Here is a 140,621-nt window from a genome sequence, read left to right on the forward strand (position 1 = left end):
AATCGAGTTTCTGAGAAGAAAATGGTTGCACTATTTGGACTTGCCACGATACCGGAGATAAGGGACCACATTACATCGATTACGGATCGTTGTGGGAATTCATGGGAGGATTTTTCACATGCATTGAAAGACGAATATTTCTTGGAAGATGCTGATCACGTTACTAAGAAGCTGTTTCTAGAATGGATTGAACGGCCCAATAAGAATTTGCAAGCAACAGAGCTACTAAGGGAATTTGAGAGGCAGTACTCTCAATTATCGAAGGTAGAAAAATTGACATTGAAGCCGAACAAAGTTGATCTATTTCTTCAAGCTGTTGATGGAGAATTGCAAGAGAAATTAGAACCCCTTCTTGAAGACAAAGAAGAAGATGAAGGATTGACAACGAAGTGGAAGAACGTTAAAGATGTGGTGGGATTGCTTACAAAAAAAGAAAGGAGGAAGGATAGGAGCAATATTCCGAAAACAGTGCAAGCATCCAAAGCTCCAGTACGTACAACACCACCAACAATGCCTACAGTTCAACCTTCGACATCCTTATCAAAGAAAGCAGATATGGGTATGGAAGAAATTATACGAGGAATGCGAGATCTTCAAATCAAATTGGCAAGACTTGAAGAGAATACTTCTATAAACAATTCGAAGAATGTTTCAAAACAAGGATATGTACAAAGATGCATTTGGTGTGATGATGCTTCACACACTAGAAAAGATTGCAATGAATTTAATAATATGATACGGCAGGGAATTATTTGCTGGAAAGATGGGAAGATAGCATTGAAAGATAGGGAGGATCTTCTTCAAACCAATTTTGACAAGGGAGGAATGAGAGCATTGGTTCAAGATTACTTAAAAGAGCATGAAACAGTAGTACGAGAAAGTGCAAGTTATGGTGCTAGAGTAGATGATGAAATTGGTGGAAGTACGGAAACTAGTGAGTTTTGGGCTTCTGCCGTTTCTACAATGCAAGAAGGGAAATTACCTCGAGAAGCGTTATTGAGAACTGCAGCTACAATACGAGGAAGAACAGGTTGGGAGGATCCTATTGAGTCTCTTTCAGTTCATGCATATATTGCTAAGAGCCAACATGAAGCTTTGATGGAAGAAAAAAGACGAGGAAATTTTGATGATACTAGAGAAGAAAATTCTTCTAAGAGGCAAACTCGAGGAGACAAGGCTCGGGAGGCAGCTTCACAAGAATTGCCTTTAAAGGATACCTCAGCATCATTGGGAGAAAAAACAACGGAGACAAAAGATAAGGGCAAATCAATTGCTTATAAGCTACTTTCTGATATTGAAGCATCAACAAATTTGAAAGAGGTGTTGGAAGAACGTATATTAAACGCTAAGGTGGAATTCACATTGAAAGAAGTCTTAGGAATTGCAAAGAAGGAGTTTCATGATGTTATCATTGACAGCATTAAGCGAAAGAGGCAATTAATGAGCGAAACTGGAATGAGTCATGCTATTGATGCAAGAATATGTAGAGATGAAGAAGAGGTTGATATTGGTTACAAGCAACCAACAAATGAAAAGAATGGGTATAATCAGCGAGTACATTTTGAAGATTCTAGTAACAAGAAAATGGAAACTTTGAGCCATTATACTCGAAAGCATTGGGCAAGGGCAACTACTGAGGTATTGGTGAAGGTAGGAGATATAGAAGAACCAATAGTTGCTTTGGTGGACCATGGTTCTAAAATAAATCTCATATCTAAAGATCTTTATAAGAAGCAAAAATGGCCAATTGATATGGAACATGGATGGACAATACGAGCAGCTAATAACACACGAGGCGAATTATATGGAGCTTGTCCAGATGTCAAAATTCGGATTGGGGATGTTGCGACGGAGCAACATTTCTTCGTTCAAGATACAACGTCTTATCCATTGATTTTAGGACAACCTTATATCACGGCAACACGGATGGAAACAAAAGTACTTGACGATGGTTCTGCTTATGCAAGGGTACGGAGCGAAGATGGGAGAAAAGCTGTACAATTTCTAACAGTACCTCCTAACCATGAACGGAATCGAGATAGGTTGAGGGAGAAACCATTGCCAAAGATTGTTGAAGGATTTAAGGATTTTGGGGAGGTACCACTGTAAAGCGAGATTATGGAGGTACAAAAGAGGAGGTACTCTTGCGAGATGAAGGTGCCTTTGATGCGAGTTTTATTGGTATATTGGAGAATGGAAATATTATGTATAAGAAAGTTGATGATTTTAAAAGAAAAGAAAGAAAAAGATTATATGATATTGAAGGACAGTTACGCAAGTTAGGTACATTGCAAGATGATGAGAGGATTTTGGGTGTTTATGAAGAAAATGGACTGGAAGATTCATTGGAATTGATTACATCTATTGGGTTAGGAGATAATGATAAGATTGTTGAGATTCATTCGAGAGAGGTTTATACCATGCTTGAATCTTTTCAAGCACCAGAAGTCACAGTAGAGACGAGATATAAAACGGCAGATAAGAAGGTAAAGCCTGTTGTCGGACCATTACTAGAGGATTCTAAAGAACAAATGGGAGAAGCATCAAAAGAAGCAAGTTTAAGAGATCCAATGAGTATTGGACATCAGTTTACTGAAGAGACTTTTGAAGAATTGAAGATTGATTCTGATGGTTCTTTATTGCTGGAGGAAATTACTTGCTTCAAAAAGATGTTGGCTAAACAAGGTAGATCGTTTGCCTTCGAATCTCATGAAATTGGGTGTGTGGATCCAAATATTATAACACCTATGGTTATCTTCACTGTACCGCATGTACCTTGGAATCTAAGACCGATTCCAGTACCGAGGGCACATTTACCTAAATTGGTGGAACTATTGAAAGAAAAGATAAAGATGAAAATATTAGAACCTTCATTTGCGCCGTATTCTAGTCGATGGTTTACGGTACCTAAGAAGAATGGGTCACTACGGTTTATTCAAGATATGGAGCCGGTGAATGCTGTAACTATCAGGAATGCAGGAATTGAACCTATTGTGGATGAATTTGCTGAGGCGTTTGTTGGAAGGGCGATCTATTCAATGGGTGATTTGTATTCAGGTTATGATCAATTTCAACTTGCCGAAGGAAGTAGAGATATGACAATGATGAGGACACCGCTTGGATTGGTTAGAATGTGCACTCTTCCTCAAGGCGCGACCAACTCAGTTGCGCATATGATGAATGGAATGAATAAGGTATTGAGAGATTTTATTCCAAAAAAGACTATGCCTTTTCTGGATGATGTTCCTATGAAAAGGTACAGAGAAGGAGACACGGATGAAACTTTAGATACGAGGGGGTGTCGCAAATATGTTGTTGATCATATACAAGATTGTGAAAAGATTTTAACTCGGCTTGGAGAAGTTCATCTTACATTATCGGATATGAAGTCCGTATTTGGAGTGCGAGAGGTTGTAATTGTTGGACATTTATGCGGATCTTACGGAAGAAAACCAGATCCGACTAAAGTTGATACAATTGGAAGGATGAAAGAGGATTGTGGTTCTTTAACAGAGGTTCGCAGGTTTTTGGGTGCATGTGTATTTTATCAAATCTGGATCCCTCATTTTGCTCACATAGCGGATCCATTATATGAACTGTTACGCAAGGATTACCGATTTGAATGGAAAGAAAGGCATATTCAGGCAATGCAAAGATTGAAGAAATTATTGATGTCACCTCCAATATTGAGGAAGGTTGATTATAAGTGCAATAGACCAGTGATTCTTACTGTAGACGCTAGTCCAATTGCCGTTGGATGGGCTGTGGGTCAAGATGATTCGAATGGGAGTAGATTTGCAGTTCGATTTGGGGCTAAAGTTTTAAGTATTCGTCAGCGTGCATATTCGCAAGTCAAAAGAGAACTTTGGGGAGTTATTTCGGCTATGAAAGCTGAAAAGGACTATTTGATTAAGGCAGTAGTAATAATTGAAACAGATTGCTTGCCATTGCTTCGAATGATTATTAACTGTTCAACGCCAGATATTGCAATGTTGAGATAGATTGCTTATATTAAGTCACTAAATCCAGAATTTAAGCATATCACTGGAAAGGACAATTTAGTAGCAGACATGCTATCTCGAGCAATATACGAGAGGGAGGATGAAATGGTTGAAGACATTGATGATGTCGGATTGAAATTCTATTCAATATCAAATCTCAACAAGGAAGACAAGCTATTTCTTGAAGAATCTTATGAAGGAGAATTATTGGATATTGGTCATTATTTGAATATCTTGTCTAAGCAGGGGAATTGGTCTACAGAAAAATTCAAACAAATAAGAAAAAAAGCATATGGATTTTTACTTCGAGATGGATTCTTATGGAAGAGACCGAAGAAAGGAATTGAGATGCCACGACGAGTGATAGGCAAAAGGGAAGAAAAACTAAAATTATTAAAGGAGTTTCATGATAGTTTATGGGCAGGGCATAGAGGAATCTGGGCTACTTTTGCTAAACTCAAGGAACGATATTGGTAGAAAAATATATATCGAGATGTGCTCTCATTTGTAGAGTCATGTGAAATCTGTCAATCGTATTCTAATATCCGACATCGAGATGGTCTTCATCCTATGTATCCTCTGGCTATTCATTTTAAATGGGTTGTTGATTTGGTTATTATGCCGGTTGAGTTATGGCAGATGAGATATTTGGTTTTAGCTCGTGAAGATTTATCAAATCAAGTAGAAGGAAGAGCATTGAGACAAAATCTACAGAGGGGATTTGTAGGTTTTTGCTTGAAGATGTCATTTGCCGTTACGGGTGCATAGGAAAAATCACTGCAGATCGTGGAGAATTAAATGCACAAGAAGCTCGTAAGTTCTTTGAAAAATGTGGAGTTAAACTATCACTGACTACTGCTTATAATCCGGAAGGGAATGCAAAAAGCGAACGCGGTCACCCGCCGATTGTGAAAGCATTGGTTAAAGCTTGTAATGGGAAAGTTAAAGAGTGGCCACGGCTTTTGTCATTTGCATTATGGGCTGATCGAACAACACATAGTTCGGTGACAGGATATATGCCAGTAGAACTTATGTCAGGTCAAAAACCAATTATGCCGATTGAAGAAAAGGTACTTACTTGGAGTATGCTACCATGGGAAGATGGATTGACAAGAGAAGAACTTCTGGCTATTAGGATTCGACAATTGGAGCAAAGAACGGAAGATGTCCAGATAGCATTGGAAAGGTTAAAAAGAGCAAGGTTACAAAACAAGGCACGATTCGATAAGCAACATCGATTGAGACCAAAAGCAATCGAGAAAGGTGACTGGATACTTGTTTATGACAATAGTCTGGATAATCAACATAGTACTTTGCAGAAATTTTTAAAACGTTGATTTGGACCATATGTTATAACAACTGTTCATGATAATGCGACTTACTCATTACGGGAGTTAGATGGTACAAAATTAAAAATACCAATTGCAAGGAAGCGAGTAAAAATATTTAAACGAAGACATGCAGAGATGAATATGGAAGACCTTAATGAAGGTACAGAGATTCCGGAGCAAGAAGATGAAAGTGATTTGGATAATGAAGGTGACGAAGACGAACTGGACAAAGACGTAGGGGATATATTCTGAATCAAACAGCAATTGGGTAAATTGGTGCATATCGGAGGATGCACAGGTTCAGAGGGGGTGGATGTCGTGTTGTAACACGAGTATACAGTGAAAATAAAGAAAAAAAAAAAAAAAAAAAAAAAAAAAAAAAAAAAAAAAGAATTTTATTAATATTCAGTTACCTCGAATATTGGGAGCATCGACCAACTCCAGCGCAAATACTGAGTGGTCAGGTTCAGTCACCCCGTTACAGTCAGCCGGGGCATACTGAAATGCTCCGTTCGATTCTAATAACGAGAATTAGCAGGATGAGAAGGACCAATTCACACGACGGGTTTGAAGAGCCAATTGGATCCAATTTTGAGAATCCAATCCGGGTCCTCTTATCCAATATGAGACTTGTATTGGTGGGGCAACCCAATGCAGTCTAGTTACGGGAAAATCCAGGTCTTATTACGGGCCTCAACCAGTCTGACGCGAAGACCAATTTGACCCAATTATGCGAGCATCCAGGTTACTACGGGCATCTTATCCAATATGAGACCTGAATTGGTCGGGCGACTCAATGTGGTCCCGATTACGGGGTTTCGATTCTGTTTCGGGCTGTCCTGTTCTTTGTGCCGTTTCAGGGAACGTTGTTTACGGTAAATGGATCTCTTAAAGGTAAAAACGAAGGAGAAGGCCTTGATGACGTGAACCAATTTCGGATCTAAGCTCTGACGGCGGGAGCCAATTCCGGATCTAAGATGGAAGATTGAAGAAATTCAGAGGATAAGGTTAGGAGAGAATATAGTTTTAGTGAAGGAGGTTTTTTTTTTGGGGAATCGGGGGGGAGCTAGTTTTCAAGCTTTTGCAAGGTTACCAGTTCGGTTTTCATTGGAGGGTTTTGAAGATCAAGGGAATTAGAGAGAGGAGCTTCATGCTTCGGGTCGGGGAAGGAAAGACATAGAATTTGGATTTTTCTTCTTCGTAGAGTTTTGGGAAGACTGAGGCAATCGCTGCTGAAGTCAGTGTTGTAATGGTGAATCGGGATTTTTAAATGAAGTGGGTTTGAATACTCTTGACTGTTTTGTAAAATCGAGTTACGTCTGTGATTGAAAGATTAAAGGGGTGTCTATAGGATTGAGTATGCGGAGTGAATGAAATTTATTGGGTTAATCTAACAGGACAGTCAGTGGATACAAGATCGTAAGTACAAAGGGGTATTGAAGATTAACAGTTTGGGTTGTTCGGGGTTCTCTGTAACGTCTAGAGACCTACCGGCTGGGGCAAAAAAAAGACTTCGACAAGCAGTCGAAGAGCATCCGTATAGATTTACGGTACATTGTTGCAGTCGTTTATATTCCAGCAGTCAAAAACTGATAGACTGCTTGACTATCGGCGAATCTCCATACTACCTTCTACAGCGAGACGCCCGGCGCGTTCTCGAGCAGGAAAGCACGTAATACGACAACGGTGTTCCAAATGTTTTCTTTGAAGGAAGTTACGAAGGCTTCAACAATGACTAAATAACAGGGTGGTCTTCTCGCCTTGGTATGAGACACTATAAATGGTTTAGAGGACCTATCAACCATCTTCGAAGAGAGCAAAGATCAAAGTATATAGCAAATACAATTCGCTCCATCTTGGACTTCCTCAACATATGAAGACTGCTCCTCATGGAACTTGTTCTTAGAAGGGGGGGTAATGTCACAGATATATACATTTACTTCAATAATTACTTATATGATTAAGTAGAATTTGGTAAATATAGAATAATTTCATAAAGTCTTCTAGAAGAGCTTTTTAGAAGCTTCATAGATGTAATTTTAACTTTAGATGTGTTTGTAGGTTAGAAAATTGGCCAAAAAGCTAACCATGTATTGATAGCTTGTGGAACAAGTTATTTCCATATAATAGCTTGTGGAACAAGCCAATTACGTGGCGCATATATAAATAACTTGCCTTGCAAGTTAAGACATGTGGCTATCAAAGTCAATACATGTTGGAAGTCCTATAGGACATCGCCACGTAGCTCTTAGTTAGATAATACATATGGAGGCAAGAGTGAAGCCTTCTTCACTCTTGTCAACGCCTTTCTAGTCTTAGTCTTGTTTCAAGACTTTCTAATCTTCTTGTTTTTGGCAATAACCATTCTAGTTAATATTACATCATTTTTTGAGTGACTTTCTAGTTCTCTTTAGTGATAGAAGAGTGTATTGAAGATTCTCTTTTTTTGAGATTCATGTCCTTGACATATAATAACAATGTACTGAATTAAAAAGTTTATATAATTTTATTTATTTTGTTATTATTTTGTTGTTGTTTTCCAAAATTTAAAATTATTTAATTAATTATTATATATATATATATATATATATATATATGTATATTCTCCATTCACATTCTTTATGTTGGTTCTTCAAATATCATTTCTTTTTGTATTTATATTTGAAGATTATAACAACAAAAGCTACAAAGATGTATGGTGATTGGAGTGTGTTTTTAAATCTTAGAAGAAACCCAAAATTTAATGTTTTTTTCATTAAATTTTTGTATTTCAAATATACATGTATAAATGTATACACAATTGAATAGTAGTAAAAAACATTAACTATATATTTTATAAATATACTATTCAATCATGTATATGATCATTAAACAATACCTTCACATGAACAACAAATCATTTTTGGTATTTAAGTAAAATATTGAATTAAAAATTAGGATCAAACACTATCATTCAAAGAATATATGTAGCCTATACAATTATTATTCACTCATTTATAATCTTTAATAATTTATAAGTCCTAATGTAGAATTACACAAGACATATCAATAGTTGGTTAGTGGAAAAAGTATTCTTTAAAATAAAATAAAATAAAATAAATTTAAATAAATCCCAAAATTACAAATACAGATGTTTTTTTATTCAATTAATCGATTTGTTTTCGGAACCAACAGAAAAACGGCACGTGGGGGGTCCGCGGTGGTAGACCCGACGGCGGTCCTTGGTGTTGGGTCCAGGGGCCACCAGTGGTCTTAGACCTTGAGGTGGTGCCGCCGCGCGTGGCCTTTCACAGTGGACTTGTAACTGCTTCGCCGGAGCCTTTTTTTTTTTTTTTTTTTTTTTTTTGTATTGCAGAGAAAACGATTTTCGCGCCTGCCATGGATCCTTCAGAGCATGTAGAATCACTCCCTTGCGTCTGGATTGCGGACCATGGAGCCTGCGGTTACTTCTGTGTTGCACGTACGAGGGCGTTAACCCATTACGTGCGAGCTTGCTGCTGGTCTTCTTTCATTTTAGTCGTGAGAAGCGACAGTTCTCCTTGAAACTCCGCGAGAAGTTCTGCAGAAGTCGATCTGGTGCGTGGATTTTGAACTGGAGTGCTTCTTAAGATCACATTGGGAGAGAGAGAGAGAGAGAGAGAGCGAGAGAGAGAGAGAGAGTCAGTAGGCTGTGGCTATGGCAGAGTTACTTGATGAACTCGGTTATCCAACTGAAGTTACGAAGAGTGAAGTGGTGTCTGCATTTCTTCAGGTATTGAGTGACCTTTCTTTCCATGACTATTTGTTCATTTCTGTGGCAGCAAGTTCTAGAATGGGCCGTATGCTTCAACTATAGGAAATCGTGTAAAATTTGGTCATAAAATGTAATTTCAATATAATCACTGTCCTAAATTATGCTACCATTGATCCAATTATACTTTATTAGCTATTCCTGTATTCAAGACATGAAACCTGAATGGTAGTGTAGTCCAGTCCAAGGAACCTCTATCTATGGCACTCGACCCGCGTTTGTCCCTACTTCCTCGTTTGAATCCTTGTTTGTAGTTCGCTGTACTGAATTTACGAATCTGAAATAATGGATGAAATTATTTTAGTGTTCTGATGCATCCGAAAGGGAAGATCAGGTTCTTTGAATTTAGGCCATATCTGCTGGTTTCGGAAGTCAGTTACAAGACTGACATTGACCTCGATTAATTTGTTTCAAACTTAATGCGAGGGAAAAATATCCCTTTTAAGGTTGAAACTACTTTTCTCTGCTATTTTGAATTGACCCTTCGGATGTTGTGACAAATTTTCATTAAAGTATCGTGCATCGGAGTCTATGCACCTTGCAGACTATTCAAAGGACCTTGAATTGCTTATCAGCTGATGAGCAAAAGTCGCGAAGAGATGCATTAGAGAAACTCCAAGTGTGTTTGCTGAAAGATGACGGATCAGGGTCGTTGCCTCCAATGGACGTTCTTCAGGTATTCAGTTATTTGATAAGAAGTTCAGCGCCAATTTTACAAGAGTTCCACGAGTTGAAGAGCTAATTAATTGCAAGAAGTGTAAGAGTAATATTTAATTGGCTTCCAGGCTGCGTGGGATGAAGTAATTCTTGAGAAGGCTCTTCAATGTGTTGCTGATCCGATCGAAAAATGCCGGGAGCTTTCTATTCAACTCATTCGCGGAGTAGCCCAGTCACTCATCGAGGTAATCAATACTAACATGGTAGTCGCAGAATAATTTCTATGTTACAAAGCCATCCGATTAGCGAAAGCATATGAGACACGTATACCATAGTTAGTTTTGTTTCTAGTGTTTTATAGCTGTGATGTCAATTCATATTGTAGTATGTTTGCCTGCCCTCACCAACAGTTCTATCAAATCTGGTTTCCGTGCTTCCAATAGATAAACTAAATTTACCATCACATTTTCGCTTCATATACACACATGCGTTAACAACGAACCCTAGATTGTTGTTTCAGTGGCGAGTCGACAATGAACTAAGTCCAAAAATCAGAACTTTTATTGCTTCGATGTCTCTGTAACCAGTTCGTGCTATTAGACGTGCTCATATATTTGTTATTTTTTCTGCAGGTGGACTGGACCTTGAAGGAAACTGTCCGAGTCATGTCTGAAAGGATGGGTAAGAGTCCATGTTATTAGATTGTTTTGTCCTGAAAGCCTATCTCAATCTTGTTATCTTGAGATCCCATCTTCTCTTTAGATTCTAAAGCTGCCTTGAGCTCAATCAAAGAAGTGAAAAAATCCTCTTTACTGGTAATTGAACTCTTTGTACTTTTTGATCTTGATTTATTTTATTTTGTTTTTAAACCAATGTTTAATGATATATTCTATGATTGCAATGGTGCAGGACAGGTACCAGTACTAGAAGACTCTGAGGAGATACGGTTTCAGCTACTTTCGCTGTTGATTGATGTCTTGCTTCCACAATGCGAGCTTCCGACACTAAAAACCACTGTGGATGCTCTGCACAGGGTTTGAATCTTCTCGATTCATAGTAGATTTAAATATGTGCCCATGTGGCTATTGCAGCTATACAAGACATTGCTGTTGTAATTACTTGCTTGGGATTTGCACACGTGAGGTAGAGCTTAGACTATAGTAACAAATCAATCTGCAAGTCTATGCTTCAGGACGAATATATAAGGCATGTGACCTTGCCTGTTCCTTGACAATGTTTGGTGATGCCATAGATAGTGGCTTTGACCCTTTACGATCAATTTCATGAGGTGCAAAAGAAAGCTTGCACTGTTCTTATCATAACGGCGAACCGAGATCCAGAAGTTTTCGGAAACAAGACCGGAGCTTTTCTTAAAGGCCTCATCCCCTGCCTCAGTCACACTCACTCCCGAGTAAGACAAGACTTTTCCTGTTAAGCTGAACTGCATATCGTGCGTGCATATTGTGCTATTTACTTGGATTCTGAGATGCATGAAGACGAAATTTGTAGCAATTGTTTGAAGAAGGGACAGCAGCACTAGAATGAACAAGTTGATGAACGGAAACGATCTGGGGCAGCCAGAAGAACACTATGCTCTAAATTGTATGTATCTTTCAAGATGTATAGGGGAAGTCAATCTCTGAGTGTTCTGACGCCTGAACTGAGTCTAGATGAATTTCGAATTCACTTTTTTGCAGGTAAGAATTGCAGTATTCCAGGCAATTGACGCCCTGATGCAATGCGGGCTCACTCAACGTTTAGTGGCTCAGCAGCTAGGACCTGGAACAAAGTCGTTAGCATTTGATCACTCTACTACTGTCAGAGAGGTGAATTTTTTTTCTATGGAATGATGATATTTTGGATTTGTCTGGAGCATCCCATCCGTGATGGCAATTTTCTTAGTGAATATCTCTCTCTCGATGCTTTTAGCTTCATCTCCGCAGCATGGAGTCGACGCGAGCCGACGTAAGTGCATTTGGTGATTAAGGCTCACGCTTGCCACCGAAGTTGATTTTTAGATTGGGTGAAACAGTATTTAATTGAAAATCATGATGTATTATGTGATGCTTGTGTAAAGTGGATATCATCCAGCGTTTGATTCGTCTTGTTTGTTTCTGATTGCAGCTGTTTTTTTCCAGTGTTGCCAACTGGCTCAATTACAAAGTGAGCTTGATGAGTGATGAGGAGGCTCACCAGTGCGTCGTTTCTGGAAAAATCCCGCGCTTCCACGTCCCAGAACTTCTTCCTCTTCTGTTGCTGGGTATAACAGATGACTGCATTGACATAGCCGTATCAACGTATGAGAAACTTGAAGCCATTGGCAGAATCTACAAGAGATTTATCGACGAACTAGATATTAGAGTTACACACGTATGTAAGACGGAACATGGAAATGTCTCGGATGCACTATCTCATTGCTGAGAATTCAACAGAAATTTGTTTGGTGGATTCACGTACCTTTGTGTATCTGAAAGATACTCATCTTGTTTGCGCACAAGTCATTTGTGGATGAAAACATTTGAAGTACGTTGATGGGAAGTAAACAAATATGGTGAATCATCTGCTTGCGCAGGACAATGCGGGCAAACCCTTTAGAACCCCAGAAGAAGATGCAGCAATTATGGAGAAGGTACTTGACCAAGATCGAAAATGTGAAGAGCGGCATCAACGAGAGCTGCGAGAAGTGGAGGAAGAACGAAGGTTAGAATGCCAAAGAGAAAGAGTGAAGAGAGAACGAGAGTGGATTACAAATCTCAATGAATTAGAATCCGAGTCCACCTCGGCTCATGTTCTCACGGAGAATAATTCAATTAAAGAAATTTCTACTGCAAATACTGGGGATAGAAGTTTAGAGCTGCGTGGCAAAGTAGTTCAGAATGAAGATGAGACTAAAGTGCTACATCTTGAGAAAAACACTCAGGAGCTTAAGTTAGAAAATTGTGAGCAGAGCCCTGCACCTGAAGAAAGCGTTAGCATAATCAATCTTTACCCACGGGAATATTCTGATATGATTGTTGATCAAGCTATCATGCAAGAGGATAGAAAATTTAACGTAGACGAGGGAGAAACCAATGAGAATGAGATACGTGCAGAGGCCAATAGCACCGGAAATGAGGCCATGAAAAGGGACGAAGAAAACACAATGGCAGGAGAAAATATTGGCGTGCATGGACTACACATTTTAACTAATCAGGAACTTCGGAGGGAATTTTCTAAGTATTCGCAGGGGGAAGTTCGGATGAGGGCTACTAGTGAGATCACAGATGAGGGTGCAGTCCAAAAGCAGGATGAGGCAGGTGTGGAGACACTGCATTTGCCAAAACCTTATCAAGGTAGACCCGGAGCTGGATGTCGGCTTATGGTTGAGGTAATTTTTCCAACTGCCATTAGCTCTTACAAAAGTAAATTTGATGTCGCGCAATGCTTGAAGCGAGGAAAAGTGGTGTTACCGACGATCAGTTTGAATGGTATCAAATGCGCTCAACTAGACGTTCAAGGAAATAGGTTTTGAAATCGTAGATGCGCTCTCAATTACACAGTATTTGGTTATGCACCCGTTTCTGTGAGCACGTTTTCATTTGATTGTTCACAAGTTTTAATAGTCAGTATCTCAAAGCTTTCAGGCAGCTCATATACTAGTTTAGCACCGTTTAGTGTGCGGTTTGGTGAAAAGATTTGCTTGTCGCTCACACTTTTTTTCTGTAGGACCTTTCTTCCAAACATACTTAAGGATCTGACTTTACCGTTCTCATACGGGTGGCAGGCATTCCTGAGACCTATGATAGAACCAGCTCTTTTAGAGCTGAAGCAATGGACTGCTCCTACCCGATTAAGTGCAGCCCGCTATCTTCACACTCTTATGGTTTGTTGTCTTTCTTCTAAGACCGATGTATATGAGCAGGCTTTTAGAACACACTCATGATGAAGTTTAATGATTCCTTGCTTAATTTCGAATTGTTTGTGGATGTCCAGGTAATGGGTGAAGGACTTGCAAAGGATAACCTTGATATTCTTATTCCAGCCTTTTGCAGGTCTTTTATAACCGACTATCAAGAACCACGTATTCTTGTTAGTTTATTTCGCAAGACTTGTACTTCGTTGCAGGAACTTTAAAAATACTGCATTAAGCTTGTAGAAGTGTATCTTATACATCTTCAAACCAAAATTGTGACTTGATATTATTGGTGAGTCAGTGCAGTGCAGTTGGAGACGATGATGTAAGGGTTGCAAAGCGAGTTGTTGCTACCATACATATTGTTGGGTTCCATGTGCCTCCTAGAAAATGGTTACCTCTAACTCTAAAACATTTGGGAAATGCGAAAGCAAGTCGAGCACAGGTAGAAGATCATATTCTCTATCTAAATTAATATTAAGTATTGTAAGAAAATTGTTTGCCATTCCATTTTGTGGTTCTTGATTACATATGATGTTGAATATTATATTCTGCTTACTTTACAGAAAGCAAACGTTCTTGTTGTTATGGCTGCCTTTTTGTATGGAACGCCTGGTAAAGCAATCGAGGAGAAACATATTGCGAAGGTTTGCTGCTTGATAAATTTGTATGCTTATGTTCGCTGCTTATTTTGTTGTGACGCATCATTTTTTAAATAACTTGAGAAAGTCTCTCTTTAGCGCACATGTAGTTTTCTACCCATTTAGGCGCTATTTTGTATTACTACTCAATTAATATTAGGTATTGGTTTTTTAAATTCATAGATCCGTGAATGAACCATTGCTAGTTTTCGCATGGATAGATCTGTGATAAGCTATATGATAAAGACGTATCCTGCTGTGACCACCTTGCTGTTCAGAATCAGGTAGTCCAACTAATTCTTTCGGATGTATTTTTTCTTGTTGTACAAAATTGTTGTGGTGTAGTGTTCTTTCCTGCTCTTAAACTATTATATTGTATAATCAACTTTTCCAGAGGTTGCGGAATTCACTACTCAGGAACCAACTGCATTATTTTGCAGCTTCTTTCAGTTGTGACTAATTTAATTCAAGTTGCTGGAGCACTGTGCAAAACCTCAACCTTCAAGATATTCGTTTTGCTCCTTCAAGTGAGCGTTTCCTTCTTATTTTGTCATGAAAAATGTCTCTTGAGCCTTTTGACAACCGAACGACTCCAAGTATATTAAACTGTGGGAATTGCAGGTTCAAAGTGTTGATGGAGATACACGGCTCCAAAAGAGATCAGGTCAGGTTCTGGAAGATCTTGCCCACGCATTAGGAATGGAATCAGCGCGAGAGCTTTACGTGCAGTATGTTCACAATGTATTGGATATTGTCACTGCTGATCACGAAGGCTGGTCCTCGGGTCTGCAAGGGAAACTAATGTTTCAAACTTTCATGCGGAGTGCCAACGATGCTGTATGTAATTCTTTGATTGATTTCACGCTTACCTCCAAGATTTATATTTTGGATGTGTCATTGAATATGTCTAAGAATGCGAGAAATATTCATTTACAGGTGGGCCCTCATCTAGAGTCACTTCTGCCATTGTTCAATGCATGCTTGCAACCGGACCAAGACCCTGGTCTACGAATCGGCTTCTTGCAGGTGTGTGCACATTGCTGTTGACTTGAAAATACTCCGCAACTTTTGACATGTCCAAATCTGGTGATGAAACTTCTATGCGCCTAGGTTTTGCCCTTGAGATACTTATACGAATTATTGCAATTATAAGATCATAAAGGGAACCTATTTCATGAATGCTATTGGGGTGGACCAGCTTCTGGATGAGTTATTTGAGACGCCAGGGTTAGAATCTTCATGGAGGTCTCTTGCTGTGACCATCATTGGCAAGATTTTGACACCCTGTGCAGTTTGGCGGGCAAGCAAGGTAGATCTTCTTTATGAACAATAAGTTGACATTTATGTCAATTTTTAAACTGTTTGCACTTGGCTTCTGAAAGAGGTGTATTCATAAGATTTTCTTCTTCCTGGCTGAATTTGCATCAGACAGAAGCTGCTGTGCGGTATGGTGCAATGGTCGCACTAGGAACATTTCTTAGGAAAGACATGTGCAGCCAGGTTATTTTAATATTATCTAAATCTTACCATCATATGTCCATCTGTACCATGCATCGTCTTGTGCATCATTTAAATATAAAGGAAAATTTAATCTTTTCCCCACAAATTATCTACAGCAGAGATATCCCACAAATCTTTTTTTCTAAATGGCAGGTCCATATGGAAGAGATCATGAAATTGCCAGAAGGTTTTCTACCAGTCATCAAAAATTGTTTGGATGAAGACTATTTTTTGGATGTGCGACGTGCCACTACTCACGTGATGTATCAGTTTCTTCGAGTTGGTGGTCTCATTTTGAGTGGTAACGAAGCACACAAAATTGTTCTATTACTTTAATGCTGTCAGCTTTCTTACTAGCAGAGTCGTCTTTTTCCTTATGACCTAAATTGTTTAAACTGTATGACTAACCCTCGTATATAAGCTCCGGATTATTTTTCTGAAATGCAGATGCAGTTTTCATACACTCATTGTCTTTCTAAGAAATAGTGTTTTTTTTGGGCTGATTGGGTCCTTAGACGAGGAGAGGTCCAAAATCATTAAACTTCTCTCTAAGCGTATGGATGATAGCAGCAACATCATTCGCAGATGTATTTTGCCAGCCGTGGAGATGTTTTTCACCACTATGCCCTTCTCTTTCAGCGATTCTGAGGTAATCGCCTTTATTTTTTAGGTTCAACACCCACCTATTTTTAGTGCGCAACCAACCCGAAATTCTTGCTCAAATGAATGCAATGGTGCAGATCGATCTGATCATACTATTAAAGCAAATGATAATAACACGCAGCTCTGTTTCAAAAATATAGAACAACAAGCTCCACTGTCTTTGCGCAAAAAAATCGGTTTTAACCTAAGATTTGTAAACACCTGTGTTGATGTCTTGTGTTTTTCAGGTGAAAGATTTTCTTTTATTACTTGTTGTTCATATGGATGACGAGAATCCTCAAATACAGGTGAAATCCTGATAAAACCCTAAGAACTTCAGATACAATTGCCACACAATCTCGTGTGACATGAATATATATATATATATATATATATATATATGTGTGTGTGTGTGTGTGTCCTTGCATGCGTGCTCTCATAAAAATATTGATTTCTTTGTGGGATATCTTTACTGCTTGAGGAGATTCAGATACTAAGTTGCATGAAAATGGTGTGCAAATGTGATGCAGGAAGGTGTTTGCAAAGCAATGCAGGCATGCGCTTTGAAAAAACCTAAGATTGTTAAGGAAGTTTCATGTGGTGCTTGTGGCCATCGGAAGAACCCACTCTGCCACGTCTATCGTGTCCTCAACGTTGTTTGTGATCACCTTCAACCCAGCTCCAGCCCAGACCAAATCTCCTCGGAACAATTGCAAGATTGATGGACCTCATGCAGATTGAAAACATGGAACAACAACATGCACATGAAAATTGGTTAACAATTCACGTGTTAAACCTCCTGATGTGTATCTAAACCGGGAAACATGTTTATTTTTGCAAAAATAGTTAATCCTTACCAACACATAATTAAAAAATTAAGCAGAAGGAGAAATAAGAAGGCTGAAGAATAGGTCGATGAAGAGCTTCCACATATCTCAATTATCTCAAATCTTTAAACCTCATTCTCTAAATACTAATGAAAGATTGTTGTTGCCCACATCCTAAGGGTATTCCATAATTAAAAACCCCATTTTGAAAGGCCATGATTCAAAATCCTCCTTTGGAAGTTTTGATTTTTGGATATATAGAATAAATAGATCAAATTATTCTCATATTACAAGTCTAAATATTTTACATCATTTCTTGATTCAATCAACTATGAGAAGTATAAAAGACTTAATTTCTTACTTTTTATTAGTTAATTTAGGCATTGTTTGATAGGGCTTTTTAAATTTTTCTAAAAACCACATCTTTGAGATGGATTTGACCAACATTTTGGAAGAGAATATTATCCATGCCAAGCAGAAAAGAATAAATGCCATGGCATCTCTTCTTCTCAATGCCTTAAAATTTATTTTTCCAAGTATAAAGAGGCCTCTCAATTTTAACGAATCAAAACATTCAAAAGTTAAGGTTTCTCACCTTGTCCTCTAAATATAAAGTGACCCTTATATCAACCAAATCTTCAAAACCAACTGAATTTTTCTCACAAATTTCACCTTTGTGATAAATTAACACTTACAATTCTATAAAATAACCAAAATTCTAACAAAGATATACCTTCTCATAAATATCTCATTTCTTGAATTTATGGTTTGATTTGCATCATAATAATTTTTTTCCACACAATGATATTGTGAGATTATGTTTTTAGTGAGTCTCACTTGAATTCTGAAACCAGTCATGTGATGTGGTTCCGGAGAGTGGTGACAAAGATTCTACTTCAACTTGATTGCCCATGCTCTTCCACAATCATGTCTTGGTTGTTTTGTTTGTTTGTTTTTTTGGTTTTTTGGTTTTTCTTTTTTGCATCTGCAAAGCTTGTCATAAATGCTGTAAAACTACTTGAAACTCAGCTTTGATTCCCTGCCCCATCCCTGTAGCTCGCACATTGCTGTCTGCCGTGATCGAATCCAAATGTTGCCGTTGTTTCTGCTCCTCCGAGTTGTTCTAGTTCCTCAACAAGTAGCGCAAATGGTAGCCGTGATAATTTAACCAAGTATGTAGGAAATATCAATTTTAGCATAGAATCAGTTTTTGCCTGATTTTTTTTGTTTTTCTTTCAACATCCTCTTCAGTTACGACACCACTCCTGGTTGGAGGCGACTCTTGAATCTGTGCATGTTCTAGATGGGACCTCGGTGTGCACATCAAATGCGAATTCAGCCCATACCTGGTGAAAATTGTGGTGATGTTCGATCACATCTGGTGAGACCTCGCTAGTAGACATGCATTCAAAAGAATTGAAGCCAAATTCGTGTGAATGAGCTTTTCCTCGTGAACAAGCACACAGAAAAACACAAGAATGTCAAATATGGGGCCCGAAGATCAAACCGAATTCATCACTATGTCGAGTCCGAAGGAAGTGGAAATCCCCCTGAATTGAGCCTGCACACATTCTGACCACCAAGACATAACAGCTAGTAAATTGATATTGCTAACATGTCCCGGAGGACACAAGACCAAAAACACGAAACAGGATACAGGGCGAGTTTCTACTCCTCAGAAGAAGCCATAGCCCAGTATTTTAAGTACAGTAATGCTCCGAGCCAGGGTCCTCTCGTCGCTCAGTGAGGAGGTACAAATTGAATCACTCAAGTCACGTTGCACTCTCAAGTTGAATCGCCCGTGATCACTATGCGGAGATGGGACTGAATCTCTAACCCGGTGCTTCAGGACGGGCGTAACTATTGCTGTTACTCATCAATGTGGGCTGTGAAATCTTAACCCTCGTCAGTGTACAGCAGCTTCAAAATCGTCCCGAAACTGATTACGTGCATGACCAACGCAACACCAGATACGGTGATGTAATAATTCTCAATTCCAACCAGGTGCGAGAAAATTGGTCTTCCTAAGACTTGCAGCAACGATGCGATTTCAAATACATGTCCACCACTTCCATCATCGTGCCCATACAAGCTGTCAAATATTAGAAACTCACCGTAGATGGCTGAAATTTACGGTTATGAAAGTGAACCTAAAATCTTTCAATCAGTCCGGAACACAATATGCCTACAAGATCACAATAACTAACCAAAGATACTGTTCAAATGAACGAGAATGCACTTTAGACTACAATGTTCGAGAGAGGAAGGAGCAAAATGACTTGAGACAATATTTTAGAAAAACAAACACAAAGAAGCAAGAAGAAACAACCTGCCTCATCCTTAATGACTGTTACGAATCCGTCGTACTTGTATCTCCACTTCATTCGCTCAAATGCTGCAGGTCCTTGCAAGCACAGAGCTCCTCCCCTAACCAAGTGGGGCCTTCCCCAATGCTGCAACTAGGTTTAAAATTGCTCCATCCTTAGTGACTCGTGAACGCATGAATGGTCATAGGCGAAGCAGAGTAGGTTAGTTTGATCGAGAATGACCACATTTTTAATTAAGCTGCAAACAGTTTCTGCTCCTGCGCATTTTCTCAACACTCTTCAGTTCATCTCATTCACTGCTTGTACATCCCCGTCCTAGGGTGAATCTGCTGTGGGTTCTGGTTTTGCTGAAATTTCAAGAGGATCCATGTAAGGGCAGAGGACTAACATATGTTGCTTGATTTTCTGAGATGAAGGGATGCGAATTTTAAGTCATTGAGGCGCTCTACCATTTTGATTTGTGCTATTGCCGGCAATAATCTCATCAAGTTTCAACCAATCGTCGTCTCAGTGATTCCAGAGGGTTATGGTGATGTCTTCTGTCTGAGTGTATTCTTCTGAAGATTGCGTCGGCGGAGGGATAAGATCCTCCCGATTTTAGCAGATGTAACAGTCCGTGATATAATTCCGGGTTTATCTGAAGTGTCGAGTCTTGAGAAGAAATGCTACTGAAGGATCCGAGTCTCAAGACATTCGAGATTTGCTTTATACTGCAGTGGTCACGTTTGTTACTCTGCGTCCTGTCAATTTTTGTATAGATATAAATAGTCTTCTATTTTTAACCTGGAATCCGTGAAATTACCAGTTCTTGTTGTAATTGGCGCTGCTAACTTTGCGAATTGACGCAAGTGTTCTTGAGGGTGGTGCGAGTAGAGTATGGACAGACAATTTGAAGGGGTTTTTCCACTTTCAATAGCTGCGTCGGAGTCTTTCCATCACCATGCAAAAGAAAGAGGACTAGGAAAAGAGTGGAGTTATGGAGGTGAAAAGCAGATCATGCAAGACTGGTCTTGTGCAAAGCGGAAGGCTGGAGAGCGCATTGCCTTCATGAAAATGGTGGGATATTTTTCTGAAGGTCATCCCCGCCTCTGATCAGGGAGGTGACCAAGCTGCAGAACTGGGATTATCGTTTCCACACACAGGCATCTCTACCCTCTCCGCACGAGACCATGTCTCGTAAACACTACCCTTCTGTTGTAATAGTTTCCTTGGGCTCACCACTTGCTTCTTGCGTGGCTCTTTCAAAGGCGAGTCATAAATACAGAGTTTGAAGACATTAAAGGTATCATCCACACCAAGAAGCTGCAATTGATCACCCACAGATGTAACTTGAAATTCCATAAGTTGTCATTCACACAACAATACAGAATAGGAGGAGAGAGTGGCAACTTCCTTGTAAAGTTCGTCTCCTGAGTGGTATGCAGCAGGTAAGTTTCTTTCTAATCAGATCACTGTCCGTCGGAATTATATCAATGCCTTGCTTGGTAACAGACTAGTTCATAAACTTCACTTTTGATGAGGTAGTAGTCGATAATTATGAATTGCAGGTGAAGGGTTTGGAATATGTAGTTGAGATCATTAACTATCCACTTTTGCGGGAAGAGTATGTCCTTGGAATTAGCTTTCAGAATGTCCAACTCAGTGCAAGTGAACAGCAAAATGGAAGACTGAATCAAAACCCACTGAAATAGTGTGAAGGTGAAGGTTGAGGCTCTGTGTGGTCAAGCAAGTGAAGCCATTCAACATGTGTTTTTCAACACCCTCGCTACGTGGGTAAGGTGAATGTTTAGAACAATTCACAGAAAGTGGATCTTATGGAGTTGATGTGTCGTCTAGGAGACAAGTGTTCAGCAGCTGCAACTTGTTCCATGTGCTCAACAGATTCCGGACAAGGAGACCCTTCAATTGGGTGAATATGATACAGACTTCATCAGCAGTAGCTATGGTGGCACCATTTGGAACTATTCGCTTGAAGACACCGCAGATCCTCAACATCCATATTTTATTCCCGAGTGGCTCGATCTCTCCCGCCTCCCAGTAAGCGTGTTGCACCACCAGACCTTCTACTTGGATTCAGATCCTGCTTTTTTTTAGATTCTTCGCAGTTTGATGAATGAAACCTGTCTGAAAAAAAACGTTTTCGCTACCATCTCCAGTGCGTCCTGCACTACTAGACCTATCTAAAGCCCATCATGGTCAAGGCAAGCATTAGATTAATAAACAAATAATCAAAAAACGATATTCTTAACACCCCATTTCTTCAGAAAGCCTACATAGTTTCCAAAACTGTAGCTGTCTCCATCTACACAGTTGTCTAAAGCAGAACAACAGCTGTATTTTGTTCTGATTTAAGTCAAGCCTTCTATTTGTGACTTGATTAATCTTTTTCCCAAAGCCATGGTTTCTCCATTTTTCTGTTGATTTACCTTTCACCCAAACAGTGGTTTTGTTGCTTGTGTTGTGTTCTTCATTAGACATTTAAGGAGGAAGAGTAACTCTGCATCAGACTTAATCAGGGCTGCCTTGTACCTCAGCGATAGAAGCTATTGCATCATCCACGTAGGCTTTTGTAATGAGGCTGACGTGGTTCAATATTGTCGACACGTCAGATGCTCCTTTGATGATAATGTGTTGCTTTTCACAGACCTTTGGGATGTTCAATTCCACTCGCTAATGTTTGATAAAAGCTCCTTTTTTTTGTTTTTCCTTCCTCTTTTTCTTTTTTTTTTCTTCTTCTTCTGTGTTTGTTCTTGAATGAAGATTTTATAACCTCTTTTGGACTTTTTCTTTAACAAATGATTCTGATTGTTTGACGCTAGCACTGAATCAGGAATGCAATATTTTACCCGGAGGATTTGTGATGTTTTAGACTTTCCTTTTTCTCAGTTGACATTTAATTTGTTTAGAAATTGATTCAAGTTAGACGGTTCTTTTTCAAAAAATATTTCTTGTTTTTTTTTTGTGGCAAACAATACTGTAAAGATGTCTTTTAAACAATTTCAATTGATTTTTTATTGTAAAATATTACCAAATCTCCATCCACTAATAAATGTATTCATATAAATATAAATATTCACATATGTATGTGTGTGATTACTTAATATTGACTTCATTCATCTATCTATCTATACAAATGATTAGTTAGTATTGACCATTCATTCATTCATTCATATATATATATAAGTGATTAGTTAGTATTGACTTTAGGATATTCATATTCTGTATCTATTACTACAAAGGGATCTACACAAGAGGCAAGATACGTCGCCCAAGCGGCGACGACGACGACGACGCTCGTCGAATCCACGTCAGATTCAATCAGATTCTCGTCCGATTCTCGTCCGATTCTCGTCCGATTCCTCGTCTCACCCAAACGAAGATTCAGGATAAGTCGCATTAACTCCTCCACTGGGAAGGGCCACACAATGCTTATCAAGACTCTTCATCCCCGCGATTTCCATCCCAGCCGTCCATGCCCTCACCATCCAACGAATTCAACCCTCCCAAATTCCATCCGTCCGATGGGCATCCATCGACGGCGAGTCAAGAGGTGGTGTGATGTAGAGGGGATAGGACACCACGACCTGGCGCACGCCCAGCCGTCCGATGAGAGATCCGAAGGCCCAGAGCGGCCAAGACCCCCACGCATAAGCCCCCCTTTGTAGTCTTGTGCCCGTTTCAACATCGTCTTGTGTATATCCGAGCGTTGCATGAGATGATAGAATTGGTGCCAACTAGAAGAAGAAGAAGAAGCTTTTAGCTGCAATTGTTTGTGTGAAGCTCCCTTCGTAGCCTCTCAATAGTGGAATAGCAAGAATCCTTTTTAAACAGGGCAAGGGCAGGATGGCGTCCAGCTGCATCCGCCAGGTATGTAATGCTTGATGGTGTTGCAGTACCTCGGATTCACTCAATCATGCGAGAGCAAGAAAGAGAGCGAGAGAGAGAGAGAGAGAGCTATGAAAGTGGATAAGCCATTTCAATGGAGCTTTGGGAGAAATTTTGTTGCTCTTTTTGTAGCTGGGTAGTGGCTAAGCTATGGACTTGCAATCATTCGAAGCAGGAATTCTCTGATTTTCGGACTTGGGCTCTTCTGCTTGGTGCGGACAGTAGTCGCGAGCTGCGTGCTCTTCTTCGGGCCCTGCAGTGATGAGTGTCTAATCTCTGGGGTGTGGAGACGATGCCCGGTTGATAAGGTTATTGGGTGATCGTGCTGATGCTGTGGGTCGTGGTTTTTTGTGTAGATGGCTACTTTGTCTCTCAGTAGCAGAGTGACTGCTGCGCCGAAGGCCTTGAAGGTTGTTGGTCTGTCTTCGCCTTCTCTTACTCCTGCAGTCAAGCCATTCTTGAAGCAATCTTGTGATCCGCTCAACGCATCCTTCCAGGTGAGTTAGCCCCCCTGCAATTGGCTTTTGATTCAACCCAGATCACTGAGCTAAGATGACTACGTAACTGACATATTTCAGCTGGAACGGGAAAAGGGAATTATCAAGCCAATATATGCCCATTGTGAAGCTGGGTTACTTGTAGGTTATGAATTGTAGCTCAAGTCATCTAAGTCGACTTGTCATCGTTACTTTGAGAGCTCGTCAATATTCAGAGAAGTTTTAATTTACTCTTTCCTGGACTAGCTAAGTGACTGAATTAGGGTTTTTGATTTTTCTCGTAGGCTGCTCTCCCCCTGAAGGCTGGAGGAAGGGATAAGTTCATTGTTTTTGCCCAAGCTGTGACAACAACCCCAGAAACTGAAGCCGAGGCCGACGCTCCCACTGTGACCGAAGCCTCTGAAGATGCCCCAGTAGCTGCACCGAAATCCAAGAAGCTCATGAAGAACGTGAAGCACATCATGCAGGTATGGGATTTCAAATTTCCTTTTAGTAACTTTCAGGGCAACGAAAATGCACTTTATTCTAGAGCAAGATTATTTTACACACTCGTTACACACACTTGTGTTTTTTTTTTTGGTTGCAACCAATTGCTCGGACAAGGCCTTAATACATCGCATGCTGCTATCTTGATATCCTTGAATAATCACGAAGCTTGTATTCTCAGAGTCTCCAAGAGGATGCGTTGAAGGCTGCCAATGAAGTGAAGGTCATTCCTGATATTCGACCAGGGGATGTCATTCAGCTCAGAGTTGTGAGTAACTTTCTTCTCGATTTTTCTTGCTTCACCTTATGCAATCCAGTTCTAATTTAATTATTTCCATGGACCGCACTTCAATGTCATATTGACCATTCACTCATCCTTAAGGCTGCCTGCAAATTTCTGTTTTTCGTTTTTTGTTCTTTTTATTTTTTTGATTTTTGCAAATGTATGAATCTAATCGTTCTGCTTTGGATCTCCTGCAGGAAGTGCCTGAGAACAAGCGCAGGGTGTCTCTACTGAGAGGAATCGTCATTTCACGCCACAATGCAGGCATCAACACTACCTTCCGAATTAGGAGGGTTATTGCCGGGGTTGGTGTTGAGATGGTTTTCCCACTGTAAGTACTCATTGTCAATCACGATGCTTCTGCGTACTATCTAGTATTACTGTGAACAGTGAGGTGTTTTCTCTTTTACTTGAGTTGCGATAAAATCTTTATCTAACCCTAATCTTTGTGAACTTTTGTGTAGATACTCGCCTAATATTAAGGAGATTAAGGTGGTAGACAAAAGGAAGGTGCGGAGGGCGAAGCTCTTCTACCTACGTGACAAGATTGCACGCATGTCATCTTGCTGATAATTCCTAAGCCACTCTGTTTTCGGTGATAACGAGATAAGATTCTTTTTCTTCGTAGTGCTTTAGGTAGAGAGAACGATTCGGAAAGGACATAATCCTTGAAGCATTGCACAGATTCTTGCGATTGTGCAATGAGAGGAAAAAGATTGGAAATTCACATGCAAGACTTTGCTTCGCTGATATCAGTCTTTTTGATCTGCATAAGCCAAGTCTATTTTTGTTGAAAGCCCTTGGCATTTTAGTTCAATTGTAATCTACATAGTAAATGGAATCCTACCATTACTCTGTGTTCTCCGTGCTATTAGCCAGTCGGGTTTTTGAGCAATCTTGCACGTAGTATCTCCCACATCGAGAGTTCCTATTGCGCCTGTGTGGAAGGAGCTACTTCCATTCCTAGCGTCCACATGTAATGCATCATTTTAGAATATCGTGGAGATAAGAGTAGTGCACAGCGTCGACACTTTCTTCATTTGATCCGAAATTGGGTTCATGGGTTAGGTCAGTGATGGACCCTCTTTCTATTGCCAAACGGTTCCAGCCCTTGCCAAACCAAAGCAGCTGGTACATATGTCTGATGGGCTGCTTCTTGCCGTCTTGCAACTCATGGGCAAGTGGAACAATTTCCTAGTCCGAAATACTTAATCGTACGTAAATATCCTCCCTCCCACCCGACTTTCTTACAGAACACTCTCTTACATCATCGTCCTTAGAATCCGATGCGATAATGAATCCCTTATATCTCCACGAGCTCCGGCTTGCATCATTCTGAATTTTGCAACAGTTCATTGTCGCATCTAGATCTGGTACCAGCAGGACAACATTACTGTCTAATAATCCCAAGCGTCCTGTATGCTTCCACTACTACCAAATTCGTCTTCCACCGACACTGGAATCTTGTATCGCACTCTTACAATACTGTTAACGTCCGAACGTATGTCAAAACTATTGAGCACTCATCACAAATTGTTGAAAACCGAATCAGTGATTTCTCTGCGAAGGAACTTTACAGAACTCTGTTGATCCCATTAGGTATCTTGAAATTTTAAGTTCCCTAAAGGTCCGCTGTTCCTTATTACCTATGACTATCGCATGGATAATCTAACTCGCATTGACTAGTATCAAATACTTCTCCTGGCTGATTAAAGTCCTGATTGAGGCCTCTGCCAACGATGTAGCATACCATCAACCACCAACCACACGAACTGTTCAACACGGAAGACAACGCGATCAGTCTCGAATCACCTTGCAATGTTCAAAGACTACCCAAAAAAGCTGAAAACTGGGAAAACGTGATACACAGGACCACATTCATAAGTTATTTCTAAGTAAGCCCTCATAATTAAACGAACTATATGAGTTACACTACAAAAAAGGAAAGTTAAGAAAAAATAGACAGATTCCGATCCAAATTGCATTGAAACAGCAAATTGTGTGTACATGAAATGGTCCACAAAAAAAGTACCAAGAAGTAACGTCTTCGGTGTCCGTGAATTGAAGGCCACTGCATGCACGAAATATTGAAGATTTTAACATCCAGATCAGTAGAAAACTATGTTGCTGAAAATGAGAGACAAAAAAGATCAGGAGTAGTAATCGTATGTAGAGTGTTGTGCTCCATTAGTCACATAAATACCAAGATGCGTTGTTGTGAGTTGGTTTTTGCTTTATTATTTGATCTCAAACTCATTGGGAGTAAGACGAAGCCATCAATGTAATGACCTAGCCAGAATCATGAATAATTAGAATGATCCAGTTTCCTACACTCTCCGAACTTTACATTTCCGTGTACTAAAATGAAGTTTGCTAACCTGCTACTATTCTCTAGCCTTCAGTAGAGGGCTCAGTGTCAAAAATACTACGTCGTGACCTTATCTCCAGCCGCTGTCTACCATCATACCTCATCTTGACTGCTCTTGAGCGACTATCAAATCCTGACTGCCTCATCTATCCTGACCATCAAAATGTGGTAACAAAACTACTACCAGAATTCTAGCGGCTCTCTTCAACAAAAAGAATGCTAAAATGTTCAATTGTGGGGCCAAAAAATATGAAAGAAATATCTAATGACCGTCTGCATGTGCCTTGGTAGATGGTACGATCTCTTTAAGGAAGTTGCTAAGCTGCTCACTGTAAAGTTGAGGATGGCTCCGAAAATGATCAACATGAGGAGAAGACTGTAGATTACAAGTCCTCACTACTCGTCCCGACTTCCGCTGTTCTTCGATGAAAGCTTCAACAGCTTTTACTGGTATAACCTTATCAGCAGTGCTGTAGATGTACAGATGTGGGCATGGAGGCTGCTTCTTCTGAAGAACCCTCACCACCTCTGATAACCGCCTGCACAATCGGGTTAAGTTAAGAGAGGATTAGCAAAACAAGTACGCAACATCACCTTCATAAGCAAGCAGCTCAGTAGACTTAATGCACCAGATCAGGAATAGCTGATAATAATCTTTCATTCAATGAACTGTGCTTATTCAAAACCTGAACATACAAGCACCAGCCTACATTCAATGGACTCCTCATCAAGCACTTCCGAATCAAAGAAGCTTATAGTCGATCACTTACTGGTTAATCGTAGGCAGTCTTAAGAAAAGAGAGAAAAATCCTTCTAAAAGTGATAAAACCACCGTTTCAAAACTATTGGTTCCTTCAGTTTCGAAAGTGGCACCGGTGTTCACAGACACAGATTCTACTGTTACACCTTCCTTCACTTGTCCTTTTAACGAGCCTGGCTTTGTGGCACTACTACGTTTCTTCAGAAGTGCAGCTAAGAAACCAGATGCCCACACCTGTTCATCGACATATACCGAACATAATGTTATCAACAATGTTCGGGTATTTCTAACGGCATTCGAAAGCAACAAAAAATTACTGCTAGAAACACGTCTCCGCTAATGCATAAATAGGGAAGAACCGCTAAGCTAAGGTTGCGACAATACCTGAGGATCTGGGTCAGGGACTGGTGCAGAGTCAATAACACACCCTTTAATTTTACCTAAGAGATGACCTTGGTCTTGCATCTTCTCCAGAATGATTCCGTATCTGCATACAAATGCGATCGACATTAAGGTTCCGTTAAAATCTCCACAACATCAAAACCGAGGTACAGTGTCACTGCTAACCATAAGCGTTATTGACTTCCAGCTTCAACTCATTGGTCGAAGGACAGATCTAAAAAACCATGACTTCATACATGCACAGCTCTCAGAACAGACTTCATCCCGCCTGAGCTTCTGTTATCTTTGCTGAAATTGTTAAAGCTACGAATCGGACCAAACAGAACTGAGAAAGGAGAGGTACGTCAAAATACCACTCACGTCAGCCAGCCCGTGTTGCTGAAAGTGTGAAACATGAGCTGTTTCTCACCATCCGCATCGCCATGTTCGCCTTGATCGGATAGCCACTGAGCAAGATGACGTGCCAAAAAGTCCACATGCTCTTCTGCATTCTTTTCAACCTTGAAGCTCAGGATGTCTGCCATAGGAATCACAAAAGTAACAGCATGGATTCCTCTTGCATTATACCACTCAGCATACTTTTTCAAATGCTTCTGTTGGGCACCCAACCACCCTAGAAGCACCACGGTGAGAACCGGTTTCTTCACAAGGGCATCCTGAGCAGCATTGCAGTTATCAAGATTCGAGTTTTGGGCGTCTGGAGCGTGCCACGTATGAAGAGATCGCGACGGATGTGTAGAAAAATTGTTTTGGAGGGAGGGTTGGATAGATACGAGGGTTGAAAAGAGAGATTCCAGGTAGGTCAAAGTGTGCGTCTGCGCAGAATGCTTTTGGTTGAGGGAATGATAAGACAAGGTATGAGAGTAGGCAGAATTCCCACACTGGTTCCAACCCTGAAACCCGCCCGATATGTGCTTTTGAGTCACCGGAGCAGAATACAACCCTGAGGATAAGAAAGAGAAAGGCGCCAGCGCAGGAGGTGTAATGCAAGACGTACTAGGGTACAACGACGAATTCAAAGCAGATACGTGCGGCACTATAGGCGTCGCATGGTAGACCGGGTAAAAGTGAGAGAGTGCCCGCCGCGACGAGGTTGACAGGCAGGATACACCTGACGCCCCTTGCGCAAAGGAGAAAGAAGATGACGCGTACAAAGAACCAGTAGAGGGAGGTGTGGCACAAACTTTCGGAGGCAGCATCCGCGGCAAAGACACAGAACAGGATGCGCCATCACCGCAGCCGAAGGAGTCAGAGAGAGAGGGCAGGGGAGGAAGAGGCATAGAAACCGGCATCGCGTAAAATAGGATGGGCACGGCTTTCAGATGCAGCTTGTCGGGCATGTCCATCTTCGCGAATGCGGTCGCCAGCACAACAGCGGCAGCCGCAATGGATCCATGGACAACCCGTGCCCCTGCACCTCCCCCCATGTATTCACGAGGTGTGCATAAAATCTCCTCAGCTCCAATTAACCTAAAAACTTCTCAATTCCAATTCGAAAATCCCTAAAAGCACCGAAAAACAATTCCTCGCAACAGGTCATCTAGTAACGAATATCCCACAAACCCTTCAAAACATGCAGCACCGCCTCCAGCCTATCAATTCTCCATAATTCTCACATTGCGCGGCAAGAAACATCCCAAGAACGCTTACCGCGAACAAACACTCTACAAAAATAAAAAAATAAAACTAAATAACATCAACTAAACCAGCTACTCGCACATTAAATTTCGAAGGCGGTGCCGTTTTTCACTCTCCCAACCTCAAAAGTTCTACACACAACACCATGATCCGGGGATATTCCAATAAACTATAACCTAAACCAGAACACAAACCCTTATCAAAAACCCACCGAACGATCACACAAACATCCGCCAAAAGTCAGAAAGCCATAGCCATCGCCGACGGCTCTGTCCAAAGTTTCTTCTCCAAACTCCCACGACCCTGAAACCCAATGCCAGGAATCTCTCACACGGGACCTTCAACGACTACGATACACAATCCCTCACGACGACTCGTGAGTTGATTTATCCAAGTCGCATCGGAACCGAGGTTGTGGAGGAAGGCGGTGGCGAGACAGGGTGGTGGATTCCCCGACGACCCCGCCGTTCCCGCCGCCTCAGCCGCGCGTCAACGCTCGCGTCGTAGGAACGCCCGGCGATGTATCAGCCGCTGACGCGTGATAGCGCTGACGGCGCCGCGGGATCTTACGGACCAGAGTGGTCTGAACGAACGGCCACAGTTCCACTGGATTCCTTCTTGACACATTCTTTATTAATATTTTCCCTTTTGAAAAATAAAAGTATACCAATAATAGTTGATTTAGAATACTAGAGTAGGGGTAACTTATTTTTGGGTCCTTTATATTTATTTATTTATTTTTAACCTAAGAGTGCATGACTTTCTCATTTTGTTGTATTAGAATAGATCACATGCACAAACGACTAGCTTGTCCCTAACAAGTAGATGGCATTTGTAATTATTTATTATTATTATTTTTTTTTTTTTGTTGTTTGTTTACAATTTAATCAACCATATATCCTAAAAAAATGTTGAAATGTTTGGACATAATGCATGATCTTTCTAGAGTATATATTGGGAATGGTCCTTAAAGCTGGTTATGTCTTTATTTAGAAAATAAAAAAATAAAAGTATACACATACATAAGGTTGTGACTACAATTGCTAAAGGAATTTATTTTTTCAAGATATTAGCATGAAACAGCGGATCACCGAAAGTGATAATGATTTAAAACAGCATGAAGGAATCTATGTAAAAATAGAAGGGGTCCCGTATGTATGCTCTTGTTTATTTATATGATGTAAATCATAAATGACGATGGAATGGTTTAAAAGATTTTAATTGTGCTACCACTTGACATTTTCAATTGAAAAAAAAAGAAAAAATTAACCATTATTTTTATTGTTTTCAAATGTCATAGTAGTGGAGCTGGAGAAAACAAGTAAACAGCTTGTTAAAGACTCCAAAAACATGATAAAAAAACTGTTTTTTTTTTTTTTTTTTTTTTTTCTCATTTATTTGTGCTTACAAAAAACCATTAAAATGATGCGGCTACCATTGGAGGCTTACCATGAATGATTTTTGAATGATTAAAAGTAAAAATGCAACAATTCAAAAGATTACAATCACATGAAATTGCTGTAAGTCTTAACGAACAGTGAGTGGCATCAACAAACAAAATGTCCTTTCTCTGCTCACCTCCACACCATGAAAAACGTGCAAATCATCAATGGTATCATAAAAATTTGCAGCGGATAACAAACAATAGAAGAGTGATTCCAACCAAACACACAAATCTCAAATATGAAGCCTTATCATGTGCTGGGTTTGCAACTTGGAATGCAAACCCCTGAAGGTTACAACAAAGGTAGACGTGCCCAAACTGGATTGAACTCCTCTAACAACAACATACAACCCAATAAATCTGAAATGAGCACCATTTTCCAGATAGTTACTTCTGAGTTGGGTAGCATCTGGAAAATGGTGCTCATTCCAGTAGCACCATTTTCCAGATAGATCTGAAATTAGGCACCTCTCTACCTTTAATAGGCATAAAAAAAGACAGATCAGGATTTTAGTCTAAACATTCACACACGCATTCACAGACATTTCCTGTGCAATAGCAATTGATGCAGCAAAAGGCAGCCTGGAACTAACAAAAGCAGACAAGCCCAAGCTCGGATTTTTGTCACAAGCGGAGGTGAGTCCAGGGACGAAGTGTCCGACTGATCATCGTCACACATGAGGTATGGTTCGCTCATGTATGAGTTTGGTTTCTTTTACGTATACAATAGAGGACTCACCTTCCTTGTGGGTTTATTATCTGTGAGAAGACCGCGGTGTGCTTAGTCGAGTTATCGTCATCGCTGATCAGAATATGGTGATCACTAGATATGGAGGAGTAACTGTCGTCAAGCGCGAAGTCACGCATGGCCTGAGGGATGGGAGAGACCGCTGGAGCCCTGGTACCGTATGGAATAGATTGTATCGACACAGATGATGAATTTACTGAAGACAACTCGTGAAGCTGCAAAGCCTGCTCTAGGTTCCACAGCACGTCACCCATGGCTGGCCGATCCACGCCGCATTCTTGAAGACATTTCTCCGCTGTTTCACCGAGCTTGCGCACCGACTCCGGGCTGGCCTGGCCAACAAGCCTGGGATCTATGATTGACTCCAGATTCCCAGCCATTTGATGCTGCATCGCCCACTCCGCGAGGTTCACTTGGTCGCGAGGAAGAGCCGGATTGATCGCAGGCCGTGCACACAGAACTTCCATAAGCACCACGCCAAAAGAGTAGACATCGGACTTCTCGGTCAGTTGTTGCCTCCTGAAGTACTCAGGATCCAGATATCCGAAACTTCCCTTCACTGCTGTGCTAATGTGAGTCTGCTCGAGACTCGGACCAGTCTTCGATAGACCAAAGTCAGCAACTTTGGCAACTAGATTCTCATCTAACAAAATGTTCGTGGTCTTCACATCACGATGAATGATTCCTTGCGCTGCCCCTGTGTGCAGATAATGTAGGCCTCGAGCGGAACCGATGCAAATTTTCAGGCGCTGTTTCCATGACAAAGGAGGGAGATCGGTCCCGTATAAGTGGCCCCGGAGGGGACCGTTGGCCATGTAGTCATACACGAGGATCATCTCAGAATGCTCTTCACAGTAACCAATCAATGACACCAAATGCCGATGTCGCAGCTTTGAAAGCAGCTCGATTTCGGTCTGAAACTCCGCCAATCCTTGGTCAGAGCATGGATTCCCTCGCTTCACTGCAACCTTAGTGCCATCGTCTATCTCGCCCTTGAAAACCTTCCCGAAACCACCCACTCCCAAGATCAGAGAATCATCGAAGTTATTGGTGGCCTCCTGAAGCTCCGCGAAGGTGAAGTACCGTCCAAGATTGCCACCCGGTACAGTCGACGCATAACTACCACTTCCGCTCTTTTGAGAGACGGAGGACATCTTGCTCACAACGGAGTCTGTGAACCCGTGAATCGGCAACCATGACGACGGTGGCGGCTTCCTGGTTGAGGTGGAAGGCAATTTGGGGGACTTCCGGCAACAAGAGAAGAAAATCAGCACCACCGCCAGTACGATAACAGCAAACCCTCCCACTGCGGCTCCCACAATAGCTCCTGTTTGTATGCCACTACCCCCATTCCCATCCCCACCGACGTCACCTCCCAAACTCCCTGAAGTGGTACTGAGCTTCCAGATCTCTAATCCATTCAGGAATGGCTTTTTTCCAGACGTTACTGATGCATCCGGCACAGTCCCCACTTGCACCTTTAAGATGGATCCTCCCGTCGTCATATTGACAAGAAAGTCTTGAAACATAGGTTGGTTCGGTGGCGTATCAAGAAACAATGAGCTTATTCCCACCATGTTGTTAACGTAAATTCTTAACTCAGGGTTCCCCGTATAATTCGTTTCAATCTTACAGAAATGCAAGCGCAAAAGATAAGTAAAGCCCAAGTCGACGGTAAAGGTCCATGTGAGGTTGAGTTGGCCACCTGCAGTGACTACAGTGACATATCGCATAGATTGGTACACGATCTGCGGTGCAACGTCTAGCCCCGCTTCACTTGCATACGAGATGATCGAAAAAGGATTACTGAAATTATAACCCTTCATAGACATAGACACGTAAGGTCCATCGGATTCCCAAGTACGAAACATCCCTAAAGAATCATCCATTGTGGACAGTGAGTCTCCACCTACATTCACATGGTACATCGTCTCCAGAGCGCTGTTGGCAGTATTCGAGGGGACTCTTTCACTCCCATCCGACCCTACCTGGAAAGCATAAGATTGTAACACATCCTCTGACGTGGAGATCACCTCGATTGCGTTAATGAAGGCATACGAGGACGCCGCCGGATCAAAGGTGAGCTCCAACTTTTTAATGGAAACGTGCAAGGAGTATTCCTTGAAAATCAATGGTTTAGAAGCATTCTTGTATAATTCAGGCTGGAAGTCGTTAAGCAGCCTGTATTGGTTAGCAATTACAGAAAACTTCGAGTCCTTGGATTTGTAGTTCTGAAAGTCGAAGGGGTAGAAATAGAGCCGGATATTGTATCGTCCACCACTCACTTGAAATGTGTAAATCGATTTGGCTCGAAAAAACCGTGCCTGCTGGAATAGTTTAGGATTTGGAAGATTATTCCCCGGGGTACTGGTGGAACCCACCTCTCCCGAGGAAGACAGTGTGGGGTTTGACAAGGGTGCCGGGCCGCTATCTCCCTTAAAGATACGTGTGTCGACTGTTGTTACGTTTCCTGAAGCACCACAGGCAACGAGAAGTTCGTCCGTGGGCACAAACGCACGCACTGTCCACATCGCTGTAGCGAACTGTAACCCAAGACATATCGCCCATACCGAATGGACACCCATCTTCACCTCGCTTTCACTTGAGGTTACAAGCTCCCTTGCCTAGAGCAATCCAGATGAGATGGGAACCAGAACGGAATTGAAAAAGCAGGGTTTCATGCCACTGTAATTGCCCTTCTTCTAAGATGTGTCATCGCTGGTCCATTCTTCAACCTTAACAAACGCCAGGTATCATTCCTGTCAATCTAGTTCACAAACAGTCATCTTACTAAGACAACTCATGGTCAACAATAAGATGCATCGTCAAAAACATGAGGAGACAGGCAGCGTCTCATTTCTTCGGAGTAGGGACTCCTCTACAGTTCACGTACACTTCGCGTATGATCCCAAGAACGTCGAAGAGAATCACATCGAAAGAATCCAACATCCACAATGCATGAACACTATCTGCCTTCCGTGAGATGATGCAATAAACATGTGGTTCTAAAGATCCTCTTCAAGAGTACACTAGTGAAGTACCCACAGAAATCTACACGGACTTTAGCAGCTTCAGCCACTAGAGTTCATAAAAGGGGGCTGCCATCAAACCCTGTATTCAGATCAAAAGAACAAAAGCCCAGATCGTATTGTGAACTTCGTGTTCGAAGCGATTCTCGAAATTCCAGATCACCTGAAGCTGAACCGAGAGATATGCAATCTGTCAAGGAAAATTGCGGGCACGATCACTCAGTTCAGCGTTGCAGTGGCAGCAAACACTCCACCACACACTCCACCTGCACTGTCTGCAAATTATGTAATTGCAAGTCGCCACCACTACGACCCTGACAAAACGCGTTCACAAAACTTTACAATTCCACAGCCGTTGTTACAAAATCCCCAAATGCTCCAACAAAAACATGCACAAGAATGAACGGCTCCTTGCTTTTTTTGCACCCCACAACTTTTCATCCCGTCCTTCAAAATCCTAACCAACTTCTACCGACAAGGGACAATCGCCCAAACATTGCACCACCACCACCACTCTCAAATCAATCAAGCCTCTTCCCTCACACTCATCCCCTCCTCAAACCCAAACCTTGTGCCCACGACGCCGAAGTCACAAATCATAGCGCGCCCCCCCCCCTACAACAAACTACATAGCCTAGTCCCGGACTATGTCTTCAGTGGCTGGCTACCATATGTTGTTATAAAATAAACAATGGGAGAATCCTTTCTAGTCAATCACACGGAAAGCCGAGTCAACGGAACAAAGCCAGTGCACCGAGTATAATTACATGTTACATCACATATCCTCTCCACATTGCATTGCAAGCATCAAGCAATGAGGCCGAGCTGAGTCACACCATTTCTGACTTCTCCCTATCTCCCACTCTCTCTCTTTGTCTATCTTTGCTATCCTTGACAATGTGGGGCACAACGTTTGCCTCCACACCACCATCCCTTCCTTCCACCGTTTCACTCCACCATCTTTAATGTGGAAGTCAACCCACTTTTAGTATGGAAGCTCACTTGCCAATTCCGTTGTTTATAGGAAAGTACCTAATTCGCAATTGGATTGAGGTGGAGAAAGGAAAACATGGAGGTTGAGATTAAAATAAGGAGGAATCATCTCTTTGCAATGGTAAAGAGTTGGTTGTGGAATTTACAGCTGTTCCTCATCCTTTTCATGGCAAATTGCCTAAATTGCAATTGGAGTGAGGTGGTGGGAGAAAATGAAGGTAAGATGGAAGTTAAGAATAGAGATAGGTTACAAGTCAAATGTATAGATTTGTTTGCAGGATCTATAATAATTAATTTTTGGTTACCAATTTTTTTTCATACAGAGTTGGGTGGAGAAATGAAAAGTGAGGAAGATTGAGGTTAGTTATAAAAAAGAGATTATACATGAAATGTGAAGATTTGATTGTAGAGATGCTAGAAGAACACAAAATTACTTTGATTACTAGTCTTGTGTTTATCTTATGTAATGTAGTATGTTCTAAACATTCACATTGATAATATAATATAAAAATAGGAAGCACCAAAAGATAACAAATAGAATCAAAGGTTTATTTTGTTAAAAATCCTACAATAAATTTTAATTATTGATTTGTATTATTAATGAAGAATAGCATTTTTTACAATTTTACAAAAAACTTAATCTTTCAAAATAATAACATATGTAGATAAAATACTTATTTGCTGAAGCTAATTAAATTATTATTATAAGATATTTAAAAATTAAAATACTAGTATCTACTAAGATATAAACAACATACTATAATTAGGATTATCTGCTAATAATATTTTAAAATATATTGAATGTTTTATAATCTCTAGTACATTTAGAATTGACTCAATTCTATAAACAAGAAATGGATGCTATAGTGAAAGAATTATTTATTGTAAAAAGCTAAAAGTGTTATCAAGAGTGTTGATATTAAAGTAATATATAAAATAAAATTGGTAGTTGGAATTAAAATGTATATTAAATTATTTTAAAGAAAAAATGATTATAACATTTTGTTTTCAAATAGTCTAGAATTCAAAAAATCTTTTAAAATGACATGTTTTTTGTTCTATCTACTTCTCAATTCTAAAATTCCATTAACAAAGTTTTAATATATTTCAAAGATATGCACAAAACATGCAATTTTGTAGAACATGTACTTGGGCCTTTTTACTTTATTTGCTTGCCATCCATGTGTATCAAGACAGATGGATGCCAAGTTGCTACCCTTTTGTTTTGTATGTAGCTCAGTGACACACAAACAATTGTTGGGTTGACCTAAAACATTTGATAAAGATATTTAAGGTTTACCATTTTCTAAAACCAATAATATATATATATTTATATTTATATTTATATATACTTTTAAATAACTTGGAAGCAAATTTTTATTAATATGTTTTGATAAGGACAACCTTCTGGATTTTCTGTCACAAGTGCTAGGTACCAATCAGACACCTATCACTATACAACCCAAAACATGTATCTTTAATTATTATTGTTACAGATAATATCATTAATGATACGATTAAAACAGTAGGAAGTATTCTGTTTCTTTTCTTTCTTTTAGTTTTTATGTTTTTTGTTTTTAAAAGATATGACTAGTAGACAAAAACCAAAACAAAAAAAAGTGGAGAATAATTAACATATCTCAAAAAGGTCAAACAAAAACGATATATACAATTATGTAATTGTTAGGATGTTGGAGAATATCAAAAGAACACAATTTCTTGATCAAATTATCGGAAAAACCGTATTGGTATATATAAACCAATATTTGAAGAACAAATCATATTGTTTTTAAATATATAATGCAATAGAAAAGGATATTTGAATTTTCAGTTTAAGCATGCCTATATAAAGCATGAAATTGTACATCATACCAATGTATTGTGATGAATATCCTCACCAACAGTTCGGTGAAGCAGACGAACAAGAGTGCTAAAATACTCTAGCAGTGTTGATTAAGCTTCATGTTTTGTCCACATCTATCAATAAAACTTTGTCTTCAAGGAAAATTTCGGTAACAAAGGAACTTCAGCTCCGGCGCAGACCACAGAGATCTACCTTATTCATGGGTACTGCAAGTCTGTTCTGGATTCCATCATTCAGAATTGGCGAGGAGGAAGAACCAAGGCACGGAACAATTACAACCCAATTGTGAACTGCCCACGTTTGATAACACTTGAGCAAGCTCAGCATTTGAAGACCACTACTTATGCTCAGCATCTCCTTTCATTGAGTATGATAATTTCAGCCTTGAGCGTCTTGAGACACTGGGCAGCGCTAGCTTGCTTCAACCAGACAGTGCAACATGATCAGCTCCACAGCGTGAACGCAGCGTGGCCATGGTGGCTGAAGTCCTCGCCCAGAGATTTTTCTCACGCAAGAGCTAGTAAGGGTTTGGAGTCACCCTGTGAATTCCTCCAACAAGCCCTGGATATTCAAGGAGCGCACATTGTGACCGTCAGTGGGGGGTGTAGAAAGTTTGAGGTATTCGAAGGCAGACTTCAATAAGGAGAAAACATAAGGGCAGACTGATCACTTTACCTCGCTAGTGAAAAATTTCTGAGCTAAACACGACCAAAGTAGTGACTGGAATTTCGAGTACCTCGTCTGACAGGTCATCATGCCTTTAGCGCATGAACACAAATGTAATAATACCTAGGAGGTTGCTTACACATGTTCACGTGTCAAACAAATAAGCCCGACCGCTGTCCAGGACAAACTTGAGCATGAAGCATAGGTTACAAAAGGTACCTGTGAAATAAGAGTCTCGGCTTCACTTCGTTTTACAAAATGGATAGAATTCCGCACCAAGGACGTCGATTGGTCGCCCAACAGTACCTCGCCTATGTTGTTCAATACTCTTACTTGGATGTAGGGGTCCTTCGGTGGTGTGATGTCCTAAACAGAGGTGATCATTGCAAAGTCATTCAAGTGTGACCTGAAAATATTTACACGAAACGAGCAGAAGCTAAAGCTACAGATGCGTGAACTTACCACAGCGAGATCAATGTCCAATTTTGTCATGTAAGAACTCAAGGCTTCAGAGTAGCTTTTGACGAACTCCTTCTCCGATGGATGTAGGAGCTCTTTAACATCTTCCGGAAGCACAGCGCCCAGCTGCCATCTCAGGCGCTGTAACCTATTCGCACGATGATACCTGGCCCGATAAAGGAAGAACAGTGTCATTCAACAGAACCCAGTATCCTCAGCTTCTAATTATGAGAGAATATACACTCCTTTCACTTCTCCCCTCCTTTATCCACAGATGCTTCCCACTGCAAACCTAGATCGAGTTACAAGCAATTCGTACATGTAAGCTAACAGGCATCGCTTGTTCCGAAGTATACTTTGATGATGAATCAGAGCCCCATTGTAGTTCTCATCTGCCGAAGATATTTGCCCATCCTCATTTTCTCCCTGCATTTTCCTGTAGCAATATTCCAAATTCAGAAAGTCTGGACTTCCTCTTGTGCAAAGAATAACTACATTAATCAGATCATGACCAATAAAACAACGCTGACACCAGTCTCTCACACCAAGTCTTAGCACAATCCACTCAGATGGGACATGTCTGCCTTAGAAATCCCAGAATTCTTGATGACATCATCATCAACAGTGCAAAGGGATCGGAAGATATCATCCACCCAACTCCCATCCAATGACAGCCCCGACCCACACGAGTATAACCTTCATGAAAGCTCTAGGTCTTGGATTCACTGCACGTAAACAAAATCCTGTGTGTGCCTTGAACGCATGAGAATCATTCGGGATGAGGCAAAGTACTCACTCCATGATTGTCGTCACTTGCTGAAAGTGTTCTTGAATCTCCGAGATGACTTTGTCGAACAAATCATACTGTCATCACAATCCTAAACGCGCCAGTTAGACTCCGACTTCATACGGCCGGTATTCCGCTATCCGGGAAAGATAAGAATCAGCAGCAGTTTTCCACCCGATGGAAACCAATTCACAACGTCCAGGACGCCACGAATTGAGCCGAGACACAACTAAGCCCTGAACCCTAAACCTCGAGCACACAGCAGCACGAACATCAAGGACGCTACGGATGTCATCTCCATACTAAACCAATAAAACCGAAGAGTTCTCGAGAATTCCTTCATCTCGAATGTCAAGATGACGTGCTCAACTTCACACTGGCCGTCCTGAGACATCATGGGGCCATAACACCGCCACGCCTTCCAGCGCTGCATTCCGCAAAATGCGTTACCCCGAGAGCATCTCACAGAGCATAAAGCACAGCCACAATTATGAAATCCTCGAAACCCCACGCATGAAAAAGGATTCTCACCGACTCATGAAACCCCACCGCAAAGGCATGGCAACAGAGAAACACGATCGAGAGAGATGAGAATGGCAACAAAGAGTGGCAATCGTACGTTGAAGCGGCGAAGGTGGTGGTCGTCGGTGGTGAGCTCCCGCACCAGCAGCGCCGCCGATCTTCCAAACATGGTGAGGATGAGGATGCCCAATGCCAGGCAATGCAATGCAATCCCACAATGGCACCGCAACGATGCCCCAAAAACACACACAAACACAGAAGGAAGGAATGAGGGACGGAATGAATGGTGCCCTCAGTGCTCCGGACTCCTCACTCGTCCTCCTCACTGCCGCTGCTGCTCCTCGCCATTCCTCACTCTGCTGCTGCTCTGCTCCCTTCCCTTCCCTTTCCCTCCACCTGATGGTTACGTCATCATCCCTCTCAGACGTGTCTCGCCACGCTGGCACTTCCACGTGGGTCTCCTCCACGGCTGAGGTGGCACCCCCCGTTTTCTGGCTTCGGGACTGACTGCGTTGCGAGTGAGCTGACTGCCTGAGTATCGAATGATCTGCGAGTGATTGTGGTGCCAGAATGGGATTGACTGACGGCGCCAGGATATGAAGTGGGAGTGAGGAAGAAAGGAATGAAGGAATGAGGGAATTGGAGGAGGAGGAGGAGCGATGACAGGAGGGAAGGAAGGAGAGACGATGATTGTAGGAGTGTCGGATTGGATTGGGAGCAGCTGCTGTTTCACTCAATGCTTTCTGTGCTGCTTTCTTGGATTTCCAGCAGAACTGATTGGCGTCGTGGCCAGGCTCTGCCGAGCGTGACTACGGTGGAGTGAGTATCAGCTGAAGGCACTGTGTTGTTCTATTCTCCTCGAGGAGGAGGGTAGGGGAGTGTGTGTGTGTGTGTGTTTGTGTGTTGCTGCGGGATGTCGATGATGCCCCCTCTGCAGTTGCAACATTGATGGAGGGGTTCATGGCTGTGTCTCGAGCGCAGGTGCATGTGGTGGCGATGACGTTTGGGGTGAAGGTGCAAATCATGGTGATGTGTGAGTATGGTTGCAACTGACGCGGATGCGTTTCGCTTTGCTACTCTGGCTTATGGATCCCTTCACCAGAGTCTGCCTGGGTTCATTAGCCGGGCCACCGTCATGTTCTTGCGCCGACGGTCGCTTGCCATAGGTTGGAGCCTTGGAGTCTAATTTTGGGAACCGTGAACAACTAGCTTGCGTGCTTGCTCCGGTCCTCATCCTTACGAAGCTGTGCATTTTTTATTTTGTATAGAATGAGAGATTTCTAAGGTTCTATCCCTGGAACGAGGACTTTGTCATCTTTGTCTAGATAGCTCTTCTTTGTCACATGGAATCAAATATTTTGATCCTCCTTTTGGCTGTTGGAACTATTGCAGTGTCCCACGCCACTTAAGCCCTAGTCTTTTTGTTTGGGTGGCCAACCCATAAGAAGTTCTTAATGAGTGCCTTTATCGTCATCAATATTCTCTATTGGATGGGGTTGTACAAGGTGAGAGATCATATGCTACCCAATATGACATTTACTCAAATGTAGAATAAGTATGGAGTACATAGAAAAAAAGAATACAAATACCTTAGTTGTCTAGTCTATTAAACACTCTCAAGTTAATACATTAGCTACAACAACAATTCATGAATGTTGTTCAAAAAATATATTTAGCAGATTCTATACACTGGTTGGTTATATATGTGTAATATAGATCTGTATACATAGATCTGTATATTTCAAAACTCTGAAAAAAAAAAAAAAAAAAAAAAAAAAAACTGTAATTTATTTGCCCATGAAATGTTAATAGTTCATATTTCCAACATTTTCTGGAAGACATGTTAATTCATTCATCAATGATTTTAAGCCTGTAATTTTTAATTTGAAAGCAGCTCTCTCTCCAAGATACATATCTTTCATTTATGTATGAACATAAATGAAAGATATATGTTCATACATGATCTCAAAGACACTAAATCATTGAATCATACAATGATTTAAAATTACATTACTTTTTGTTTGATGGTGGTGTATGTATTGGTGATGTAAAAAGACACTTTTTTTTTTTATATCATTAACAATAATTATTTTTTATCTTCACTAAAAAACAAAATCCTTTACTCATTGCAAAAATCCTTTCAAAGAAGAACCTAACTTTTGTTTAAAAAACAAACAGTATGTGGTGGTTTTATGCATGCTTTTGATGTTTTATTCAACTGTATAATATGTACGCTTTTGAATCAAGATCAACTTTCTTTAACATTACACTGTCGAAAGTTTTTTTCTGCACTAAATTATAATACAGAAAGTACACGTATTTGAATTATAAAATCATGTTCAATTTTAATACCTTAAATTCAGTTTAAATATATTTTGAATTATTTTAAAAAAATTAATTCATACTTATTTTCAACATGAACTATCAAAAAAATACTATAAGTTTATTCACGTTTTAAAAATAAACAATGTATTGTATAATAAAGCCTTTGTAGGAATATATGTATTTATATACTAATTCAATGATAAGACACAATGATCAAAAGAAAATTTAATTTTAGATTGTAATATACTTAAATTATTTTAAAACGATTCAAGATTTAGTATGTTCTCTAATCTGGCCCAATAAATACTGGAGTGGATCTAATACCCTAAACTCTGGTTTAATTTAATTTAATTCATTCTTTTTTAAAAATATAATGTAAGAAGATAAAAAAAAACTTTCATCTTAAAATTAACTATAATTTTTTTTCACAAGATCAAAGCATATATTTAATGAATTCAATTTTTTCTGCAAAGGTAGAATTGATCTAAAAAGCTACAGTTAACTTGATCATACCAGAGTATTTTTTTGTGTTATATGTTGCATTTGAAGCAACTAAAGCTAAAATTTAAATTCATGCAATATTACATTATTAGAGTTTAATTTAGCATGAATATTCTATTAAAATAGATGTCTATTTTAATAGAATAACATCTTCAATAATTGAAATAACATCTTCAATAAGAATAAAATAAAAAATTGTATAAAAAATAAAAATAAGTATTTTGTCTCAAAGAAATATTAAATAATGGTTTTTATAATGTAATTCTTAGTCTTTAAAACTATGTATGTATTTAATCAAAGAAGATTCTTAACAAGGTTTTATGAATTTCATTTTATTTTTATTTTGTATTCTTGTTTTTGAATTAGAATGTATTTTTATTTAACTTTTTAAGAATTAGATTCGCTCCATGCATTATTGCAATAAACAAAACTTGGTTTTGAAATTTTAAAACTAGATTTTGTAGTTCAAACTCTCTCTACCTTGTCCACATTATGTTTGTGCATTTTATATGGTTGAAACTGAGAGGCCTCACTTAGTAAGCTTTCTAGTCAAGGAAATCAACTTTATATTTAGAACTATAGTATTATATGAAAGCATTTTATATAAAACAATTTCATTCATTTTATGACACATTCTCACTTTTGACTATTGCCAAAATACCAAAACTTCTAAAACAGTTCTTTACCAAACATATGACCTTTGTAAAACTTTTGTACCAAAACCTTCCAAATTGGGCTTCTGAGTCCAAAGGCTCCCTTAAATTGCTTCAAATAGAGTTGAGTCTTGTAAATCAAACGAATCGCTTTACATATACATGAAAGAGACACATAAGAAAGACACGTGATTTTATCTTATTTGTAATTATTTATGTTCAAAGGGTCCGTCTCTATTGTTAAAAATTTGCAACTATCAAGTTGGACTTCCATTGGAGTGGTTGCGTTACTGCAGTGACGGTGGCTATCTGTCGCAGCCAGCCAGCAAATTTGTTTCAGCAGATAGGATCAAACTTGAGCTTACAAATCAGAACTTATTGGAAGAAAAGGTCTGATTGTCAGGCGTGCAGGCAATTTGGGGGCAGCCTTGAGTATTAGTAACTGACGCTATTAGTCAGAGTAGACAAAACGTATTTTACACAGACTGACTTTGCGACTTCGAAATGAAGAGAATATTTCATCAGGAGAGATGTTTCACCACAATGGTCCAAGCTTTGGAGTCAGTTACATTGAAAAGAAAAAAAAACCTCGCATCTGCAAAATAAGGGTCAACTCTACTGTGACTAACTCCACTCATATCGACCCATACAAAATAGGTTTTTTGATAGTGTAAGAATTCGATTCAAATTATAAGGAAATGTCTTTGTGCCTACTAGCAATTGAAATCTTACATGCAACTTCTACTCTTACAGTACGAGGAATGAACCCCACATGACAGTAAAATATTTCTTTTCTTAAAACACACTTCTAGAACTCGACCAGGCGGGAAAAGAAGAGTTTCTGAGCATCGTTCCTCCTTGTAGGTGCAGGTTAGACAAGTTGTACAACAGCTGCCACTCGAAGGGAACCACCCTGCAGAAGCTCTGGTTGTTCACTGAACAAGAAAGCCGTTCGCCAGCCCCACCCTTTAGGTGTCTTTGGTAGCAATGTCCCTGCTTGGGTAAGGCTTCCAAGTGGAATCACGCCACGTTTGGCTGGACATATCAGCTGCAAGGCAGTAAAAGTAATAAGAACACATTTATTACCGCACTTGCCTTAGTACCACACAAATATACTTCATTTGGATCATGCTCCACACAATATGGTACTGTAACAATGTATTACATAGTGAAATTAATCGTCTACAAGACATCAATTGCTTCATTACAACTTGAATGCACGAAAACTGAGTGAATATCATAGCCGTCTCGTCTTCCTCCGACAACATTACTTTGACAAGATTAGAGCTAAAGTGCTCGGGGTTGAAATCTTACTTGGTACCGAGCTGTCACCTTTTCTCTGGTGTCGGTATGGAAGGAAACCTACACCAAAACAATCGCAGTTAAAGACAGTATGATAAATCATAATAAACAGTTGTCGGGTATGTGAGCGGATAATCATCTCTATTGACGAGGAAAAACTGAGATTATTTATTTGCTCCCTACAACAATGTGTTTCTAGAATACTTGATTATTCTCGGTGGCAATTTAGGGTCCAAAATTGTGTCAAACTATGTGATTAATCAGAGCTTAGAAGAAAAAATTTAAGAGATCATCTGAGAGTAAATGACATTGAAATTTTTTTCTTAATAGCTGAAAACCTTTTATATCCTCTCATCCGTAAAAAGTCCACCTTTCTGTAAGGACCCACGTCCTCTGCTTTGCGCCTATGCAGGAAAAGACCTGAAAAACAGAATTTCTCAGTTGTGAACTCCTGGAACCAATATGGCAAATCTTTGCCACTGTCATTGTGGAACAACCAAATTCGAGTTACCCTTAAATGCACCCGAAAAAATTTCGAAACTCTAAGCAGGTCAAGTTTTCTCGAGCATCTGTGGTCTACACACAGGCCTGTGTAACGCTTTTGTAAATCCAACAATTAGGCGCGACACAGCGAAAGGTTATACCCCCAATTTTCAAGTAATTCTAACAGAAGTTCTGGGTAAAAACGTCTGCAAGGATCAACATTTAGATCTCAAAACATAGTTTGACATTTGTCTTCTTACATATAGTATGAAACATTTGAATGTGTTGTTTAAATTGTTAACACATATTTTCCTTCAATATTTTAGAAAACATAAAAATATATAATTTTCTTATGAACTTTGTGGGTTAAAAATGATTTTTCTACATTTGCCATTACAATTCAAACACAAATCTTCTATGTCTTAAATATTTAGAACGTGCTTTTAAGCTTCACTAGCTTTACATCTATTGATCAAAATTTGTAAAACATCTGAACTCGAAATCTCTCAAAATTGCTCTCATGCCATTTTGAGGTTATTAAGATTCCTACAAAATTAGACAGAAAACTAGTCTAGAAGCAGTACATTTTGCCACGAATTTCCATTTTGAGTCAACCCAATTGCATCCAAGAATAACTACGTTGCCCACCCTCCGCAAAAAGAAAAAACAAAAGACTAAAATGTATGTTGTGCTCTATTGTCAATCCTTTTAAGGTTAAGAAATGACGATCTGCACGTTTCGGGAAATCATGATTACCAAGTGGGCGCCTCCCCCTCGGATCTTCGTCATTGAAGGCTTGCACACTGACCTGATTCTCACAAAAATCACCAGAATATCAATACTAAATAGAAAGATATTGTAACGATTTCCAGTATCTATTCCTGATGAGCTGCTTGTATATCAATTGACATCGAATTACTCGAATACGAATTGGCTTAGACACTACTAGTGAGTGTTGAGGTCATCATTTGCAGTGCAACAACCTTGTACTTCAAAATTGAAAACACGTAGTAAAAATTAATAATTTTACTAATTTTTACCTTCCACAAAGAACCGCCATAGAAAGCTTCTGGTGAATGCTTGGACTGGCCATCTTGGAGGCGGTTCACATCTTCAAATTCAACCCTGCAAAAAGGCTCGAGGATTGTTATCTCATACCGATCGTTATCCATACTGAGTGTAACACCTAAAATCCACAAGATTTATCAAAAGCAAATTAAACGTACTTTAGAAGCAACATTTTCAAGTTTTAACAACTTACTCTAACCGGAACGGCGGAAAGCTGCCCAAAGGTGTGTTCAAATCCAACTGTATGGATCCTCCTTCACCTGCTTCACATTCCTTTGTAGCATGATCTTTGTCGATGCTCATATTGCTCAGCATTGTATCAATCCTTGCAGGCTTTCCTGCAACTGATGAATCCTCAGTCCTTGAGGTGAGATCGGGTTGACCAAGGCTTGGAACACTAGCTGAAGCAGTGCCTCCTTGAGTGGGACCTTCTGGTGTTGAATGCGCCACGGCAAGGTCGCGTCCAATAAGATCAAGCCTTACATCAGCTTGATTATTCTCACCTCCACTCTGCTGAGGGTTTCCTCTTCCACCATACGCCCCTAAGGTGGGAATGTAGAGGAATCTAGGAGCTGGCCAACTACCAGGAGCTCCGAAAGTTGTACCTCGACCGACACCTGCTAAACCATCTATTGTGTTGCGAACATGGACTCGACCAGCAGACTGTGAACTGGCACCAATTCCACTACCTGAGGTGCCACTAATGCCCTCCGCTCCAGGTAAATTCCCAGAGGATATAGGGTCTGTACTCTAACCATCGTCTCTGAAGAGCAGACCTGATATTCTACTATGCGCATAACTTGGGTTGAACTGGCGACAACTGCAAATTGCGTACACTAAGCTACAACTCCTACAAGTGTCTGCAGAAACTGTAAGCACTTGCTGACGTAAGTGTGTCTACAATAACAAATAAGGAAGAGCGATGAATGAATAAGGAAATTAGACAAGAAAGAGAGAGAAGAGCAATGAATGAGTAAGAGAATTGGAGGATGAGGAGAAGGAAAAGCGATGAATGAATAAGAGAATTGGACAAGGTGTAGGAAGACCGATAAATGAATATAGAAATTGGAGGAAGAGGAGGAAGAAGACTAATGAATAAATAAGTGAATTGGACAAAAAAGAGGAGCGATGAATAAATAAGAGAATTGAAGAAGGAGGAAGAGGATGAGTGATGAATGAATAAGGGAGTTGGAGAAGGAAGAGGAAGAGGAGCAATGAATGAATAAGAGAATTGGAATGAATGAATATAAAAAGTGATAAATGAATATAGAAATTGGAGGAAGAGGAGTAATGAATGAATAAAGAAAGTAGACGAGGAGGAGGACAAAGAGCGATGATTGAATAAGAGAATTGGAAAAAGAAAAGAAGAAGAGTGAATAAAGGAATTGGAGGAAGAGGAGGAGGAAGAGCAGTGAATGAATAAGGAAATTTGAGGAAGAAGAAGAAGAGCAATGAATGAATAAGGGAATTGATGAGAGATGGCTAAAAAAAAAGAATAAATGTAGGAATTGGAGGAAAAAGACCAATGACAAGAATGAAGGAATAAATGAAGCAATGAAAAAATTGGAAGAAAAGGATGACAAGTGATGGTAGGAATGAAGAAATGAATAAATAAGAAGATTAGAGGAAGAAGATGAAGGTAGGAAGGAAGGAAAGAATGAAGGAATTGGAAGAAAAAAAACAATAGTATGATGAAAGGAATGAATGATTAAGAGAATTTAAGGAAGTGGAGTGATGGCAAGAACAAATAAATGAAGCAATAAGAGAATTAGAAGAGAAGAATGACAAGTAATGGCAAAAAAGAAAAATTGAATGAATGAGGAAATTAGAGGAAGAAAAAGAGAAGCAACGATTAGAAGGAAAGAAGGATTGAATGAATGAAGGAAATAATTGGAGGAAGAGAAAGAAGATGAGTGATGGCAAGAAAAAAAAAGATGAAATGAATGATTGAGGGAATTGGAGGACGAAGAACAATAGCAAGAAGGAAAGAAGGAATGAAGAGATTATAAGACAATGAGTAATGGCAAGAAAGAATTAAAAAATGAATGAATGAGAAATTAGAGAAAAAAGAAGAGCGATGGTAGGAATGAAGGAATGAGGGAATTAGAGGATGAGGAGTGATGGTAGGAAGGGAAAAAAAAAGAATGGATGAATGAAGAAATTAGAGGAAGAGGAGCAATAGTAGGAAAAAATTAAAAAATGAATGAATGAGAAATTGAAGGAAGAAGAGGAACGATGGTAGAAAAGAAAGAATAAATGAATGAATGAAGGAATGAAGGAATTGGAAAAAGAAGAGTGATGGCAGGATAAAAGAAATGAATGGAGGGATGAGGGAAGTAGAGGAGAAAGAAGACAATGTCATATTATGTGAAGACTCCTTAAGAATGTACTAGATACTTGGTTGTTGAAGGAAAAATAGAACTTGTAATAAGATGATTGTAGTAATTCTAATAGAATTCTGATTAAACTTTAATTAATTTATAACAATGCTAATCAATTTTCAATTAAATTCAAAAAAAAACTTAAGAACTTATAAAAGAAATATAAAAGAAATTATAAATTAATCTTAATAAAATATATATAATAAATCATTCTTAAAAGAATATCAAAAATAAAAATCTTAATTGAATCCTAATCAAATTATAATATATTCTCAAAAAATCCTAACAAAATTTTAAATCTAAAAAAAAGAATTAATCAAATCTTAAACAAATTCTAATCAAATCCTAAATTTGATTAAGTTTTTTTGAGATTTAAAATTTTATTAGGAATCCTAATTTTAGACAAAATCCTAATCAAATCCTAAATCCTAATCCTAGATCAAACTTCAATGAAATATTAAATCTTAATCAAATCCTATCAAATCCGAAAAAAAATCTTAATAAAATCTTAAAAAAAAATTAATCAAATCCTAAGCAAATCTTAAATCCTAACTCTAAACTAAATCCTAATGAAATCCTAAATCTAAAACAATTGCAAAAAAATTCCAAGTAAATTTCAATTAATTAATATAGCTATTTGAAACCTCAATAAATATTAATTAAACTATAAGTCTTGACTAAAATTTTACCTAGACTTTAATCAATAAGCTATTAATAAGTATATAAAATTTAAAAAGAATCAAACTTACTAATTGTAAGAAAAACTCTTCAAAACACTCACTAAGCCTAAATTTCAAATTTCCAAGACCAAAATCCACAAAAACCCTCATGTTCTTCAATCTAACTACTTAATTGACTTCAAATTTTTTACACGCATTTATAACAAGCATAATAATAATAATAATAAAAAAATGCCAAAATTTCATCTATAAATATACTATAAAACTCACAAAATCATAAAATTTATAAACTTTTTTTATTTTTCATAATCTAAATCCACTAAAAACATCATAATTCCTCTAAATTTCAATATGAATTTAAATAACATAAAACCAACACTCAAAAATCTCTCTTCTAGTCTGCTTTCAAATTCTACTCTTTTATTTGCAAAATAATTCATAGTTGCTATAGGTAATTTTAATTAGGTTATTCTAGAATAAAATACTTTCATTCTTCTTTCACTTGATAGCTATGTTATTACACAACAACAAGTAATGGCAAGAAGAAGAAATAAATGAATGAGGGAATTAAAAGATGAGAAGAAAGGTAAGAAGGAAAGAAGTAATGAAGGAATTGGAAGAAGAAGAGTCATAGTGAGAAGGAAGAAATGAATAAATGAAGGAATTGGAGAAAGAAGAAGAGGAAGAAAAAGATGAAGAGTAATGGTAGGAAAGAGGTAAGAATAAATGAATAAGAAAATTGGAAGAAGAGGAGCAATAGCAAGAAAGAATGAATGAATAAAAGAATGAGGAAATTGGAGGAAGAAGAGGACATGAAAGAAAGAAGGAATGAGTGAACAAGGAAATTAGAGGAGAATAATTGATAGCAAGAAGAAAAGAATGAATGAATGAATGAATGAAAAAATAGAAGAAGAATAATAATGGTAGGAAAGAATGAATTAATAAAGTTTGCTTGGATTCATTAACTGAGCAACCATCATATTCTTGCAACGGCATGTGAGTGTGTGCATATTTGAATGAACTCGAGATGGTGCACCCATGCTTGCTAAACATGTATAAGAGAGGGACTTGTTTTTGTGTCTTTGTTCTACTAGAGCAAGTACATATTCGCTCACCAAGCCTATAAGCTGATGGCATCCTCTATAAATATTGCATAACATGTCAGGTCACATCATTACAAGAAAGCAAGAAAACAATTGAGATTGGTGGGATCCTTCTCTTTCTTGTCGATCACATTTCCTTGCTACTTTTTCCATTTTTTCCTCGCATTTGGCATGGTCCAATAGCCATTTATTGACTTTCGTTGTGCTTATAAGTGAATTATCTACATGTATTTTGTAATTGGCATGTCATAGTCCAGTTTGTAAATGTGCCCTGTGAATATGATATCAGGTCTTGACATATTTTGGAGAGCACAAAATAAGATTGATTGACTGCCTGCTTTGACATGGCACTTCATAAAATGATGTGTTATGAGTTGAATTGATTGCTCTCATGTTCATGATTTATGTTAAGCAAGCAGCATCTTACACTTGAAATATTGTAGCTTCAAAAGCTATAGCTTGGATGAACATTGTTTGCTCACTTTCAATAATGACTTATTTACTCACTTGACTCCAAATCGCAGCTTGGCAGCTTGTAATCCACTTCTTGAGCAGATTGCTGGAACCAATTATTTTACTTTTAAGCCTACTTTTTTAGCTCTTTACTATGTACAAAAGAAATCTTGTCATCAAGAAGGAGGCTTGCAGCTTCTGTAAGGAAGTAACCATGTAGTCACCTGGTTCATTTATTCTCTTCAGTTTATGCTATTATACTCGGCCTTCATAAAACATGTAACCTTCACTGTATTTTTTAGGAGTTTTAATAGTTGCCAAGTTCAAGGTTATCTGCATAAATTGCCAGAATAATATGTGAATTAATTTTGTATTTCTAAATCTTCTCAGCTTGTAAAGTATTCTGTTATGCATCAGTGGTATTAAGCACTCATAATGTTTGCCATGTAGAGTTAAGCCCTTTAATTGATTGTCATGCAATCATGATAGAATTAGTGACAATTAGTTTGAGTTTGGTTACATCCATAACTGGAATTTGCTGCAAGATACTTATACACTACAAGTCTACACACAGATTTCATGGATTTGTTCAATCACCCACATGTGGGTTTTTTCTTTGTTTGTATGGCAGTGACAAAGGTATTTGGCAGATTAACTAGTGATGTTTGTCTGAATCTTAATCTTCAGGTTTGAAAGTACGCTAAATTTCATTGTTGCTTTGAGGCAGTTCTCAATGAGTAAGTCCAGACTGATAATTCCTTGTAGTCAAATGCAGCACATTTTTCAAAGCACTGAAAGTAAGTGGACAGGTATTGTCTCCTTGTTGTAAATGAAGTTGTAACATTTTGTAAATTCCAGCTTTGATTTTTACTCTTTTGTGATGAACCAAGTAGAGCAAGACCAGTTCAAGTTCAATACTACTTGAATTCTCATTTTCTTTAAGTTATTCTCATTTATTCACTTTCATTAGTTATGATATCATACTGAGGCAAGTATCATGTCAAAAAAATAAACATACAAAAACTCTAATTAGGATTAACGTGATACATCTTCTTTTCCACTTTTTTTTTTATTCGCATAATCTACACATAATGAACACCTTAGTGATGATTTTTCTGGGAATGTCTGGTAGGATAGAGGTGTTGAGTGTTTAAGAACAATAACACGTTGGTTATATTGCCTTAATAGTTCAAGAGAGAGAAGTGAGGAACACCTCATATAATTAAATCAGTTGTTTAGAGCTTTCGATATGAGAAATATGGTCGGCATTGCGTAACATTTATCTCATAGTCGAGCAGCTGTGCATGATCGAAGTGACAAAATCAAGTAATTAGAAAGGAAAGGCTCTTCAAACATAGGTAGGTTAAAATATGAGTAAATTCTTCAGAAACGACACAATCTATGCTTACAATTACTACTCAATACTCATCCCATTCAACCATAGAGTATGTCGTTTCATCCAGATACATTTAGCTTGAAAGGTTTGTCTGCAAAAAAACACACCCAGAACCGCGCTTGAAGATTGATATAACTCAGCAAATTCTCTACGATGTACCGAGTTAGATAAAAACTGGGGGTGTACGGCGTGCTCTAAAATTATTTTTCTAATCGTTGTCTGGAACAAGGAACCATGAGGGCTATACATAGGATGAGCCTCATCGGGTGCTTGGCAAGCGTAGCATAACAAAACAATTATCTCCAAGCTATGAACTTATTCCTGCAAAGCTACTTGAAAACAAAACATGATGGAGACATAATAAGTGATGGGGAGTAATGGCACCAATGCGAGAATTTTACTTGCTGCAAAATGGACCAGAATCATCCAACATCTCAATAAACCTCTTCACAAGTCAAGTTCAGAAAAAGCCGAGTGTGTACCTTAAACTTATCAGCAAAACCATGAGGTCATTGCAAGCCAGGCTGATCCACTTATGTTGGCCTCTTGCGATATACAGCACACTAGCAGAAAAATTACTCTGCGATTGAAGAGCGTGGTATTGCATGTGCAGCAGTCTATACTTCAAGTGCTCAATCTTCAAAGCTGAAGCAGACTCATACTATAACTTAAACTGAGATACCATAACTTGCAATTTGTGAAACTCGTTTGTCCAAAAGATTTCGCTGTTGTTTGACTTCAGATGCCATGGATGCAACCTGCTAGCAATATACTTCAGTAAAAAACGACAGAGGTACACTCGAAAGTAACAGCATGCAATACTTACCAAAGCATCATAATCATAACCCTACAAGAATCGCGGACGATTACTAAAATAGAACATAAATTGTATCGTACCTCTGCTCGCAAACGCAATGCTTCCCTACCCGGTAAATCACGCAAGCTATCCATAAGTCCTGCGATTAGCCGACATAAACTATCATCAGAACCAACGTATCAAAACTTGGTAAGGTGACATTCCTATCAGCTTCAGGTAGCTTACAAAGCACTTGAAATAAGTACAAGGGGAAATCTGAAATATAAAGCAAACAATATCCTTTGTAAGAATAACCAAGAACAGAACATTCAGCATCTTTGATTCGGATATGTACCTCTTGCAGATGATTCTGTTTTGTAGGCGCCCCTAGAGAGAGAGCTAATTTGACTTCCGCTATTTCTGTCACATGCCAAAACAATTCAGACAAGCTGGTACAATGACATTGGCTTTGAACAATAGTGACTAAGACAATAGAGCAAAGAATAAGGGAAAGATTGAGATCAACCATAAAATATGTTGATAAGGACAATAGTGTGCCCAGAACAACACCTTTGACAAATTTAGGAACAGAATTCCAAGAAAACGTGTTCTTACTTAAGTTTAGTCATTCCCCGAAGAAACTCCTCCTCTGCAAGCTTTGCCCTCTCCTGTTAAGAACTCAAGATTGAGAGTGCAGCAGCATTGAATACAAAATCTCAAAAAACAACTATTACAAACGACTTCAGTATGAAGTTACTATTTGTAAAATCGTTTACTTGAGCACCGAAGACATGTGAAATGAAGGATATTACCTCAAGCTTCTTTGTTTCATTTTTCAATGAATCTACTGTTTGATGCATCTCCTTCACCTTTGTCTCAGCGCGCGTGAGCATAGCCTATGGAATACACAAGAAACTCAGACACGTGCTAATTATTGGGAATACCATGCTAATTGACTTCTAATGAGCTTGTCGATAGTACAGCAGAGAGGTCCAATAAACAACACCTTGCTCGATGTTTGGCCTATTCAGATTTCAGCTGTGTGACATGAACTCATTGAAGAGAAAACGTGTATAATACCTCCTCACTCCGAAACTGGCCAATGGTGTAGCGATATAGCAGTCGCCTTGGTGCTGAAAATAGCATGTTAATTAGCATAGGAGAAGACATAGACGCTCAACATTCATCTCGCATACCACTGTGGTAAAGATACCCAATGGTGCATCACTAAATAGCAAGATCATTTGCTTCGAAGGTACGTTGAAATTTCATAATCGAAGTCTTTTGCCAACGCAAGACACCAATAATTGTAGGTAGTAAACTCCACTAAATACACTCAAAAGCAGACTTCAACATGAATGACTCAAGAAGTCACAACATAACCTCACTGGCTATCACTGAAACATGACCATTCAAGCCTGGACTTGTCGCACTTAACTGATAATGCTAATAACAATCGTATTTGACTAGTAAAAATACAAACCAAACGGAGAGGAAACATATGTGGAGGAAGCAACAAGCCTTACTTCTCAAAGCGAGTAGTGTAGTGACTCCAAGGATTCCAAAAGTTGCATTTGGATTCTGGACAGCTATGTTTACACCCTCTGCACCCACATCGAACGGAAACATGACAACTGATGCGTCCAAAGCACCTGCTAACTACCTAGCTAATGCAAACATTAGGACTAGCAAGAGTGTCTACTGGCTAAACACTAGCAGACATCTCTAACACATTCACCATGACTAAAATGCAAACATAAATCACTTCAAACAAATGGTTAAAACTAATAGAAAAACAGACCGCCCAAGATAAGAAAGTGTCTAACCCAATATGTTATGGTAACCAGGGCTATGACAACAAAAGGGAAAACCTACTAATTCGATTGACTAAAACTTGAAGTATTATAACATGTGAAGCATCATTCGTTGAGTAAGAGGCTAAGGACAACACCTTTGAGTTTCTTGAAAACAAGTCCTTCATAATGGGTATATTCCTGTTTAGCTCTATCCGCAAGTTTCTGTGGACATCAAGTCTCAAAAAATTTATTCCAAAATGTTCCGATCTCACAAGCATATATACATATACAAGAAACATAAAACCATGCGGCAGACACATGATTTCAGAACCTTCATCCCATGAAAATCTACTTGGATGTCAGAGTAATCAACAGGGGACGTCCTCTATCGCGCCAGCATCGCGCCGTCTCGCAGAACATCAGACATATTCTTCTATAGCAATCTAGACAAGGACCTTCAGTTGAAGGCTAGAGTCTGAATAGGTATTCTGTAAATCCCAATGACATAGTAAACAAACTTCTAGGCTGATGGACGCATATTTTGGAAGTCCACAAAAACTCGAAATTCTATAGTTGGTTGACACAGCGATTCTGGACCATCAGATGGATTAGGTGCAACTTGCAATTGAAAAAATGCATCTATAGCGAACGTTCAACTCCAAGATGTGATCCCTAGCATGCTGACAGAATGTCTCTAGACATCGAACAAGTCGAGATGCAATGCTTGATTTTGCGATCCATCGACCAAGACCATCGGTCCGAAACGAAACCAATTGCTAACGTGAATTTACAAGCCCCGGAAATGCGAAGAGACCGGAAAAACTGTCTGAATCGTGTAAAATCCTACTTCGAGTACGAAAAAAGAACTGGTCCTATAAAAATGCAGCAGGAAGCTTTACGGTTAGCACAAGATTTTAGCTGCAGCATTGAGAGAGTGATGTGCCCTCTGTCTAAGCTCTACTCCATGTGTCACTGTCTCATCATCAACATCATCTTAGCAGAGAAAACTAATGCATCGCGACAGTAATCCAAATTGCAAACTGTGCTAGCCATTGTGGATCCGATGGGCACAAAGACGGATTTGAACGTCATGAATACATATTCCGACTCTCAACCACAATCCCAAGACCTTCCAATGGAGTCAAAACCCACTGAACCTAAAATCTCGCTACAACAAAATTGCACGGAGATGAGGAGTAAGGCAATGTAACACCAATTGTGCAGACATGAGCAAGCTAGTGTTTCATCAAACAGTAAAAAACCGCCGGCAAGGTTTCGATCTCCAATGTGCGGAAAATAAGACAAGGCAAAGAACAGAAGGTCGCAAACTAGGGTTTCCAGTTGCCGAACACACCAATACTCTCCCGGAATCTCAACCTCGACACAAAAGTAGGAGCAGCCCGGGATCACCGCCACCACTACAAATCCAACGTCACTCTCTCGTTCCTCACCTGAGCTGCAGCGAATTGCTGCGAGGAGGCGTCCTGCAACTGATCGATCTGAACACGAGCGGTTCGGAGGGCCTCGTCGGTGGAATTCAGCGCCCGATGGCCCATACTCTGCGCCTGCGCGGTATAGAAGCTCCAGGAGTCATCCGTCTTGCTGTTCTCTCCGTTGTGCCCCATCGCTCCCCGAGAAGGCGAAGGTGCAAATGCAGAAGAAGCGCCGGCCCGGGCATGCGAAGGCAAAGCGAAAGCGATGGTGATGCAAATGAGCTTCACCCCCGCTCGCAGCAACCTCCCTCCCTTGGGTTTGCGACCTCCCTCCCTTCCCTTTGCGACCTCTCTCTCGTCCCTGTGCTTTTGCTTTGCTGCCTCCCTCATTTTGTCGGTTGTTATGCTTCTCGACCCCGCTTAGCGACCACGTGGCATTCCGCTCCCTTCCAAAAGTCTTACCACACTTTTTTTTAAAAAATTTGCGTTTAACTTTTTCAATAGATATTTTTTCTCTTGACTTTATTTCTCAAGCCAAGCGATTTAAGTTCTCAATTTCATTATGTTTTTTGTTTCATTTGTTAGGTTCATGTGTAATGGGATTTTTTTTGAAATGTGAATAAATGAGTATTTTCATACATTCATTTTTTAAATTAATACTACTAGTATTGAGGTAGCCAAAATTTTATTAATATATGTATTATGTATGTAGACATTATATTAAAGATTGTAGTACTTACTAAATAAATAAATTCTAATTCATTTGTTGTTATTATCCGAAAATCATGAAGATTAATGTTTTTCATGAGATTTGCAATCTTATTAAGATCCCAACATCAATCAAATACAATCAAAATGTATTCTAGTTACCTTTTCAATGAAATAAGTATATATATATATATATATATATATAGAAATTATCAATTATATATCTAATTAATGACGTAATCATTCATTTGCACCCAATTGAGGTTTCAAACAAGAAGGGGGAACCATCAATTCACTAACAAGACAAAATGTTGAACGGAAGGACACATGCTTTTACTTTATTATGAAGTTTTCTTTTAAACTTTTTCAAGACCGTGTTTCTTGAGCTCTTTTGGGATTTTGGGGAGTTGCAGGAGAATTTGCTGCTCAGTGAGCTTGTGGTCTCAATTTTGAGGGCAGCGCTGATTTGTTTACGGTGATTGTTGGCGAGAGGTTTCGGTTTGTGCGCGTGAGCGTGCCAGTCAGAATTTCGTCTTTAGAATGGGTCATGCTATCCGGAATGTGTCAAGTTTTTTTTTTCTAAGTTCGAAGATAAAGACATTGTGTGAAGATTCCGTGGCTTGAAGTTCTCCCAGAACAAAACTTGATTGAAAGATGGAGTGAAATCGTCCCTTTGCTGTTGAAATTTGCTATGAATTCGCTTATCGATCCAATCCGCTCTCGTCGCTAAACGCGCTCTATGTGTGGATCGAAGCAGTTGATTTAAGCATGTATTGTCTTGATAGCGGAACTTTTTTCGAAACGAATTTTATTATAGCTGCTGAAAGGCTCGATACCTTGAAACTTCACCTTCTCAACTGGGTTTGCAAGCGTTGAGTTTACTGGTAGGCAAGTGCGTGCAGTAGGTGCTCATTGGACTTGGTACTCCATGTAATTAACAATGTTGTGAGTTTCTACGAAGGGCTCAAGGCACTAGCATATGGTGGGGTGCTCGATGCCTTAATGAAGTTGTTTGGGGGTCAAAAACAATTCTTTTTTGATTTCGCTGGTTGACACAAAGGAGGATCCAAAACTGGAGATATCCTTGTGTGCATTTGCTCTCCAATACATCTGCTACTTCTCTGTCCATTTTTTTGCTACGAACTGGGTGTTTGATTAGGTTTACTTTATTCAATCTCATCATAAGAAATTGCCCAACTGTAGCTAGTATTATGTCTGGGTAAGTTGTTAATGCAAGGTGATCGGTTGCATCAAGACGAGGACAATTGCAGTTCTAGGACATGTTATTGCTTGGAGAATCAAACATTATTTTCTCTATTCTTCCTCATATCTATTGGAATCAAGCAGGTCGAGCAAACATGCTTGGATCTGTGTATTTGGGGTGTGCGAGGCTCGTCCACATTGGGTGTTGAGGATGGCTCTGCAGACAGTTTTCTTCTGGTAAACATTCCTACTTCGACCTGCAGATTTCAGTTGATTTTTGTTTTGGAATCAAATTGCACCATCATGCAATCTGGTTTTCTACTGCATTTGTTGATATATTGAATATTGCACTCTCCTACTCGATGCTTGTAAGCTTGCTCCAACAATGGGGTTGAAGGATATGTCCAAGTTGAGGATGTTGAAGGTGAGCCTTCAGACATCTCAAGCGATTGAATATTCTGCAAGTGACTAATTGTTTTTTCGTTTGAATAATCGTGTCTTAAGAGAATGAGAAATGCATTTTAAAGTTTGAATATGCTTTCTTTTGCTTGTTTTTCTTTTGCAAGTATTTGATGAAAATAAATCTTCCAAAGAGGTTGCAAACATTGAAAAACAATGACAAATTGGTTTGAAACAACATATTTTTTTGTTCAATAGATTTAAAAACATGCCAATCAAAAGGTCCAGACCTAAGGATCCAAACTATCAAAAATAATTAACAATCATTGTAAAATATTAAAGTTCGTATGATGTGTTTATATTGAAGTGTTTTTATAATGAAGCACTTGAATAAATGTTTGCAGAGCATCAACTGTGTCCTTCATTTGACAATATTGTATATAACATATTAATTTGGATGAAATCTTTGGTTAATGATTAACCACCGTTTTTAAGATAAACTACTTTTTTTGCACTTCTATATAGAACATATTTAATTTTGGTCAATGATGAATTTCAAAAAAAGAAAGAAAGATTATTTCATTGATTAAAAGTTATTATTTTTAATCACAAAAACCATATTAATTTACTTAGTGTACATAAACATCTTGAATATATGCATGAATACAAAACAAATAACTATCAAATATTTTAGTCATAATCTAAAAATATCTTAGAATCATATTATGATAAAGTTACATGCATAATTTATTATCATTCCAAAAAAACTACACATCAAAATAAAATTCAATTTTTCTTAGTGTCACATAGTAATCTATAATAATAAATCAATATTTTATCTATTTGTTATTATAAAAATAAAATTTGTTCTTAATTTTATAAATAAGGTTGTACAAAAATTTTGTATTGAATTATTTCAATGACTAGGGTGAATTTAAAGAATCAAAATTAATAAGATATTTGATAATTAAATTGAAATAATAAATACAATGGTATAGATTTTTGAAAAAAAAAAATCAATATTTTAATATTATTCTAGTTTTGTGTGAGTAATTTTTTTCAAATATGTATAATTATAATTTACTACTACAATAAAAATATTTAAAACTATAATTATAAAAATATTTATGTATTATGATATTTTAAAACTTTAAGAATTGTTTAATAAAATTATAGATTACTATGTGACATTAAGAAAATATTTAAAACTAATTAACGTATTTTTATGTTTTGATAGTAATTGTGAATACGTTATATTTTAGTTTACTTCAATTTTTTACCTTTGGTTTTAATTCAATCTTGAAGTTAAGTAGTTGATTTCATGATATCTAACTTTAAATATAAGAATGGAATGTAACAATAGTGCAAATCATATTTTTACCACGGTATGGTTTTCAATAATACTCATTGTAATTTAAGATCATGATTTTAAAATTTTATAATTACTAAATATTTTAAATATATATTTCGAAATCATTACTTTTTTAATCCTTTTAATAAGCACACTTTGTATACTTTTAAGAATATCACACATTCATTCAACAAATCATGGACATTTACAACCTGTGCTAAATAAAATCAAAATGCCCAACTCCATTCCTAATCCAAAAATAAGAAATAAAGGAAGAGACTTAATTTAAAAAGTAAAGGAAGAAGAAAAATAAGAAAAAGAAACGGAAATGGAAAGAACCAACCAAGGAAGGAAGAAGAAAGAACGAACGCATGAGCGAACGAACAGACGGACGAACGAAAGAAGGACGAAAAAAGCAAACAAACGGACAATCAAACGAATGAAAGAAAAAGAGAATGAATATGTGACGAAAGCAGAAAATTGATGAATGACGATGCAGACGAATGAATGAAAGAACGTGATGAACAAAGAGGCGATGTTGCGAGAGTGGTGAAGGGTCATTCAGCGCACCATCAAGTGCCGCAAATTATGCTAAAAATTTGCAACCTCGTCGCAGATCCATGACTCTTATGTTTCGATCTAGCTCTCTCTCTGATCCATCTCCTTGTTGTCTTCCCAGCTCTCTGTAGCACCGCATGGGGCCGAAATGGCGGCAGTTGCAGAACTGGCACAAGCTTGTCGATGCTAGCTCTGATCCGGCTCATGAGATGGTGAAGAATGCCGCGGTCTAGGTCTACCCAGTTGACAACCCCATGTTCTCCTCATCAAGAGTTTTTTTTTTTATTATTTTTTATTATTTTATGTTGACGAGGTCTAGGCTCCGCTGTCTACATACCCTTATCACCGTCACGCTTCTTCCTTGCTCAGAACGTTTGAATGCATGGAAGCTCCACTTTCATTCCAGCTTGCTTGCTTTGTAAATATGTACACCTGGAGTACAACGAAACCACGGACTCAGCAGCGGTTGGTTGCATCACCAGGCTTGATAGATTCCGATGACGGTGCCAAGGGGTCGAATTCTATTGGCTCACCCCCCAGAGGCATGTTATTCCCCTGAGCTGAGACAAGAGAATGAGGACACGGAGAAGTCCTAACTTTCAAGAAGGCCAAGTCCCCCTTGAGAATCCCCAGTACAGAGGAGTCATTCGAAAAAACAATGCGAACTCAATTGCAGTACATGGTTTTGTGGGTCCCCTCATCCCAGATTGAGAAGCGGAAGGGAACGTTAGTGTCCTTCGTTCTTTGAACCTGCAGATTTGGAGTGTGTGCCAACTTCCGGGATGAGGATGGACACCAGTACTTTATTCTGATAACTTGATTCAGGGTGTAATTGTCGATGTGTAGTTCACGCATCATTCACTGATCATAGGATGAGGAACTAGGCTGATGGCTGGTTGGGCAGAGGCCGGGCTGCGGTTGGGTGCTTCGATTGATGACAAGAGCAGTGTCTCTTGATACGCGTCTACAGTTGCAAAAGAATAGATTACAATACTAATAATCATAATAACAAACAACAGCTGGACCTGGTTTCCGTCCCCTTGCTGTGATAACTAGTTCTTCATAGATCTTCAAGGTAGTGGAGGATAGTGGCCGCCTAGGATGTCTAATTTGTGATCTGTATCTACAGATTGGACTCCCCCCCCCCTCCCCCAAGATTAGGCTCATTGGAATCTGTACGCCATCTGAAGTACTGCAGACAATGATAAGCGCCAAGCTTAAGTTAACCAGGATGCAACGATTCACTTACCTCACTCCCTGAAGTTGACAGCATGAACTTAGTTGTAAACGTTCCAAATACTGGACAGCTAACACCAATCTATCCAAGTAGTGGACTTATTCTTTCTACACGTCGAGGAAGAGCATGATTCCACATGGTTTATGGTATGCTTGCACAAAGGTAGTACTGTAGCACTCAGATCACATGCACCAGTCGCTTGATCAACTAATTTGACAGGCTGTCAAAAGTATTACCACAACAAGGAACTAGGGAGCGAATACTTGGAAGAAAACTATTGTAATCTTTCACCTATTTGGACCATAAAATGACGCAAAAATGTGGGTATCTCAGAAGCTCCCAAATACAAGAAAACAAACATGAGAAGTCTTGAGATTCTCAAACAACTAATTGTTATACGAGCATAGTCAAGGAGCTTGAATGAGAACAAAGAAGAATGAGCCTTCTCATTTAACCTCCAACCTTTGCATTTATCTTTCAAACAAGGTGAAAACTATGAATTCGGAGGAAGAGAAAACAAAGTAAAAAAGAAAAGGTTTGGTATGCATATAGTGAAGATAAGAGCCTCAACTGACGTCTCGTGTAAATAAATTTGGGTGTGAGAAAGTCGGTTCTGTCTCTATCTTGCATCAGAGACACGCTTGAAATGGTACCTTTCTTGGGTCAGTCAGAGAAGTAAAAAGAAACAAATTGTGGGTGATTATGCAATGTCTCGAAGGATGCGCCAGCACTGGCCTGGACTCGTCTCGGAGATTGTGCAGTCTCCGGCAGAGTGGCCTCAGTACGTGTGTACACCCATGCACTTACAGCAACATCTCACTTCTTTACTCACTTATTGCCAAGGACTTGCACTCAATTTAAGCTGGGTCTTAGGCTTTGTCTTGATAGCAGAGTAGTGCAGCTGCTGCAATAATACTTCTGCTCCACCAATCCGACGGTACAATATAGTAACAACTGCTTCCAGAAACACTCAGCCATACTCTTATGAGGCTGCTGACTGGCGCCCTGTGCATGATTATTTTGTCTGCCAACGATAGGGCTAGCCCTTTGAATTACTGACAGGGTTCCCCTACGGCATCTGTAAAGAAGAAGCAGGGAAAGACGTGTTTTTTTTTCCTGCAAGAAATGTCGTGCTTTCCTTTAGTGGGTAAATCAAACTCACCCCAGCCATATACCAGTGCTCAATTCAGACTCAACTTCCTGCTTTAAATTTGCAGTGACGAGGATGCTAGAGTGATCATACACAATGTAAGGTGAAAATCACACGTAGACTAAGGGTAATTTAAGTGGAATTAAAGTCACCTCTTATCTACCCGTGAAGCTAGGAAAATGAGCATACGACCTATTCTTGTGATTCGCCTTATCAAAGCTTTCACCAGAAATGCTGACAGAGGGTGAACACATAGTCTAATAGAATGCAACGCGATTTCCATCAGCATTAAAATGTGGTGAGAAGCTAGTGTGTGAAAATGTGGAGAAGCGATTGGAAAATCAGAAACCGACTGACATCCTGACAAGTGAGCTGAAACTTGTGATTAGTCTGACTATACCTGGCTAGAGGAGTAAGCAAACTAGCAACCTGCACATGATGGGAGCATGTCTGCGTCCATTCTGGGGAGCATGTCCGTGCCCGTTCTGGGGAATTTGCTTCATTTAAAAACGGCGTGCCCCCTTCCTACAATCATCACCATGGCCAACACTTTGTGTGGCTCTGCTCAACGAAACATTTATAATTTTCATTCCTGTCTGGATTATTCACCAGTACCTTGTCTGCTCTGGCTCTGTAGCGATAGTAATTGCCACATACAAGACTAAGCTCTAAAGAAGAGAGTACTTTGCAGATGTACCCTTGTCGATATTCAGGATTCATCGTTTCCATGATGGCAACATACAAACACTGTTCTCTTTATCCAGCCGCCATGCAGACTATCATTTCTACAATTCAGAATTGAGTCAGCTAGGTAGAGTCGTGCGGTAAATATGAAACGTATCATGGTTATTCGTAACTTGGTGATCAGCGCTGGTGAGGAAGACGCGCAAGGGAAGTTTCTAGACAGTAACAGCCCGACTTTGGAGCATAGCCATAGATTGACGACAAGTAGCGGCAGCGAACTGAAAGAAAGGGAGAACGCCACAAATTTGAGCCACAGACGACCTTGCTTTAAGGTTTCTGTAGAAGTTTGTATAGTATTTTTGATCATCCTACGCACATAACTAACCCATTCGAAACCGTCAGCAGGGCCCTGACACAGACAACTTGTGCTAGTTCACTGCCGCCAGGCATGACAGGTGTATTGTCCTGTAGTTTACTTGCACTGCCATCGGAAGTTGTCCCACACCTAAATCACATTAATTCACATGCATAGAACTTAATTGGAAGCGTGTATGTGTGTGTCGTTAATTATTCATGTACTATGGTTCTTGGCCCCATTCGAGCTGATTTTTCTGACGTTTTTGTTGCACTCCAAGTTTACTTGTCACAAAAGTAGCTGGTTTTTACAGAATTGTGTGGAACTTAACATCCCAGCCAGGGAACTCTGAATAATTCTAATGTTGAGCTGTCTGTACCTTTTAAAAGCTATACAACGCAAATAGTACTATGCATACCAATACGTTAATTCGTCTAGGTTCTAGTTTTCTGTTGAACTACATACCCAATCAAACTATATTCTGATTGCCTGACAGCAGAGGAGATCAGCACTGCCAGAAGAAATCATCGACAACTTACTCTCATTGTAGGTGTTGGGGGACCCAGCTGCTAAATCATCCGCAAAGCCCGATTAACGGTGGTGGCTCCTCATACATCAAGTTATGCTGGGTGACGCCTCTTATTCCAAACGCCACCTGATCTGAAGCGGATCTGGCTGAATTCCTCATGTTGTCTGTGTACCCCTCCTTTAGACCACACTGAGGCAGGACCTCATACGCCTTAAAAAGTATATTACAGCATCTAGTCAAAATTTAATGCGATGGAATTGGTATTCCATGAATTTGATTTATGGCATGTAGTACCTGTTACCGCACTGACAGCGCCATACCTCAGGATAATACTCCGTCTCTGAGATAACCCCATGGGGGCTGCCGATGGCAACGTGCACTGCCTTGCAAGGCGTGCACCTCCCGCATTTTGATCGACAAGTGGGAGGAGACGACCCCACAAGACCCCTTCTTCTGATGCAGCTGCTGCCAGCATTCTTCCCCTGGAAATCAAAAATTGAGTCTGCATCTTGGGGTGCTCTTATATTCATTCTCTGCCACAATGCCCACCACGCTTACTCGTTGGTTAAAAAGGAAGCTAAAGCCACGAGCTATTGTTCCAAAATATTCCTTCACAACGAACGTAGGTTGCAGTTAATCAGCTGTTGGGACTGTCAGATATTGCTGTACTCATCCAATTATTGAGAACTATGTTACAACTGAGTGTAATTATACGTGGTGAATGCACCACTGAGGAGAAGCCTGATCAGGTTGCGTTTCAAATGACTTGCTTCTCTTTCCTGAGGTTCTCCACATATAAGAGCAGAGTAGTAATTGGGGAGAAAGAATGCAGGTTGCGAGGGTACAACTGTAACTGCAAGTATGAGATTCGAGCCCGACAATAGTAACCTTGTATTCTGCTGAGGGAACCACGTGTATTTAATCCACGCTTGATGAATGTAATTACGATTATTTACTCGGCTTATAGATAGCTTCATAAATAGATTCTGATCTCTAGAATTTCCTTACTACACAAGTTGTGTAGGAAGGTGGAAAGAAAATTACCTGTATTATCTTGATATTTGTTTCTACCACCTCCTGCTTATCTTGAGCAGATGTTGATGTTCGCTCCTGATAAGGAATCATCGTCTCCACGGAGGGCGTGCCTGTAATCAACAACCCACGTTGTAAGTGCGAATGGCGTGCTTCATTTGATGCAGTGGGCGGGTCGTCAATTTCAGCGAAATGAAACGTTATGAAAAGAACTTTGAAAGCCAAAAGTCAAAGGTGGTATCTTGACCCTCTATTTGGAGAACAGATTTTAATATTTTATTCACAATTTTTTTTCATAAAAAGTGAAGAAGCGGACAAACATCTGACTCATAACGGTTCCATGTGATCTGCTCGTTGAATTCAATCACATCAGCCTTTTGAACGTGCAGACACAATCGATTATAGTGCACTTGAGAAATCCAAATACTTTTAATCATCCATCACACATGGCTGCGAAGGTTGACGGACCTATCTACATATCTACCATCTGAACAGTCGCCAGACTTGAGAACAGAGATTAATTTTCTCCATTCAATTATACCAGGGTCTGGATTCAGATTCGAAATGGCCGGGTACTTATCCAGAAAAAACGTCCGACTTCGCAGATGGAATCAAAGAAAGTATATGATGAAACACAAATACTTCACTTAATATCAAAATTTTAAGAATTATAACAGTAGCAGCTTGGTAATGGAATTTCGACAGGTAGCTAAGGAAAACATATTACCAGCTGGACCGATTCGTGCAGCAGCCGAAGCAGGACAGGAAGCTAAAAGCGCCAAGCTGATCAAGCAAGCAACCACAACGACTGACATGTTGGCTCTGCCCCACCTCCCAGAATACCCTATCTCACACACCGACTCAAATCGTCTGTAAACGGGGCCTCTCTCTGACTGTTTTGAAATCCTGAAGTGCGAGCTGGATCGACGGTGCGTGCTCCAGAACCGACCGACAGCTCTGACACTGTCAACGGGAATTAGGCGAAGCAAACTGATCGTGTCCAGCTGAGCTGATCAGCAACGTCGCAACATCGCAAGCAAGCTGCGAGAATTGTCAGCGCGAAGAGGCGTGGCTATGTCAGGCGCGTCATCTCCAGGCCGTGAACTGGTTCAGTTGAATACAAAATACGGTGCACAAGTTTGATAGGGAATGGAGGTGATGCGTATTAAAGGAGCTGTGTGTCTTTCTTGTGGAGCCGTCAGACCGCCCACTGAGGTTTCTAGCGTCGTTTGGTACCGAGCTCGATAGGCCAAGGTCCGATCAAATGACAAAAAGCGGCCAGACAACTTACATCAACCGGTCATTGTGGTTGTAATGGCACTGGGTTCTATCGTCACTCGAATTTCCACAGCTAAAACCCTTTCGATCCTCACTCATACTCTGGTTCTAGGTTTCACAGGGCCAATTGTGTGTCATGACTTGACTTGGCCAACGAGGAAGACGAGAAAACTTCCGGTCGTCCTCGGTGGTTGCAGTGGATTTGACTATTTAACCTCTGCACTTATCAACAAGATTTCAAGTTAGTTCGAAGCTCGTCCCCTTTGCAGGCTCAATTCTAAGTTCTACACCAGTGTGCCAACTCTCCCAGATTCAGCTCAAAGCAGCTGGCAAGATAAGAATTCTGGTGGGCCGGCTCAAGTCACCTATAATGCAAAACTAACAAAGATCGGGTTCAAAGCTACCGTTCAATTCGCCCCTAAAAAACCAAGTTCGTACTCAGACAATGATGAAGATGAAGAATATATACTTGTTCACGCTTGTACTTGAGCTGCTGTGCACGAGTCAAAGCTTCTCCTGCGACCAGCCTCCCTGATCATTTAACTTCCAGGCCGCCGGACTGCGAACGCTAGCTAAAACAGATGAGAAGTCAGCGGGGAAGCAGCAATCATGGGGTGACTAGTTAGAAAACGAACATGAACAGCAAACAAAGTCTCTGGAGCTACACCCAGTTTGAGGCGCACATCAATACGCCAATGATTCCTTTGGCTGGGTGCTGCAGATGTGGTGAGACACTTGTAAACGCGACTCTCACCAGCTTGTCTGTTGTGGGTGGCCTTGCCCTGGAAGGCGTATTAGCTACTCCAACTTCACCACAGCTAGTTAAACCCATTTATCTCATCATTGACATCTTCATCCAGCTGATCATCGCATAGTAGCTCATTGTAGCTCCGGAATTTCTCCTCCTCCTCCCTGCCACTGCAACTGCGCTGAGGAGGCTCTCGGGAGTGGCACCGACCTGACATCTGATGGACAGACAGTCAGAAGTGGGAGGCACAGAGAGCGAGGCGGAAGAAGAGACAGGCATCTTTCCTTTCAAGATGCAGCTGGTCTCCTGCCCTCACACAGCGCCATTTTCCCCAACTCTACAGTAGCCTCATAACTAGACTAGACGTAGCTAACCCACAAATGAAGAGATGAAAGAGCGTGCATCGAAACAGCCTGTAAATAAAAGAGTCCAAAGTAGAAACGGACATATCACCCGGGCCTCTACGCTAGCTATTGAATCATAGTTAAAATTCATGTTCAGAGGACAGGAATCCCTCGCGACAAGTCATGGGACGTAACTGGTTGCTTTCCTCTGATGGGAAGGTGAGATTCAAAGCCAGGCGTCTCTGTAGAGCATGCATGAAAACGTACCACAGCGGCGTGGATAACTAAGGCTATGAACTGCTGATTCACCTCGAGTGGATTGGCAAAGTTTACCCCTGGCTGAGGTGATTCTTCTGTCACATGAAGCGATGGAGACACCATCGATGAATTCACCGCAACCTCTGTTCCAGCACTAGATTCCACCCTGCTACGAGTTGGAAACCTGCAGAGCGGGTACCCTAAACACCACAACCCTCTTCTTTAAACTCCAGTTATTTTCTACCCATATCATTTACTTGCAGCATCGCCGAGGTTCCACTGTGCCACATGACATATTCATCCCCGAAAGGCGCATTGGTTCGCTGTGGTAATGGCCACTGATGAACCATATCGAAGACCCAAGCATTACACTGAACACATACACGGCAGCTTCGAAAGCGATAGGCATTGGGTCCAAAAGGGAGGCACAGACGCAGCTAGGCCATGCCACAAAGCCAGTGCAGCACCTGTAGGCTCGGCGGGAGCTGGGGGTGATCACAGAAGCTTCGGAAAGAGTCTCTGACAGAAGAAGAAGAAGAAGCAGTATCAGAAGAGACACAGGCGACTGAGGCAGTGCCGGGGGATCCGAGATGGGCATGAGCTCAATCATGGCTCCAGCGTCGCCGTCGCCTGCAACAGGCATCATCAGAAGAAGCAGGAGGGGAGAGGAGAGAGGAGGAGGTTAGAGGACCCAATGCTCTACTTCTTCTGCTTCTGCTCTGCTGCCGCTACTGCATGCACGCTCTCTCCTCTTTTTGCTTTCTCTCTCCTCTCTCGCTTCATCAATCATGGTGCCGCAGTCAACTCCCCACTGAGCCACCACCTTCCTCACCCTCGTCCACTGCGATGATTCTGGATGCACACACACACTCCCACATATTCACTCGCTCACACACTTATCTACTCACTCACTCTTGTTGTAGAAGAAGTGGATGCTCATGGTCCTTTGTTTCCTTCTACTTAACTCTCCTTGTTGCTGTTGTTTCAGTGTTAGTGTGAAGGGGTGGGAAAGAGTAGTAGAACAACAACAACAAGACTATGCTGGTGAAAATATGTACATTCTTGGATTGGAGCAGTGTGTTGGTTGAAGTGGAAAGATGGTTTAGAGAATGGCGAGTTAGCAAGAGTAGGTCATGCGTTATGTCTCAAGAAAATGTAATGTTGTTGTGTAATGAAAGAAAGGAAGTTGTGTTGTTAGAAAAGTTTTATATATATATATATATATATATATATATGTGTAGGGGAATTTTAAATAGATCCAAGTTTGTACTAAATTGATCCACCCATCTTAATCATCATAAAAAAATAATGATTTTCTATTTATATTTAAGAACTTTATATTTAATTATATTAAAATATAAAGTTAAAATCATTATTTTTAAAAACTTTATATTTAAAAATCTCTAATTAATTTTTTTAACTTAATGTCATAGTTGAATCTAAATAGCTGTAATGTTTTATTATTGTAAAGTAATAAATAAGAATATAATAAAAACTTTGTACTAAAGTTTTTGCCTCAATATATTTTTTAAAAAAATTGTTTGTGTCTAAAATATTTTTCAATAAAATTGTATTTAATATTATATCAAATATTTATTTTGAATTAATAAAAATAATTATTAATCATATAGAAAATTTAAAATTAAAATCAATATTAAATCAATATATATATATAATTAATCAAATACAACTTTTTATTTTTAGATATATTACTATTTATTGTTATAAAATGTAGATTAAAATTTAGTTAGAGTATTGATTGTTAATTCTATTAAACTCTATTGTCTTATTTTATAAAAGTATTCATAATAACACAGACACACATATATATATATATATATATAATAAAATTTAATATTTTAAAGTATTACTTATATTCATTAAGACATATTGATGATCCTTTATTGTCAAGATAATTAACAATTATAATTGTGTATATTTTGATATTTTTATGCATAGATTCAAATAATAGTTTGGGGCAAAATGTGATATTTTAAAATTTATAATTAAAGCTGATAGCACATAGTTTGTGTATTATTAATTTTTTTAAACTAAAACTTTAAAAAATTAAATGATTAATACTTGTATTTGGATTGAAAGTAGAATTTAATTTTTTTAAATTCTAACCAATTCAACATCATGTAATAACAGTTAATAATAACATTTAAACAGTGGTAGATTTTATTAGACCAAACTATAACTAAAAGTCTAAAGATTATTGTAAATTATATCATTTATTAGATTGATAGAATTAATACAACTAGAATAATTAGTAATTCTAATACTTTCAAAATTATCATTTAAAATTCATTCGCTACCTTCTTTTAAAGCAATTTCTATTTTTTTAAACAACATAATGATTGCTATTTGTTTAATAAATATATTTTTTACTAAAATATCACTTATATATATATATATATATATATATATTTATATTTTTATGTTTTCTTATTAAACTCAATGATATATTTGTTATAAATATCTTACTTGGTAGGAGCTAATTAATATTTTTTTGGATTTAAAATAGATGATATGATTTAATATTTTATATATATATATATATATATATATATATATATATATATATAATAAAAATAAAATAAAATGTAGCATTAGACTTACCTTACAATTGTAACTTTATTCTCTGTTACATATAACATCTTTAAAAAGAGTACAGTTTTATCTTTCCAATGTATAAAGTTTTAAAAAAATGACAAATTTTAATTATCTGGTTAAACTCATGATTAGATTTAATAAAAAAATATAATCTACATCGCATTCTTAGAGAAATATCAAACAAGATGTTTCATACGTGACCAGTTTTTACAATCTCAATGAACATCTTTCTGTCACCATGATTACCCTAAACCAGTATTTCAATTAAAGTTCATAGAATCACACTTCAAAACAAAGCGCAGTTGTACCCAGTATCCAAATGTATTTTTTTCAACATGCACCTGACATTCTGATTACCATAACCATTCACAGTTAAGCAGCCTCCTCATCTCCTCCAAAGAACTGTTACTAGCGGTGGAAAAATCAAAATCCAAACAAAAACCAAACACAATGTTTCCAAGGCCAGCTGGAAAACAAACACTCCTCTGATAATGTTTGTAACTTGCCCCAAAATAAATAAATGAACTAATATCAATATATTCATACACACACATACAAAAAAAATTATATATATATATCAAAATATCGATGCATCCTTGTCAACGGTGTCATAGAGCTCAGATCAGAGCCAGCGTTGACAACAGGGACGGGGCAATGGCAATACAACACAGCACTGAATTGCAACCACCATCACCAACACCAAAAGTAACAACAAAAACAAACAAACAAACAAAAAAACTATTAGAATTATCCACCTTCGCGCTCTCTCTCTCTCTCTCCCTCTGTCACTTCTCCGCATGTTGTTGCTTCTTCTTCTTCTTCTAGTGCTGATCTGCTGTTGTGCTACTACTGTTTTAGTGGTATTGTATGTGATAGTATGAGAAACTCCCATTCTTCTTCTACATGGGCGTCGCTCGCTCTCGCTCTCTCTCTCTCTTGCTGGTGTCGGTGGTGGTGGATCAGAGTATAGTCGACAAGGAAGAAGGAGAAGGAGGAGGCTGCCGCATAAAACATGGATTGTGGGGGGGGGGGGGGGGGGGGGGGGGGAGGCGTGCCTGCAAGCCTGCCTGCACATTGTCTGAGTCTGTCTGAGGCTGAGTGTTCTGTCGTAGCCTGAGAGCGTCTGAGTCTGGCTGTCTGTCTATGGAGAAAGAGAGAGAGAGAGAGAGAGAGAGAGGGAGGATGGCCCCATTTCGATACCTCGACGGAACATGGCCACTGCTGAGAACTACCAATTGCCTCCAATGCCCTCAGAGCTTGCTACAGGTTGGTTCCCTGGTGGTAGACATCTCTCTGCACCACCACCATTTTTCTAGGCAAACAAACAAACAAACACATACACAAACGAGCTAGCAAGCTTGCTATGCTGATTCCCTTGCCTAGCTCTGCTTCTTCTTCTTCTTCTTCGTAATTTTGTAGAATTTTTGGGGAAAGCCGATGAACAAGCTTGGCCATAAGCGCAAATGGGCTAGCGCAATCGCACTGTCAGCTCCTGGGTTCTGTGTGGAACTCTGGCGTTTCCTGCCATGTGGTGGCAGGCTGTGGCAGAGGAACCCCATTACAAGCTGAGTGCATTGCTTTGCTTGCAGGGACTGAAGTTTGAAGCGGTTTGTTGGTAAAATTCAAGGCGATGGTGCCCGAGACTTGAACATTCTCTACTTTGTTTCTCTTCGTGATTATTTTTCTTGCCATTCGGCTGCAAGTTAGTGGCAGGTAACAGTCCATATTAAATAATAAATTGAAAAAACCATTTAATAGCCGATTTGGGAGTGCTGTGGTTAAATGGATGTGATCATCGCCAGTGCCAGCACATTAGTTGCCAGGTCCAGCTGGGCGTGTTGGTCAAATCATTGAACTGGAGAATTCTCGTTCATTCTCCACATTACGACAAAAAGGTTGAAAATCTCGACCAAACAGAAGAAGAAGAAGAAGAAGACCAAGGTCGCGTGTCATGAAAAAGCCCATCCCCGAAGTTGGGGCTGTTACGAATTGACTTTGCAGGCATCTTGTTGGGCTTTGAGTCGCATTCCGTCTGCGAAGTGTTGGAAGGAGAGCCCCAGGGCCCCAGGGCAGCAGCAGCAGCACATCAGTTTTCAGCCCCTTCTCTCTACTTGTTGGCTAAGGTAACAAAAACGAGAAACCAACAGCCCAGATATATGAAAAACGTGTACCGATTTGGGGGGCGAGAAGATCGTTGATTACTAATTTTAAACTGATTCTCTGATTCTGCAAAATCTTACATTTCTGGAAAATGTTGTGATTAGTTCTTTTGAATTATGATACTGTTACAGGTCTCTTTTTTGGCTTATCATGCAAAATAAGTGACAAAGTACCTCACCAGGTTTAGTGTTTTGGAAGCCTCAAATTTGTAGGGCCGTTCCATTCTTTTCGTGCATGCTAGGTGAGACTTAAGTCAGTCAAATTGTTAGACAGTATTCTAAGTGTAAAGTGGCAACTATGACAATTTAGTGATATAATGGAACATTTAAAAACCTTATTGGAAATTATCATATAATTCTTTCGACATGTATGAAACACTTTCCTCAACAGATAATAAAATATTATGATTATTTTTTATTGATTAATAATCCATGAGTAGGGGCACCCTGTAAGTAATCGAAACGACCTTTTAAAAAACTCCAGTCGATGGCTTCTGACGGCGTGATCAACTCTGAGCAATAACTTGTTGGGCATGATAAGAAAACAAGCACCATTCCAAAGATCATAAGACTTATATACCTTTCTAAAAAAAATTACGCCTTATACACCGTTTACTGAATTGATTTGTAAGATGCTTTGTCATGTGTAACCCTCACACACGCAACCCAGAAGCCAGGACAAGCTGACTGGCCACCAATGCTGAATCTAGTACAGTACGTGGATTAATAGCTTCCAATCGAATCTAGAGGTAGTAGTTGTCTTTCCGACTATGACCAACTTCTTAAATACTTGGGTGCTAACGTTGGTAATCTCCTTCAATGAATTGCTAAAAAAAACAGATCATGGCATGAACGCCGACCTGGTTATCTCAGAAGGTGTACTACATAAGAGGCAGAGAAAAGAAGACAATCGTAACACTATGGGAATTGGCTTCAATGCTGGCAAAGCTTCTCCAACTCTGTGAAGTATGTTGGGAAAGTCTTGCGGGTGCAACCTGGATCCAAGATTGTGATGGGCACGTCTCCACAAGCAGCGAGCGAGAAGGCCATGGCCATACGGTGGTCATCATATGTTTCGATTTTTGCAGGGGTGATCCTCTTCGGAGGAGTCACTATGCAGTAATCTTGGCCCTCTTCTACCTCCGCTCCAAGCTGCCCACACAAGGTACAAATGTTAAAGTCCAGGTAGCTGATTTTTAGCCTCTTTCTGTTTACCATCCATTAAAATGGAATCCAAGTCTTTAAATGTGATAGAACCAATCAAGACAGTGACCTTAATGCGTCAGAATGTGAACTGAAGTCTAACCGATACTTAACTGACATTCGAAAACATATCAAACCCTCACAAGCAGGGCGCTCTTGTTTGTAGTGACAGATACTTCCTCGTTTCAAGCCACTTCACTGGCAAGTGGAGGCAAGTTACCAGAGCAACTTCTGGATTAAATCATAAATTGCAAGTTATTCTTAAAAGATGCCATTTAAAATAAGGTACTTAAATAAATTTTAATTTTAAAAATCCGTAATTAATTTTAAAAACCTGGATAATGTGTCTTAGACTTTACAAGTATAGAAACGTAAAACTATTTCACCAGAAACATGTTAAAGAAATAGGTTTACCTTGGTCAGCTCGTCGACGATAGCCCTCATACGCTCCGTCTCTTTCACTCTCCAGTTTTCAACTGCAAAGAATTAAACAACTGAAAAGATGAGGTCTCCGAGAACAGAAGCATGTGAAAAGACGATCGATGAGAAAAAAAAAACTCATTTGCAACCCATTTCCTCCAGGTAAATAATAAAGCTGAAATTTGTAAAGAAACGCCACCAAGTGTTCAAGTTAAACATGAAAGCAAGGTGCCGCAAAATACCATCCCGAATCGCCACAGGGCCATCCGAAAAAAGGCCCAACACGGCTAGAGTCATCGCAACATCGGGCATTGCGTTCATATCGACATCAATAGATTTCAACCTTTTGCCGGTTCTAGGATCCACTGGTGCCCCTGTAACGGTAACTGAGTGCTCGGTCCACTCAACCTTGGCTCCCATCTTCTCTAGCACTGCGGCAAATTTCACATCACCCTGGAATACAATACAAGGCTCCAAAATGCTCAGAGTGGGCAGGCGATTCACAACATGATGTTGTAGTGATCAGGGTGTATGGAAGGGTTTTGGGTCAAGTCTCAACAACATCGAACCTACCATTGCAACACACAATTGACCGACTATAAATTCCTACATTCTAGAGTCATAAGCAGACCTGAAGGCTGCTAGTTCCACAACCCTCAACGGTGATGGTGCCTCCTGTCACGGCAGCACCAGCTAAGAAATAGCTAGCGCTTGATGCATCACCCTCGACATACGCGTTTCCTGGTGACCTAAAAGAGGATCAACGCATGCAACATCAGTTCGCATGCACTTCTGTCGTGCTATAGTTCACATCTTTGCTACATGAAACAGCTACTTTTAATGCAAGCATCACCTAATAAGAAAAACAATACAAACTCTGTCCTCTGATGTGCGAAACTGCAGAGAGCTAGACAATTGAGGCAAGAAAAGGTGACATTGACGGAAGTAACACTTGTCGTGGGGAGTGCACCCCAGAAGCATCATTGTCATTTGACTACAGTCTTAACATTCGGACATTAGAGGTTCGAAGCTGAAGAACATACTTGTAAGTTTGACCACCCTTGATTGAGAACCGTTCCCAGCCACCATGCCTTTCAACTTTCACGCCAAATCTCTCCATCAACCGCAAAGTCATATCCACGTAGGGCACGGAGACTAGTTTGTCAATCATCACAATCTCAACATCCCCCAGCGCCAGTGGTGCTGCCATTAGAAGAGCAGACAAATACTGGCTGCTAACTTTGCCTGAAAGATGCACCTGCAAAAGGTAGAGCACTGCAGTATTTTTACTATTATTTTAAATTCAATTTGTAGTGAACAATGCCGAGTCTTTATTACCTCAGAATTCGAACAATCTTGAGGTGAGAATTCAATGCTACAAGGACGATGTTTACCTAAGTATTCAACTAGAATACCGGTTGAAGCAAAAAACGAAGGCTCTTGTTGGTTTTATCAAACATCACGATGGTGGATATCAGGTGTAGAAAACACATTCAAATGACTATAGAAATATCTCTGGTGGCAGATTGACATCTAAGACCTAAGCCCTAAACCGACAGCAGACAGCGCAGAGCAAAAAGTTTCATACCGTTCCTCCAGGAAGACCTCCCTTAGATTTCGAGCCGCTTGATTTATCATTGATTATAACAGGAGGACAATTGGGATATTCTTCCGTGCATTTGACATCAGCTCCAAGCTGCTGAAGGCCCGCCACCAAATCAATGATAGGTCTTTCTCTCATGCGGGGCACTCCATCCAACACATAACTGGACATTTACATGTCAATCAGTAGACTGTAGATGGACGGGTTTAGACATAAGACTGCAATTACGTCGAACCAAAAACCACGAGATGCTCATTAGGAAGGAGAGGGAAAGAACTCTACCTAACATTGCCACCCGCAGCTACCACGGCAGCTGTCAATGGTCGCATGGCAGTACCGGCGTTACCAAGGAAAAGATTCACCGTTTCACCGCTCTTCTCTGCGTCCCTAGCAATGGGAAAGACCCCGCCTTCTCCCTCGATTACAAGCCGATTCGCAGCGCGATCCTCCTCGATTTTGAAACCTAAAGTTTGAAGCGCTGCAACCATGTAGCGAACATCCTCACTATCGAGTAGGTTCTCCACCACAGTTGTCCCCTGGTAATTGCAAGAACCTCAAGGAAACCAATCAGAAAGAAGAATACATATACATTCATGTGTATGCGTGCGCTGAGATACCACGCTGTGGTTATAAAGCCAAGAACCTGTCATGCTAGTGAAAGTTCGTAAAACAGCTCAAGGGAGCAGCAACGTCTAGTGCATCAATCATGACATTGTCAGAAGAACAGCTATCACTTAGTTATCATTGCTGATGATTTTTTAACATCACTCAAAATTGCATGAAAGACTTACTGAGCTACAAATTATGGAAGTAATTTGACTCAGTTGAAGCTAAACAAAAAGTTGGTCAAGAACTTCACCTCTGAGAGGGCTGCTAGAAGAAGCGTGCGGTTCGAAAGCGACTTGGATCCTGGAAGCTTGATTGTTCCACTGATAGTCTTAATGGGTTGGAGAGTAATCTCCTCCATTTTCTCAGCAACAGCGGCTCTGGCAACCCTAGTCTTGAATGCATGTGTCCCCCATTGAGCTCTCTTCTCGACAGCCTTCAGCAAATCTTGAGCTCCGACTTTCGAAACTAAAGAATTCACTTGCGGAGAGAGCTTCATTAGGCAGACTAACTTGTCCAGCCTCTGCTTGCTCAAGTCATCACCTCTGGTCATAGGATTATTGACCCACGTCTTAGATAACGGCACACGAACCACCTCCATTGTATTCTACTTCAAGAAAATCAAGCCTTCAATAAATTACGCTCAGGTATCTGCAAGGTAAAGCAGGTGGACACACACGACCTGTAAGACAAACTTCAAAGATTATTACAAACGTCAATCAATTCACCAGCTCGCCCTTCCCTACGCCTCAGACCCAAACCTCAAACCGACAACACAACCACATTGAACTCCACTACCACACCTACCTCTAAACCAACAACACGAAAAAAACAAAACAATAATCAACAAACCTAACTGAGGCAAATCCTACACTCAAACCTCTCACCAAAAGTCTGAACCTCCGAATTCAGCAAGGGATTCAGCGCACCGAGGCTGCCGAACAAGATCCCATGCAGCACAAACACACATTCAAGCCAAAACACCACACGACCAGATCACAATCCCTTCCACAAAACCCTTCGTTGCAGATTTTCCAACACAGAAAAAGTCTAAAATACTTGTCCCTCACACAGCGTGTTCTCAACCTGTAGCTAACTGTGCGCATCGCAACAAAGACATGTGTTGGATGAGATGGGCAGGAAGCTTACAATGAAGAGCTTCAAGGCGTATGACCATGGGGAGGAGATGGATTGACTCCAATGCGGAATGCGTGTGCGAGACTGGAAGCTGGAAGAAGAAGGAAGAAAGAAAGAAACAAAGGGAGGAGTATCAGGAACAGGGGAAGCAAGCAGATAAAGCCCTCTGACAACGTGCCCGGGGTGTGAAAAGGGTGTCGAGAGGGTGGCCTGTTCTGGTCCGGATTGGTCAAGTCAATTTCGGAGTGTTTCTCATGCCTTTCTGCCGCGGAAAGGGTCGCATCGCCGTGGTAAAGGCGGACTTCCTGTGCGGCATGAAGTTGTGGGACCCATGACCAAGGACCAGATAATGGACCAACTTCAAAACTGTGGTGATTCAATTGCACGACAGTGTTTTGTTGGAATTTCTTTGAGGAGAATGAATTATGGACTAGACATATATTTCTTTTTCCTATTTTTTAAAATTTTGTATCTTAAAAACAATTGAGTAGTTCTTACTGAAAGTAACTATTATTATTACTATTATTATTAAGTTTAGTATTTTAATTTAAGTTTTCCAAACTAAAAATTTAAATTTGCAATCATTTAAATCAAAAAAAATATTTGGCTTTAAGTTTCTACATTACATTTCTATATTCCAAAGTCACATATTTTGTTGCACAAACATATTAAGAAAAAATAAAAAATAAACCCAATTTAATTAATATGCAGATAGTTATTTTGTTTATAAATTAAGTAAACTACAAGTTGACTACTTACTATTATACATAACCTCAAATTGTGAATTTTCAATAATGATAATAATAAAAAAATGGCTACTTCTTATTAATATTTATTATTGTTATTATTATTGTTATTATTATTATTATATATTTTTAAATAATAAAAACATCATAAAAATATAAATTGATTAAAAATATAAAAAAATAATATCATTGTAATTATAATTATCATGTCCAATTAAAAACATTGATACAATATAATATTAGAACTAAATTTTGCTTAAGAGCATAGCAAGCTTTTAGTGGCAAAAAATAAAATAAAGTAAAATAAGAGTATTCTATTGATGTTTTCATGAGTAATACCATCTACCAATATATTTAAATAAATATAAGAATAGAGAATAAAAAAGACAAAAATACAAGAAGTACATAAATTCTAATTTATATTTATTGAATACAATAGCTTTTGATTAAAATAATTTGTTATTAAGAACATCAATTATAGGATTTTCCACCTTAAGTATACAAATTAAACTAGGCCATAAAGTATATACTTAGGTCTAGTATGTACTTAGCATAAACATGATTGTAGAATATTCCAAAGGCTACATTTTAAGTATGCTCATGTAGTTTAAAATAAATAGATTTAGGATTAAGGATTTAGGATTTAAATTTTATATGTTTATATTTAGAAGAAGTATTTTGTATTTATTATTATATATAATTATAATATTTTTTATTTTTAAAATTTTAAATTTTCTTTATGCCAATTGCTCCAACAAAAAAATAAACAAAATAAAATAAAAAAATAAAAAATGTAATAATTCGTGTGATGGACATCCACAAAATAGAAATAATTAATCCTCTAGAAAATCCAATGCCTCCTTTCATGCAATTTCTTGTAAGATTAAAATTATAAATTTAAAAAATTATAAATTATAATATTTAGAAGAATAAAAATAAGATAAAACTATATTTTTTTTATAATTCTCAACAAAGTTAGATTACAACATAAAGGATTTTAAAGCCCAAATGTATATGCTCTTGAAGAAAAAATTATTTATATATTTGCAATCAAAGATAAATCTACCACCATCCCTTATAATTTCAAAGCAAAAAAACTTACAATTTAAATAGAGTTGCATAATTTTACATAAGGCTAAGAGTTGTTTTTAAGATATAAGATTTGGAGAGGACTTGGCTTGATGTTAATTTATAGTAATGATGTTGAAGTTAACAAAGATAATCTATATTTATAAAATGTATTAAACAATCTTCATTATATTATTAGAAAATATAAACCAAAGAATGTTTACAATATAGACAATATTAGATAATATTTTAAACTTGTTCCAAAGTACTTGGTTCTACTTCCTACAAAAGATAAATCAACTACTAATATGAAAAAGAAATCTAAATAAATGGCGACTTTGGTTGTTTGTGCTTTTGTAATTGGTCATCTCAAATTGCTATACATAATGATTGAAAAGGCAATCATACCAATATATATATTGTGAAACTTATTTGGCCAATTTTTTACTTATATTTAATTTTTGAAAAACTTTGATAAATAGAATAAGATTTAATTTATGATTTTATACCATCTTTGTACCTAATTTTAAATAAAACATAAGAAGAAAAGTCTTCTTATTATTGGATAATACTTTGTCATGAACATATTTATTCTAATAGTTATCTAGATAATATGAGTAGATATAAGTAAATAAAAGTAGATTATTTTGATAATTTCATATAGAAAAGCTTCTTAGATGCTTTGTAGACTTGGTTTCACTTTTATACATATTTATAAGTGATTGGTAGGTTTAAATCTTGGCCAATAAATTAGTTATGTATCACATATATTAATAGCTTGTGGTACAAGCTAACAGTGTCACACTCATGTAGAAAACTTGTTTTGTAAGTTAAAACATGTGTCTCACAAATTAGACCCATATTGGAGGTCTTATAGAATATTGCCATATAGATCTTAAGTAGATAATATATGTAGAGGCAAGAATGAAGCCTTTTTCACTTTTTTCAATTTTTTTCTTGCTTTTAATCAAGTTCCAAGAATCTCTAGATTTCTAATCTTTGATTATAGCAATTTTAGTTTCTTCTTGAACATATATACTTTCTTACTATTATTTTGTCATCTTTCTTTAATATTTATTTTATTTGTTTATGTATCTTCTTTTGGATTCTTATTCTTAATTAATTAAGAAGAATGCTTACTCATTGTTCTTGACTTGTTTTTAGAAGTGAGTGGATTATTCTACTTTTATTGTTATATTTTAAAAGTTGCAAACTATTTATTTTGAATTAATATTTTTTTATATTATTTTTTCCTTAAAGAAAGTTGATTATCTTTATTTGTAAAAATTCTCATTTGATATTAAAAGTTGTAAATTACCTTTCTCTAATTTAATTTTTGAATTTATTAAGTTTTTTGAAATGAAAGAAAAAATCATAGATGCTACACTTGGCAGAAGTAGAAATAGAGTTATATCTATTATAGATTTTCTCAAGTTTGTCAACACTCTTAGGATAGAAATTTTATGCACTATTAATACTAAATATAGAAGTGTTATTCCTATACTTATGGAAGAAGTCTAAAATCTTTGATAAAAAGTTGTACGGTTGAGAAAAATAAGTAGATCAACATAACAACCAAATCTTAGGAGTCTTGCTTTTATAAGCATAAGAGAGGCAAGGATTAGTATGCTTAAGAAGTTTCATGGAACAAGATCAAAATTTCAAATATTTCTTTAATAAGTCAAGCTTTATCTAAGATTGGATCCTTTCAAATACTATAATGGATTTATTCAAGTTGCATTCATAAGTACACTTCTATCTAAAAGTATTCTTTTTTGATTTGTACCTTTGATAGAAAAAGATTCATGACTTATTTATTGTTTGAATTCATTTTTAAAAGTGTTTATGCACACATTTGGAAAAGACGATCAAGAAAGAGTAGCAAAGACCAAGTTTTTATCTTTACACCCAGAATTATAATCAGCCATCATATATGCTATTAAATTCCAAAATCTTGCTTGTGACGTAGATTAGAATAATAAAGTCCTTATCAATCAATTTTAATATGGGTTGAAGGATAACATCAAAGATTTGTTATTGACAATATTAAAAGTAGATTCTTTACAACAATTTATTATTCAAGCCATTATATACAACAATTTATTATTCAAGCCATTATATACAACAATTTATTATTCAAGCCATTATATAAAATAATTTATTATTTAAAAGACATTAAGAATAAAGATTTGATTGGAAAAGAATCTTATTTTATAATAGATATATATTTAGGGCATAAAAATCATAAAGACTTTTTTTTATTAGATTTAAGAGCCTTAGCTTGTTTTATAGATGAAAACTTTGTAAAAATAAATAAGAAATATTGTTTGTTAAAAAAACTAAATCTATATAGGTAAAATCATAGATGATCATCTATTATTTTTTTGAGATGTTATCCATGATACTATTCCTTTAAATGTAGAAATTAAAGATCATAATAGCATAATAATATTTAATGTAATAAAATATTTTTTTATTTAAATTATTTCAAGATTATCATAGTTAAAAAAAATATATAATTTTTAAATAAATAAGATTTCTTATAACTTTTATTTTTTATAATTTAATCCAAAATTTTGTTAGTCAAACAAAAATATACAAGTCTAATACATTCAAATCCATATAAGTAGATGTAAGAGCTTTTATGCATGTGACAAAAGAAGGATCATCTTTTCTTATATATACCATACCTATTTATGATGGTGGAAAGACATTAAGTAGTATCTCTAACTAGTATCAAGATTTCCAATATATTTTTTTTAAAAAAAAGATAGATATTCTTTTAAAGTATTGGCTCTATGATTATTCAATTGATCTTCAAGAAAGAGCTCAATTGCCATTTGGACTAATTTACAATATATTGTCATACGAGTTGGCTACATTAAAAGAATACATTGATAAGAACTTGATTAAGAACTTCATATACTATTCAAAATCTCTAATACAATTTTTTATCTTATTGAAAAAAAAAAAAAAAAAAAAAAAAAGAATCTCTATGGATGTGCATAGATTGTCAACGATTTAATAAGATCACCATCAAGAATATGTATTCCTTAACTCTCATTTTAATGCTTCTTGACCAACTCAATCAAGCAAAAATCTACTTAAAAAATAGATCTACAAGGAGCATACAACTTAATCCGCATTAAAGAAAGAGATAAATAGAAGACTATTTTTTGAACTAGGTATGGACATTTCAAATATAATATCATGTCTTTTGGACTCATGAATACACCAATCACTTTTTAACATCTTATAAATGGTTTTTTTATAATTTTCTTAATGATTTTATTGTCAATTAATTAGACAACATTCTAATCTATTCTAAGAACATATAAGAATATGATTTGTTTTTTTTTATGTGTTATAAAAACTTAGAGATGCAAGATTATCTGTAAAGATAAAAATATATATATATATATATATATATATATATATATTCTATATTTAAGATATATCAGTTCTAGCAAAGGCCTTATAATAGATTACAAAAAGGTTCAAACTATCATAGATTGGAAGGTCCCAAAAATAATAAGAAATATACGATATTTTTTGGACTTTGCCTATTACTACCAAATTTTCATCAAGAACTTTTTTCAAGTTATAGATCTACCTATATGTTTGACTTATAAAGACAAACTTAAATGGAATAAAGAAGCCCAAGTTTTGTTTGATACTTTGAAGAAAGAATTTATTTCCAAACTAATCTTGTATTATGTTGACTTTTTTAAGGCATTTTTCATAGAAATAGATGCATCGAATTTTGTTTTAAATATGATATTATCAAAAATCAAAGAAAATGATAAATTTCATCTAATAAATTTTAATTCTAAAAAAAATTCAAAAACAAAGATCAACTACAAAATTCATAATAAATAACTTTTTACAATTATGGATTCTTTTCAAAAATGACATCATTATCTAAAAAGCACTTTCAGTCATGTCAACATCTATAGAGATGACAAGAATCTCAATTATTTCATATCAACGCAAGTGTTGAATTCTTGCCAAACTTGTTGGAATATGTTATTATTAAGATTTGATTTTAAATTCACATATTGACTAGAAAATAAGAAGGTTTATCAAACACACTTTTTAGATATTTTTATTTTGCACCAAAAGAAAGAAATGTAGCTTTTGATCAACAAAGAATGATTGTCTTAAAGCTCAAGCAACTTCATCTTTAAGCAATAAAATCAACATTGATTGTTGATTCAACCATTGTTTAAAAAAATTTAGTCAAGTATGTCCTCTAATCTTTTTGTTTATAATATTAAGAATACTTCTTCTAAATCTCATGATACTTTGAAGTTCAAGTTTAAAAAAAACTTCTTCTATTTTGAAGATTGCTTATATGGTCTAAAAAGAGAAGCACATTTATATGTTCTTTAAGCTTATCACAACTTTCCAACGGCAAGATATTTTAGATAGAAGAAGATTCTTGAACTAATATCTAAAGATTTTTTGTGGCCACAAATATGAAAGTTTATGAAAGTCATGTGACATTTGTTTTAGTTCATGTACTCCTTGTCATTGACCTTATGAACTTTTTCAACCATTACCTATCTTAAAATAACTATGGTCTTTTACTTCTATGAATTTTATTATGGATCTTTTAAGTTTAAGTTCATATGACTCTATATTTTTGATAATAGATGACTAAAATGTCACATTTTATATTATATACAAAATATATTTTAGGTAAAGAAATAACTAAGTTTTTTTAATAATATCTATTACTATCATGGATTGCTAAAGGATATTATATCAAATAGAAAGACATAATTTATATCAAGATTTTAGAAAAAAAAAAAAAAAAAAAAAAAAAAAATGATATATTGAAGGTAGATATAAAATTTTCTTTGGCCTTTCACCTTCAAATTAATGGACAAATAAAATAGGTAAATCAATTTTTGAAGCAATATTTGAGGTATATCAATAAATATCTTTAAAATGATTGAACAACTCTTTTGCCATTGACAAAGTTTGCATATAATAATTTGGTACATTCTTTTACTTAAAAAATATTTTTTTTTTATCAATTATAGTTATCATTTATATATGAATTTTCAAAAGTTGATAATCCTATAGTAGAAGATTTGGCAAATCATTTGTCAGAGCTACATATGACAATGAAGGCATAGATAAAAAAAAAAAAAAAAAAAAAAAAAAAAAAAAACTCAAGAATAACAAAAGATCAATATAAATGTCAATTTCAAGGAATAATCATAATTCAGTGAAGGTGATAAGATATGATTATTTTGCCGCAATATTAAGATTATTCATTTTTGTGACAAATTGGATTATTATAGTCTTAGACTTTTTTATATTTGTGAATGAATCAATTATGTTGCTTTTCAATTATACCAATCTAAGTCAATGAAGATCCATTGAGTGTTCCATATATCTCTTCTTGAAACAGACTAGACAATAGATATATCAAGAAGATGACAAGTACTACTTCGTTTTATGAAAGTGGATTATAATGAAGAATTTGATATCAAAGAAGTCTTAGACTTAAGGTGGTATCAAAAGAGGTTAAAATATCTTATTGATTGATATAGATATGATCTTTTAGTGAATGCATATAACAGCTAGCCAAGAAATTTGTAAAAATAGCAAAGAAGATTGATACTTTTTTTCGATGATATCCATCATAATTAAAATAAAAGATAATAAATTTTTGCTATAAAAAACTATAGTTTAAGAAAGATAACATTCAATCTTTTAAATTTAATTGTAGTTTTTATATATTTGTAGCACAAAGAAAATAGAATGAATAGCCAATTGATTCAACTCAAAAGTCATTGTTTGTTTACTTACTTGATAAGACAATAGAATTATTATAGCCTTTAGGATTATGTAATTGAAATGAAGATCTTCAAGAACGACATATTCTTCTTTGAATAGATGACAAGATACAATATATTTAGTATTATAACCTTACAAGAGATTCTTGATGTTTGGTAATTTTATTGAAAGTAGAAATGATTCTTGATGGTATTATAAATATTTTATTTGAAGAAAGTTACAAATGCCTCAATAATGATCAAATAACATAGTGGACTTCTTGTCCTAGAATGTCACATTATTGATAGTTAAGAAGACCTATTAACTATCTTTAAAGAGAACAATGATCAAAATATGTGACAAATACAATTTATCATGTCTTGGACTCCATCAATATGTGATCACTGCTTCTTGTAATACTTTTTTTTAGAAAAGGATGTAATGTCACAGACATATTTACTCTAATAATTATCTATGTAATATGAGTAGAGTTAAACAAGTAAAAATAGATTAATTTGATAATATCTTTTAAAAAAAAAATCTTAAAAACTTCATAGGCATAATTTTATCTTTATACAAGTTTATAAGTAATTGGTAGGTTCAAAACTTGGCCAACAAATTAGCCATGTATTGCACGTATCAATAGCTTGTAGTACAAGCTAACAATGTGGTGCACAAATAAGAAACTTATTTTATAAGTTAAGACATGTATCTCGTAAATTTGACACATATTGGAGGTCCTATAGAATGTTGCCACATAGCTCTTAGGTAGATAGTATATATAGAGGCAAGAGTGAAGCCTTCTTTAGTCTTGTCAACTCTTTTTTTATTTTTAATTAAATTTCAAGAGTTTCTAGATTTTTAGTCTTTAGTAATAGCCATTTTGGTTTCTTCTTGAATATATATATATATATATATATATATATATATATATATATATATATATATGCATTCTTTTTATCATTTTGTTATCTCTATTTGATACTTATTTCATTTGTTTATATATCTTCTTTTGGTTTCTTGTCCTTGATACACTTTTAAGTATAATGAAGAATTCAAAAAAATAAAAAATAAAAAAAAAAAAAAAAATGGAGTAGTTTTTTTTTCTTCCAAACCTAATATTATAAAAGCAACTAATAGATATGATACTTGTTGTGGCACTAAAAAAAATGATACATGTACAATTTGATGAAAGATTTATTAGACTTTCATAATCTATATGATAAAATCAAAGCAACATTCAAAATTTAAATATAAAAATAAAGCAATGTAGTATCAATATTAAACAAAGATAATATATTAATATATTGGATGCTACAAAATATGCATGAAAGAGAAGAACTTGAAGAATAAAGATAAACCTATGAGATGTGTGTCAAAGTAAGATAACAAAATATATATATATATATATATATATATATATATATATATATATTCAAGGAAAAACTATAATGGCTATCGCTAAAGACCAAAAAATTATATACTCTTGATACTAGACTAGAAGCAAAAAAGAAGTTGATAAGAGTGATGAACCTTATTATTACTTATATATATATATATATATATATATTATCTAATTAAAAATTATGTTGCAACATTCTATAAGACCTCTAAAACATATCCAACTTATAATACATATATCTAACTTGCAAGATAAGTTTCTTATATACACTATATGACCAACTTGTATCACAAGTGTAATATGTGGCTAATTTGTTGGTTACTAACTTTTCAACTTAGTAATCATCTAAAAACACATATAAAATCAAATTTATATCTATTATGCTTTCAAAAAAATTCTCTCTAAGATATTATATTATTTACATACTTTTACATGTTTCTACCTAATTCCTCTTATTTAACTAATTACTAGCGATGATTATGTTTGTAACAATATGTTACAAGAGCCTATGATAAAATATCACTAGAAACTATTTCAAACTACTATAGAAAAGTAGACATCATCAAACAATAGAAAGTACCCAATGTTGGTTTATTAAAACAACTAATAGATTTTAAAGATAATATAATAGTTTATAATATATTACAAATTAAAAGATTAATAAATTTCTTATAATAGATAATAAAACCAACAAAGAGTAGAAAAATGATCTACTCAATAATATTGAAGAAGAATTAATAAATCTTAATTTGATCTAAAAAAAATGAGACAATTGAATAAGATGAAACTAATTTTTTGAAGAAAAGCATAATTTAGTAATATTAGCAACAACATGAGTTTGTAAATATTGACAAACCATTATAATGTTTTATTATATTAGAACTACAATTGAGATCTAATGAGTTGATTAAAATTGTTAAAGAAGTTGGAGTAAGTAATTTTGTCTTAAGCTTTGGAGATTTTTGACAATGCTTGATAAAATCATAAAAAGACATGCAAAGAAATAAAATCATAAGCAACTAATATTCTTTGACATGTTTGGAATGAAATAATTTAATATCATCTTATAGAATATTTTTAGTCATATATTTTATGTACTTAATCTAGATGTATACTTAGTATAGTACATATGATTTCTTGAAATCCCACTGGGCTTAAACTCATGATAAAAAAAATATAAGAGCATTTAAAGGACGTAAAAAGAAAATTTTAAGTATGTATTTAGACACTCAAACAATCAAAGATTCCTTACCATGGTTCATGAAAAGCTTTGATTGATACAAGATGCAACACAATCACAAAAATCTATTAAGTTATAGTCGTGCAAAGCAAAGAATCAGTGCAAGGGTTCAGATTTTAAAAAAGTACGCTATGCCAAAGCAAGATTGGAGTTAGTTAGGGTAAAATTAGGGTTAGCGTTTGGGTTAGGCCCGTGCGAGGGTGGGCACCTCAATCTGAAGAAGCCTCAGCTCGCGAAAAAGAGAGGCCGCGGCTATATCGGATACCACGCGAGACCTCGCAAGCTTTGCGACGGAGGCGCACGTTTCTCGAAAGCATTGCTAACGTAGCCACAATCTAGCTTCGCTTGACCCTCCATGGCCCAGTTTCAGTGTCAATGTGAGTGTTTCTGTCGATGTGTCGTCGAAAGTTTCTCAAAATCTGTTTCTTAAGCGTGGTGGAATTGTGGATGAGATTTCTGAGACTGTTTTTTTGCTCTGTTTTGGACTTCCCAGGTCCAGAGGTTAATCAATTGTGTTGGGTATTGGATATTGAGGTGTTATTATCCCTCTTCGGCTTCGAATGCATGGGACTGAGCTGCTGGTTCAGGTGATTGAATTTTGAGGTGTGGGGATGATGCTTGTGTTTGTGGAGGGTTTGGGTCATTCGGTGTTCTTATCCAAATGTGTTTCATTTGTTTCTCTTTCTAGTTTTCAACATTTTTTGTCCGAATTGTTTCAAGGAGGCTTTTGATTGTCTTTTGAGCCGACTCTGGTGGATGAAGCCAGGTTTGCCTCACTTGAGTTTGAAGTCAGTCCTTTACTACAAGTTTAGTATTCCAGCTGCTCAGTTTTTGAGGTCATGAGCATGTGAACAGGATCGACCATTGCCATCCTTGAAAAGTACAAAGTTGTGCTGAATGTGTTGCTTCTGAGTCACATTTGTTTTAAAGAGAACCAAATTGACCGGAGAAGCTGTGCTGGGATAGGAGTGCAGCGAGATACCTCAATTCCGACTTACGTTTATTGGCAAAGTGACTTCGAGATGGATGGATTGAATGATAACGTTTCTTCTTACCTTAAAAATCCGCTACCAGTCTTCTACTCAAGTTTACCTTCACATGATGAGACTGACCAAAAAGTTGAGAAATCCTTCCGTGCGGACCAAGTTGCGAAGATCCGGGCTGCGGTGGCTGAATTGCTGGTATTTGGATTCAGTGGAACTTCAATGAATCATCACGCCAGAAGACTCATTACGATGGGTGAGGGCTAGCCCTCACTTTCCAGTTACTCGAAGATTATGTTTCTGCGTTTCTTCTTGTCGGGATAAGACTAAGTCGATTGCACTCTTGGGAGGGGGGGTAGGTGCTGGAGGAGTGATTCTTTTCAATAGGAATTTCAAAGATCCTGAACAGGTCATGCTCTACACTTACAACCTGATCCACCTCAATCTTCTTGTTCGCAGAATATCCATGCAGTTTGCAGGCTTGAGGTGATGATTGATTTGCCCAATCCAGTGAATACATGTCTGAACAGTGAATTTTCAACTATAGGTTGCACGTCTTTGTGCCGATCTAAAAAGAGAAGCCGGCAATAGGCCATTGCTAATAATGGTTGATCAAGAAGGGGGTTACGTGCAGCGGTTTGGGCCCCCATTTACTGTCATCCCTCATGCAAGAATAGTTGGGGATACTTCTGATCCAGAAGCTGCTGGAGCAATAGCAAGTGTGATAGCGAAGGAGCTTAGAGCAGTAAATGTTGACATGAATTTGGCCCCAGTTTTAGATGTAGATACGAATCCTGAGAACACAGTCATTGGCAAGAGGTCCTTTGCGACAACCCCTGCTCGCGTTGCTAATTTAGGGTAAGGGCCTAAAACTTTCATTCAGTGAGGAGCCCATGTAGCCTAGGTGTGACCATGTTGCTGCTTATTGTATAATTAGTCGATAGCGTACTTTATGTGTCTGCAATTGTCTATGTTCTGAGATCTGAGAAAGTTATTTGACCTGGATGTCTACAGATTCGCCTACATAAGGGGTCTACAATGTGAAGGCGTTGCTGCCTGTGCAAAGCATTATCCAGGCCATGGGGACACGACCCTTGATAGCCATGTTGACCTTCCCCTTCTACCCCACAGCCTGACACGCTTAGTGGAGATTGAGATGTCTCCTTTTGCGAAAGCCGTGGACGCTGATGTTGCAGCAGTCATGGTGGCTCATATTGACGTGCCTTGTTTCAGTGGACGAACAGAATCAGCAAGAAAACCTGCCACCATGTGCGTGGATACAATAGCTTATTTGAGAGATGCTCTACTCTTTGAAGGAGTTATCATTTCGGATTGTATGGAGACGGGCGCCATTGTTAAGGAACACAGGATTGAAGAAGCTGCCGTACAGGCTGTTCTTGCTGGCATTGATATGGTGTTAGTATCACATACTTTGTCACGACAAATTGCAGTTGTGGATGCTTTGGTTCAAGCGGTTTTAACAGAACGTATTCCTTATCGACGGGTAATGGATGCCGTCAGTCGTATATTCACTCTAAAACAGACGTATGTGAGGTCTTCCTTTCAAGATTGGATAGAGAAGGGGTTGAGGGAATTTGAGATTCAGCAGATAGGATGCAAAGAGCATCATGATATTGTTGCCAATATTGTTTATCAGTCTGCTGCAATTAGGGGTGAGGCAACAACGATTCCAAGAAGGAAGAGGCGTTAGCAATTTTTGGTAGTTTCAGTGTACAATTTAGTGAACAGGAAACAGTATTCTGCTTGTCACAGCCAAACATAGATATGTATCGATTCTTGCATGCCAATTGCAGCAGTCTGCATGAGATCGTGAGGTTCAGATCTTCTGTAATACAATCGGGTATGTTCAACTTTCATGGCACACCCACTTCGGCTCAATGACCAATTTGTCATGTCGATTTACATTCTTCTCCTGTTTCCTTGAATTCGTAGATAATCTGAACCTGGACGTGTTCTGTGTAGCTACCGACCTTTTAAGTGCTTATGAGCTGGCGCAATAGTCTGCGAAAAGTTGTCTGTCATGACCTAGTGTACACGTTGGAGTTGCTTTTGGGAGGTGAATTGTCAGAGGCTCCTCACACAATTTTGTTTTGGAAGGGGAAGGCTGGAGCTTGATTTCGAAATGGCTCGAAGATTCGTTTAACCTAGCTTGAATCCTAGCTATTTTCATCATTGGTAGCTTTGCCGAAACCTTTAACATTTTATTACGCCTGGACACTCTAGAATGTAGTGCATGCGTCCTTGTTGACTACATGTAGGCGTGCGCGAGAAAGTAACTGCCGTCACCTCCAAAAAAATCCACCTGATCGTAATTTAATGGAATGAACATCTGAGGGCAAATCTGTGTGCGAGGAGTTAGTGAAGCACATTGATGGAGAACAAGTGGGTGGCAATGAAATCAGGCGAAACATCCGCTGTAGCAATGCAGTTCTACAATTGAGTAGATAAGCAATACCATTCCATGATTTGAACCTACCGATGCAGAGCTTGTCCCCGATCCCCAACCTAAAGCAAAATGATGCAATTCCAATTGACCAACGCACAAAATTCAGTCAAAGCACCTGGTTGCATGTGCCAATGATTATTGCGATTCAGGCCGGCAACCGGCAAGCATTCGTATCTGGACTCTTTCTGTCTTTGTTTTTACTTCTGTATATGCATCCAGATTCAGGTACTCTTCTCACTTTAGTTTCACCGCCACTTCCTAGCACCACTCTAGCGAAACGCCAGCAGGCTTACCGCATCAGGCAAGCCCCAGAGAGTGTACGCAACCAAGGCTCTACAGTAGATACCTTGGTGTTCCGATCAACATGATGCAGATAAAAGCAAGCGTTCGACAAAATGCAGGGGCGAGGTGCTATCAATGAGGCTCATGGTTGAGACAAACCATGAGACCATGTGTGGGTTTCTGAGGCTGGTGTATGGTTGGGATGGTGGAAGCAGCAGCAGCAGCAGCAGGAGGGGGACAAGGACGGAAGGCTCCACAGTTGATCAGTTAGTAGCACATGTGGTAGTTGGCATCAGATTCTTCAGATTCGCATGTACATTATCTGTCCTTGGGGTGATTTAATTTCATGTTTCATGTGTTCTCGTCAGGGACTCCCTGTTTCGATGAGAGCAATAGCAGGGCTTCAACAGTGCTTTTTCCTACACCGATCCGCCTTCCTGTTCCTTCACTGCTCCTCATGCCTTCTGCAAATTTTGTCTCTCATGCTCCTGTTTCACACCGCTCCGCTCAGTCTTCTGCTGCTGCTGCTGCTGCTGCCCACACCAAGTGCCACACCTCTTGAACACTAGTCTCTTTTTTCTTTTTCCATGTTTGTTTATTGGTCTTGTTTTCCTTAACTTTCGCGAACACTGGTAATCAACGGTGAAAAACCGAAAAAACATTACCTAGTTACAAAACATAACTGATACACGTCATATTTATAGTAACTATTCACTCTGACGTCTCACAAGGAAACAATCAACGGTGATAATCATACAGGCAACAGAGAGAACATTTCTCCTCAGCCGAGAAGGAGGTTTTGAATGCACCAATACTTGCATTTGGAGTTCGAAATTTTGAACAGTGTTTTATACTCGAGACGTCCATTATTTTTTAATCTTTTTTGCCACGAGCCACTTGGACGACTGCAAATACTACTGCATGATCATCTGAGTTTTTGTCTTACGTGTCCAGACACTTGAACAACAAATAACACATGCACGAAAACAAGGACAAGGGGGGTGGGGGGGGGGGGGTTGCACCCAAACTTGCGACTAGTAAATGCTTGTTTAGAAAAACCAAAATAACATTACCTAGTTACAAAACATAACTGACACACATCATGTTTATCTTAACTATTTACTCTGATGTCTCACAAGGAAACAATCTTCCTCAACCAATGCAATGAGATATGGTTAAAACAAGTATCCGGTCGAAGCCTTTTCCGAGGCTTAGAAACGGAGAACCTGGCAAATTTGACGGCGTCAAGCCGAGCAGAGCAGAGCAGCCAATTATGGATTTCCACACCGTGACGGTTTGTAAACCAGGCCCCGTATGGCGCTGGCACACACATACAAAGACGGAGAGAGAAGGAACTAGAAAGAGGGAAGGGAGGCTTCAGCACTTGAGTGAGGAGTAAAAGGAGTTGGTCTAGAAGTGTTGCGAGACTGGGTACAAACGCAAGCGGCGTCAGGGCCAGGCTTTGGCAGGCATCGAAGTAAAGAGAGGTGCTGGCCCTGACACACACAAGGACACCCAACACTAAGGCTAACATGCCCCCAGTTCTAGTTACCCTCACACAAAAGCAGGCAACCCATTCGTAAAACATCCCAAAAAGAAGGGAGATCACAAAAGGAAGAATGAAGGTAAAAGAAGAAGCAAAAAATAAACTAAACCCACATTATTGAAAAGAGGATGCTGCGAAGGAATTGCTGTGAGGAGTGCCATGGATGGCGTTGGGGTAGCAGATTGAGGGAGCTGCGAATGAATTGCGTGAGTTCCTCCACGTCACCGGCATTCAATGCTTGCTCCTGGCCTTCTGCAGAGCGCAGGTTTCTGAGTTTGGCCAACACATGATTGAAGGGGGCTCTGTCTTCCAGTCGAGCGGGACGGAACAGTGGATCTCATCCTGGGGTAATGAACAGGATTCTTGGTTTGTTATGATTGAGCTTGTGTGGGAGACAGTCGCTTTTTGCAGAGATTGCTACTAGAGCGGGGGAAATTTGCAAGGAGGAGCTACGAGGTTGGCGATTATGCCCACTGAGAGTGTTGGGAGAGGCAGTGGGCTGACAGAGCTGTAAGTTTGTTACTACAATTTGCAGACCAAGCTGGTACTTCAGAAAGGCAATCTTGCAGTTCAAATGTGGCAAAGTTAGTGGTGCTGCTTGACATGGAATTGGTGAAACAGATGCAGCACCGACTGTCGGAGAAGAGAAATGTGCTTTTGGAAGACCAAGACCAGCTCTAAGATGCTTGAATCAATTAACACTCAATAGATCCAGTGCACCCAGCTCTATTTGTAGTTGATTGGGTGTTTTATCTGAGAAAAGTAATATTTCCGAGCTGTACAGAAGAATGCCAAGCCCACAGGAAATAGATAACTGCTTGTCTGTTTCTGAGTCTGCAATCAGCGGAAAGTAAGGAAATGGAAGGAAGGGACAGAAGACCATGTGCGCAAGAGATTTTTTTCTTTTTTTCTTTTTTTCTTTTTTTACTAAACAGGGACCAGTAAGGTCACCAAGAAGTGCGTAGGTGCCCAGTGAGAGCCCATGAACAACTTGTGTATTAATGGACTGATTCCTTGGGGTGGAGGAAGTCCAGATGCGGACAACACTGTGAGATCAATGAGATGGTCCCAAAAACAGCTCGGCAGATTTTTTTTCCTATAGAAATATTTTTGAACTAAGCTCTCTACTAGGGACTTAGAACAGATATTATGTACAGTATCCACGCCTCCTCTTGTAGCAGCCAGGCCCCTTGTTGACTGCAGAGAAAGCCAGTTACGCAACCGAAGGCCGTCTACACCCAGGCCATCTACCTCTCCGAGGGGTCTTCTCGCTTGAACCCCGCCTCTCTCTCTCTCTCTCTCTCGTTCTCTCTCTCCCTCTCTCTCGCGCACGCGAACGCGCGGGACCGCTCTCTCTTCCTGATACACACTTCTCGCAAGGTGGAGCAAATGCGGGGAGGGCAGAAAGAAAATGACAGACAAGTAGTCTTTAACAACCGGAAAAGAGGAAGAAGAAAGTGGCAAGCAGTAGAAGGAAACATATCCAGGATAATTTCACTACAAGGTTTCTACGAAGTGCGGGGCATCAGCACGGGGCCCTGCAATGGTGCGGTAAACGTACAACTTCTCTACATACTGACCTTGCTCAAGAGGAGCTTTGTCCACATCCTTGATAATTTCGACGTTGAGCGATGAATTGTGGGATGCCAAAAATTGACAACCATCCCGGGTGAGATGGCACGACGACATCCACAACGAACGCATGGACTCGTACTTCTCGATGCCTGTCAAGAGGGCCTCGTCACCGAAAGGACAATCTCTAACCTCCAGTTTGCGCAGACTTGGGCATCCATCCAGGACATATTGCATTCCATCGTCACTGTCCCCGGCGAATGCCACGGACAGCATTTCCAGCTTCTTTGCATACTGCCCAATATACTCGAAGGTTTTGTCGGTCATCTTCCCAGAGAGGGACAAACGCCGAAGATCTACACACAACCTGCAAACTGCTCCAAATCCTTCATCCAGGGGCTGCCCGGTCTCGCAATCCTCCATGTAGCACTTCATGATACACAACCGGAAGTGGGTCATCTTTGGGCAGTTCTGGGCAAAGCTCACCATTGCAGCGTTGGTCATCTGCTTGCAGAAATACAGAATCTTTCTCAATTCGGGACACCCCTTGGAGATCGCTATGAAGCCCTGCTCAGTGACGTAACCGTCAACGCCGACAGGGTAGACTCGAAGCTCCTGCAACTCTTTGCAATTAAAAGCTGCAGCTGCTAGTCCTTTATCACCCACGAAGTCCTGAACCTGAAATATAATGAAAAAGAGATAAGGGTTAGGTTAGTATAGGAACCTTTTGGAGGTAACTTAAAAATAGAATGTCTAATATTTGAAGGCAAGATAATCGAAACTTCTATTACTGTTGACTCTCAAGTGAAGGTAAGGAACCCACCAACAGGCGCCGCACTTTGGTGCAATAACTAATAAACTTTGTGAAATCCGTGGTCATGAGAGTAACATTGGAAAGATCTAGGCTGGTCAGATTCAGACAGACTGGGTACATCGTAGGTAGGCACATTGGAATTACTTCCCAAAGCCCTGAGAGGCTCCGAAGGTTCTTACACCTCTTGAGAGAACCCTGAAGCTCGTGGAGTTTACCCCATGACAGATTTTGGTTATATATTCCTGTGCCCAGCTCTTCAAGTTGAGGAGCTCGAAGAAGAAGACTTCTCAATTGCCCCAGAGATATATCTTTGTTCACCTTCAATGTCTTCAAACATCGGCAGCGAGCCACCAAAGCTTCCAGACATTGAAAAGCTTCTTCATCAACCGCGCATTTCACAGTTGCAAAGTTGAGGCTCTCAAGAGATGTCAGAGACTCAGGAAAAGCCTTCAACCAGTCTCCATTTCGGATGTCCATATAGTTCTCTTGGAGATCCAAGACCGCGAGATTTCTGTGCACGGGAAAATAAATTAAAATAATAAAAAAAATGAGTCTTAGATCTGCGACGTGCTGTTTATTTCACTGGCTTTTAATTTCATTCTTGAATTAGAAATATATATAATCTTTAACGCTGCCACTGTAGCGTCGAGGTGCTCGGGTTCACTAATTATCGCATCACACAAGATATGATGCTCAAAGATTGATTGAACAACACCAGACGAAGTTCGGGACAACACGTAAGATACTTCACACTGTCCGGGAAAGTTTCCGAGTTGAGATGGGACCACGTAAGACTGACAGCAGAGAACAGATGATTTTACCTGCAGTTTTTTGTGATCTCTGTGATCCCGTCAGTACTGAATCCATCGCAGCTGGTGAGACGTAAAGATCGAAAATTGGGGAAAGCGACGGCGATCATTCTCAGACTCTCGTCAGAAACGGTCATACGCTTCAATTTAAGCCCTTCCAACCCAGGATAGTACTCGGCCATGACCTGGATCCATGGCTGAATGAATCCACCCCAATTTTGTGGAACCAGGCCGAAGTCGGTAAACCTCGGCCGCCCTTTCATCTCAAGGGAAACCAACTTGGGAAATCTCCTGATGAGAGTGGCCGAAGACACTGCATAGCAGTTCCCTATGAAGACTTTCCGCCTGCTCCATCCCTCAGCCTTGTACCAGGATTTGCACACTAGCGAGACAGAGTTTCTGTCCTTGTGTGAATCTAGGAAGACTAAAACATGCTCGAGAACCTCGTCTGGAAAGACCGAGGGGGGCATCACTGCCTCCACACTCTCCGAGGATTCCAGGGCTGTAAAACTTCAAAAGCAGAATGACGAATTGTTCACATTAACCAAACAACCCGTACTTGTCCCCGTCCTCCTGTTTGGATCATATTGCTATATATCTCACCGGGAACTACGAGAGCGGAAACTAGAAGCCGCAGCCTATCAACTACTCCTACAGAGATCCGCCAGGGCTACACAGATGCATTTGATGGTACCTAAACTGTAGACGAAACCCTTTCCTCGACTTCAAACTCACGTCTTCGCTGATGTAGAACCAGGTTGGCCAAGAGCTCCAAGTAGTAAGGCTGAGCACGGAAGAAAAAAAAAAAAAAAAAAAAAAAAAAAAAACACTCCTAAGTTATCTCAAAAGCTCAAAGATCAATGCACGAGGAGTCACAAACCCATTCCCTCACAATGAATCTGTCTTCGCGAGACCCACATGGGACATCTGCACCGACCTGTCCGTTAGCAGCTGGGACGCCAAGTTCAAGTATAAAACCACATGCCTCGGTATCCACTCGCCAATGGCACCAAATAATTCCAACTTCCGAAGCAATGCAGAGCACCAGCAGCGAAAAGAAGTATCCTCTGGGGTATCATCCCCTAATTCCCCTAACTAAGTAACTCTCTTGTTTTCATACCAAGCTCCGCCTCCTCAAGAACACAGTTTCCTGCAACTTCGAGTTCCACCACTCGCAACGGAGTCATACACGAGGAAGCCACCACTGTTCTCATACACTCTCCTGCCAAATTTCAGAGAACAGGCGTAAGCCAATGGCAGAGGGCTCACCTCAAGAGCAGCGACCAGACACAAAGATGCATCATCTCACAATCACAAAGTCAACCTCCATGCCCGTAAACACACCCACAAAAGAAATTCAAGAAGACCACCATAACCCTGCCATAACATTCCCCAACACAAACAAAAACAAAAACCACAACATCAACAAACCACGGCAGATGAAGCCAAACGTCAACCTCGACGCCAGGGCAGTATGACCCGACACCCTCTTACACACCGCCATATCAACCAACCAACCAACCAACCCACAGCCACGCTCTCAAACCAAGCCCCAACTCCGCCGCGTCCAAAAGCAAACCCCACCGAATTGACAGCCTGCCAACCACACACGCCTCCAGCTCAAACAGCTGGTGAACCCCATCTCGGGACAATGACAGTCCCAACAAAGACAGCCCTAAGTAAAGCCAAGAACAACAACCTCTCCCCTCCACAAGCTCCTTTCCTCTGGGTTGCGAGGCACAAAACCTCGGATTCACCCCAAACTGCTACATCCCCACTCTCGCTTCCTCTCTCTCACACACACTCTCTCTCTCTCTCTCTCTCTCTCTCTCTCTCTCCCACACACGCATGTGACCCCAAAACTGGATAGAGAAAATACAGGTCTGTAGAAGAGACGACGAAGACACGACTAGACGGCGAAAGCGGGTTAACGACCAGCTTACTTACTCACAACGGTTACCGATGATGAACGCGTGAACCGAATTAACAGAAGAAGGGGAAAAGGGGCGCAAAACAGGAAATGGCATGGTCAGATCTGTTAGAAAACCGAAGCTCAGAGTGAGAAGGCAAAGACTGAACAAGGAGCCACACACGGGACGAGAAGAAGCCAAGCGACGAGACGGGAAGGCGATGGCGATGGCGATGGCGAGGCATAGCCCAAGCGAAGCGAAGAGCAAGAGCAGCAGTAGCAGCTCCGCTAGGAGACGATCCGGATTCTTTCACGCCCTGCAAAGATGGCCCACCCCCCGCGGAAAGATCCTGGGTCGCCCTGCCCTCGCGGGCCCTCCCCCCCACCCCAGCGACCCGGCCTCCGCGGGACCCTCACGGCTTAGGGTGACCGTGGTTAGAGAGCTTTGTTGCTGTGCTGCAACGCGGGTCAAGCGTGGGTCAAAATCACTGTCCGCGGGTATGGGTGGCTGGGTGGGGTGGGTAGGTAGGTGGGTGGGTGGTACCTTGGCGGGGCTTCATTGCACACGTGAAAGGGCCAGAGGCCGAGCGTCGTTACTTTTGCTGGGTTGGTGATAGGGGATGATTCCCCCATCACCGCCTATATGGATGAATAATGGACAATGAATGACTCTTCCGTTGCCCTCTCCGATCGTATCCCCTTTCATCCATTCGTTAATCCGCCTCAAAGAGTGCATCTCGTTTCAACCACAAATTAGTGGATGTGTCTCTTTGGATGAATGACTTATTCCACGTTGGCCTTTAGTAATCTACGAGTTAAGGGGTTTTTAATTACGTAGTGAGGTTGTTAGTAAAAAAAATTAATTAGAAACTTTTTTTTTTTTTTTAAGTTTGGTATTTTGAAATAATACTTTTGAATTTCACAAGATTTTTTTTCATACAATTAGTTGATTGATAGTTATTGGAGAAGATGATGTTCATGAGATAATGTTGCGTATTTCTTAGTTGATAATGAAAACAAAATTTTGATGCACTCTATGCAACTTTGATGCTAATGTCACACAAAATCCAAAACATGTTGAATTATCTTTAAATTTAAAGTCTTTCACATATTTATTTCTCTCCCTACCTGTTCATATATATATATATATATGCACACACATGTGCATATATTTCTGTGTGTACAAAAGACAGAAAGAATGATCATTGTTTTGAATACTGCATTATATCACAAAAAGTATTGTTTTTCAGATACTTTTAAGCTCAACAACAGTGAAGTTAAAGTTACGAAGAGTTTTCACTGTTGCTTGTGTCTAGTGATACAATGGATTTATTTTTTTTATTTTTCTATAGAAAGGAATATTTAAAATACATGTTTTATCATGAAGAAAAAATAGTATAAAGTTTATAAAATAGTTTTATAATTTTATAAGAGATTGTACAATTAAAGTGACGTGTCCAAATATAGACATCGAAAGGTGTATTTAGTTTTTTCTACATCCACTTTTAACTAGTTGAGTTTAAGATTTAGTGTAATGTAGTAATTATTTCTTTACGGAATTAAATAAAATCTTAAAAATTATGTCATTAAAATCAACTAGATTTCAGTTTTCGAATTCTTTAAATGTTAATCTAAAACAATTTTGTTTTTTTCTGACGATTTATATATATATATATATATATATATCTAATTTTTTAAATTGATAATTTTGCGACTACAATTTTTTTGCATTTTTTTTTCATTTTAAATTTGTGAATGGGGTATTCGTCTTATTCAATTTATAATCAATCCCATCACTTTCATAATATGAGTAGTAAAATAGGATTTTGTGGCACAAGTTACTCTTCTAATCAAGCACCTAATCCTTTAAAGTTGAGAAAACTTACATTGCAGAGGTCTTTGGCCAAGTTAAAAGCTCTATTAAGGTTTAACCAAAACCTCTCCAACCAACACCTCTACAATTCAATTATAAGAACCAAATTTAGTTTAAATGTGTATGGTTTTTATAAACAATATGTACCCAATAGAATTCTTTATGCTTTGGACATAAGTGGATATAACTTTCACAAGTTGCATTTGGTTGAGAAGAAAAGAAAGGAAAAATAACTCATTTGAATGGTTTTATTTTTTTAATCAAATAAAACGTTACAAGAGAGAAGGAAAAAAATAATAAATAAAACAAATAAAACAAAATGTGATTTTTCCAAAACAAAATAAAATAGTGTTGTTCGCCAGATTTTGTGGGAAGTCCACCTTAATTAGGCAGTTGCTATGAAACACTAAGAAATTATGTCAACTTGTTCTAAAAATGCACAATTAAATATTATAATAATGTATTTTTGTTATTGAATATATTTTATAGGATCCAGATAAGAGCTAGAAAATTAAAGTGCCATATTAGTAACAAAAATATTTGGTTTATTATCATGACTGTGTCTTACTTCATATATATATATATATATATAATTGGTAACAAGCAAATACAGTAAAATCCAAATAAAATATTCCATTGATGGAAAACTTAAACAACACTACTGTGCATTTTATCAATTGAAAGCAAACAAGCAAGTTTACTACTGACCAAATTTAAAACCCACATACTAATTTATTTGAGAGACGAAATTACAAATATTATTATCAGCAATAAAAAAATAAAAATAAAAATAAAAATCCAATCCTGATACCTGTATGAATAAATTTGTTTCCAAAGGATTGAATAATGAATGGTTTATTTATTATTCCCTTCATACATTTTAACCTGAAATTTATGTGTTATATTAAACTACGTTCATATAAGACACAACTTAAGAATATATGATATAAATTGAAATATCCAAAATTAACAATATTTTCCATCACAAATTAAAATATATATCAACACATACGTACAAATAGAAATATATACCAATATCAAAAAGGAAAAGAGTATATGATATATGTTAAAAAAAATCATTTAAGTTTGAATGATGAAAGCTATTATTAGTGTGTTTGAACTAAGTTGATGTTGCCATATTCTAACGATATATTTGTATGACTTGAGAAATCCACAAATATATATTAGATTAATTTCATTTTGAGTTTTCTAAAGTAGGTATCATCTTTTAAAATATATAAAAATATATAATATAAAATATACAGGTGTAATTATTTATTATAGTTTATATTAGAATTTTACTTTGACATGTATTTATTAAAGTAAAATAATCAAATTTTATATATTCATATACTAATTTTAAAACTACTGCATATATATATATATATATATATATATAGGTACAAATTTGTAGTTCTGGTCATAGAATGATTCTAAAAGGATCACATTATTAATACAAAAACTCTTATAACCACCACAATCTTGACTTCTGCTGCAAATCTATTTTGTTGAATCATCAAGAGAACCAATTAACTATACAAATTTATACAAGAATTTTATTATTATTATAATAATAAACCTATATTATTTTCTAAAGTATATGAAAATGTATATATCTATATATATATATATATATATATATATATATAGATATATTGTTCTACTATCCAAGATTTATTTTTCATGTACACACACATAACATAATTTTTGTGTTACAAATTCTACATTACTTGTAGAATATTTCTTTATTTTTAAAATAAAATATCATAATATAATTTTAATGAAAAAATATTCGATTTTTAATAGATGAATTTTTAATGAATTAATTTCATTTAGATGTAATTATTTCTGTGAAACATTAATAATTGTATAAATGCTTTTGATTATTAAATTTTACTCAACTATAAATACATATAGTATTTTTTAGTATTTGAAATGGTTGATTTTTGTGTCCTTCAATTTTATTTATTATTCATTGTTATTGTATGTTTTGAAAACTAATTATACTTCTGGATTGATTTTTTCTAAACGCAATTAAAATAAACGTATTCTCATGCGCCATATATCGTGTAATATGATAGTTACAATAAACAATAAACAATAAAGTTATGTGACCCTTGCGAAGCTGACTTGATTGTAAAAATGGCTTTATGTCTCTTTAGAGTTTACTTGAAAGGAATTCTTTTGTGTCACATTAAGATAGAGTTGGATAATTGTGTGGAAGTGACTTATTATATTTATTTCAATAAATCCTTTAAAATCAAACGAAAATTGGATTAATTTTTAAATTAAAAAGCCATAATCAATAAGAAGACCTGTGTATGTTTACATTTACAAGAAGAAGGTTATCAAACTATTTATACACAAAAACTGGAAAACGATAAAAAAAAAAAAAAACAAAAAACAAAAAACAAAACAAAACAAAACAAAACAAACAAACAAACAATAAATAAATAAATATGAATGAGATTAATTACATTTCACATATATATTTTACCTTGTTGCATGTATTCTCTATTGAAAAAAACTATTCTAATCGTTCACAGCATTTCCTCACCAGAAGTATTACAATTGCTTTAAATTTACTCATACAATAAAATAAAATAAAATAAAGGAATCGGGAAAAAGTAAAAAGATGAACCACCAAGCAATGCTTCTGTTTATTGGGATGAATCCCACTTCCATGTCATTGCGGTGACGTGGCAGCATGGGTCCACATCACCATCCCACATGCGGCCATCTTCAAGCCCATGCCACGTAAGCGCCACATAGACACATGCCATTGAAAATCCTTTTGAAACTTTCTTATTATAACTTCGTCCTCTTGTGCATAAACAAACACAAACAATTGAATCTTTCACATTATTAACCAATCTTGAATCCAAAGTTGTAAAGAAAAATAAAGAAAAATAATTAATTATCCACAGACTTGGTTCATGTTTTATGAACAACATCCAAACGATGTCAAAAAACACAAACATTAAAATTGTTAGTTGGATCTCTCTCTCTCTCTCTCTCACACACACACACACGCCCACAAACATGGTGTTGAAAAGCGAACTTTTCAGTATTATAGATAATGGTACCCAAGACCGAAGACAACCCTAAACGCCCAAGTGGCCCCCTATGCCCACGGCCCCCATGTTGATATACTATTCTTGCATAGTGTAGGGGAATATATGGGAAAGAGGGAATTTTCCGTTATTGCATAATATCTGAGCAATCCACCGGCCACCCTCTACGAAGAGGAGGGAATCTTGTGGCACTAGAATATTCCTTCCTCTGCCTCTACACTATTCAATCAATCAATTGTGCCTTGCTTCTCCCCCTTACACTCCATTAGTTAGCTCCCTCATTACTTAGTTGGTTAATTGGTGTGTGTGCACAAAACACAGTCTAATGTGGGGCATTTCCCCCTTTTCTTTTCCCTTACATGCATTTGTATATAACTATACCTTTTCGTAGTGGTTTCAGGGCTGGCTTGAAATGAAAGTTGAGCCTCGATATCAGATTTGAACGGTCAGGATTGTTCCGTTCGATGGATGGATGAATGAACATATGCATGTTTGTAAAGCATAGTCCCACTTATGTATTGCAGATGGAATGTAGTGCATGTTTTTATTAACACGTTTTTGGTTGTAAAAGCGGTGGATTTGGCTTGATTTTTATGTAATAGTTGTGAGAAGAGAATGCATAAAGTATCCACCGAGCTCATAAAGGGGTTTCATGGACCAGATGGTGGGCAATGACAATGACAATTTCCAAAATATTCTTAATCAAATCCAAGCCACCCAACCCCCATAGCACAGCGAAAAAGAACCCTGGGGGTCATGACGAATGAATTAGCTTTGGAAAGAGGGCAAAAGAGAGAGCACAAACAATGGGGCTAAGGCCCTTGGACTTGAGCGGAAGAAGACTCTTCAAATTCAGGGGAAGATATCGAATGGAAACAATGGGGGGCCCAAAGAATGATTGGCCCCACTCACTTGACCTCTACTTAGCTTAGACGGCACCCCGAATAATTACATTTATATCTAAATAAATAGCTTTAATATTATTAATAAGGAGGGGGAAAGGCAAAAAATTAAAAATTTAAAGGTGGGTGGGCGGCTTCACAGTTCTGGGCCCATGGATGGACACTAGAACAAGGAAGCCCTCGACTAGCAGGGGCACGCGCGTAACGCCATAGGAACTCTCCCGGAGCCGTCTGTTCCCACGTTCCCTCCGCGTGCGCTACGAGCCGGTCGTGGACGAGCGACGGACAGGATGGGGACGTGTTCCACTGAGGTTCACATTATGGGAACGGAGAAGGGAACGCTAGGGGAGCAGGAATGTCCGAGTCCTCCCTGAGTCGTGGGGATAAGGTCCCCTTCTCGCCCCTAGATCCAATCACGTGCGTGCGCTGCCCTCCTAACCGCGGTCTTGGAATCCCCGCCTCACATACCCCCATGCCGGATCTCGCGCGGTTACGATGCCCGGTCTCTCGCGGTTACCGGAGCCCGAGCTGGGTTGGTGGAACAGTCGTTTTAGGGTTTCGGTATTCCGTTTCAGACCAAGATTTCTTCTTTTGGCTGGAAAGATTGTGAAAGCCAAAGGCTTCCCTTTTGTGGAGGGTCGAGTTCTGTAAAAAAAAAATATTATTATTATTATTATTATTCTTTTTGAGCTTTGATGAATATTGATTACTTAATATCTAAGTAACCAACAACAATTCTGTCATGTTTGTGAAAGAAGAGAGTCGTTAGGAGATACTCTTTTTGAATCACATAGAAATAAATAAATAATTAAATAAATAAAATGTATGATTTTTAGTTTGATTTTTCAAAGAAATCATTTGCAATGCATGCTTCTGAAATGTCACAGGCAGCTGTTATTCTAGTTCAATTAAGGGATGATAAATATTTTATTATTATTGTTCTTATTTTAATGTTTAATGTAATAAGTTAATTAATTTAAGTCACCACCATGGTCACTTTGTTTAGATTCATTAAAGATACTCAGTTTTCTTTTCAACTTCTATTGTTCTACACAAGCAACCCACAGTAAAAGCATAATATGCAACTCTGTCTTTGTAATCAACATGTCCTGGTTCACTAGAATATGGATAATCATAGTCTTGTTTTAAAATTGAACCCAGCACATGCAAAGAACACATTCATATGAAAAATTACGAGTATTAGACTCTAAGTTTACAGAAAAAACATACATGTATATGTATATATATATATATATATATATATATACATGAATCAGATAGAATACTAGACCTGGTGAAATCAATGAAATTTTAATTGATAACTAAATTTAACATACAATGCATTGTTAATTTCAGTGTAATATTCAAGCACTAGAGAATGATATTAATTTGTAAGGATGTCGAAATGTTAAAAGCTTGAAGTCCAAATTTCCACCCACATCAAAGAAAGATATAAAATGCTTGTGATCATGAAGTAGCTTGTGATTTTCTTTTCATAATTCACAATTGCTTTGAGTTGCTTGTATTTTTAACTATTAATTAAAACACACCACTATTTGGTGAAACTATCACAACATCAGCCTCTTCTTACAACTGTTTTCTCAAGATAATAGTATATAATGAATGTGCTGTTCAGCATCATTATAAAATCAATTTATGTATTTCCTTTTTAATTGCAGATGTATGAGTGCTAAATATGTTGAACTCTGGATTATTGATTGAAACCTTCAAATACCACTTTGTTTAATAATTTATTGGCATTATACATTTTGATATCAACACATCCATGTTGACAGAGAATTGGCCCAACATGTCAAACAATTGTGTTTGTGATGAAAGTTTACTTACTATAAATAAATGAAGCACGTTTCAATTAATTTCCTAAATATAATTCAACATAGAAATGGATTAATTTGAGAGAACTATGATATTTCCACTGATGAAAATACAAACAAAAGTCTAGCTATGTAGTTGAGATATATTTAATTGATTACATTAGAAATCTTATATTGAAAGACCCATATCAAAATGCTTGTAATTTTATGACAATTCAATTTCATGAACAAAAACTAACATTTATTCATTTTGCAAAATATCAAACACGTTTAAAATCAACACATCCAAGTAATTCAGTCACCACATAAGATGTTTTGTATAATTCAGCTCATAAGTACTATGATATCATACATATTTTTATCATTGTAAAATAGTACACATTTTAGTGAAATTAAATCCCTTGATTGAGCACACAAATGCATATATATATATATATATATCCATCTGTAGTATGTTTAACAGATATTCATTATTAACTTTAATCCATTTGTCCAGCCTTCCATTTGCATAAGTAATTTTCCCATTAATTCAACCTCCAGAATTTTACTCATGAAACGAGTGGACACTGTCTGAATCAAATTGCAAAAAAATATAAGGTCCTATTTTTTTCATATTTTTTTTCTGTTATGATTTGTGGTTATTATTCCGATTAGTAGTGAAGAGAATGTCATAACCACAATTTAAAGCATTGATGTTCACTTTTTCTTTTTCTTTTTCTTTTTTAATACTCTCTTTTAGGTGGGGTTGACCCCAGCCCAAACAGGGAGCCACTAAATTAATCATCGCCTATTATTACAAGTGTGGAAAAAGCAACAATAAACAACAAACAAACAACAATAACAAACCCCCCACATGATGTGGGCATCATTACTGGAACCAGAAGCCCAACATTCTACACACTTTGTATGAGTTCGTATATGAGTGAAAGTGGATGCCAGCTCAGCGCTGCCTGACTGGACAGCAGCGAATAAAGCTGCTGAGTTGGAACGCTGATCCATGCCCGCTGGCAACGTAAGCCCCTATGACCGAGCCGCGGGAAAATGTCGCGAGAAGAATGGTATGTGACATTCATCTACTTAGTTTCATCCAAAAGCGATTCTCATTCATCCTTCAGTTTCAGTGAATGGAGGCTCTTCGGCTGAAATCATGGGGGGCTGACCTGACATATGATCTCAGTTTCAAATCTCAAAATGCGAAATTAATGACGGAAAACACTCATACGGTGTTATTATTGGTATAAATTTATTATTACACACAAAAAGTAGTCAAACCTGTTATATATTTCTAATTTCTTCACTTCCCGAATGGAAATGAACGCATCCCTCATCGCTGAGCGCCACGTGAGCATCCTCGCCCCCCCCTTCGCCCACGGAGAGTGTGACGTGGCCGGGCAGCAGCTGGCCGTGGAAAAGCAATACATAATGTCCAGCTGGACCAGGGATGGGGTCACTGGCCCCTCATAATGTGCCACTTGTCGGGTCCAGCTAGCAGGGGGGGCAGGACCCGCATCCCGAGCCGAGGGAGGGGAAGGTCGGTGGGTGTGGCCCTAAGTCGGGCCGTATTAAGTCAAGTCGGGTCAAGCCTAGTGTGAATGAGGCACTTTTCTTTTAATTAATGTTTTACTAATGTTTAATTAAGTAAATTATAGATATAGCATTTCCTTGTTGCTGTTGACTTCGACAAAAAGAAGCTTTTAAAATGGCCAAAATGAAGGCCTAGGGATGTGGGTGAACAAGATTCTAATAACCCCTTCTCCTCCAATGTTCCAAGTCTATTTCGTAATGTGAATTTGTTTGCATTAATTCTCTTAAGAAGGGGAATTAGTATCAACAGAGAATCTCCATATTCCAAGCACGTAAGTACGTATCTTTTGTGTATAAATATAATTTGTTTGATATTTCAATGATTGGTAATCTATCGAATTGCAAAATCAAGCAAACGATTCTTATTCCTTTCTTACTACCAAAGGATAGCAAGTGGCATGAACAAAATTTACAAATTTGCATCAATCTAAATAGGAGTTTAACTCAAAACATGAAGATTTTCTATTGTTTACCATTTAATGAACATAGAAAATGTCCCTCTTGCTATAATAAAACGAGAGAGGGAAAATGTGAATAAAGAAGATAGGAGAAAGAAATTAGGTTAATAAAATAACTTCAACATTATTGTAACTTTTGTAGTGGTTAACAATGAAATTTATTTTATATCATTTGATTGATATAAGTATCATCTCATTCTCTCTGCGAGGCGCTGGCTTTTGTATTCTTTGGTAAATGTGTTTTAAATCCAAGTTCTTATTTTAAAACTTTCAAACAAGATGGAACTTATTAGTATTGTTTTAGATTTATTTGCATTTTTTCAAAAAATGGTCTCATGAATGTTCTTAAGTCATTTGAGCTTAGAACTTTCAACACATGAAACATGTGTTATTGATAAGTTTAATTCATGAAACTTTGTTGTTGTTGGTCTCTTGTTGGTTTTGTGTACATCAAAGGTTTTAAAGATTGAATTAGCTAAGCATTAAAAATGGATAATATGTTTTAACAGCAAACCAACTTGTACTTCAACAAAAACTAAAACAATATTTCTTTTAAATGCCAGAAAATGTAGTTGAAAATGTGGAACATGGTACCAGTGGACTTTTAGTAATTTATTTATTTTTATAGTAAAATCATAAAATTGTGGGTAGTAAATATAATTTCATGAAACATCAAAACTCAAATACTACAAAAACTGTGTGTGTGTGTATGTGTGTGTATATATATATATATATATATATATGGTTTGGTGTAACCATTGGTAATTGGATATTTTCTCATACATTTACTCACTGGTTTATTCATTTATATGTATGTGAGTGTATATATATATATATATATATATTTATGTATTTCAATCCAATAATATAAGCATCTATATCATAGCCAGGACAGGAAGCTCTGGTGGCACTGGTAACCATAATATAACCTTTTTATTGGTGAGTGAATTTCTCCTTTTGTTTCAGACTTCCTTTTTATTCACTTATTTTAAAAGTAAAATGTGTGCATGAAAGTGTGTACATGAGAATAATGAGCAAATGAATAGTATCTTGATATGATATAATTTTATGGTAAGTGGGATGCTCTGAAGCCAAGTAAGTGTTTTGTTGTTGTTGTTGTTGTTGTTTTTGTGTTGGGTTTGTTTTTGTTTTGTTTTTTAGTGCGTGTTACTATTATTTGTGTGACTTGTTGTTGGTTTTAACAACAATAACTGCAGGTGAGCCCACAAGGAGAATCCATTTGGGTCCAGTTAGATTTTGTGAAGAGGTCAAAAGGGTCATAGTAGACAATATAATTCAATAATACAAAGAATTGTAATTAATTGTGATTACTATTTTTCTTTAATATTTTTTAAAAATTTTATTTAACTTTTATGGTCATAGAACGTTGATACTACCAAGTTCAATCAAGCAAAGGATAAGAGTAATAACCAAACCCAAGCTCATCACATTTTTTCAATCACTCTCAAAATAATCCCACGTACCACCACCACATCTTGCCCATACATAAATTATTCGTTTTGATTGATCGTTGAATTGTTTGAATGAATTTTATTTTACTTTTGTTATGGATGGGGTAAACATATTTAAGGAAAAAAAGTTGCATCAATTCATTACTCAATCACTCTTGTAGCAAATCATGTGGTAATGCAACAACTCTTTATTTAAATATTCATTGTTATTATTTAGTATTATTATTATTATGTTCTTTTATCTACACATTATGCAATGGATGTTTGTAGAAGACTTTTATGCAAATTTAAGATATTTGGACATGCAATTTGAGATATTTAGCCAAGTAAAAAATTCTTTAGCTTGCCCACTTGCCTTAATAGCCCATGTGCTCACAAGTAATGAGCCCATGCAAAGATACTTTGTTTTAAAAGCAAGAGCACACTTTGTATGTAATAGAAAAAAAATGAAGCAATGGAATCTTTGTTGGTACTAGAGATTGAGCTAAAGACCTCTTGTTTCATAATACATTCACCTACCTCAATCACTATAATATATGCTTTTTTGATAAAATTAGAAATGTATAGAAAGAAAGATTCTATCCAAACATTACTATTTAGATGGTTGGTTGTGAAAAGACTTTGATGCATATAGTACAACATTTAAGTTTGCTTTTGTTTTATAAAAGGAAGTCTTATGTAATACATCTAAAATTTGTCTTGGCAATAAGATGGGTTTGTTAGTAATGAATAAGAAACTAGTTATCTATTTGATATCATTTCCAATACTTAATATTATTTTATTATATTTCAAAAATATACACAAATCTTGATAAAAATGATTAATATTATTACTGTTTGAAATAAAATATATATAAATTTAAAATTATTATATTTATTATAGATATTATCTATTATATGAAAATAATGCAAATCTAGTAGAGAAGTAATTTATCTAAAGAATTTTCTTTTTAAGTTTTTGAAAATAAATCTAAATTTTTAAAAATAAAATATACTTGTATTGATAAATAATTGTGATTAAGAATTTTATATTAAGTTACTTCTTAATTAAATTAAATTATATATTATTATATTTATATATCTAGTTAAATATAGAGTTTAATTAATTAATTAATTTCTTTAAAAAAATAAAATAAATTTATCATCTACATTAGGTTTTCTAATTTTTTTACAAAATATTTCTTTTAATAAAATATTTTTTAACGAAAATTTGTTTAAATTTATGTTTTAGTCATGCCAAACATATGTAATATAATATGTTGTTATCAGTATAATAGTTCAATTTTACTATTAGTATCTATTACAATATATTTAAATATATATTTCTTTTAATAGAATTATATTTAAATTATAATTAGATATTTGATCCAATAGGTTTAGTATTAATACATTTATAAGTTTAACAACAAATACTTATTTTTGTTTAACCTTATCAATTTTTTTTGATCATTTGTAGATTTATTAATCTCATTGTCTAAAATAAAACCATGTCTAATTGTGCTTCTTTGATACCAAATCAAAAACCCAATTATGCAAGTTGATATATATTTTAGATCAAAGAGTGATTTATTTGTAATCTATGTGAAAACCAATTAAATTCTTTGTATATATATATTTTAATAGTTTTTATTGGACCATTCTAATTCTAATAGTTAAAAAATACATGATATTTATATAAAAAAATAAAAAAATAGTATTTTCATTATATTTGAATTTAATCTTATGATAATTTTTTTGAAACATAATAAAAAGTAAGTCTTTTATAATTATTTAGATGACTTTAGAAAATAGAAAAAAAATATAAGTATGTGAAATTGAATCAATTTTATAATGTCTTTATGAAGAAATGTTAATAAATCCCTTTCAATAGAATTTTAATCTTTATATATTTTTCTATGCAATATATTGCAATATAAACTTCTTCCGTAATTTGTATCTATCTTAAAAACCATCATAGAATTATTCTACAACTTAGACTCTTTGCCCACAAGCCTAATAGTTCTAACAAAACTTTTGCATGGCCTTCTTAAAAGTAAGTATATACAATAGAAAAACTAAGACTATTTTTGGTCTTATCAATGCCCTTCTTTGTATATATTCTTGGTTGAAGTCTCCATTCTTTTATATCCAACAATAACATTCTATTGTCTTCTTGTCTAATAAATGTATTTTTTCTTGGTTGTATATAAGAATATTTTGTATTAAGAAGTATATCTATACTTATGTCTTTGACAAAAATTAATCAACATGTTTATACCTAAAGCTATAAACAATATTAATATTTTTAAATTATTTAATGTTTGATTATATTACAAAGAGTTTATTCATTCATTATAAATTATATTGATATTAAATTTTATTTAAAATTAAAAAAGATTAATGTTGATCTATGAATGTAACTATTTCTTTGGTATATTTTTATGAAATACTTAAAGACACTTCTTTTAAATTTTGTTTATTAGATCAAAGATTTTATTTATTTGTATAAAAACTTTAGATATGATTTGGAGTATTTATTTTTTAGAATTAGTAACATCAACCAATCAATTTATTTATGCTTTCAAGGTATTCACTTTGATAAAAAGAAATAATCTTACTTTATTTTTTATATGAAAGACATAGTTTTTTTTATAGTTTCTAAAAGTCTACTTACAAGCTATCAATTTTTTGTGTGACTTAACCAAAAAGATAAATTGGCTTCCATTTTATTTTAACCTAAAAACTATATTTTTCAAAAATAAAAACATCCAAGTTTTTTTTTTTTATAAAATGCATTATTAACTTTGATGTGAGAATGATAATGCACAAACCATGTGTTGTCAATGTAGGTAGCTATTTTTCTTTGAATATTATATCTTAAATTATCATGGATGCCTTCTAATATTGATTTGATATACACTTGAATGTTTTGCAATTTTATTAGCATTGTAATCACTATTAATATATAGTATCTTCATTTTAAAACTTATTTCATAGATTTATAGCAATACTATCCATCAAAATTTTGAAACATAAAATAATGATTTTATAAAATATAAACATTTTAGATGTATATTGCTCATCACAAGTTCTTTTATATTATGTTAAAACATACATATTTTGTGACAATACAATATATAATCTATTTTTAACGTGATTAAAAGAAGATGAATAGATTTATTGGCTTAGATCAACAATACAATAAAATTCGTAATAGGTGCAAATCAAGTGAATGTGGCTATAAACATGTACATCTAGTAACATTACAACTGCATGATGTCTCATACAATGTATTTCTCGAAAGCATTTTAAATTTCAACATTATTTTGTGGTCAACATCAGAATTATTTTTGTTATTATCATTTCAACTCATTCAATCTTATTGCAGTGGTCAATTTTATATATTTCCAGAAGAACCCTCCAGATTGGAATATATCAAATTTGGCCACAATCCAGGTGTACAAAAATCGTTATTATCATATTTAGACGCTTTTGGTGAAACAAGGTGATATGGTTGCATACAATTATCATCAACAATACATGCATAAGATAATTGGAACAGAATATTTACTCTAATGATCCAAGAGACAGAAGGTTGTGATGTGACCAATACACCTTTGAGTCACATACTCCAATCCTCAAAGGTGAAATTGTAATCATATACGCGAATTAATCATGGGTTTGGCATACAATTCCACTTGAACAGGGAATTTTAGTACGGTGTATCCATCTTTGGATGCATGCGATTGATCTTTTCAGACATTTGTCTCCTGGCACAGGTCGTGCAGTAAGATACTGAGAAACACCACTTAATATCAGCAAAATTAGATGACATTTTAACAGTAGTTTTACATGTGAAATGGACTGAAGCACACAATCAGAATACTTCTGCACAATTAACTCAATTTGAAAAGAAAAATATTCGACTGCAATATTGACCCATCCATATATTCGAAACACAAGGTACTTGGGAAACATGTGAACAGCAGATGAAATCCAATGCCCACTTGTTACTTCAGAGACAACTTCATATAATTCTCTTGTGAGCAGCTTATTTGGAAAAGAGAAATACTAGCTGCAAGAACTAGCCAGTAAAAAAAGCTCTCATCAACTCCATGCAAACACAGAGGAAAAACATGTTCAAGTAGCCAGATTGCATGAGACTCCTTTGATGCTGTAAAATCACTTGATATGAACCGTAGCCAGCGTGTGCCACCACCCACAGGCAATATTGGCTGCACGCCCACCATCATTCATAGTTACTTGCACCGGCAGATCTCTGTTATTGTTGTCACCCAAACCCAACTGCACAAACACATAAACTATCAGTCCCCAAAATCCCTTAGAGAGCCCTGACCTCATCCACGTCCCCATTTTAAGAAAAGACAAGATGTATATTGGGCTTCAAATTGCCAAAAAGACGGAGGAATCCCTCAATATGGAAAAACAGGGTTTATCCTTATAGATACCAACATAGAAGCTTCAACATTTAATGCTCATAATTGGGGATTCATACTCCTAACAATTACACTTTGTTTATAACTTCACTGTATTTATACACAAGACGTAAGTTTCTTTATAAAGTAGGCATTGATATGGAGCGTCTAATGTAGCTGTACATTAAAAGTCAGACAAAATTCTTAGGTTGTAATAATCATACCTGACCATACTTGTTCCAACCCCAAGCGAAAATTTTTCCTGAACCTGAAGATTAGCAAAAGTTACATGTTAATTGGAGGTGCACCAAACATCTCAATCAGGATAATAAATAAATAAATGAAATGAACGATAGAATATTTGCGTAGGCACCTGCCGAAAGATCCAAATTATAAACTATTTATTTTAGTGAATCATGCTGTTCTTATTGTACCCCAAGAAACCAAAAAGAGGTAGAGAATAGGAAGGGTCAGCAGATACCCGTTAAAACTACGCTATGGCGAGCACCACATGCAACTGCCACACACGATTCATCTTCCAAAAGTGGTGCATCGATCAATCGTGGAGACATCTGAAACAATGAAAAAGCTTGTGTGAACATAGAGTATTGAAGAACAACCATGAATCAAATTTGGATACAAACATAAGTTCAAGGTTCCACAAGGAATATCTTGAGACATCTATATTGTTTTTCATGCAGGAGTCATCTGGAGATCCTGATGACTACTTCCTTTTCCAAGCAAACCAACTTCCCCAGAGCCTGCTATACTACTGTTTTCAGGATTTCCATAACCAGGTCGGTTAGAGGCCTAGCGTGCTGTTGATATATAAGACGAATAAGCTCTACAGAAAATAAAATAGTTTGTGTTTTGAATCAAATAAATCCTTTCCAATTCAAAATGAGAAATTTGCAGCCTTAAATGCGGGACATTTATAAGCACGTGATATAAAAATGATTGCTCAAATGGAAAAAAGAAACGCAACCTCTGCAGAGTTTCCACCCACACCAAGTTGACCGAATTGATTGCCGCCAAAAGCATATACATCTCCAATATCAGTAATGCAAAGAGTGTGCCACAAGCCTGCTGCTATCCCTGTGACCTGAAGTCCTCCCATCGCTGAAACAAGACAAGGGCTCAGCTCATCTTCATTACTGCCTTGACCGACCTGCTAACAACAGAAGCGATGCCCAAAAGATTACCCTAACACATTAATGCCTCGTTCATATCACCAAGACTTCTTTGTGTGATAAAAACACATCATTAATATCCTTCAACCACTGACGAAGCAATAAGCTCCCGCAAGTAAGAACGCAAATCTGTTGTGTATCTAAATCCTCAGCATAATCTAATGTTTATAACAAAACACCAATAGCAAGGAAAATATGGCAACAAACCTGACCATATAGACCCCACCCAAAGGTCAACAAAGCTCCAGCATCTGTGGTTGAAAAACCAATTTAAAAACAGAAGTTACAAGTCTTAAAGATACAAATTGAACTTACAAATAACGAGTAAGGCAGAGTTGCTAGTGCACAAAACGTTGCGTAATGCTATGAACACAAGCATGATCAGAACACGCAAATTGGAAGCAACTGCATTCCAGTTAACAATCAGATGCATTCCTGTACAATGTTGCATTGTAGTAAACGGCTCGATTCCTTGAAAATAGAAAAACTGAATGGTGATTATTATTGCAAAACGAATCTTAGGTACGCTAGGATATTTTAGTATGGTAAACTTTTAAAATTGAAACAATATTCTTTTCGAAGAATTTTTTATCTTCAATGTACTTAAAGTTTATCTTCAACCCTTTTGCATGTTGTAATTGCATACTCACCTGTAACGATGGCACTGTGGCGGCCTCCACAAGCGATTGCTTTTATGGAACTCCCAGGAATAGGAGCTCCACTACTACTAATGCCATTCTCTGGTGAATTGAAACACGGAATGAGTTGCGGGGATGATACAATCCGCATGCGGGTGCCCAACCCAAGTTGGCCCTCACCTCCATAACCCCAACCCCAAACGTGACCCACATCTGTTCCCCAGAGAAACAAGAGTTCAGAAATATTCATACATTCCAACCTACATAGTCATAGGCGATCATAGCCCTGTGAAGCTTAAGGAAAATGGTTGGTCAAACACTTGAAACTAAACTCACCTGATAAAGCCAACGTATGACGTCCACCTGCAGCAACTATACTAATCCTGATTCCAGGATCCAAGTTGACCAAACACGGTGGAGCAAAAACATTCTCTTCAGCTGCAGTAGGACTTTCGGGAGATTCTCCATGTTCAAAGCTGACAATTTTTCTTTTCTTGAGAATTTCCTCAGCACCCTTGCTATCAGTGGTTTTGCACGTCAGATTTCGATGGGTTTGTCGGCCACTCTGCTTGCCTGGTAAGGCCCCACTATTACGCAAAGGGGGAGCATGCGAAGATGGTTTAGTGTGAGAAGCACCCGCATTGTTTCTTGGAGACGATTGTAAGCTTGTGCTTGGAGCACATGCAGATGCGTCATCCCCCTGCACTTGTTCACTCTCGTCCGGAGTGGGTTGTATGCTTGGAACGCATTCGCTCCAGCCCCAGGTGAAAACTTCACCACCTCCTGTGCATGTGTACTATATAGGTCAAGTTATTTAGAACGATCGAAAACAATTTACTATTGGCACAGTTGTGGAGATCATGATAATTTTGGAAAAGCCTCGTGTTAACTACTCTTCGCAACTTGAAAAAGACAAGGCTCTGATTAAAACTACTGTATGAAGCTGCTCTCACATAACCAAAATAAAGTTGAAATTATTCGACTGTACATTTCTCTACATGCAAGATTTACGAAGTTAATGTAAAGAAACACGTCTGACAGACGACATTGCTCCACAATAATTCAATGAATAATGAATCAATAAAATAGGAGTAATTACTGCAAGCAATGTCTAGCCATGAGGAAATAGTGTATAATAAGTGCTACTTTAATGGTTATTTGAGGCTTCAAATTAACCAAATTGAAATAACACCCCAAAGGAAATCCAGTTATAATTTCAGATATTACTGCAGTTACCAAGTCATTAAGGTCAAAATTCAAAGTCTCAAATTTGAGACGTCCCCGGTTAACAATACACGCAGACTACCAGAAGGCTCATACGTATCGATCAAAATTAAGCTCAATAACCATCTAGTAGCCCTCTGCAATCTGCCGGAAAAAATATGGAAAGCCATGCTTTGGAAATTACGCAGATCAGTGTCCGTGATAAATACAGGGTTACTGCAATCGAAAGATGAAAGCCCTTCCGAAAGTAAATTTAACCAAAAAAAAATCAAGTACCAGGAGCTCCATTAAACGCAATAACCCCTCCTGTTAACCAAGCATGTATACCAAACACAGCAATATAATATACCCAAACTGGTTGCAGCAGAAATTAAATCAACTCCACTAAGATCCCTCACACGCTAAAAACATGGCTATCACGTCAAATCACTTGCATAGAAACGCTTCTCTATTAATTCAGGCCACACTCGTCTCAAGTGTGTGAGAAATAGTATGATGCGAAATTTGGAGATTACTGATTAAACTATACTACAGCCGATGTACTTGATTCCTCTCGATTATGAATACTATTTACTCTTAAGCCTAGAAGGCATCATCTGTAGCAGCTTCACCCACCGTGCTCATCCTACCGTTCAGAGATACAGGTAATGAGGCAACGCAGTGAGCTGCGTGCAGGAGTTGTTCAAAAGCTTGACAGGTGCTCCAATCTTGGCATAAGCAGACTCATGCCAACTGAGCTGTGCAGAGACAGAATCTCCCACTGCCATACATATTCAAAAATAGACTTAAAATAAGAGCAAGAGAACGAGAGGCTAATCTAGGATCTTAGACCTCCCACAACTGCCTACCCACTTTAGGACCTAATATGCAGCAGACAGGATTTCCGAAACTTTTTCCACGTTCTGCAATGTCTACCCCTGACATATGATATTGCTCTCAGATCATATAATTTGGAAGCCAAAGACGATTGATCAGGACTGGGAAAAGACTTGTGGGAATATTGAAACCGTATCACTGCATTATTTTCATGTTGAATTCAGTGATAGATGAACAAACGCCCGTTTCTCATCGAGTGTGCAGAGTAATCCCGGCTCCACTAAAGAAAAGAGATTAGAATTTCCTTAAACACTAGGCACTTCCGACAAGAAGATCCTGAAGAAATATATCCTTTGAGTATTGAACGTCTGCGATTTACAACAAGCGAGAAAATTCAAGAATATTGCCGTCGTTTTCCTCAGAACCATTCCAACTAGACTTCAATTTCCAGACAGGAAGTGTCGTGTCATTTTTTCCAAATGCCGATAGCCAAGTGAAGGAGGGAAGAGGAGGAAAAATAAGGGAATGAAGCACAGTCATAGTGAGTGTGCTCAACATGGATTCCCGATTGATATAAACTTAATCTTTATGATTACGGTTATCCCAAGCAAGGCAGTGGACATGAGGTCCCAACACAATTGCAAGACGTTTGACGTGAGTCAATCATTCACTGTAGGTAGCAAAGACGAGTAGAAAAAGGAGATACCCGTAACAGCAGCACAGTGTGCCCAACCTCCAGCTGCTTGAACAATAGGGGATTCCGTGGGTAGTGGGTATGGCTCAGGAAGTTCCTGGGCATCCATGAACAACCGCAATGTGAGTTTTCCCCTTCTGATCTCTTATGCTTTCACCACTGTCGCAATAATGCAGTACGTTGCCTCAATATAGTAATCCCTCGCTGATCCACCTTCACTTCTCCTTATGCTGTTTTCAATAGGCAGAGATGTTACAGTAACTGAACTTCAAAGCCACAAACACAATTGCACCACAGACTTCGGCCTAATAGTATTGAGTTTAGTGTACAGCAGATTAGACTTCTTAAATTGTTCCATTGTTGCGCGGTTGGCAGCTGCAGTGAAAGCTGTAACGCAAGAACATTCAGGATGAGCCTGTACACACGGTCGCATATCAAATCACTGGTACTCTCTAGATCCCACTATTCAGCCAAAGTTTTATGCCAACACTTAGCCCGCGTCCTGTGGTTGTATCAACTCAACTGCTGGTGAAGGATGAGCAACATTTACATACCCTAATTCCCTACAGAATCCGGAAGCGGCCAGATCACTGACGAGATAGAGCATCAACTATCCGTCGACCTACACCATCATAAGAATCCACTCCCTAGAGACGCAAGGGGAGTAAAAAAAAGTATACTTGTTGTAAAACTACTCCAACCGAGCACTTACCTGCTGTTTGCCAGATATTAGGTAGCACTGTCCAAGCTCGGTAGTAGAACCCCATGTATTGAGCTTACCCGATTCTGCATGTGTAACCAACAACGAAAATCAAACAGCAATCAAAACCCTGGATCCCTCGTGTGATACGTCATCCCTCATCCCTGGGTCAAAAATATTAACGTGATGCATTTCGTTTCTTCAATCCTATTGATTTGGTTTGGCCAGACTGAGTACCAGAGATGGCTATCCCAAAGCCGCACCCGCCATTGCATACCGTCTTGAGCGGATCATTGAGAGGCGTAACGGGCACCGGTGTAGGCTGCAACAGCGGCGCCCGCTGAGGGGAAGCCGCAGGCAGGTAGCCCCACATGCGCACACTGCATCCCCCGCTTGCCGCTGCATTGTTCCTAGCCTCATCTCTCATTGCAACCCCACTGTCATCTGTATGCGATCCTCTCCGCCTTGTTTCATCTGTGTGTGACCCTCCTCCCTCTCTCCGCCTCCTTCGATCCCCTCCCCAGCAAGCCCACCCACGAACGTATCAACACAACCACCACACCACACCACACCGACACTCTCAGTACTCCTTAACCCCTTCCACCCAATCGCAAAAACCCTGCATCCAGCGCACATAGCCAAATGACACCACTGCACCCACCTCGGCCATTCCACACTCTTTCAACCACAACCAAATGTCACTGGAAATGACAAAAACTCAACACCATTGAATCCAAACACACCAATATAGAATTTTTAGTATTCATGAGATGTACCCAACTGCCCCAACGAAACACATGACCATAGAGTCACGCCATCCAACCAACCAACATCATCTCCGAGGAAGAAAAAAGAAAAAAGAAAAAACTCAATCCATTGGAGAAACACACACACACACACACACACACAACCATCCTAAGGTCCTGATCCACGAAGACAAGCAAGCAAAGGACCATCATCCAATATTGTAAACTCACCGACGTCGAAGCAGCAAAACCCCACAAGGCCACGACCACACCACCACGCATTAACACAACGTCAAGAGATCCACATAGGGCTTGCGAATTGATATGTAATGCTCTCACTTCATCACTCACTCACTCACTCACCCACTCACTCTCTCTCTCTCTCGCCCGCGTTCTTCCCTTCCCTTCGCTTCGCTTCGCTTCCCTTCCACTTACTGACTGCCTGCCTGCCTGACTCAATGACTGACACACAGACAGACTTACTGACTGACTGACTGACTTACTTAGTTACTGCAGCTCCATCCACATCACAAAGCTGTGCCCAAACACGTCCATTAGAAGTGGATGATATTATCTCGCAGTAGCCATCGTTGGGAAGAAGGCCGCAGAGCCTGATTGACAGATGGAGCTCGAGGAGGCTCACCAAACAAGCCAAACCCAGCCAAGCACAACGAAGCCCCGCCCACGGGCAGCCGCTTGGGCAGCCCCCTCCGGGCAGCGCTGGGCTCACGCCTGAGCAGCGGATGGGAGGGGTTTCTCTCCCCGACCCGCGGGATGATTGCCACGGTGGTAGGGGGAATAGTGCACCAAATCATGGCACGTGGCACGTTTCAGCTCCTGCCCAAATGGCGTTCGCGTGGCCACTGGCGTCCCGCCACGTCGGTCGAGAGTCATTACGGGCGCTCTGCTTGCTTCATCACGCTCTTGTGGGGACGAACGGTGGCGGCTTACGTGGCCATGGGGGGCGACTCCATTGGGTCGTAGCGTGTGAGGAAAAGAAATTATATTTTTTTTGATGAAATCTTCTTTAAATGAATAAATATACATAAGTATATGAATGTATATAATTAAGTGAGAGGAATGACCAAATTTTTTACTAATTGACTCACTCGTGAAAAAGAAAAATGACATCTAGATTCATTTCTCCACTATTGGATTTGAAATCAATGAAAATCAACCTTATTCAACATGATTACCATATTCTTCATCAAGGGTGGGTCAATTTAATAAAAGAATGGGTCTATTTAACACTCTTCTAAAAAAAATGACAACTGTATTATGTATGTTTCAAAAGTTACAATACATGATTTTTGATAATAGCAAAACAACATGTGAGAATAAACCGTATCATAATATCCATTGTGAAACAGCAATGTATCTAGGTCAAAAGTTATTTTTTATCTCAATGTTTTACATTTATATTTGAGGATGCAAACCCACAAGAATATTTTTCTACAGTGATTTTCATGTGGTAATATGAATCTGTTGCTAATATAAAAAGAAATTTGTGCTGAATGGGTCATCACCATTTCAATAAAAACACAAAAAGATCGCTTTGTAATCCAGTGAAAACGAGATTTTCAAGGAAATATGCATAATTGGATCTGGTTCAAATATTACACAGTTGTACAATTCTGGAAGATTTTATTTAATGTATTTGATATAAATAGGTGTGTAAACATAGACGTATTCAGAAATACACATTTACAAACATACAGTACACATCGATTGAATATTTATTAACATCTAAATTTGAATATACAGCAAAACAAATAACAAAACTACTCATTTTATAGCTTAAAATCATTCTTCAATTAGTATCAGATCTTTCTAATAATATGAATACTATAAATTAAAGTCCAATATTCATTAGTTTTAAATGGATACATTTATTTTAATGTTATTTAGAAATAAAGAGAATCAAGGTTGAAAATTTCCATTAATCCAATAATTATCAAATCATCTATAAATTAATAATGAACATCATTAATAAGATATAAAAAAGTTGATTGAGCATTTGCAATTTTAAAAGACATTATATAGATTATTTATGTATAACGTAAATTTTAAATTATCTAATTTTTGAATGTATATTCTCTCTTTTTCTCTTTCTTTATATAAATATATATGACTTATTAATATAATACAAAAATATATTCTTTAAATAATATAAAATAGACTACATTAGTTTATTTTATTTTTTATTGTACCTTTTAAAAAGTAGTGAAGTATAAACACAAAAATCTTAAACATATCTTAAAAAATAAATAATCAAAATTAAAACCAAAATCAATTGTTTGGATTAATATTTGGAAATAAGTCAAATTAAAGAGTTTTAAAAAAAAATATATTCCAATACATAGATTTTTTTATTATTTTTATTAGTTTTCTTTTTTTAGATAAGTTTATCATTGTTTTACATGGTAGCATCTGTAAGTTCTCAAATCTATTATGCGTTTACAACTAGAAAGCAATTATTTTAGTGCAATACAAAGATCTTAGTGGTTGTTGTACAATTGGCATTGTGATATTTATTAATTAATTTGAAATCCATTACAAACATATCTAGGTTGTTTAACTTTAGACTTTTTTATTCTTAAATTACTAATTATCAGGATAAATCAAGTATTTTGAGTAAAATTATAAACATGACTTAAGATATTTAAATTGAATAGTTTTTTGGCCAATTAGAGTTGATGTTGGTTGTGTTGACAAACAAAATTAATATATTTGAGGTTTATATTTTCTAATTTATTTTTTATATCTTTAAGACATGTTTATTCTTATCCTTTGTATATGTATGTTTGTATACACATAATTAAGGAAAGAAAAAAACCAATTAACAACATAAAAACATTATTTACCTAAAAGAAGACAATCCATAAAATTTACAGTGATAAAATAATTTCAAGATCAAATAAGAAGAATAATTGTAATCATAAGTAGATAAAAAAGACTTATGATAAGTCAAATGAAACAAATTATTAATTATCTTTAGCTTGCTTTTATGTATTATGTGTAACAAGAAGGAAACAGAAAAGATTTGTGCTAACAATAGAGTCAGTAAATATCCAAAACATGAAATGCTTATATAATAGATCTTTAGATTTCATAATGATTGGTTCTACTAAAAAAGACTTATAGATCCAAGTTTTTTATATATATATATATATATATGTATATATTAATAATGCATTTAATATACATAAAATATCTATATATAACCCATCTTTTTTGTAAAATCCAAAACTTTTCAAGTAATACAATAAAAAGATCAACAACAAAGTGAAATGGATCAATTAAACATGCAACATATTCCAAGAAAATTTGAAAACTATGTCATAAAAGTTCAATAGCAAAACTTATTTCAAATTTAAATTTGTATAAAAAAATATACTATTATTATTATTATTATTATTTGTAGAATGATGTAGAAAACCACAATTCTTATCTCTTGTGCCAAGTTATTCTAAATGTTTTTTTCAAATAACTTATTTAATCTTGTAGAAGGTTTATTTTTCTTAGTTGTTTTTTTAATATACTAAATAATATAACGTGACATACCAAAATTTATAAAAACAGACATTTAAATTGATATTTATTTTAGAAACATTGTAATATTTAAAATAAAAAACTAAGATGTACGTAAATCATGTAATTTTGAATTTTTTTATAATATAAGAAGATATCACACCAAAGTATATGCCAAAAACTTGTAAGATTTTTTTAAATAATGAAGAACATGGATAAGAGTGTGGAAAAATGAAATATAAGATAATTCTTATCATTGTAATTTTGCACAACTAATTATTTCCTAAATTAAAAATATTTACTATTTAAATGCCAAAAAAATAAATAAGAATAATTTATTTTGATATGTATTTTAAAGTAGTATACGTTTGAGAATTTTCAATTTTAGAAGTATCCAACAATTGGTTGCAATCACGCGGATTTTTACTCTTATTTTATTTTCAGAGGAACAAAATATGATGCTAGGAACGAATGTCGTTAATTCAAAACTCGTCCTTCCCACTTTCATCGACTCCACATTCAGTTGTCGAGGTTCACGAAGCTTCCGATGGATATCATTCACCATCGTAACGAACGCTGGGTGACCGGGTATCATTGCAGCGTCATGTTCTTCTTCAATGCTGGCCCTAATACGCTAATCCCTCCACCTCGCAGCTTTCGAGACCTGCGCGGAACCCTGAATAGCTTCCACGCAGCACTGCAGAACGAGAGCTTGGAACCCTTGCAGCACAGCACAAGCCGTGAGTGCTTCTCATTTCCACACGACTCGCTCCGAATAATAGTCCTCACACGGAACTCTGTTTCAGGCGGAATGGCTCAATCAATCCATCCGCTACGCTCGTGTGCATTCATATTTTCGTGGAACCAATCATCATATGGTAATTCAATCTGTACTTCGCCTTGGGATTGCGAGTTTCTGGTCTCTGAGCTACTGTAAAAGTGAATTCTCTGATGTTCTGCACATCAACCCATGCAGAACGTAGCGTTTGTAGTATGGGAAGGTTGAATGTGTGAAATGTAAGATGAATTCTAGCTTATGTTGTATTCGTTGTACCGGTCTGCCACAGAACACATGTGCTTCGCCAATCCTCTCGTGTGATGCAGTCATACATGGCATACGCTTCAGTATCTTAGCGTGCCTGGGAGTTGATGACTTGATATTTGTATATTGTGGAATTTATTTACTTTTTTTTGTTCGCATTTTTAATATTTACCTCTGGAAGTTGACTCTGCAGACAAACATCGATGGAACGACTAGGTATGCAGGTCTAAGAAATGAGGCAGGTGTTTTGTTTAGCCAGGAGAACAAGTTACACTGCCTTTCCTAAATTAACAGAAGCTATTAAATATTGATTCAGCAATTGGATAGTGAAGACAAATCCTGAACTACTGAAGATTACAGAAGTTTTATTGGAATATAGGCTTATAATCACAAAAGTCACTTGAAGGAAACAACTTGTTATGTTTTGGAGGATTTGTAAAGCTTTTGGATCGTTTCAGGGTTCGAAGCATCGGAAATAATGTGAACTACTGAGGAGGGATTTCATAAGGAAGATCACACTGAAAATATCAAGGAAAAGATGAGGAGCCGAATACGAGTGCCTCTTTGAATTATATTATTGCGTAGTGGCTCGATTGATGAAATGCAAAACAGTCTCTCGTCAGCATTCTGGCGGATTTGTTTTCTAGAGTTTTCGGTGTGAGCGTGCTGATTTTTCTTCAATACTTAGGGATCTTTGATGTCGATAAGAAGAATTAACCTCTATGAGACAGACTTACCACACATCGTCCTCCTGATGCTGCCTGAACTCAATTGACATGAACTTGGAAGCGTTGGCAGGCTCTAACTCAGGTTGCTTTTCGGACATAATAGTTGCAGTCAGGGATTGCAAAGGCCGTCTCATGTGTAATCTGGAAGCTCAAGCAACTAATTTGAGGCCTCAAATCGAAGCTGCAGCTCTCCCTCCCTCCCTCTCTCTCTCTGTCTCTGTCCCTGTTCAGGGATCAGAAGTGAATGGATGTTGACGAAAGAAAAATTGAACTGGTAACGATGGTTATTAATTTTAGAAAAGGAGGAAATGAACGTGAAAGGATTCGTTTGAAGGCAATTCGTTGCTCACTCTGGGCACTGCCATACTCCATACTGGTGGCTCTCACCGCTTTTCAGGTCAATCTTCTGCCAACATGCAGGTACTGCAGAAATTGAATCTAGCAATGAGCATGTTGAAACAAGCATGTCAATGTTATCGAAACATGCTGTTATCAAAGGAAATGCAGCAGACAGTTGGTTTTCTTGCATATTATCAGTCATCGGATAACAAAACCACGATGTAAATACTGCATAATTCAACTTACTGAAGCAGTGTCCTGAGAACACGTGCCACGTTCTGTGTGATATAATCATAATACTTTGCACAATGCATTCAACCGACTCCTTCTCATACTCGCGTCCTGCTAAGATTATGTGAACAACTGAACAGGTGTTCGCTTCAGCAACGAAAACGAGCAGTTCTAAGGACACAAATCCAGTGATGAGTCCATGTGCCCAATTGCAACCAATCGGCACGGGAGACGCAATCACAGTCGCGGTAGCGTTGGGAGGAAACAGAGCAACGTGGCACAACAACTCCAATTCCAAGCTCAATGTCCTCTCACCCTGCAGTCCCCATACCTCACCTGTAAGGTCACTCATCTTTAACATTAGTCTACAGTTTCCAGATGCTGCAATGCATCTTACCGAAAGACATCACAATTTTATGAATCGAATTCATAAATTGGAGAGTTGTGTATTTCTTGGCAGGGAATTCCTCTGGGAACTCAAGTGACTGTATTCCGCCCGATTGTTGATCAGCTCAGTCTCTTCCAAATCTATAATCAAACCTTGACATCCGTGGCCACCACAGTGAGCCCTCACCCTCGCACTAATTGTATCATTTGATGAAATTATAATCCGACCCTTGTGCATAGTTTTGTAGATCCAAAACACAGAATACAAGGGTACATCATGCATGGATAAGTATACATTTTCTGTATGCAAACAGAAATTGCAAGATTATGCTCCAACTAAATTTTCAGAATTTTCCCCCCAGCAATGCTTGTTTGTGAAGTAAGAATTGGATGCATGTGCAGTTTTCTGAAGCTGCCAGTCTCTTGGTGTATGCTGGATATAATTCGGCAACTGACAATGGAACCATAGTCTCAGAGCCAAGAACCTTCTCCACTTCTGTTGTCAGTAATCTTCATCTCAATCTCTAATAAACAATCAGGCATAATTACAAAATTTAGCCACATCCTAAATCCTACACCTAGAACTTTTTAGGCATATGACTGCAGTGAGACTATCTCCACCTCTGCTGGAACTAATATCTGGTACTCCCAATCTCTATGTTCTGCATTTTGTGGATCATGTCTAATCATGTGGATTGGAAATCAATATATGAGAAAATAGATGGGCAATCACATGCTCCAATCATAGCAGACTGAGATGACCACTTCTTGGTGTCTAGATCTATTAAACATATCTTCAGTAACCCATTCTTTGTTCTTGCTTGATTCATCATTCAACAACCACTGCAACTGTGCAGCTTTGGCTTCCAGACATCCTGAAAAGGCAGAACCCTAAGGAATTCATGGCCATGTGAATGCAGGGGAAAATAGGAGGATTATTACTGGTTATGGAATTTGAGCAGGGAGTGCTGAAAAATCTCACATGGTATGCCCATCCCTTGCAGACATGATGATAAGCTTTAGGAGCTCCAACTGCAACTACTGTTGGCATTACAAACAGATGAGCCAGATGGTTGAGTGTGAAGATAGTTGCAGCATAGGATGGAACCTAGACACACCTCTGTAAAATTTTTTACAGGCTTGAGATTCAGTCAGTGCTTCCAAATAATTGCACAATTGTCAATGTAATGTGGCATTTGCATGCAATTGTGGATAATTTTTTTAATCTGTTTTGTGTACATCTTGATGATTGAGCAGGAAAGATGATGATTGTAGGGATTGTGGAAATAGCTCTGTGCTCTGTCTTGATAATAATTGTGCAACTCCCATTGCTACTTGTATTTCTCAGAACACAACCAACCCTGCCATTTGTATCACTCGGGTAAGTTGTCCAATCAAGCCTGGTTGTTAGAGGTCTTTTTATGCAATTCTCATGCCACATTAAGATGATTGCTGACTGTGATTACATGCAAAACAAACACTGTCAAGTTTGTTAGTGGGAATCACAACTGGAATAACTGGTGACCATACATAGGATAGTGAAGAAACACAGATGGCTATAATCTGGTATTTGCAGCTGGTTTTGGGTTAATTTAGCTATACTAATTATTACAGTTCATGGGGACACCTTCTCTATCACTTTTTAAGCTGATTGCTAAGCAACTCCCTAAAAATAATGACCTAGAAACTGATCTTCAAATGAAATAGGTTCTTGCCATATGTACACATCAATAACAATTAAATCCATAACTAAATTATGGTTCAATAGAAATACCTCTATAGCTGCCTTTGCATTATTGAGTTGATGCAATCAGCCTGTATGGAATGGATGCCAATCTAATCTGTGATATTCAAATAATTGCAGATCAATGTGGCATATTCTGGTACAGACAAGAACAGTTTGAGTTTCACTTCGTGGATGAGTGTGAAGCAAGTGACTAAATACTCACTCTCTGCTCTCTATTTCAAGGCGGACGAAGCACTCCAGTCAGGCATTCAAGGAATTATTGATCGGGGTAACCAGGTTGGAACTGGTGGACAAGTATGAAAAAATCATACACACCAGTGTCCTGCTAATTGATATGTATCAACTGAGGTAAACCCATCTGAAACTAACATACAAAAGAAGAAAAAGAAAACCCCCTTTAATTTGTAAGTTATTATTGAAGAACATATAGCTAATTTGATGTAACTAACCAACTGCACATTGAAAATTCAGAAGACATTCATTCAAGAAGCCAAAATAAATATATGTTCCTTTGCATCACAACCCCCTTTGAAGGGTTTTCATAAAGGAAACTTTGCAGGTTGAGGGAGCAGCTGCAAGAACCTCCAGCTGGACACATGCAAATGACTTGGCAAATGCATGGCACAGTTCCTCATGATCCATTCCTGCAAAGCTGTACATGTCTTTTTGGAAAAAATGCAACAAAGAAAAGGAAAAAGAAAACAACCACCTATGGACAATCTCCACATTATTTTTTTCCCATCAACACTACATCACATGACACATAACATAAGGCTCCCCCAAACCAAAGGAGCATGGTGTGCATACAATATCTTGATGCTATTCCTGGATGCAGACAAGCAGGTTTCCTGCAGGCAGGAGGAGAAAGGAAGAAAACAATGCAAAAGAACAGGAAAGCTTGTGGCAATACTATACTTACATCTGATTTCAATTAAAAGCATTATTGGCATGATATGGTAAAAAGAAAGTTGAATCATGAATGCAATAGTATTTATACAATTGGAGGCTCATTGTTCACCAAAATAATTTTGATGATGCACGACAGTAGATTTAGACAGCTTATTTCAAAAGCTCTGCAATGAAAAATATGCTTGAATTGGACATATCACATATTTACAGCATTGAACATATAAGTAATAAGAAGAAAACAAGTTACTGATTCAGAAAACACTTTAAAACATGAGCGTTTGTATCTTTATTGAACTTGTACAATATGTGCAATTATCAAGCTTAGGTGGGGGCATTGAGATACTAACATTGCAGCTGAGCATTTTATTTTTCATAATTCAATAATTTAGAATATCAATTTGTGGAATGTGTGTAAGTGAAAACACACAGTGGAAGGTCAAAGAATACATCGATATGAATGTATATATGTATATATATATATATATATATGTCTTGGTTAAAATTGAGTTTATTGTTGCTGAGTTTTCAATCAAGATTGGTTCATCTCCATAAAATTTTCAGTCAAGAAGGTAGTTTGAAGATCAGTAAGCAACATGAAATACGCCTGCGTGACACACACATCAAAGGTGGGAGCATGAAACAATTGGGTGAGCATGAGTAGCAAAGAGAATAGAGTGTTACAACAGTATATAGATTGTGAACGCTCACACACTACCAACAAGTGACATCCAGTTGTTGATTTTACTCAGGGACGTAGCTCAGATGGTAGAGTAGTCTTGCAACGGCCAGGGTGTGGGAATTTGTTAACTGTCCTAGCTCAATTGGTAGAGCGAGATGGTAGAATAGAGCGAGTACAGCGGGAAGAGCGACGGCTAGGATAGATTGTTGATATCGAATTTGCACAGGTTACATCACAGATGGTAGAACCTTTACGCATTTTATATTCTTTAGAAGGATCGATGCATCAGAGGTGTCTCGAACGGACTTGTGGACTCTTTGAGTAGTAGGCCAATTTAGAGCGTCTAGACACTCAACGTCTTCACAACAAGAACCAATGCACCATTACAGATGTATCCACAAAGCCAGTCGATAGGATAGAAAATGGAAAATGCATGGGCAAAACCTTCATTGCAGTCAGTCACTACCATCACATTACTTGGCAAGGGCAATTTCAAAGTTCAATTTTTTGAAGATAAAAGGAGAATCCATGGCCTCTCCAAAACTCACAAATTAGAAAATCAAGACTTCATCTTCACCACACAAACCAAGTTGTCATCCTCACCACATAGAAAGCTCATCCATACTCCAAACTAGAACTTCCAAGATATCCTAAAATATCCTATAACCTCCAAAACTAAAATTTGTAAAATATCTGGATACAAGTAAAAGACCTCTAAAACTATTAGAAAATGAAAGAATTTCTAAACGAGATTTTGTGCCATATATATATATATATATATATATATATACTCAAATAAGAAATATTAGATAGAAGTAAATGTAGGTAGATTTGATATTATCTTATAGAAAAGCTTCTTAGAAGCTTTACAGTCACATATTTGACTTTATACATGTTTGTAGTTGATTAGTAGGTTAGAAACTTGGCCAATAATCTAAGCATGTGTTGCATATGTTGATAGCTTGTGATACAAGCTAATAATGAAGCATGCATATAAGAAACTTGCTTTGCAAGTTAAGACTAGTAATTATTTAAGACATGTATCTTGCAATTTAGACACATATTAGAGGTCTCATAAAATGTCGCTACATAGCTCCTAATTAGATAGTACATATAGAAGCAAGAGTGAAGCCTTCTTCACTCTTCTCAATGCCTTTCTAGTCTTTAGTCTTGTTTTAAGACTTTCTAATCTTCTTATCTTTGGCAATAGCTATTATAGTTTAATATTATACCATCTTTGAATGATTCTTCAATCTTTTTGACTAATACAAGAATGTATTGATCTTTTAGTTCTGTGAGATTTATGTCTTTGACATCCTCAAATAATTACTAGTTGAAATTTTTAATATAGAAGCCTCAAAGAATTACAAGAATAAACTTTTAAGGCTTTAGGCAAGAGTATTACTAAAAATACTATGAACTTCTATCTCCATTAATAGTAATTTAAAATCTACTAGATCTTAAAAATATAAGATATCACCTAAAGCTAAGTGATTTTTGTTCCCAATGCAACCATTAAAAGAGAAGGAACCACTATGTATGTAACAATTCTATTGCCACATCTAAAATGCCACAATTAATTGAGACACAAAACAACATGCTTAGTAAACTCCAACAATCAACTATCAAAACCACTAGACCTAGAAAAATTCATTACAACCATATTAGCCAGCATCAAGAAGAAATAACTAGCATCTAAGATTATGGTAGTCTTAAAGATAATAAAAAAATACAAAAACTAGATGATAGAAACAAATTAGTTTGGCATCTTAAAAAAAAGACCACCACCAAATACACATTGCATACATTATTTACGAAGATTGTATAATATGATATAAAAAACATATCGAAGAGCTTTTGAAAGGCCCTAGATTTATTAATACAAGAAATAACTTTATATAAAGCCAAGTGCATTATATCCAAAATGTTAGTACAACCATCCAAAGACTAGAGAGATTATGAGATTTTATAATTTAACTAGTATACAAAAACATTGATCAACACTATCAATGTCAAGGCACTCTCCACCAAAGAGGACTAGACTTTGTATTCACCATGATATTATATTACATGTATTCTTCCTTGAAAATGCACCAAGCACTTAGCTATGGAAGATAAGAAAAAATGCAACAACAATTCTATCAAGTCTAATAGAGTCCTAAATAATTGACTTCAAAATTTGTATGCACATTTACAACTAGCACATCAATATTTTTTTTCAAATTTCACTTATATACATACCAAAAAATTCAAGAAATTTTGAAATTTATAAATATATTATTATTTTTTAAATCCTAATCCCATCAAAAACGTTACTAACTTTAAAAATCTTTAAAAATCTCATTCATTTGACATTCATTTGATAATTGATTCAAATGACATGAAACTAATGCTTAAAAGCCTTTCTTCAAGTTTGCTCATAAATTCCACTCTCTGATCTTTGTCACGAACATATGCATGTAAGCCACTAATTACATATATAAATAGGTAGAAGTAAATAAAAGTAGATAAAAGTAATTCAATTTTATAATATTTATTATGGAAGCTTTCTAGAAGCTTTATAGACACTGCTTTGACTTTATAGGTGTCTTTAATTGACTTTTTGAATTAGAAACATGGTCAATAAATTCGCCATGTGCCACACATGTTGTTAGCTTCAAGACCAACTTAATTATGTGGCCTACACATAGAAAAACTTGCCTTGTAAGTCAAGGCATGTGTCTTACAAAGTCAACACATCTTGGATATTCTATAGAACATTGCCAAGTAGCTCCTAGTTAGATAATATATATAGAGACAAGAGTGAAGCCCTCTTCACTCTTATCAATTCCTTTCTTACTTCTAGTCTAATTTCAAGGGTCTCTAGTTTTCTTATCTTTTGGCAATAGCCATTCGAGTTTCTTTCTTAATATACATATTGAGTTATTTCTATTTTGTCATCTTTCTTTGAGAGAAGGCTTACTTATTTATTTGTCTTTATCAAGTTCTTGTCCTTGACAGATTGACAAGAGTACACTTATAATATCAGAGCTTTGTCTAATCTAGATTAAGAGTGGATTATCCCTCTCTCTTGATAAGACATAAGAGTATTAAAAGTTACGGATTATCCTCTTCTAAACTGATATTGTCTTTAATGTTTTCTGTGTTTTTAAGTCCTCTCTTCTATTTATCTTGAGCAATATTAGATATCTTTTTTTTCTAAGTGTTATCATGACAGAACTTATTGAAATGAAGAGTGCAATGGCACAAATGCAATTGAAGGAGTTAATACTTGCAATTCATCAACTCAATTTACCACCACAAGAAGCAACAAGATTGGCAGGAAGTGAAGATATAGAAATGATTGGAGCTGCTTCAACATCTGTACCAAATCATATCCCTTCTCCTATGGTGGAACGCCCTTCCAGTGTTAGAGAACCTAGAATTGCCCTACCCAAAAAGTTTGATGGGATCAAATCAAAGTTTAGAAGATTTATCAATCAAGTACAACTTATGATTGAACTTCAATCCCAAAACTATCCAACCCCAAGATTGCAAGTTAGATTCATTTGTACGCTTCTTTCAGATTCAACATTATTATGGTTTTTATCTTTTTTTGAACGACGAGATCCAATATTGTATAATGTAGAGGCTTTTTTGATAGAGTTTTGATCCATGTATGGATAACATGATACAATTCGTGTTGCAATCAATAAGATCCATATTTTACGACAAGATAATTAATCAGTAACGTTGTATACTTCATAATTTTGACAACTTGCAACTGATATCAAGTGGGATAATGCAGCACTTGTTAGCCAATTTCTTTACGGATTACAATATGAGGTAAAAAAATTAATGCTCAACTTACCTGACCCTGAAACATTGAGTCAAGAAATTGTCTTTGCTGTGCAGTGTGACATTTGTCTTTTTGAATTTTGATCTGAGAACCATATAAGTAGATCTCAACGTTACTATAATTCAATGATAACACCAACATCTGTTCAATACATACATTTGAAAGTAGAGGATATGCAAATTGATGCAATACATTTCAAACCTCTTATTGAACAAGAAAAGACTCATCGTTGTTAGAAGGATTGTGCTAATATTATAGAGAATCTAAACACACTACTCAACATTGTCCAAAGAAATGATGCAACCATAAAATGAAGAGTATGGCGATCAAAGAAGATAGCATGTCGAAAAACAAATTTGTCTAGTTATAATAGGGACCATGCAGCTGGAACTTTATACAACACCTAGTAAAGGTCCTATTCTCTCCTCAGAACCCTCTCCATGTTTTATGATAAATGTTATTCTAGGACCTAAACATCACAAAGTCTCTGCTTTGCTAGATTCAAGAGCCTCAACATGTTTCTTAGATGAAGAATTTGCTAAAAGACATAGCATACTTTTAGAGAAGAAAACTAAATTTATTCAAGTAGAAGTCATAGATAGTCAGTTGTGGTCCTCAAGAAATGTTACTCATGAAACCCTTCCTATAGAAGTAGCAACTAATGGTCATAGTAGCTTTATAATATTTAATATCATTAAATCTCTCTCTAATCTAGTCATTTTAGGTTTATCATGGCTAAAAAAATATAACCCTAAAATAGATTGGACTTCTCATAGTCTTGAATTTTTAAAAAATATAACTAAGAGTGATTAATCAAGTAAAAAGCCATAAGTCTATTATAATTAAACTTTTATTTGTAGGTGCAAGAGCGTTCTTGCATGTTATAAAAGAAGAATCACCTTGTATCATTTATGCGACACCTGTTTCTACTGGTGGAAAGACTTCAGGTGGTATTCCAAGCGAATATTAAGTTTTTTAAGATGTATTTGAGAAAAAAAATACGGATACTCTTTTGGAACATCATTCCTATAACTACTCAATTGACCTTCAAGAAGGAGCACAACTACCATTTGGACCAATCTACAATTTATCACAAAATGAGTTGGTTGAATTCAGGGAGTATATTGAAGAGAATCTAGCCAAGAACTTCATATGCCATTTCAAATTTCCAGAAGGAGCTTTAATTTTATTTGTGAAAAAAAAAGATGAATCATTACAAATGTGTATTAATTATCGAGGACTCAATAAAATCACCATCAAGAAGAAGTATCTACTATCTTTGATATCTGAACTCATTGATCGCTTGAATCAAGTTAAGATCTATACAAAAATAGATCTACGAGGAGCCTACAATCTGATATGCATCAAAGAAGGAGATGAATGGAAGATTGCATTTCGAACAAGGTATGGACATTTCAAATACAACATCATGCCTTTTAGACTTACAAATGTACTAGATGTCACGGACATACTCATGTAAGCTAGTAATTACATATACAAATAGGTGGAAGTAAATAAAAGTAGGTAAAAGTAAGTTAATTCTATAATATTTAATATAGAAGCTTCCTAGAAGCTTCATAGACGTTGCTTTGACTTCATAGGTGTCTTTAATTGATTTTTTGGATTAGAAACGTGGTCAACAAGTTGGCCATGTGCCACACATGTTGTTAGCTTGAAGATCAAGCTAACTATATGGCCCACACGTAGAAAAACTTACTTTGTAAGTCAAGGCATGTGTCCTACAAAGTCAATACATATTAGAGGTCCTATAGAACATTGCCACGTAGCCTCTAGTTAGATAGTATATATAGACACAAGATTGAAGCCTTCTTCACTCTTGTCAACTCTTTTCTTGCTTCCAGTCTAGTTTCAAGGGTCTCTAGTTTTCCTGTCTTTTGGCAATAGCCATTCCAATTTTTCTTTCAATATATATACTTGTTTATTTATATTTTGTTATCTTTCTTTGAGTGAAGGCTCATTTCTCTGAATTGCTTTTTTATTGAGTTCTTGTCTTTGATAGATTGACAAAAGTACACCTACAATATCAGAGCTTTGTCTAATCTTGATTAAGAGTAGATCATCCCTTTTTCTTGATAAGATATAAGCATATTAGAAGTTGCAGATTATCCTCTTCTAAACTGATATTGTCCTTAGTATTTTCTTTGTTCTCAAGTGCTTTCTTCTATTTATCTTGAGTAATATTAGACATCTTCTCTTTTCTAAGTGTTATCATGGCAGAACTTATTGAAATGAAGAGTGCAATGGCACAAATGTAAGAGCAATTGAAGAAATTAATGCTTGTGATGCATCAACTGAATTTACTACCACAAGGAGCAACAATATTGGTAGGAAGTGAAGATATAGAAATGGTTGGAGCTGCTTCAACATCTGCACCAAACCATGTCCTTTCTCCTATGGTGGAACGCTCTTTCAGTGTTAGAGAACCAAGAATTACCCTACTCGAGAAGTTTGATGGCACCAGATCTAAGTTTCGAGGATTTATCAATCAAGTGAAACTTGTGATTGAACTTCAACTCCAAAGCTATCCAATTACAAGATTGCAAGTTAGATTCATTGGTATGCTTCTTTCAGGTTCAGTACTATCATGGTTTTCATCTTTTCTTGAATGACGAGATCCTATATTGGATAATCTAGAGGCTTTTTTAGTGGAGTTTTGATCCATGTATGGAGAACATGATGCAATTCGTGTTGCAACCAATAAGATCCATATTTTACGACAAGATAATCGATCAATAACATTGTATGCTTCACAATTTTGACAACTTGTAAGTAATATCAAGTAGGACGATGCTGCATTTATTAGCCAATTTTTCTACAGATTACAATATGAGGTAAAAAAATTAATGCTCAACTTACCTGATCCTCAAACATTGAGTCAAGCAATTGACTTTACTATGAAGTGCGACAATCGCCTTTTTAAATTTCGTTCTGAGAATCGTACAAATGAACCTCAATGTTACTATAATTGAATGGCAACACCAACACCTCTTCAACACATACATTTGAAAGTAGAGGGTATGTAAATTGATGCAGTACGTTTCAAACCTCTTATTGAGCAAGAAAAGACTCGTCGTCGTGAAGAAGGGTTATGTTTATATTGTGGAAAATCAAAGCACACTGCTCAACATTGTCCAAAAAAATGACGCAATCACAAAACGAGGAGTATGGCTGTGAAAGAAGACAATATGTCGGAAAACGAGTTTGTCCAACTACAATAGGGACTGTGCAGCTGGAACCTTGTACAACATCTAGTAAAGGTCATATTTTCTCCTCAAAGCCCTCTCCTTGTTTTACATTAAATGTTATTTTAGGACCTAAATATTACAAAGCCTCTGCCTTATTAGATTCAAGAGCCTCGATGTATTTTTTAGATGAAGAATTTAGTAAAAGACATAGCATATCTTTAGTAAAGAAAACTAAACCTCTTCATGTAGAAGTCATAGATGGTCGTCCATTATCTTTTGGAGATATTACTCATGAAACCCTTCCTATAGAAGTAATAATTAATAGTCACAATAGCTTTGTAGTATTTAATATCATTAGATCTCCTTCTAATCAAGTCATTTTAGGTTTATTGTGGTTAGAAAAATATAACTCTCAAATAAATTGGATTTCCCGAATTCTTACTTTCTCTAAAAGTATAACTAACAGTGTAGTTAATCAAGTAGAGAGTCATAAGTCTAATCCAATTAAACCCATATTTATAGGTACAAAAGCTTTCTTGCATGCTGCTATGAAAGAATGACCATATATTATTTATGCCACACCTATTTCTACTGGTGGAAAGACTTCAACTGGCATTCCAAGCCAATATCAAGAATTTCAAGATGTATTCGAAAAAAAGAATGCGGATACACTCCTGAAACATCATCCTTATGATTGCTCAATTGACCTTCAAGAAGGAGCACAACTGCCATTTGAACCAATCTACAGTTTATCACAAAATGAATTGATTGAACTCAAGGAGTATATTGAAGAAAATGTAGCCAAGAATTTCATACGCCATTCTAAATCTCCGGCAGGAGCTTCAATTCTATTTGTGAAGAAAAAAGATGGATCATTGCAAATGTGTGTTGATTATCGAGGGCTCAACAAGATTACCATCAAGAACAGGTATCCACTACCTTTAATATCTGAACTTTATGATTAGTTGAATCAAACTAAGATCTATACAAAAATAGAACTTCGAAGAGCATACAATCTTGTACCCATCAAAGAAGGAGATGAATAGAAGACTGTGTTTCGAACTAGGTATGGATATTTTGAATACAACATCATGCCTTTTGGACTTACAAATGCACCAGCAGCTTTTCAACATCTAATGAATGATGTTTTTTGAGAGTTTTTGGACGATTTTGTGGTCTGTTATCTAGACGACATCTTGATCTATTCTAAGAATCTAAAAGAATATGAACTTCATGTTCGTCGTGTGTTACAAAAATTAAGAGATGCAGGACTCTATGCCTAGATAAAAAAGTGTGTATTCTACACTACTCAAGTTGATTTCTTAGGTTACATCATTTCAAATGATGGACTTATGATGGATTCTAAGAAAGTTCAAACTATTATAGATTGGAAGTTCCCCAAAATAACAAGAGATGTCCAATGCTTTTGGAGATTTGTCAACTACTATCGGATCTTCATTAAGGACTTCTCTTGAGTTGCAGCTCCACTTACACGTTTGACTTGTAAAGATAAACTCCAATGGAATCAAGAAGTGAAAGTTGCTTTTGAATCTTTGAAGACATCATTTGTTTCTGCACCAATCTTGTATCATGTTGATTTTTTCAAAGCATTCTTTATGAAAATAGATGCATCAGACTTTGCTCTGTGTGCGGTTTTATTACAAATGGGAATAGATGACAAATTTCATCCAATAGCCTTTCATTCAAGAAAATTCTCAGCAGTAGAAATCAATTATGAGATCCATGACAAAGAACTTCTTGGAATTGTGGATTCTTTTCAAGAATGGCGTCATTATCTAGAAGGCACTTCCAGTCCAGTCACCGTGTATACGAAATACAAGAACCTCGAGTATTTTATGTCAACACGCATATTAAATTGTCATCAAGCTCATTGGAGCATGTCTTTATCAAGATTCGAGTTCATCATTACTTATCAGCCAAGAAAACAACAAGATTTGTCCGATGTCTTGTCTAGACGTTCTTATCTTGTATCAATAGAAGGAGATGCAGCTTTTGAGCAACAAAGAATAGTTCTCTTGAAGTTGGAATAATTTCATCTTCGAGCAATGAAATCAACATTGATTGTTGATTTAACCTTTCTTAAGCAAATCCAATTAACTATGTCTTCAGACCCTCTTGTTTATGATATCAAGAATAATTCTTCTAAATCTCATGATCATTCTATATTTAAATTCAAGAACAACCTATTCTATTTTGAAGGACACCTATATGTTCCAGAAGGAGAAGCACGTTTACGTATTCTTCAAGCTCGTCACGACTTTCCAGCAGTAGGACATTTTAGATATAATAAGACTTTAGAGCTAATATCTAGTGATTTTTGGTGGCCTCAAATGTAGAAGGCAGTAAAAGATTTTGTACAATCATGGGATGTTTGCTCAAAATCAAAAACTCCTCGTCATTGACCTTTTGGACTTTTTCAGCCATTATCCATTCCAAAACAACCATGGTCTTCTGTTTCTATGGACTTCATCACGGATCTTCCAATTTCAAGTTCTTATGACTCTATATTCGTGATAGTAGATCATTTTACCAAGATGGCACATTTTATACCATGTACAAAATCTATGACAGGTGAAGAAACAGTTAAGCTCTTTCTTGACAATATCTATCACTATCATGGATTATCCAAGGATATTATATCAGATAGGGGAACTCAATTTGTATCAAGATTTTGGCGGACTCTTTTGAAGCTTCTAAAAGTGGATATAAAACTATCTTCGGTATTCCATCCTCAAACTGATGGACAAATGGAGCGTATTAATCAAGTTTTGGAACAATATTTAAGATGTACCATCAACTATCAACAAGATGATTGGACAACTCTTTTGCCATTTGTAGAATTTGCTTACAATAACATGGTACACTCTTCTACAAAATAAACACTTTTCTTTGCTAATTATGGTTATCATCCACGACTTAATACTTTTGACTTTTCAAAAGTTGATAATCGTGCTATGAAAGATTTGGTGATTCATTTATCAGAGCTACATGCAACGATGAAGGCGTAGTTAAAAGAGACTCAAGAACAACAAAAGGTCAATGTGGATGTCTATCGAAAGAATCAACTACCATTCGACTTGGGTGATAAGGTATGGCTACTTCATCGTAATATCAAGACCACTCATCCTTGTGACAAGTTGGACTATCGAAGGCTAGACCATTTTCTATTTTTGCATAAATCAATCCAGTTGCATATCGTTTATATCTACCGGAGTCAATGAAAATCCATCCAGTATTCCATGTGTCTCTTTTTGAACTATACAAGACACTGGACATACTAAGAAGACGACAAGCTCCACCTCCTCCTATAAAAGTGGACAATAATGA

The 140,621-nt window shown here is 37.4% G+C and overlaps 13 protein-coding genes and 4 long non-coding RNA genes across 45 annotated transcripts; 6 read left to right on the plus strand and 11 right to left on the minus strand.

Moving 5' to 3' along the window:
- Window positions 1-8,657: 8,657 nt before the first annotated feature.
- On the plus strand, window positions 8,658-17,495 carry LOC112273036 (uncharacterized). 3 transcript variants are annotated; one of them, XM_090245432.1, is made up of 23 exons: window positions 8,658-9,083; window positions 9,667-9,798; window positions 9,908-10,024; window positions 10,412-10,460; window positions 10,689-10,813; window positions 11,032-11,190; window positions 11,477-11,605; window positions 11,904-12,149; window positions 12,352-13,146; window positions 13,543-13,641; window positions 13,752-13,847; window positions 13,973-14,116; window positions 14,238-14,318; window positions 14,534-14,596; window positions 14,753-14,839; window positions 14,934-15,149; window positions 15,249-15,338; window positions 15,511-15,621; window positions 15,741-15,812; window positions 15,966-16,113; window positions 16,328-16,461; window positions 16,703-16,762; window positions 16,985-17,495. In XM_090245432.1, exons 1-23 carry the CDS (start codon window positions 9,009-9,011, stop codon window positions 17,174-17,176), a joined length of 3,420 nt encoding a protein of 1,139 aa, XP_090101558.1. In that variant the 5' UTR covers window positions 8,658-9,008; the 3' UTR covers window positions 17,177-17,495. The 3 variants fall into 3 exon arrangements, with proteins under 3 accessions (XP_090101558.1, XP_024357132.1, XP_090101559.1); XM_024501364.3 differs by having other exon boundaries at window positions 13,752-13,810; window positions 13,978-14,116; XM_090245433.1 differs by having other exon boundaries at window positions 8,658-8,908.
- A 427-nt stretch (window positions 17,496-17,922) lies between these two features.
- Window positions 17,923-19,670, minus strand: LOC149987298 (uncharacterized). Its single transcript, XR_016499110.1, has 3 exons — window positions 19,611-19,670; window positions 18,789-18,853; window positions 17,923-18,627 (listed from the first exon to the last, which is right to left on the minus strand). It is a non-coding gene; the product is annotated as an uncharacterized LOC149987298 (long non-coding RNA).
- Window positions 18,861-22,310, plus strand: LOC149987299 (uncharacterized). Of its 2 annotated transcripts, XR_016499109.1 has the most exons (3): window positions 20,234-21,035; window positions 21,490-21,645; window positions 22,083-22,310. It is a non-coding gene; the product is annotated as an uncharacterized LOC149987299 (long non-coding RNA). The 2 variants fall into 2 exon arrangements; XR_016499108.1 differs by having other exon boundaries at window positions 18,861-21,035; window positions 21,490-22,310.
- A 1,037-nt stretch (window positions 22,311-23,347) lies between these two features.
- On the plus strand, window positions 23,348-25,616 carry LOC112273357 (large ribosomal subunit protein bL19cz). The gene is made up of 6 exons (XM_024502026.3): window positions 23,348-23,475; window positions 23,850-23,990; window positions 24,275-24,457; window positions 24,658-24,744; window positions 24,957-25,090; window positions 25,224-25,616. Exons 1-6 carry the CDS (start codon window positions 23,452-23,454, stop codon window positions 25,327-25,329), a joined length of 675 nt encoding a protein of 224 aa, XP_024357794.1. The 5' UTR covers window positions 23,348-23,451; the 3' UTR covers window positions 25,330-25,616.
- A 1,355-nt stretch (window positions 25,617-26,971) lies between these two features.
- On the minus strand, window positions 26,972-30,347 carry LOC112273356 (uncharacterized). The gene is made up of 4 exons (XM_024502025.3): window positions 28,650-30,347; window positions 28,272-28,374; window positions 27,898-28,121; window positions 26,972-27,666 (listed from the first exon to the last, which is right to left on the minus strand). Exons 1-4 carry the CDS (start codon window positions 29,714-29,716, stop codon window positions 27,390-27,392), a joined length of 1,671 nt encoding a protein of 556 aa, XP_024357793.1. The 5' UTR covers window positions 29,717-30,347; the 3' UTR covers window positions 26,972-27,389.
- A 1,255-nt stretch (window positions 30,348-31,602) lies between these two features.
- On the minus strand, window positions 31,603-35,760 carry LOC112273293 (receptor-like protein kinase THESEUS 1). The gene has a single exon (XM_024501893.3). It carries the CDS (start codon window positions 34,702-34,704, stop codon window positions 32,107-32,109), a length of 2,598 nt encoding a protein of 865 aa, XP_024357661.1. The 5' UTR covers window positions 34,705-35,760; the 3' UTR covers window positions 31,603-32,106.
- Window positions 35,761-37,939: 2,179 nt separating this feature from the next.
- On the minus strand, window positions 37,940-40,787 carry LOC112273294 (uncharacterized). Of its 2 annotated transcripts, none has more exons than XM_024501894.3 (6): window positions 40,537-40,787; window positions 39,927-39,994; window positions 39,450-39,566; window positions 39,134-39,296; window positions 38,891-39,037; window positions 37,940-38,566 (listed from the first exon to the last, which is right to left on the minus strand). In XM_024501894.3, the coding sequence occupies exons 1-6, from the start codon at window positions 40,606-40,608 to the stop codon at window positions 38,540-38,542; spliced, it is 594 nt and encodes a 197-aa protein (XP_024357662.1). In that variant the 5' UTR covers window positions 40,609-40,787; the 3' UTR covers window positions 37,940-38,539. The 2 variants fall into 2 exon arrangements, with proteins under 2 accessions (XP_024357662.1, XP_024357663.1); XM_024501895.3 differs by having other exon boundaries at window positions 39,927-40,008.
- Window positions 40,788-40,977: 190 nt separating this feature from the next.
- Window positions 40,978-42,266, plus strand: LOC149987300 (uncharacterized). The gene is made up of 2 exons (XR_016499111.1): window positions 40,978-41,258; window positions 41,421-42,266. It is a non-coding gene; the product is annotated as an uncharacterized LOC149987300 (long non-coding RNA).
- Window positions 42,267-44,423: 2,157 nt separating this feature from the next.
- Window positions 44,424-50,872, minus strand: LOC112273647 (uncharacterized). Its single transcript, XM_073529538.2, has 7 exons — window positions 50,869-50,872; window positions 46,965-47,514; window positions 46,744-46,828; window positions 46,460-46,511; window positions 45,591-45,640; window positions 45,233-45,280; window positions 44,424-44,966 (listed from the first exon to the last, which is right to left on the minus strand). Exons 1-7 carry the CDS (start codon window positions 50,870-50,872, stop codon window positions 44,790-44,792), a joined length of 966 nt encoding a protein of 321 aa, XP_073385639.2. The 3' UTR covers window positions 44,424-44,789.
- Window positions 50,873-52,693: 1,821 nt separating this feature from the next.
- Window positions 52,694-57,070, minus strand: LOC112273203 (RGS1-HXK1-interacting protein 1). Of its 3 annotated transcripts, none has more exons than XR_016498771.1 (10): window positions 56,828-57,070; window positions 55,532-55,598; window positions 55,107-55,184; window positions 54,661-54,713; window positions 54,393-54,476; window positions 54,196-54,248; window positions 53,936-54,000; window positions 53,682-53,740; window positions 53,267-53,542; window positions 52,694-52,875 (listed from the first exon to the last, which is right to left on the minus strand). XR_016498771.1 is itself a non-coding variant. In XM_024501680.3 (9 exons), the coding sequence occupies exons 1-9, from the start codon at window positions 56,999-57,001 to the stop codon at window positions 53,453-53,455; spliced, it is 723 nt and encodes a 240-aa protein (XP_024357448.2). In that variant the 5' UTR covers window positions 57,002-57,070; the 3' UTR covers window positions 53,163-53,452. The 3 variants fall into 3 exon arrangements, 1 of the variants encoding a protein (XP_024357448.2); XR_016498773.1 differs by having other exon boundaries at window positions 52,694-53,113; XM_024501680.3 differs by lacking the exon at window positions 52,694-52,875 and having other exon boundaries at window positions 53,163-53,542.
- A 7,664-nt stretch (window positions 57,071-64,734) lies between these two features.
- On the minus strand, window positions 64,735-69,470 carry LOC112273090 (uncharacterized). Of its 3 annotated transcripts, none has more exons than XM_073529209.2 (5): window positions 68,695-69,470; window positions 67,763-68,258; window positions 66,743-67,510; window positions 66,028-66,128; window positions 64,735-65,516 (listed from the first exon to the last, which is right to left on the minus strand). In XM_073529209.2, the coding sequence occupies exons 3-5, from the start codon at window positions 66,828-66,830 to the stop codon at window positions 65,262-65,264; spliced, it is 444 nt and encodes a 147-aa protein (XP_073385310.1). In that variant the 5' UTR covers window positions 66,831-67,510; window positions 67,763-68,258; window positions 68,695-69,470; the 3' UTR covers window positions 64,735-65,261. The 3 variants fall into 3 exon arrangements, with proteins under 3 accessions (XP_073385310.1, XP_024357243.1, XP_024357242.1); XM_024501475.3 differs by having other exon boundaries at window positions 67,763-67,852; window positions 68,048-69,470; XM_024501474.3 differs by having other exon boundaries at window positions 67,763-67,865; window positions 68,048-69,470.
- Window positions 69,471-73,999: 4,529 nt separating this feature from the next.
- Window positions 74,000-78,502, minus strand: LOC112273460 (3-phosphoshikimate 1-carboxyvinyltransferase 2). Of its 6 annotated transcripts, none has more exons than XM_024502286.3 (9): window positions 78,400-78,502; window positions 77,504-77,795; window positions 76,927-77,180; window positions 76,630-76,807; window positions 76,085-76,299; window positions 75,673-75,790; window positions 75,284-75,494; window positions 75,036-75,097; window positions 74,000-74,570 (listed from the first exon to the last, which is right to left on the minus strand). In XM_024502286.3, exons 2-9 carry the CDS (start codon window positions 77,747-77,749, stop codon window positions 74,352-74,354), a joined length of 1,503 nt encoding a protein of 500 aa, XP_024358054.1. In that variant the 5' UTR covers window positions 77,750-77,795; window positions 78,400-78,502; the 3' UTR covers window positions 74,000-74,351. The 6 variants fall into 6 exon arrangements, with proteins under 6 accessions (XP_024358054.1, XP_024358053.1, XP_024358050.1 ...); XM_024502285.3 differs by having other exon boundaries at window positions 77,504-77,901; XM_024502282.3 differs by having other exon boundaries at window positions 77,504-77,932.
- A 10,349-nt stretch (window positions 78,503-88,851) lies between these two features.
- On the plus strand, window positions 88,852-91,515 carry LOC112273128 (uncharacterized). 9 transcript variants are annotated; one of them, XM_024501560.3, is made up of 6 exons: window positions 88,852-89,010; window positions 89,127-89,220; window positions 89,608-89,872; window positions 89,976-90,025; window positions 90,164-90,474; window positions 90,631-91,515. In XM_024501560.3, the coding sequence occupies exons 2-6, from the start codon at window positions 89,194-89,196 to the stop codon at window positions 91,325-91,327; spliced, it is 1,350 nt and encodes a 449-aa protein (XP_024357328.1). In that variant the 5' UTR covers window positions 88,852-89,010; window positions 89,127-89,193; the 3' UTR covers window positions 91,328-91,515. The 9 variants fall into 9 exon arrangements, with proteins under 9 accessions (XP_024357328.1, XP_024357329.1, XP_024357331.1 ...); XM_024501561.3 differs by having other exon boundaries at window positions 88,860-89,010; window positions 89,489-89,872; XM_024501563.3 differs by having other exon boundaries at window positions 88,860-89,010; window positions 89,600-89,872.
- LOC141044548 (uncharacterized) lies at window positions 91,411-92,854 on the minus strand. Its single transcript, XR_012216116.2, has 2 exons — window positions 92,199-92,854; window positions 91,411-91,966 (listed from the first exon to the last, which is right to left on the minus strand). It is a non-coding gene; the product is annotated as an uncharacterized LOC141044548 (long non-coding RNA).
- Window positions 92,855-94,795: 1,941 nt separating this feature from the next.
- LOC112273127 (protein TRANSPORT INHIBITOR RESPONSE 1) lies at window positions 94,796-99,194 on the minus strand. Of its 3 annotated transcripts, XM_024501557.3 has the most exons (5): window positions 99,054-99,192; window positions 98,564-98,702; window positions 97,119-98,328; window positions 96,307-96,808; window positions 94,796-96,161 (listed from the first exon to the last, which is right to left on the minus strand). In XM_024501557.3, exons 3-5 carry the CDS (start codon window positions 97,574-97,576, stop codon window positions 95,409-95,411), a joined length of 1,713 nt encoding a protein of 570 aa, XP_024357325.1. In that variant the 5' UTR covers window positions 97,577-98,328; window positions 98,564-98,702; window positions 99,054-99,192; the 3' UTR covers window positions 94,796-95,408. The 3 variants fall into 3 exon arrangements, with proteins under 3 accessions (XP_024357325.1, XP_024357327.1, XP_024357321.1); XM_024501559.2 differs by lacking the exon at window positions 98,564-98,702 and having other exon boundaries at window positions 99,054-99,194; XM_024501553.3 differs by lacking the exon at window positions 98,564-98,702 and having other exon boundaries at window positions 99,050-99,189.
- A 14,962-nt stretch (window positions 99,195-114,156) lies between these two features.
- Window positions 114,157-121,395, minus strand: LOC112273399 (uncharacterized). The gene is made up of 12 exons (XM_090245009.1): window positions 121,140-121,395; window positions 120,128-120,396; window positions 119,903-119,976; window positions 119,520-119,605; window positions 119,203-119,287; window positions 116,793-117,252; window positions 116,469-116,669; window positions 116,026-116,069; window positions 115,614-115,799; window positions 115,110-115,200; window positions 114,853-114,896; window positions 114,157-114,497 (listed from the first exon to the last, which is right to left on the minus strand). Exons 2-12 carry the CDS (start codon window positions 120,315-120,317, stop codon window positions 114,375-114,377), a joined length of 1,584 nt encoding a protein of 527 aa, XP_090101135.1. The 5' UTR covers window positions 120,318-120,396; window positions 121,140-121,395; the 3' UTR covers window positions 114,157-114,374.
- A 3,361-nt stretch (window positions 121,396-124,756) lies between these two features.
- On the plus strand, window positions 124,757-129,956 carry LOC112273096 (uncharacterized). 6 transcript variants are annotated; one of them, XM_024501491.3, is made up of 10 exons: window positions 124,759-125,045; window positions 125,391-125,425; window positions 125,668-126,334; window positions 126,648-126,845; window positions 126,968-127,069; window positions 127,297-127,395; window positions 127,815-127,879; window positions 128,152-128,275; window positions 128,759-128,989; window positions 129,113-129,956. In XM_024501491.3, exons 3-9 carry the CDS (start codon window positions 126,182-126,184, stop codon window positions 128,939-128,941), a joined length of 924 nt encoding a protein of 307 aa, XP_024357259.1. In that variant the 5' UTR covers window positions 124,759-125,045; window positions 125,391-125,425; window positions 125,668-126,181; the 3' UTR covers window positions 128,942-128,989; window positions 129,113-129,956. The 6 variants fall into 6 exon arrangements, with proteins under 6 accessions (XP_024357260.1, XP_024357259.1, XP_024357258.1 ...); XM_024501490.3 differs by having other exon boundaries at window positions 125,403-125,425; XM_024501492.3 differs by having other exon boundaries at window positions 124,757-125,045; window positions 125,403-126,357.
- Window positions 129,957-140,621: the final 10,665 nt, after the last annotated feature.

This window comes from Physcomitrium patens, chromosome 20 (genome assembly GCF_059467195.1).
Source record: "Physcomitrium patens ecotype Gransden chromosome 20, ASM5946719v1, whole genome shotgun sequence".
Taxonomy (NCBI): domain Eukaryota; kingdom Viridiplantae; phylum Streptophyta; class Bryopsida; order Funariales; family Funariaceae; genus Physcomitrium; species Physcomitrium patens.

Coding starts and splice junctions, on each gene's coding strand:
- LOC112273203 (XM_024501680.3), bottom strand. CDS start 57,001: ATGGGGCACAACGGAGAGAACAGCAAGACGGATGACTCCTGGAGCTTC. Junction 54,249..54,392: donor ATGAAACAAAGAAGCTTGAG/GTAATATCCTTC, acceptor AGTTCTTAACAG/GAGAGGGCAAAGCTTGCAGA. Junction 53,741..53,935: donor AACAGAATCATCTGCAAGAG/GTACATATCCGA, acceptor GGCTAATCGCAG/GACTTATGGATAGCTTGCGT.
- LOC112273090 (XM_073529209.2), bottom strand. CDS start 66,830: ATGTCAGTCGTTGTGGTTGCTTGCTTGATCAGCTTGGCGCTTTTAGCT. Junction 66,129..66,742: donor TGCACGAATCGGTCCAGCTG/GTAATATGTTTT, acceptor TGTTGATTACAG/GCACGCCCTCCGTGGAGACG. Junction 65,517..66,027: donor CAAATATCAAGATAATACAG/GTAATTTTCTTT, acceptor GCATTGTGGCAG/AGAATGAATATAAGAGCACC.
- LOC112273647 (XM_073529538.2), bottom strand. Junction 46,829..46,964: donor TTTCCGCCGTTCCGGTTAGA/GTAAGTTGTTAA, acceptor GCCTTTTTGCAG/GGTTGAATTTGAAGATGTGA. Junction 45,281..45,590: donor ACGTGGGTCCTTACAGAAAG/GTGGACTTTTTA, acceptor GTTTTGGTGTAG/GTTTCCTTCCATACCGACAC.
- LOC112273128 (XM_024501560.3), top strand. CDS start 89,194: ATGCATGGGACTGAGCTGCTGGTTCAG. Junction 89,873..89,975: donor CAGAAGACTCATTACGATGG/GTGAGGGCTAGC, acceptor GAGGGGGGGTAG/GTGCTGGAGGAGTGATTCTT. Junction 90,026..90,163: donor ATTTCAAAGATCCTGAACAG/GTCATGCTCTAC, acceptor TTTCAACTATAG/GTTGCACGTCTTTGTGCCGA.
- LOC112273357 (XM_024502026.3), top strand. CDS start 23,452: ATGGCGTCCAGCTGCATCCGCCAG. Junction 23,476..23,849: donor CGTCCAGCTGCATCCGCCAG/GTATGTAATGCT, acceptor TTTTTTGTGTAG/ATGGCTACTTTGTCTCTCAG. Junction 25,091..25,223: donor GTTGAGATGGTTTTCCCACT/GTAAGTACTCAT, acceptor ACTTTTGTGTAG/ATACTCGCCTAATATTAAGG.
- LOC112273460 (XM_024502285.3), bottom strand. CDS start 77,851: ATGGAGGTGGTTCGTGTGCCGTTATCTAAGACGTGGGTCAATAATCCT. Junction 77,181..77,503: donor TTCTAGCAGCCCTCTCAGAG/GTGAAGTTCTTG, acceptor TGCAATTACCAG/GGGACAACTGTGGTGGAGAA. Junction 75,791..76,084: donor AAGGGTGGTCAAACTTACAA/GTATGTTCTTCA, acceptor ATCCTCTTTTAG/GTCACCAGGAAACGCGTATG.
- LOC112273294 (XM_024501894.3), bottom strand. CDS start 40,608: ATGTTTGGAAGATCGGCGGCGCTGCTGGTGCGGGAGCTCACCACCGAC. Junction 39,995..40,536: donor ACCACCTTCGCCGCTTCAAC/GTACGATTGCCA, acceptor TTGTGATGACAG/TATGATTTGTTCGACAAAGT. Junction 39,038..39,133: donor TGGACATTGATCTCGCTGTG/GTAAGTTCACGC, acceptor ACCTCTGTTTAG/GACATCACACCACCGAAGGA.
- LOC112273293 (XM_024501893.3), bottom strand. CDS start 34,704: ATGGGTGTCCATTCGGTATGGGCGATATGTCTTGGGTTACAGTTCGCT.
- LOC112273036 (XM_090245432.1), top strand. CDS start 9,009: ATGGCAGAGTTACTTGATGAACTCGGTTATCCAACTGAAGTTACGAAG. Junction 10,461..10,688: donor AGTCATGTCTGAAAGGATGG/GTAAGAGTCCAT, acceptor GCAATGGTGCAG/GACAGGTACCAGTACTAGAA. Junction 11,606..11,903: donor ACTCTACTACTGTCAGAGAG/GTGAATTTTTTT, acceptor TTCTGATTGCAG/CTGTTTTTTTCCAGTGTTGC.
- LOC112273399 (XM_090245009.1), bottom strand. CDS start 120,317: ATGAGAGATGAGGCTAGGAACAATGCAGCGGCAAGCGGGGGATGCAGT. Junction 115,800..116,025: donor GGTGGGGTCTATATGGTCAG/GTTTGTTGCCAT, acceptor TTCTGTTGTTAG/CAGGTCGGTCAAGGCAGTAA. Junction 114,897..115,109: donor CCATAGCGTAGTTTTAACGG/GTATCTGCTGAC, acceptor GCTAATCTTCAG/GTTCAGGAAAAATTTTCGCT.
- LOC112273096 (XM_024501491.3), top strand. CDS start 126,182: ATGGATGTTGACGAAAGAAAAATTGAACTGGTAACGATGGTTATTAAT. Junction 127,396..127,814: donor GAACCTTCTCCACTTCTGTT/GTCAGTAATCTT, acceptor ATGTGAATGCAG/GGGAAAATAGGAGGATTATT. Junction 127,880..128,151: donor GTGCTGAAAAATCTCACATG/GTATGCCCATCC, acceptor ATGATTGAGCAG/GAAAGATGATGATTGTAGGG.
- LOC112273356 (XM_024502025.3), bottom strand. CDS start 29,716: ATGGGGGGAGGTGCAGGGGCACGGGTTGTCCATGGATCCATTGCGGCT. Junction 28,375..28,649: donor AGCAACACGGGCTGGCTGAC/GTGAGTGGTATT, acceptor ATTTGTATGCAG/ATACGGAATCATTCTGGAGA. Junction 27,667..27,897: donor AGACTGCCTACGATTAACCA/GTAAGTGATCGA, acceptor CCGATTGTGCAG/GCGGTTATCAGAGGTGGTGA.
- LOC112273127 (XM_024501559.2), bottom strand. CDS start 97,576: ATGCCCCCCTCGGTCTTTCCAGACGAGGTTCTCGAGCATGTTTTAGTC. Junction 96,809..97,118: donor GAGATCACAAAAAACTGCAG/GTAAAATCATCT, acceptor TCCCGTGCACAG/AAATCTCGCGGTCTTGGATC. Junction 96,162..96,306: donor CCAAAGTGCGGCGCCTGTTG/GTGGGTTCCTTA, acceptor ATTATATTTCAG/GTTCAGGACTTCGTGGGTGA.